At 45.7% G+C, this 121,896-nt stretch overlaps 7 protein-coding genes and 2 long non-coding RNA genes across 14 annotated transcripts in view; 4 read left to right on the top strand and 5 right to left on the bottom strand.

The window, feature by feature from the left end:
* Window positions 1-217: 217 nt before the first annotated feature.
* LOC112304804 (zinc finger protein 771) lies at window positions 218-13,780 on the top strand. Of its 2 annotated transcripts, none has more exons than XM_045195429.3 (3): window positions 218-371; window positions 1,020-1,160; window positions 10,440-13,780. In XM_045195429.3, exons 2-3 carry the CDS (start codon window positions 1,029-1,031, stop codon window positions 11,250-11,252), a joined length of 945 nt encoding a protein of 314 aa, XP_045051364.1. In that variant the 5' UTR covers window positions 218-371; window positions 1,020-1,028; the 3' UTR covers window positions 11,253-13,780. The 2 variants fall into 2 exon arrangements, with proteins under 2 accessions (XP_045051364.1, XP_045051363.1); XM_045195428.2 differs by lacking the exon at window positions 218-371 and adding an exon at window positions 592-660.
* LOC123479731 (uncharacterized) lies at window positions 1,613-10,534 on the bottom strand. Its single transcript, XR_006655452.2, has 3 exons — window positions 10,419-10,534; window positions 7,274-7,401; window positions 1,613-2,690 (listed from the first exon to the last, which is right to left on the bottom strand). It is a non-coding gene; the product is annotated as an uncharacterized lncRNA (long non-coding RNA).
* Window positions 13,781-13,848: 68 nt separating the features above from the next.
* On the bottom strand, window positions 13,849-17,363 carry LOC112304734 (dCTP pyrophosphatase 1). Its single transcript, XM_053926731.2, has 3 exons — window positions 17,178-17,363; window positions 16,350-16,460; window positions 13,849-14,327 (listed from the first exon to the last, which is right to left on the bottom strand). Exons 1-3 carry the CDS (start codon window positions 17,276-17,278, stop codon window positions 14,027-14,029), a joined length of 513 nt encoding a protein of 170 aa, XP_053782706.1. The 5' UTR covers window positions 17,279-17,363; the 3' UTR covers window positions 13,849-14,026.
* Window positions 17,364-27,330: 9,967 nt separating this feature from the next.
* LOC112299976 (selenide, water dikinase 2) lies at window positions 27,331-29,621 on the bottom strand. The gene has a single exon (XM_024555185.4). The coding sequence runs from the start codon at window positions 29,357-29,359 to the stop codon at window positions 27,998-28,000; it is 1,362 nt and encodes a 453-aa protein (XP_024410953.3). The 5' UTR covers window positions 29,360-29,621; the 3' UTR covers window positions 27,331-27,997.
* Window positions 29,622-37,628: 8,007 nt separating this feature from the next.
* On the top strand, window positions 37,629-48,433 carry LOC112304659 (zinc finger protein 771). 2 transcript variants are annotated; one of them, XM_071221841.1, is made up of 3 exons: window positions 37,629-38,109; window positions 46,537-46,698; window positions 47,316-48,433. In XM_071221841.1, the coding sequence occupies exons 2-3, from the start codon at window positions 46,684-46,686 to the stop codon at window positions 48,210-48,212; spliced, it is 912 nt and encodes a 303-aa protein (XP_071077942.1). In that variant the 5' UTR covers window positions 37,629-38,109; window positions 46,537-46,683; the 3' UTR covers window positions 48,213-48,433. The 2 variants fall into 2 exon arrangements, with proteins under 2 accessions (XP_071077942.1, XP_024416063.2); XM_024560295.4 differs by lacking the exon at window positions 46,537-46,698 and having other exon boundaries at window positions 37,633-38,109.
* Window positions 48,434-50,496: 2,063 nt separating this feature from the next.
* Window positions 50,497-60,023, bottom strand: LOC128779503 (dCTP pyrophosphatase 1-like). Its single transcript, XM_053913522.2, is given in 5 exon segments — window positions 50,497-50,965; window positions 50,967-51,006; window positions 52,981-53,091; window positions 53,809-53,930; window positions 59,979-60,023. Coding segments are annotated over 5 exon segments (579 nt in total). The 3' UTR covers window positions 50,497-50,704.
* A 3,960-nt stretch (window positions 60,024-63,983) lies between these two features.
* On the bottom strand, window positions 63,984-66,290 carry SEPHS2 (selenophosphate synthetase 2). The gene has a single exon (XM_053926702.2). The coding sequence runs from the start codon at window positions 66,009-66,011 to the stop codon at window positions 64,650-64,652; it is 1,362 nt and encodes a 453-aa protein (XP_053782677.1). The 5' UTR covers window positions 66,012-66,290; the 3' UTR covers window positions 63,984-64,649.
* A 9,421-nt stretch (window positions 66,291-75,711) lies between these two features.
* LOC128780420 (uncharacterized) lies at window positions 75,712-83,790 on the top strand. The gene is made up of 3 exons (XR_008426308.1): window positions 75,712-75,896; window positions 76,873-77,004; window positions 82,927-83,790. It is a non-coding gene; the product is annotated as an uncharacterized lncRNA (long non-coding RNA).
* Window positions 83,791-89,398: 5,608 nt separating this feature from the next.
* The window catches only part of ITGAL (integrin subunit alpha L), a 40,804-nt gene continuing 8,306 nt past the window's right edge, over window positions 89,399-121,896 (top strand). For 2 of the 4 annotated variants that reach the window (XM_045195502.2, XM_045195501.2), the window contains exons 1-25: window positions 89,399-89,599; window positions 90,697-90,799; window positions 91,410-91,504; window positions 91,621-91,688; window positions 92,931-93,048; window positions 93,173-93,303; window positions 94,469-94,614; window positions 98,512-98,644; window positions 98,813-98,963; window positions 103,596-103,669; window positions 103,761-103,893; window positions 107,382-107,533; window positions 107,866-108,003; window positions 108,497-108,694; window positions 108,839-108,969; window positions 110,117-110,277; window positions 110,403-110,554; window positions 111,871-111,957; window positions 113,864-113,917; window positions 114,010-114,083; window positions 114,370-114,511; window positions 118,252-118,362; window positions 118,769-118,848; window positions 118,957-119,043; window positions 120,505-120,580. In XM_045195502.2, coding sequence (XP_045051437.1) covers window positions 89,545-89,599; window positions 90,697-90,799; window positions 91,410-91,504; window positions 91,621-91,688; window positions 92,931-93,048; window positions 93,173-93,303; window positions 94,469-94,614; window positions 98,512-98,644; window positions 98,813-98,963; window positions 103,596-103,669; window positions 103,761-103,893; window positions 107,382-107,533; window positions 107,866-108,003; window positions 108,497-108,694; window positions 108,839-108,969; window positions 110,117-110,277; window positions 110,403-110,554; window positions 111,871-111,957; window positions 113,864-113,917; window positions 114,010-114,083; window positions 114,370-114,511; window positions 118,252-118,362; window positions 118,769-118,848; window positions 118,957-119,043; window positions 120,505-120,580 — 2,850 coding nt within the window. In that variant the 5' untranslated portion in view covers window positions 89,399-89,544. Of the gene's footprint in view, window positions 89,600-90,696; window positions 90,800-91,409; window positions 91,505-91,620; window positions 91,689-92,930; window positions 93,049-93,172; window positions 93,304-94,468; window positions 94,615-98,511; window positions 98,645-98,812; window positions 98,964-103,595; window positions 103,670-103,760; window positions 103,894-107,381; window positions 107,534-107,865; window positions 108,004-108,496; window positions 108,695-108,838; window positions 108,970-110,116; window positions 110,278-110,402; window positions 110,555-111,870; window positions 111,958-113,860; window positions 113,918-114,009; window positions 114,084-114,369; window positions 114,512-118,251; window positions 118,363-118,768; window positions 118,849-118,956; window positions 119,044-120,504; window positions 120,581-121,896 lie in introns of all 4 variants that reach the window. The other 2 variants (XM_024560289.3, XM_045195500.2) reach the window with 1 other exon arrangement.

Raw genomic sequence — 121,896 nt, 5'->3', positions numbered from 1 at the left:
ATAAATAAAATCTTTAAAAAAAAAGACGTGAGGAGTGTGAAGCGCGTAGCACAACGCTGGCGCATAGCAGGCCCAACACACAACGGGTCAGCGGTATTTTTTTTGTGGCTGTTGATTTGGTAAGTATGTATTCAAGGAGCAAGATATCTCATGGGCCAGATGACCGGAAAAGCGGCGCCGGTAAAGAAGGAGAAAAGACAGCAAAAGAGGAAAGGGAAGAGGCGCGGAGGTAACAAGGTCCACACGCCAGGCGGGGCGCCACCCAGAGGCCCAGGCCAGGGCTGGAGCGCACGTGGCCTAGTTTGGGCGGAGCGAATGCGCCCATCTGCACAAGACTCCTCTGAGACGGCCACGGGAGACAAGCCTTGAAGGTAGTAGGTTCCAACCGGACTGCGAGGACCTTGAAAGACTGGATGGAGCGGCATGGGGTCCTGTGCTTTGAGGGACACAGGAAAGGGCTGGAGCTGAGTTTCCCATCCTCCTGGGGCAGTTCGTCCCGGACAACTGGGTCCTCGGGATCCCTCCCCTAGTGGGCGGGGTTAGGTTTTCTGACCAATGACCGGGCGCTCCCTAGGCTGCCCCGCCCCCAGAACCAGGGTCTTACTGAATACCCTCACGGCCAGAACCGTGGCCTGGGGCTGCGGGAGCACAGAATTTGGGGTGAGTGCGCCATCCCCTAGGTCTCCGCCCCGATCCAGCCTTCAGCCGGTACCCTAGAGCTCTAGGCCGCTGACCCAGGCGCGGGAGAGTGACTGATCGCGGGGAGGGTGGCGACTCGCTGGGATTGGAGGTTCAAACTGCTCAGGGTCTTAAATGCCGGAGTAAGTGGGGTGAAGGAGTGTCCTCAGAGCTGGTCCCGGGGAAATGCTAGTGCCTAGGGCTGAGCTGGGGTGGGAGAGGAGAGAGCCAGACCCAGACACGAAGGTCGGGCTAGAGAAGCCAGGGCTGCACTGCCTTGCCTGGGCCAGGGCCATAGTGTGGGGCGGGTCCTGAGCTTCTGACTCAGCTGCCCTCCCCAGGACACCAAGATGCCTGGCGAACAACAGACGGAGGAGGAGGAAGAAATGCAAGAGGAGATGGTGCTGCTGGTGAAGGGTGAGGAGGATGAGGGTGAGAAGTATGAGGTGGTGAAACTCAAGATCCCCATGGACAACAAGGAGGTACGTGTCCCACACTCTGGGGCCCCGTTTCCCCTAACCTGGTTCAGTTCCAGTCTCCATGCTACAGAAGCCGGGATCCTGTCCCTACGTTTCCATGAATCTCAGGTTTAGGATCTGAGGGTTGGCAACCCATCCTTCTGCCCCACTGCCCATGCTGGCGTCAAACAGATGTCACACCTACTGTGCCAAGCTCTGTGCTCGGTGCTGGAGAGTAAATGTTATCCCTGGTTCCCCATGGAGCCTGATGTGTAGCAGGGATAGACTGCTAAGTAACCTCGCAGCTATAATTCTGTGTGATGAGTGCAGGTACCAGCATGGACGCTGGGAGCTTAATGCAGACTTGGGTGGGGGTAGGGCCAGGTTAGGCAAGGGTAACCTCTGACTCTTGGTAGCATTTACTATTCTTCAGACACTATTTCAAGCACCTTAGTTCTATAACATAGGTAGTATTTATTCTATTTTACAGGTGAGGAAACTGAGGCCCAGGGTACTGGACAGTTTGGTGACTGGCCCAAGGTCTCAAAGTTAATAAAGAGACAGCTTATCTGAAACCAGGGAGAGTGAGGGGTGAAGTGGGTGACTACTGCAAACAGAAGAAACAGGACTTCAGTGGCTCAGGGAGTGAGTGAGGAGGCACTGGGAGAAGTGTGCAGGTGGCTCGGCCATACTGCGGCATGGATGAGGTTAGGGTGTTTGGCAGGTCAGGTAGGATGTTTGGGTTTTATCCTGAGGGTGATGAAGGTTTAAAGAGTGGAGTTTTAAAAAAATTAAAAGAGGTGTTTTAATATCAGAATATGAGTTAGATTTCCCCATTCAAGACCCTAACTGCCACCCTGCCCAGTGTGGCTCAGTTGATTGGAGCGTTCGTCCTCTGGACCAAAGGTTGTGGATTCGATTTCTGGCCAAGGCATATACCCAGGTTGCTGAGTTCCATCCCTGGTGTGGGCTCATGCAAGAAGACAGAGATCCATGTTTCTCTCTCTCTCTTCCTCTCCCTTACACTCTCTAAAAGCAGTGGGGAATAAATATCCCCAGGTGAGGATGGAAAAAATAAAGAAGATCCGAACTCCCACCCCTAGCCAGTGCAACTCTGCTTATAGCTGGAGAATTCCAGCTGGGCCAGGTGTCTTGGACCAGGCTCTGATTTCTTCCTACACAGGAGCCAGATCTCCATGAAAGTCTTTCTGCCCCCTAGTGGGCGTGATAGACATGAAGCAGAGGTGGCTTATAGCTTTGGTTTCTTCTACTAAAACAGAACTAAATTCTGTTTTTCTTAGGCCCATTGGCCCATCATTCTAGCTTAGTCTGACTTTTCTGGTCCTGTGGATCTCCTGATCTCCCCCTTCCTCTTGTAGAACTCAGACACCAGCCTTGACCAGTGTGTCTCTGTTGGGCCTTCTTCTGCGTAAATAAAGGTTAAGGGATCAAATCCTGGTGAGGGCAATGCCTAGGTTGTGGATTGGGTCCTCTAGGTGGGTACAAGAGGCAACTGATCGATGTGTCTCTCCGTCTCTTTCTCCCTCCATTTCCCTGGAGGAAACAAACAAACAAACAAATAAATAAATCTTAAAAAGTAAAAACAACCTTCAGATTCCAGAGCTTAGGGTGGACTTCTATCTTCATCACTTACCAGCTGTATGACCTTGGGCAAGATTCTTAACATATTTTTACTTCACTTTCCAATACTTGTAAAAGCAAAACCATAACATTTCATACTTCTTCAGTTTGTGAGGATTAAATGAGTTAATACATGTAGAGTTAGAACTGGGTGTGGCACATAATAAACACTTTCAATATTTCCTATTATGCATTCTTCTCACTAAAATTTAGGACTTGGGTCTAGGTTATCCTTCTGCAGATTTTTCAACTCATTTTTATCACAGGCCTTTTTAAGTTGAATCCTGGGGCTGGGGGTGAAAAGGGAAACCAACACGGAGGCCTAGACAGGATTGAGGGCAACAAACTCAGGGCAGTGGGGCAGGCTTTACAGAGAAAGCTTCGTGCGGACTGGGCAAATGGAGGCAGAGGAAGGGCATCCCAGGAGGAGGAAACAACAAAAGCAAAGGCTCAGAGGAGATGGGGCCCGAGAGTTAAAGGCATTGAAAGCCAGCACAGGAACTTAACACGTTGTGTGAGGTCATGCCATGTTATCAGAAGCCTCAAATCAGAAGAAAGACTTTAGATTTTCTCTTTAGAAGACTTACTGTCTGTTGTGGGAAGGACAGGCCATATAAGGCTGGTAGCCTGCTCTAAGGTGGTGATAGCAGTGCAGACAAGACAGAAAGCAGGGGATATTTGGGCACCTTGACTGGACTGGCTGGAGCTAAGGATGGGAAGGTGGAGGGTGGGCGTGGCTAGTCATGACATATAAGTGGGGACAGACTATACATGGTACACGCAGCAGTTAAAAGCATTGGTTCCAATTCTGACTACACCGTTCATCAGCTTTGCCTGTGCTTTCTCGTCTGTAAAATGCGATAAGGAGAGTCAGATGTTTGAAAGCCAGTCTAAGTATCATCTGGGTGACCGTATTTGGAGGGAGAGGGTGGAACTGAGGATTACTCACACACACCCCACAAACATTTAGCATTGCACTGTGCCCACTGCATAACTCATCACCTTGCAGTGTGGTCTTCCCGAGTCCCAGTTTCTATGAAAACAGTGATCTCGAAAGCCTCTTCCAGTGCTGACACCCTACAACTCTTAGCTGTCACCCAGTCCTAGGGCCAGTCATTGTCCGGGACAGGCCTTAATTATGCCCCACGCGGGGGCTGAAGCATTCTCTCACTGCCTATCAAAAGCCAGTCTCTTTAATGAATACAAAGATTTCCTCAAAGGGCTCTCTGCACATCCAACCCTCTCTTTTGCTCCCCCCTCTCCCTCTCCTTAAACCTTTGGTTTTCTGTTTCCCGCAGGATAAAGTCCTGGCTCCTAAGCCTGGCATTCAAAGATGTACACCATCTGACTCCTGTACTGGCTTCATCACCCAACTCCCTTCCCGTGCCCCAGCTTCACACGGCTGGAGAGCTATGGCTGAGCACGGTTTCAGGGCCCAGGCTCAGACTTCACACAAGTGGTCTTGCAGCCTGTAAAACCCTCTTCACCTTTCCACCTGCTTTCTGCAGTAGTTTCTCTACTCTCTTCTAGATCGTGTCTTAATGTTAACATGCATAGAAATCACCTGGGAATCTCGTCTAAGTGAAGATTTTGACTCAGCAGGTCTGGGGTGGGACTTGAGATTCTAACAAGTTCCCAGTGATGCTGGTAGGGCTGGTCTGTGGACCACACTTCCTGGAGCAAGGAGATGGAGGATAGGGATCATATTTTATACTTGGTGCTAAAAAGAAGGAGGGTTCTGTAAAGGTCCAGGGGAAGGAGGCAAGGTGCCTAGGTGACCTCTAACTTGTGAGACAGAATTGCTTCATGACTACGAGGACAGGTGTTTTGACAGGGACAGACTTCTAGTTCAGACCCTGCTTCTGCCATCGATTAGCTGTAGGGCCGTGGAGAGTTTATTAAGGCTTTATTTCTGAGCCTTATTTGCTTATCTATAGAATGGAGCTAATGATACCTAACCCAAAGGGTTGTGAGAGTTTAAAATGAGAACGTGGGTGAAACGCACGTAGCACAGTCCCTGGCACACAGACTGCTCAATAAATGGTGGTTGTAATTATTATTTTAAAGATTTTATTTATTTATTTTTAGAGAGGGGAAGGGGGGGAAAGAGGGAGAGAAACAGCAATGTGTGGTTGCCTCTCACACGCCCCCTACTGGGGACCTGGTCTGCAACCCAGGCATGTGCCTTGACTGGGAATGGAACTGGCAACCCTTTGGTTTGCAGGCCAGTGCTGAATCCACTGAGCCACACCAGCCCGGGCTGGTAGGTGTAATTATTAATTAGGAAGGCACTGGCTGAGGAGGAAACTGGGAACTTTGCTCTGGTTTAAAAAAAATTTATACAGGAAGACAAGATCACCATCTTCAAACACTTGGATTATCCTATTACTGGGACTACATTGTATGCCCATGGTACCCTCTTGTTATAGTGCAGACACCTTTTAGTCTCATTTTAAATCTAATAGTTGTAGAGGAGAACCAAGATGGCGGCGTAGGTAGACACACTACGCCTCCTCGCACAACCAGAGCTGACAGAAAATTGAACGGCAGGGAAGTCCGACACCAAGTAGAGATAAAAAAGAAACCTACATCCAGACCGGTAGGAGGTGCGGAGACGGGCACCGGGGCGGAAAGGACTCGCATGGCCATGGCGGGACCGAGACTGGCGGAGTGTGGGACAAACGGCGCAGGCAGTCTGACCACTAGCAGACCCCGTGGCCCCACATTCGCGCACAGATAAACCGGGACGGACAGTGGGGGAGCGAAGCAGACCAAGTAACCCAGGGCTCCAGCTCGGGGAAATAAAGCCTCATACCTCTGATTGAAAACGCCCATGGGGGTTGGGGCAGCAGCAGGAGAGACTCCCAGCCTCACAGGAGAGGTCGTTGAAGAGACCCACAGGGGCCTAGAGTGTGCACAAGCCCACCCACTCGGGAACCAGCACCAGAGGGGCCCAGTTTGATTGTGGGTAGCAGAGGGAGTGACTGAAGTCGGGCAGAGAGGGGAGCGGGTGCCATTGCTCCCTCTCGACCCCTCCCCCACTTACAGCGTCACAGCGCAGCAACCAGTGTTACCCCGCCCCGGGGAACACCTAAGGCTCTGCCCCTTTAAGTAACAGATGGGCCAAAACCAAAAAAAGAAAAAAAAAATGGCCCAAATGACAGAACACTTCAAAGCTCCAGAAAAAATACAACTAAGCGAGGAACAGATAGCCAACCTATCAGATGCACAGTTCAAAACACTGATTATTAAGACGCTCACAGAATTGGTTGAATTTGTTCCAAAACTAGATGAAAAAAATGAAGGCTATGCTAAGAAAAAAAAGAAAAGTGTACAGGGAACCAATAATGATGCAAAGGAAACTGGGACTCAAATCAATGGTGTGGACCAGAAGGAAGAAAGGAACATCCAACCAGAAAAGAATGAAGCAACAAGAATTCGGAAAAATGAGGAGAGGCTTAGGAACCTCCAGGACATCTTGAAACATTCCAACATCCGAATTATAGGGGTGCCAGAAGGAGAAGAGGAAGAACAAAAAATTGAAAACTTATTTGAACAAATAATGAAGGAAAACTTCCCCAGTCTGGCAAAGGAAATAGACTTCCAGGAAGTCCAGGAAGCTCAGAGAGTCCCAAAGAAGCTGGACCCAAGGAGGAACACACCAAGGCACATGATAATTACATTAGCCAAGATTAAAGAGAAGGAGAGAATCTTAGAAGCAGCAAGAGAAAGGGACACAGTTACCTACAAAGGAGTTCCCATAAGACTGTCAGCTGATTTCTCCAAAGAGACCTTACAGGCAAGAAGGGACTGGCAAGAAGTATTCCAAGTCATGAAAGGCAAGGACCTACATCCAAGATTACTGTATCCAGCAAAGCTATCATTTAGAAAGAAAGGGCAGATAAAGTGCTTCTCAGATCAGGTCAAGTTAAAGGAGTTCATCATCACCAAGCCATTATTATATGAAATGTTAAAGGGAGTTGCCTAAGAAAAAGAAGATAAAAAATATGAACAGTAAAAATGACAGCAAACTCACAGTTATTGACAACCACACCTAAAACCAAAACAAAAGAAAACTAAGCAAACAACTAGAACAGAACCAGAACCACAGAAATGGAGATCACATGGAGGGTTATCAATAGGGGATTGGGAAGGGGAGAGAGGGGGGAAAGGTACAGAGAATAAACAGCATAAATGATAGGTGGAAAATAGACAGGGGGAGGTAAGAATAGTGTAGGAAATGTAGAAGCCAAAGAACTTATAAGTATGACCCATGGACATGAACTATAGGGGGGAATGTGGGAGGGAGGGGGTGGGCAGGATGGAGTTGAGTGAAGGGGGGGAAATGGGACAACTGTAATAGCATAATCAATAGATATATCAAAGAAAAAAGAAAGCAGGAAAAAAAAATCTAATAGTTGTAGAATTTAAGACATGTAAGGTCCTTTGATGACCACCTAGTGTGGTATTTGCCAGTTACCATGTAAATCACTCACCTGCTGGCCTCGTTTACTTAATGCTTTTCTTCAGATAGATTCACGTTGTTTTCGTTAAATCCACCTTCATCCAAACAATACTACTGATGGAACTGTGGGTTTCATGTGATCCATTGGTTTTCTAATATCTATGAAAATTAATACATAGTGATTGTAACGAGATAAAAGTGTGCCTACAGAAGACTGAGAAATCTCTTGCATCCTGTGGTGTGTGCATACCTCACGTTCGGTGTTCGGTGATTTTGATCTCACCTAGCCTGCCTCACCTTCCTTGTTCACCCAGGCCTGGGAAGGGAGTGACTTGCCTGGGGTCTTAATGAGCTAGTCTCAGCCCCCTCTTACCACGAGTTCTCCTGGGGCACCCAAGGCCCTACTCCTGCAGCTGCAGCTACCAAGAACACTTGTGTGGAGAAGTTCTTCCTAAGTCAGTGAACCCAGCATAAGGAAGGCCTCAGGCTGGGCAAAGTCATCTTAAAGAAGGATGTCAAAGAAAAAGGGGCCAGAACAAATACAGGCATAATAGGGAAAGTTCTCTCTGCAAGGGCTGACGTGTTGAAATGAAACCAATAGGTGTCAAAACCCGGGCAAGACAGGAAAGTGTGACCTTGAATTCAGACTGTGCCAAATCTGCTATGGGGAGTTTCTCGATTTAAAGTATCAACTTGTATTTTTAACTTTGAATCCCTCTTGCAGAGTAGCAGGGACTTGGAGTCCACCCTCTGTCACATCTAGGCTGTGCAAGTGCAGGGAAGTGCAATGCACCTAAGGGTCCTGGCCCCCACTGGCTCCGGGGATTTAATCTCCCTGTGCCTCAGTTTTCTCCCTTTTTTCCCCACGATTTTATTTATATATTCTTAGAAGGGAAGGCAGAGAGAAGAGAGGGAGAGAAACATCGATGTGTGAGAGAAACACCCATCAGCTGGATGCTGCTACTGGGGAGCAGGCCGGCAACCCAGGCATGTGCCCTGACTGGGAATTGAACCGGTGACCTTTGCTTTGAGGCATGATGCCCAACCAACTGAGCTACAGCAGTCAGGGCACACCTGAGTTTTCTCAATTATCAGAGAGAACACCTGACTCAAGGAGGTGACAGGAAGACTTAATACAATTATGTACATAAAATAGCATTGTTGAAGCTTTACATTGTAATGTTGGGATCACTATTAGCAGTTATATGTACTGTTTAAAGTAGAGTTCCCTCGGCTGCTCACTAAGTTCCCAAACTGCCTTGTGTTCCAGTTTCTGAGTTGGTTACCAGAAGTTGACTGCCTTCTTCCACAGCATTTTTAAGACCTTGAATTTGCACTCACTGCAACTTAAGGAAAAAAAAAAAGTGTTAACTGCTCCTTAGCTGTCATTTAGTCTCTGTTAGCTTGTTTCCTTATCTATAAAATAATATTGTGCCCTGGCTGGCGTGGCTCTGTGGATTGAATGCTGACCTGCAAACCAAACGGTCGCTGGTTGGATTCCCAATCAGGGCCCATGCTTGGGTTATGGGCCAGGCCCCTATAGGGGGTGCGCAAGAGGTAACCACACATTCATATTTCTCTCCCTCTATCTCCCTCCCTGCCCCTCTCTCTAAAAAGAAATAAGATCTTTAAAAAAATAAAATAATATTGTGATAACTAATCTGGGGAGAAGGTAAGATTGTCTTTTCCTTCATATGTGCTGAGTATTTATTCATTCATGAGTTAATAATGTACATAATTGCTTGGCCAATAGAAGATACTCAGCATCAGTTTTGCAGGGATGAGCCTTCCCTTTTCTAAGGAGAGAGCCATATGCCTCAATATTCATGTTCTTTCTACTGTTAACACAAAATATTAACATAATACAACATTAATACTGTTAATACCTTTTCCCTTCACCTGCCTTTTACAAAACACTTCTTTCTTTTTCTGATTTTATCTCTAGAAGCCCAGACTTCATGAACTGGCTCATTTTCAATTTAGGCCTCAGAATTGTATTTGGGTTTTACCCTTGCCTTCCTCACAGCTTAAAAAATGGTAGGTGCTGGATCTTCAAAAATTTATTAAAAGGCCTAGATTTTCTCCTGCCTTGGCTTCCAAGACACCATCTGGCTCCTACTCTTACTGCCCCAGGCTCTCTGTGCCCATTCCCTGAGTAATCTTATTCAGTTTCAAGGCTTTATAAACCATCTATGGACTGATGGCTTCCCAGTTAACATGTCTAGTCTAGGACCCCTCCTGAGCTCCAGATGTGTCAAGAATTGCACATGTGATCTGAAACGGGTCTCACCTGTCAGTTTGTTCTTCCCCAGCCATTCTGGTAGTTGCTAAATTCAAATCCTTGGAGTCATTTGGTTCCTTTTTCTGTATGTCTCATATCTAATCTGTTTATCAAATCTGTTTTCTCAAATGGCAAAAATATATTCAGAAGCAGACCACTTCTCGCCACCTTCACTTCTCACCCGTCACCTGGATCTGAGCCACTGTACTCTCTTGCCAGATATACTGCAGTACAGTAGCCTCCTCCCTGGGCCCCTGCTTCTGCCCTGTTTCCTTCTGCAACCCCGGCAACCTGATGGAGGCTTTTGAAGTGAGTCTGATGTGGTCATGTCCGTACTCAAAACCTTCTAACATCTCCTCTACTTGTTCCACATCTCATTCATATCGCAAGGCCTTAGGCTGAGAGATCCCCTCCAGGAGCACCCCATGGATTACTCTCCCCCTCCTGCATTCTGCCCCAGGCACTTTTCCTTGCTCTTCCTGGAACTTGCAAAACTCCTACCTCAGGGTCTCCCTGTTCCCTCTGTAGCCTGCTTTCTCACCTCCTTTAGATCTTTGCTCATGTTACACCAGTAGTTTCTTAATCTTATTAAATCTGCAGCATCCCCCTAACACCAGCAGTCCTTATCCATTCTTCCCGAAAGCGGGAATTTAAAAAATTTCATACTGAATCCCCAGTGCCTAGAACAGAGTCTGGACACTTGTTGAATTCATAAAGAATAGCTAGAATGATGCCAAACATTGACATGTGCGTTAATGCAGTATGTAATTTAATGGGCACAGCTGTTCTATGAGGCAGGCACCCTTCCTTTCCTGTTTCACACAGGGCAGACTGAAAGATTACAGCTTCCAGACACCTAGGACCCTGGCTCTCAGGCCTATGGGTCAGGACTGACCTGTCCCCTCTCTCCCCGTAGGTCCCAAGCCAGGCGCCAGCGCCATCTGCTGATCCGGCACGCCCACACGCTTGCCCAGACTGCGGCCGTGCTTTTGCTCGCCGCTCCACGCTAGCCAAGCATTCGCGCACGCACACGGGCGAGCGGCCCTTCGCGTGCACCGAGTGCGGCAGGGGATTCTCGCAAAAGTCGGCGCTGACCAAACACGGCCGCACGCACACCGGCGAGCGACCCTACGAGTGTCCTGAATGCGACAAACGCTTCTCGGCTGCCTCCAACCTGCGGCAACACCAGCGGCGCCACACCGGGGAGAAGCCTTATTTATGCACGCACTGCGGCCGCCGCTTCGCGCAGAGCTCCAACTACGCACAGCACCTGCGCGTGCACACGGGCGAGAAGCCCTATGCCTGCCCAGACTGCGGACGTGCTTTCGGCGGCAGTTCGTGCCTGGCGCGCCACCGACGCACGCACACAGGCGAGCGGCCGTACGCATGCGCTGACTGCGGTACGCGCTTCGCGCAGAGCTCTGCTCTGGCCAAGCACCGGCGTGTGCACACTGGGGAGAAGCCGCACCGCTGTGCGGTGTGCGGCCGCCGTTTTGGCCACCGCTCCAACCTGGCGGAGCATGCCCGCACGCACACGGGCGAGCGGCCCTACCCGTGTGGCGAGTGTGGCCAGCGCTTCCGCCTCAGCTCACACTTTATCCGCCACCGTCGTGCGCACATGCGGCGCCGTCTCTACATCTGTGCTGGCTGTGGGCGAGACTTCAAGCTACCCCCCGGAGCTACGGCTGGCACTGCAACCGAGCGCTGCCCAGAGTGCAAGAGTAGCTGATCTCTTATCTGGTCCTGTCGCTCTGGGGTGCTAGTGTCCGGCACATCAGTGTTCCTGAACCGACTCCGAGGGTTTCGACCCTTGGACTTAATTAACGTGACAAAGTGCTCCCCGCCACCCTGGTCTAGGATAGTGTGGGATGGCAGGCCTGGCTTCCCAGTACTGGGAGAGGTGGATCCCTGCAAACCATGCTCACGTCCCTTCACTACAAGTCCTCAGCCAGTGTTAGTAAATGAAGTGCTTGCTATATCCTCACCTGGTCCTGGCCTGTGCTTGAGGTGGTTGCGGGGAGGAGCCAAGTTGGGGTTTCCCCCAGGCTAGGCAACACAGGTGAATTATCATGGAACCAAGTGGGGATATAAAGCCAAAAGCATCCCTGGAACTGGGTTTGTGTGTGGAGTCATATCTGGAAGGGTCCATAAATATAGCACATTTGTGATCAAACAGGAACTACATTCCGCAGGGCGTTATAGTGCCATGAGCTTCATGGAGCTCAGTGTGTAATGAAGAGAGAATAGTACTTCGTAGCGCTGTGTTTAGAGCTTTAAGTGCTTCATTATTATTAGCTCATCTTCAAGCTCAACATCCCCAAAATAAGTAAGTCTTATCTCCATTTCTGCAGATGAGTAAGTAGCTGACAGCCAGTGAAGGACAGACAGCAACAAGTAAATAGGCATTTGTGGTCCATTGTCATTGGAGCTTTCGTGGGAAAAGTTTGTTGTTGATTAGTCTTTAATGCAGTCCTCAACTTTAGAGGTTCTTCTCAAAGGTGATAATTTTTGGTGGTCTTGAAGGCTAAGAAAGAGATGGGGATGGGCAACTGGACAGAGCCCCAGAAACTGCTTACCAGACTTACAGCTTGTAGATATCTACTGGTGGAAGGCAGGGACAAAAAGTAAGGAGGTTAGCAGGCAATAGACCACTAGGGATCTTAGAAGCCAGATGAAAGGATCCAAAGCAGCAAAGAAGCCTTGAAGAATGAAAGGGGAGGGGTGGAGTGGACGTACTAGGCTAGAATTTTGGAGAGGAGGAAGATGGGGATGACTTCATTTCTTAGCTTGGATGATGGCCGTTAGTGTCATTGAGATGGTACAAGATGTGTAGGACAGTAGAAGTGGCAACAATTGTTACACCTACTCAGGACATACTGAATGTGAGGTAAATGTGAAGGGTTCAGGGAGGTGATTGGAAATAACAGCTTGGGGATATCAGGTCTGGAGTTCGTGATATCTCATTCAGGAGAGGGTACCTAAGAAAATCTGTGAACAGCCAGAGGTAAAAAGAAATCCAGAAGTGTCTCCTTTAGAAAATTGAGAGGAAAGTTTCACAGAGAAATGGCCAGCACAGTCAGATTCTGCTCTGGTGCCCGCTGTTTAGGAGTTTGGGGAAGTGGGGGGCAGTTTCAGTGGAACAGTGAGGATAAAAGCCAGCCTTCTGTGGGTTTGGGTATAAATAGGAGGATGGGGAAGCAAAGTGGATGTAGATAACCCTTTTCAAGAGGCTTGGCTGTGAAAACTGTGAGAGAAGTAGCTGGAGGAAGTTTGTTGGTTTGGTCTATAGGGAGGAGACTCAGTTTTTGTGCTGGTGGGAAGGCTGATGGAAAGGAAGAGAAGCCGACTGTATGGAGGGGACAGGAGATAACTGACCAAGGAGAGGGAATGAAATCAAACCAGTAGGGATAAACAGGTGGGTCTGGGAACAGAAAGCTGAAGCAGTTCCAATCTGGATAGTTTTAGCTGGTAAGGAAGAGGTCACTGGTTAAGAGGGATAAGGTCACTAGAAGAACGAGGCCGTTAAAGGGGATGCCTCATCTTACTATTGGGGAAGTAGGCCCACGACAGCAGCAAGAATAATTTAAAGGTCTTTTTCCCAGCATTACCCCACCCTATGAGGGATGCAGGCTACAGGCATCTCAAAAAGGAAGTGATGTGCCCGAGGTCACACAACAGATAAATTACACACAGCTAATAGTATCTTTAGGTGCAGAGGTAGGATGAGAAATTGGTCTTGGGAGGGCAGGGGAGGGGGCAAGAGGCCCAAGCCCAAGAGGAGTGGAAGACCTGTTCTGTTCCACATCTGAGACCTGACCCTGATTTGTGCTGGGTCCTGAGGCTCAGTCCTGGGCCCAGGCCTACCTTAACTGGTGATGTTTCCTGCTGTGAGCCTCTGAATGTTTTCAGTTGAAAGACAGATAATTGCAAATTTACAAAGTACCTACTATGTGCCAGGCACTGTCCTAAGCACTCTACCTACAATAACTGACTTAAAGTTTACCGCCCTATATCAATCAGGTAGATACTATTATTTTCACTTTAGGTGAAGAAACCAATAAACACCATCCAGCTGATAAGTATCAAATATGGCTTTTGAACCTTGATGTCCTGGCTCCAAAATCTGGGCTTTTACCACTAAGTACAGCCTCCAATCTTCTGTCAGAGGCTCCAAAGGGGAAACAAACTTGTAGGAGATCCCACAGGGGACCTGCTAGAAACGAGATCTCTGCACAGCATGTGGGAGGTGCGGCAGACAAAGAGCAACCCTGGTTCCCCTCTGTACTACCTGTTGAGACAGAGCCTCCCCAACAAGGATCCAGGAGTTGCTAGACAAAATTTTTATTGAGAGAGAAGAGTACCAAGAGGCTGTGTTCCAGAGGGTCTTGAGCCTCAGACCTCAGACATTGAGCTGTAAGGAAACAGCTAGAATGAGGTTCCATGGCCAGGCCACTGCCTGTTCCTCAGATGCCATGCTGAGTTGCAGATCGTGGGTCCGCGGTTCTAGGCTGAGGTCTGGCGTGTGGATTCACAGGCAAGGTCTGTAGTCCCCACGGTCTGGTCTTCAGAGGTGGCCCCATGGGGCAAGTCCGTGTATTTGCGGGAGGAGCCACGGGACAGATGTGCTGGGTAGCGTCGCCGGTTGGTGTCCATCTTGGAGAGCACTGCTTGGGGCAGATCCACACGGCAGCGGGCTGCTAATGCTACCAGGTAGATGAGGACATCGCTAAGCTCCTCCTGAAGGGCTGCCCGTTCCTTGGGGGGCCAGGTTTGGGGGCCAGGCTCCTCATCAGGCTTCCACTGACTGGGGGGTGGAGCACACAGATAGGCACAGACATGCAGATGCTAAGCAGGACAAGGGACTTCCCCTCTCAGAGCACCCCAGTTCTTGCAGCACTGAACTGTCACCTCCTAGGAATTTCCTTCAAGGACAACTCAACCCATCTGGGCCCTGGTTAGAGCCAGGGTGGGGAAGAGACACCAACATGACATTCACCCAGACCTCTAAGCCAAAGAGCTGGCAAGAGATCATTTTACTCATGAAAACCTGACTGTACTTCTCACCAGGCCTAGCAGCTGCCACCCCAGACTAAATCTCAGACCTGGACCACTGGGGAAGCCTGCCAACTCATCTTCTACTCTTGCGCAGTATCAGCTTTTAAAAGCACAAATTGCATTTTGTCCTTCCTCTGCTGAAATTCCCCTAGCTGTGCTTGGAATAAAATCTAAACTCCTGACCATGCACGCCTTCCAGGTCCTGCATGAGCTGACTCCTGCCTCTCCCAATGTCATTACTCACTACTTTCCCCAGCTCCCCACCTACAAGTCACTGGCTTTTTCTGTCTTGCAAACAGGTCAAACTGTCACAGGCCTTTGCACTTCTTGGCCTTGAATGATCTTCTCCTGCTCCCCCCAGAGTTTCCCCATGGTTGGCTCCTTCCTGTTGTCATTCAGGTCTCCACTCACGTTTCTCCTCCTGAGAAAAGCTGTCTTCCCGTTTCCTTCCTTCTCACCCCCTTGGGTTATTCTCCTCATAGAACATTACAATTTCTGATATTTTAACACTAGTTTGCTCATCCGTTGTCCATCTTATTGCACTGTGAAGATGGGAATGATGTGCACCTTTTGGAAGGCCACATCTCTTGACTTTAGAAGACCGAGTACACAGAGGGTGCTCATAAATCTGTAATAAATGAACGGCCTGCCCTCACACACATCTCTGTGCCCTCGTTTCTCCACCCCCACAGTCACCTCACTGGCTTAGACCTCACCACCTCTCCCCTGATCTACACCAGCCCCCTCACTGGTCTTGTCCTGCCCTAATTCTCTTTCTTTCTTATTAAAGATTTTATTTATTTATTTATTTATTTATTCACTTAGAGAGGAGGGAATGGAGGGAGAAAGAAAGGGAGAGAAACATCAATGTGCGGTTGCCTCTCACCTGACCCCCACTGGGGACCTGGCTGCAACCCAGGCATGGGTTGAATGGGCCCTGAATGGGCATCCAAATGGCGACCTGTTGGTTCGCAGCCCATGCTCAATCAACTGAGCTATACCAGCCAGGGCCCTAATTCTCCTTCTAAAAAATTTTTTCCTTATCCTCACCCGAGGATATATTCATTGATTTTAGAAAGAGACGAAGGAAGAGGGAGAGACAAAAACATCAATCCATTACTTCCCATACATGCCCTGACAGGGAATCAAACTTCTGGTTCATAGGTGAATGTTCTAATCAACTGAACAACCTGGCCTGGGCTTTCCCTGCCCTAATTCTTCTGGAGACCCAATCCACCCTGCAAGCAACGTCCTCTTTCTACCATGAAAATCTGTTCATGTCTTCTGTCCAAACTCCTCAATTCTTACCCCAATTTTATAATTCTCGGTTTTATTCCACGCCTCTACTCCAGAGCCCTATCAATTATTCAATAGATATCTACTGAATGTGTGATGTATGCCAGACACTAGGAAGACAGCAGAGAATGAAACTGACAAACTCCTGTTCACCTCCTGTTCTGCAGTCTGATTCCTCACTGGACCGTGGCCCAATCGCAGCGGAGCCCAGTTCTATAGAACACCTTCCATTCCATTCTAAAGGCAGGGTAACAGAAGGTTGCCACCCACCCCTTCTTAGACCTGGATCTGCCTTGCTGTTTTCTCTCCCAGGAAGCTGGGTGCCCCTAGAGGGTAGGGACTCATCTCTGTACCCCCAGCAAGATCAGACCCTGGCAGTGAGAAGGGAAAATTTAATACGTGGATATTTGATGCCCAAATAAATGTCCCCGCCCCCACAACACAGACTCTTCCAGGAAGACTTTCGTTTACTCACAAGAGCTCTGCCAACTCCCCCACTTCCCCCACCAAGGCCAGGAGGAGGTTCCGAGGCTTGTGGAACTGGTCCCAGTCTCTTTCAGCAGCAAACTCAGCATGGAGGCGGCGGCTGGTATAGGAAAAAGGGGTGGGAGCCCAGGTCCCAGGGTTAGGGGTGGGTGAGGAGATGCAGGGCCCAGGCGGCTATCTCAGTGACATGTAATGGGGACATGGGATTCCAACCGGAATCCGCAACAAACACCTCACATGGCCTTAAACAAGTCATCTCTTTTCTATGGGACTATAAAATAGCCAAGCCCCTACACAGACCCTAAACTCCACGGAACCTAACAATAACCTCTTCCCCATTCCATCTCCTGCTGCTGCCTCTGCAGTTTCCTCCACCAGACACACCCCTATCTCTGCATCTCTATATCCTATGGTCTCACAGAGACCTTGCAGACCCACGGCCACTGCCCCTAAGAAGCCCTTCTTGGTTTCCTCCTGCAAGAGTAAGAGCCTCCCAGTACTCCTTGCATTTGCCACGTTCTACCTCCCACTCCTGAAGGACAGAGGCAGAAGCAGAGCAAGGACCCAGTATTTCCTCTCAGGGCTGCTTCTAACATTCTTCATCAGGCGTCACCATTTACCCTGCCTCGGGTGTGCACTGCTAAGCCCATTTTACATATGAGGGTGGAAGGTTCGGCCGAGGTCAGACGGCACAGCTGGAACGCGAGAGCTGGGACAAGAGCACAGGGGCTACTTCCGACCACGTGGAGGGACCCTCCCCAATAAAAGGGAGAAAGGCGGCGATTTCCCCAGCCCAGGCTAGGTCACGACATCTTACATGTCCTCGAGCGTGGGCTCTGGGCTGAAGCTGAAGGGGCTGGCAGCGTCAGTGGCTTCTCCTCCGGTGTCCCCACGCTTTCCGCCCCCCACACTGGACATGTCGCCCGCCGCGAAGCAGGCTCCACAGCACCGAGGAAACGCGTTCAGCTTGGGGCCCGCCTCCAGAGGCCCTGACCAATCACGAGCGTTAGCGACTGCTTCCCGGGGCCGAGCCGCAGGTAAGGCCCATCACTTCTATGGAGTTTGCTTTAGCCCGCCCCTTATGCGGCCTGGACCAATTGGAGCAAGCTTCAAGCCGGCGCTCTTAGGGCTTTGCCCTCGAAATTTCACAGACGTGTCCAATCATCTGAAAGGTGTACGTAATCCCTCAGTTACCTTCAGGGGAGGAGAAAAAGGGCAGGGGGCGGGGAGAGCCCCGGCTCCTCGGTTCACTTACCGGCGCCTGCGAAATGACGACGCGGGAAAGGGAGGGGCGCTCCGTGGAAAACGCCGGAAATGCAGGGTTTAAGCCAGAAGGGAATTTGTTATACCGCTACGAGAAGTCTCCAGAGTACAGCTGGGCTCTAGGAATGAACTGACACCAGGGTAGCTGTGTTAAGCATTTCACTTATTTAATCCTCACAACAGTAGGTAATCCCCACCCCATCATCGTCTTCATCATCCTCATTCCCATTTTCCCGAAATTACATTGAGTAATTTAACAGCTAGGAAAGTGGTACCCACATTTCAAATTCAGTTTGGCCTCCAAGTCTGTTTGGCGTGCACCACATTGCCTCAAATGGTGATAAGTACAGTGAAAATAAATTTAAACTTATTTAAACATTATGCAAAGTTTAATGTTTGCATAATGTAAACTTTAGGCAACTTTAGGCTGCATGGTCCAGGGAAGATGCGGTAAAGCCTTGCTGGTTACCTAGTCAACTGTCCATTTCACACCTGCGTCTTTGCAGAACCGTAATTATATTCTGGGGTACACCCTTCTCTACTAGATTGATCATGTGTCTGTGTCCTTTGCCATGCCATCGGTTGGTTTATGGGTGAGCATGTGGCCAATTCTTGACAATGAGCAGTTAAAGGACGTATATTAGAGACTTTTGGGAAAGTTTCTTGGTTCATTTTCAAAAAAGGACACAGGAAGTTTCTACCTTTAATGTTAGTATGTGAGGAATGGATTGAGAGGAGAGCTAGCCCACCAGATGAGGCTGGTGGATAGCACGATAGAAAAGACCTGGATCCGTGATGATATTGATGGGCCACTTTTTTTTTACACGTTCCAGAAATGCCCTAATGTAGGATTCTGTCTATGTAAGTTAAATCGCTTTGTTGGTCAGGCCATTTTAGTTGGTTTTTCTGTTACTTGTCTTTGAGAAATGACATTTAAGCTGAGTAAAACTCGAGTGGACTAGAGTTCTAGGTGGAGGGAACACCAATGCTTAAAGCAGGAAAGGTTCATCATGTTCTAAAGACAAAGGAATTCCAGTATGTCAGGGATGTAGTGAGTAAGGGGGTGGGGGGTTGGATATGGTTTTAGAGAAGTAAACCGAGGCCAGATTAGATCAAGTAGCCATGAATTTTCTATTACTTTGGATTTTAAGTATTATGGAAGCCCTTTGGAGGGTTTCAGGCAGGGGAGCCATGTAATCATATTTTGTATTTATGAGCTCTCTGGCTGCCGTGTTAAGGATGAATTGGAGGAGGGCAAGAGTAGAAGGAGGGAGATGGGTTACTGCAGTTGTCCAGGCAACAGGTGATGGTGGGCAAAGGTGGAGAGAAGTGGACGACTGGGAAGGTATTTTGGAGGTAGAGTTATACACAGGCTTTGTTGGTCTTGAACTAGAAGGGTGGGAGAAAGGGTAGAGTTGAACATGGTTTACAGGTTGTGAGTGTTGTGCAATGTGGTGGGTAGATGACTCCTACTGGGACGAAGAAGATGAGGTGCAGGATTGAACACACATGGCTTCAGCAGTTTAATTTATACAAAGGAAATTGAAGAAGCATGTCAAGTTGGCAGGTGTGTCCATGAGCCTAATCTTTAAATTAAAACTCATTGAAATATGTTTATTGATTTTAGAGAGAGAGACAGAGAAACATTGATTGGTTGCCTCCCATACGTGGCCCACCCAGGGATCAAACCTATAAGCAAGGTATGTTCCCTGATTGGGAATGGACTCCCCAGACTTTGGGTGTACGGCATGACTCTCCAACCAACGGAGCCACAGTTGCTGGGGCAATGAGCCGAAGCTTTAGTGGAGAGATAGGAGGGATCCAGATTTGGTAGCCACAGACATTTAGACAGTACTTGAAACTCATGCAATTGAAGCAGCATAACTAATACGAGAATCTAAGTAGACAACACCAGACTTGGAGTACTCCAACAATTAGCAGTAGAGCAGTGGAGAAGAAGCAGGTGAGGCAGGAAGAAAATTGGCCGAGTGTGTCGTTAAGGAGGCTAAGAGAGGAGAGTGTTCCATTATGAGTGGATACTTGATTTGGATGCTGCTGAGCTGCTGCATTAGGCGAAAGCATCGAATTTGCCCCTGGTTAGGCAGCATGGAAGTTGGATATGAGAGATAGGAGAATAGAGGGAGTCCTGGGTAACTCCTTGAGTTTCTGGCTTGAGTAAATGGATGGATAGTTTTGCCAATTGCTGAAGAGAGGACACAGAAGCCCTGGAAGTTGGGATGGGGTGGAAGATGACAAATTTAGCTTGGGACACATGGGGTGTTAGTTGGCTCTAGGGCATCCAGATGATGTGCAGCGGGCAGGTAGACATACAGGCCTGACGTTCAGAGCATTGAGCTATCTTAGGGATGTGTGAACTGAAAGTTTCAGGAGCCAAGTACCTCCCCGAGCACCTTCCTTGCTGTTTGCTAAGCTTCTCCAGACAAGAACCCATCTCTTACTGGATTATAAAACACTCTTGGAGAGCAATGTTTTCAGGAGTCTTCCGCATCTCAGATTTTCTGAAGTGCCAGGAACTGGGACTTCTAGAGTGGAGAGTTCAAATGTCCTGGAGGCTTGACAGAAAGGAGAAGGCACTCTTCCTGGGAATGCCTCTACCTTCCTCCCAGGAGATCTGCGAGTGAGCTGTAAGGCTCTTGTGAAGCATCCTTCAGGGACATCTAAGTTCTTTGCTCCACAGCTTCATCCTCTTAAGACCAACCAAACCCAGCTCCAGCACAGGAGAGAGTTGGGGGGCAGGGGAGGCCCTCATGAGGGAGAGGACACAGACCTGAACATATGACTGTACCTATCACCTGGACTCCTCATCCCAGGCTCTTTCCTCACCCTCTCCCCTACATGCAGTTTGTTTTCTCCATTCCTCTCAGAAATACCGCGGCAATGTGACCTTCCTGCTCTAGTCAGGGCCTCAGCGTGCTTGGTCATGTCTTTTGATCCACCTTTGTGATTAACCTTTTATAAGCCTACCCCCACCCCTCCAGAGACTGGACTGGGTGCCCTACTCTTCCCAAACTAAAGGTGTTTCCCAAGTGCAGGCTAGTAAATGTTTAATGTAGGACAGACGGGCTGAGACGGGCAACCGTGTGCATGAACACACATGGCCCTCTGCTGCTCAGAAGAGTTTGGCCACCTTCCCCATTAAAGCCAAGCTGTGCCACTGCTCTTTGGGAAACTCTGGAGAGTGGAAGAGGCAGCAGCAGCTGGAGCACAGAGTAGTAGAGGCCCATAAGCTGGGTAGGTGGCTTAGTGGTGGGAGAACCTGGGCCACTCAGAGATCCCAGAGACCACAGAGCATGATGGGAAACTGAGAGTCAGGTGATTTGGGACCCTGTTCACCAATGCCCTTGGGAAGATTGTTTCTCTTTCTGAGCCTCATTTTCCCATATATGTATGATGGCCTTCAAGGGCCCTTCATGGTATGCTGGGAGGACCAGGACAATATGTATTGTGTTGATGGTTGTATCTCCAAAGGATTGCAGTGCTATTCTTACTGGAGGCAGAGCCATAGGCTTTGATGGTTTTGTACACGAGGGTTGGGGGGTGCTATAATTAAAAGGGTTTGTTCTTATTAAATGTTACAGGGGGGTCATGGCAGAGGCTTTTTAGGAATCTGTGGCTTAGCCTATTTGGAGTAAGTCGCCAACACTCTTAGAAGTCCTTCCCTGACTTACTTATCCAGCCTGGCCCCCTTGCACATATGCTGAAATCCAGCCAGATATTCACACTCCACTCTTGTTGCCTTAGCTCACACCGTTTATTGCATCTAGAATGCCCATTGCCCTTCTCTGCATATCCAATTCCAAATTCTGCCCAATCTGTAGAGCCATTCTTCAAAGCCAGCTCCTCTGGGAAGCCTTCCATGCTTCCATGACTTCCTTCCCAAAGGAAATAACTTTGTCTTCTTTTTAAAAACTCACATTTTATTGATTATGTCTTACATTTGTCCTGATCTGTCCACCTTTGCCTCCCTCCACCCAGCACCGCCCCCTCCTCCACCCCTCGCTGAGGCAATTCCCACACCATTGTTCAATCTGTGGGTCATGAATATAGGTTTTGTGGCTACTCCATCCTATTCTGTACTTCATATTCCCACATGCCTATTCTGTAACCACCTATTTGCAATTCTTTATCCCCAAACCTCTTCACCCATTCCCCACACCCCTCTCCCATCTGGCAACCATCAAAACACTTTCCATATCCATGATTCTCTCTCCATTCCTCTTGTTAGCTGAGTTTGGTTTTTAGATTCAACTGTTGATAGATATGTATTTGCTGACATTTTATTGTTCATACTGTTGATCTTTTTCTTAAAAAAGTCCCTTTAACATTTCAAATAATAATGGTTTGGTGATAATGAACTCCTTTCATTTTTTCTCATCTGGGAAGCTCTTTATCTGCCCTTCAATTGTAAATGATAGCTTTGCTGGGTAAAGCAGTCTTGGCTGTAGGTTCCTGCTTTTCCTAACTTTGAATTTCTCTTGCCAATCCCTCCCGGCCTGCAAAGCTTCTTTTGGGAAATTAGTTGACAGTCTTATGAGAACTGTCCTGTAGGTAACCAACTGCTTTATTCTTGCTGCTTTTTGGAATCTCTCTTTGTCTTTAACCCTTGACATGTTAATCATGATGTTTCTTGGAATGGGCCTCTTTGCATCCATCTTGTTTGGGACTCTCTTTGCTCCCTAGACTTGCATGGCTATTTCTTTCACCAAATTAGGGATGTTTTCTTTCAGTATTGTTTCAAACAGATTTCCAAGTCCTTGCTCCTTCTCTTCTCCTCCTGACACCCCTATATTGTGAATGCTGTAATGCTTGAAGTTGTCCCAGAGGCTGCTTATGCTGTCCTCGTGTTTTAGGATTCTTTTTTCTTTTTGTTGTCCTGTTTGCTTATTTTTTTGCTTCCTTACATTCCAAAAATCTCAATTATGTTTAGTTCTCTTTTCTGGAATTTTGATCTGTCCTTTCATCTGGGCCATGTTTCTTTGCTCCTCATTTTGGTAACTTCCCTGTGTTTGTTGCTTTATATTAGGTAGAGCTGCTGTGACTCCGTGTCTTGGTAGCATGGCCTAATGTAGTAGGTGTCCCATAGGCTCTATTGGCACAGCCTCCCGAAGCACCCAATCTGGGTACTGGAGGTGTGCCCTTAATGTGAGCCAAGTACACCCTCCTCTTGAAGTTGAGCCTTGATTGCTGTTGGCAGGTTACTGGGAGGGATTTACCCAGGCCATTCAGCTGCAAGGACTGGCTGTGACCACTGACCACCAAGTTAGTTATCTACAGCAGTTCACCCACTCTAGCTCTCTTGGTACTACCACTCTTCACCTTATTTGGAGGGTGACTGATGTCCCTATTCTAGATCTCCCCTGAGAGTGGGTCTCCTGGAGAACAGTAGCAGAGTCAGGCTTTTGTTTTTCCAGGCCTGGTACTTGACTAGGTCAAACAAATATAATTGATAGAAGTATGTCCTTTCGGATCTACTCTCTGACTTCCCTGCCCTGTGTGGGTATGGCTGCACCTGTTTTGTGGATGAGAAGACGGAGACCCAGGGACTCATCTGAGATTACCCAGAAAGGCATAGGCTGCAGGGCATTATAGTCCTCAATGCTCCTCAGCAAATGAAAGGAGTCTCCCCAACTCCCACAAGGAAGTGAAGGAGGCCACGCACATGTGCCTGGTCTGTGCTGAGGTCACCTACTCACTGCCTTTTCTTCTGCCTTTCTGCCCCTTCTCCTCATCTTCCTCATGCTTCAACTTCTCTCTTTCTTTTGTACCTTTGGCTCCCTTTTCCTTTTCTTCCTCTTCCTTTTCCTTCATTGCCTCCCTTACCTGTGTTCGAACCTGTGATTCTTTTCTAATTTCCACCTAAGGCACAGTTACATTAATTTTGATGCGCCGCCTCTCCCCAAGGAAAAGTTGGGTGCCTACCTTGCTCTCAACACCTCTTCCTTTCTAAATTAACTAAGAGAGCTCAGGCCAGGGAAGTCCCAGTCATTTTCCGCCCCTTTCTACTACCCACCCTAAGCTAGAAAATGAACCAGTTAGAGAGTTGTGTAAGTGGACAAACGGAACCAACGTCCAAATTTTTTCCCCAAAGCCTTGTCTTAAGAGATTGGTGGTTTCAGCTTCTACTGCTAGGAGAGAAGAGCAAGGAAAATGTGAACATGGAGGGCAGTAGAGTCCCCAGTTGTGTACCTCCCTTATTCATTCATTCAGTACATTCTGGACACTAACTATGGACCAGACACTGTTCTAGGTGCTTGGGAACATCCCCCATACACAACATCCCCTGCATTGTTGGATCTTATATGCTAGCAGAAAAGGAGAGATAATTACAAAGTAAACTAGAAAAGTCTCAAGATAATTACAGATTAGGATAAAGGCTATGAAGCCAATTAATAGGGAGAGTTAGCTAGGTGTTGGCTAAGGTCAGAGGGGGCTTTTATGAAGAGGATTTCTTTGAGCTGAGCCAGGACTGAGTGAGCCAGCCAGGTAGAGAGCCTGAGGTGAGGTTCCAGATGGAGGGAACTGGAAGCACAAAGGATCTTGGTTTGTTTAAAGTACCATGGAAAGGTTGATGGGCTAGAGTTTGGTGAGAGAGCAGCGGGAGTGCCATGGGATAAACTTGGAGATATGTAGTAGGAGTTTTATGGAAAGCTATTTAAGAGCTTTGTGCAGAAGAAAAACTGATGTAATCAATCAGTTATCTTATTTTTGTTCAAGTGTATTTACATTCTAAGCTATGTAAATATTCATTGCTGTGGAGATCACATGGAAGGTTATCAGCAGGGAGGTAAGAGCAGAGAGAACGGGGTAAAGGCCCGGGGAATAAGAAGCATAAATGGTAGGTACAAAATAGACAGGAGGAGTTTAAGAATAGTATAGGAAATGTAGAAGCCAAAACTCATATGTTCAACCCATAGATATGAACTAAGGTGGGGGGGGAGTGCGGGTGGGGGAGGGGAATAAAGGGGGGAAATGGGACAAGTATAATAGCATAGTCAATAAAATATATTTAAAGGAAAAAAGAATAAATAAAAATTCACTGCTGGATACTTTATGTGATTACATTTAATTTGTTATACAAGGTTTTGTTTTTGGCCGGAGTTGATCTGCCTCATTCTTTTTTTTTTTTTTTCCTTTTCTACTTTCTCTATTGTTGTTACATGTCATTGGGTCAGCTCCAGCTCCTAGCTTGGATGAGTGATGTTCACACTGTCCTGCCCCCAGCAGCCCTGCTCAGCTCCTGTAGACTCGTGCCTATGGCTTCTTTTATTGAGTCAATCCATCTCATAGTTTGTCTTCCTCTTTTCCTGCTGCCTTCTCTTTTTCCCAGCATTATTGCCTTTCCCAAAGAATCCTGCCTTCTCATGCAGTGCCCGATGCAGGACGGATTCGTTTTTTGTCATTTTTGCCTCCCCTGATGTTTCAGGCTTAATTTGCTCTAGGACCCACTAGTGTTCTATATAATTATCACTAATTCTTTTTACATCTTCCATTAACCTTCCAATACAACTTTTTACACAATTAAATGTGTCGTTATTGTGTCCATTCTACTTTCCTTTTCTGGAAGCCTCCCAGGCTCCTGTTCCAGTGTGGACTGTTGTTCTCCAGGCCTGCTCTGCCTAGATACCTCCCTTCACCTCTCTCTTCTGCTCACTTCGATTTCCTGAGCCCCATGTTTTTTCTTTCTTGGTTTGCTCCCTTATTTTGCTGGAGTACATCTTCCAGTGGTTTCTTCAGAAAGAGAGCATGGGATGAAACCACTTGGACACCTAACATGTCTATAAATATCTTTATCCTACATTTTTGAAAAAAGTGGGTAGGTATAAAATTATACATAGAAACTAATTTACTCTGAGAATTTTGAAGGCATTCCTTCATTAGCTTTTAGCTTCCAATTTGCTGCTGAGAAGTCTGATACCATTCTTATCTCCAAACTTTTGTATGTGATCTTCTCCTCTCTCCAGAAGATTTGAGGAGAGCATAGTGATTAGAAGCACGGACTCTGGAGTCAGACTGCCTGGAAGACTGTCTGTGTCACCATGGGCAAATTTCTTAATCTCTCTGCACCTCAGCTTCCTTATTTACAAAATGGGGTTGTTAGAACTTTTTTTCCATTGATCTTTAGAGAGAGAGAAAGACAGAGGGAGGGAGGGAGAGAGGCAGAGAGAGATTGATTGACTTGTTGTTCTACTTATTTATGTATTCATTGTTTGAATTTGTATGTGGCCCTGGCTGGGGCTTGAACCTGTAAACTTGGTGTATCAGGATGATGCTGTATCTAAGTGAGCTACCCGGCCAGGGCCGGTTGTTGGAATTTTAAATGAGTTCATACATATAAAACACTTAGCACAGTGCCTGGCAAAGAGTATGCACTACATAAACATTTGTTATTATTATTATTAGGGTCTCTTTATTGAATTTGCATAATAAAGTTAGTGTCTCTTTTCACTCACCATGCTGGGAATCAAGAGGTATGTGACACAGCTTTGGAGTTTCATAAAACTTTCTTGTATTAGTCTTTGGTAACTTTTCTTTCCTCTGTCTGCTTTATTACCTCTTCCTAGAGTGCCTCTCAGATATTGAACATCCGGGCTCACCTGTGATTTTCATATTTCTTCTCCTATTTGTGTATCTTTCTTTTGGTTCCACTTCCTGGTAAATTTCCTCAGCTTTGTCTTCTAAGCCTTCTGCTGAATTTTAAAATGTTAGCTATATTTTTGTATTCTAAGTGCTTTGTTCTCATCTTTTTAGGAATACTTTATCTCCTTTTATCTTTGCCTTTTTTTTCCTCCCTTTCCCTGTATTGTGCCTTTCCTGAACTTTTTGTTAGCTTTGTCTTCCTTCAAGTTGGAGGCTTGCTCCAAATGACTGCTCATTTTTAAGAATTAGGCATTAAGAAGAATGTGCTTGAGTGAAGCTTTTCAGCTGGGAGGTTTCCGCATACAGGGATTTTGACTGGGGGCTCCTTAAATGTTTTTATTTATAGGCCTTTTGTGGGGTTGGGGGGCATGTACATTTTCTCCAGGAGTAGCGGTATAAGCTTCCTACAGTGTGTTTTTAATAGCTGAGGAAGGGGTTCAGGACCTCATTTTCCAGGTTTTATCCTGTTTTTGGTCGGGCCCCCTGTCTTCTGCTGTACCTAGTAGCCCTGATTTTGCAGTATTTTTTTTTAATTCACATTTTTCCAGAGTATAAACCTCCCTTTATCTGCCAAGGTGAGGAGCAGTCTTCTCGCTGTTTGGATGGGGGAGGAGCTTGTGAACTTCAAGGATCTAGTTACCCTGTATAAACTTCCAAGGAGCATATTTTTACCCCCACCTTTGATCCCACCTCCCTTAGTACCTCTGGGCCATATCTCCTCACTTCCTGGTATTTACACTTTGGCTTCTTCTCTTCTGCTAAGTCAGTTACCCCTCTTCCACCTACTTTTCACTTTGCAAGAACTATTCACACTTTTGCTATTTCCTCTCCCACCTTCTAGTCCCTGGGGTTTCTTATGCTGTTGAGTCCTTTGCTGTCAACTCAGGGGGAAGATGCAAACCTAAATCTGGGTGTTAAGTCCCCTGGTGCAGGACTGGGGAAAACATGAGAAAACTCTCTACTTTGCCAGACTCTAAATGTATCAATTCATTTGTTTTTATCAGACTGTAAAAGGTTCAGAATTCCAAGGATCCAGACATTAGCCAGAAGAATTTTCAACAAAGTCCTTTTTTATTTATTTCACCAGAAATCACATTATTGATTAAATGACCAGGAATTTTCAGCACAAAGCTTAACATCTCAGTGACCACCAAGGCCTGGGCTCTGGGGCTAGCTCTGCCTCTCCCAGTCCTTAAAGGGCTTTAGAGGGAGAGACATCATTAACAGAGACCAAGTCAGTGGTTGCAGGTCCTCCTTTCCCAGTCACTGGACAAGCTGCTCAATTCTTGTCCAGAGCAGGAAAGAGACAGTATTTCAGAAAAATCCAATAGAGAATCTGACACTAAATCATAAGATCTTAACAATTTGTATTTATCAACCCCACTAATCCCAATTTATCTGCTTCTGAATTTACTTTCCCTTGCAATTCCCTCAAACTGGAATAACCTCATCTTGCTCTTGGAAAGAGCAAACAGGTTTTTCTGCTCCTCTTCCAAGCAGAAATTGAACAACCCTCCCCCCGAAGTCCAAAATGTTACTTTTGGCCTTGGAATGTGCAGTTTGTGATGGGCTGATTGAAATCACCTAGAAGGGGTAATTGTGGAACTGATATGCAGGCAGCCGCCTTGGGAAATTTGTTCCTGAAATCATCTCCTGAGAATCATCCACGATTGCGTAAAAAGGCTCCGAGGTCCCAACAACTTCTGCTATTCCATCTCACAAGCTAGGCTCAGAAGAGGCACTGGAGTTGTCAGAAGCAAGAGCTGCAGCAGCGGTCCCACGAGGCAGGACCTCAATGACTCGAGGCTTGTCAATGATCCGGGCCGTCCGGTTTCCCTTTTCCACAATGCCGACGATCCATGCTTGGTGACCCTCCCCATACTTGGAAGATTTGATTTCAGAACAAAAGCGAGCAGCCTGTTCCCTTGGCAAGCAAATCAGCAATCCCCCAGAAGTTTCTGCTGAGGTTCCTTGAAGGAGCCCAAAGCGCCCACTGGCCTTGCTGATGGCAGCCATCTTGGCAATGATGGGCAGATTATGAATGACAAAAGAAACCTCATTTCTCTGTTGCTTTGCAAGGTTCTGAGAGTGTCCCAGAATGCCAAAGCCGGTGATATCCGTGGCGGCATGGGCGTTAAATGTGTGCATTAACCCAGCCGCAGTTCTGTTTAGCGTAGCCATGTTGAACATGGCTTCCTGATAGGCCAGCTCGACCTCTTCTTTGGAGACCACCATCTTTATCTTATTCCATCTTTCGGGATTATCCAGCCATTGGTGGGCATTGACAGCAACTTGGGTGCCTAAGGGTTTGGTTAACACCAGCACATCCCCTACGACTGCACTGTCCGGCATTATGAACTCATTTGGCTGACACACCACAGTGGCAACCCCACCCACGATAATCCAAGGGTTTACCACAGTTTGCCCACCGGTCACCGCAGTCCCTCCTTCCTCGGCAGCATCGCGAAAGCCTTTGACCAGGAGCGGGGTTATCTTTTCACGATCCTCCTCAGTCATGTTCTGGCTGACACTGAGTAGCATCAACATGTTGTCACATTCAGTGATGCCCATGGCATAGAGGTCACTCAGCACATTGGCACAAGCTATGCGTCCCATCATGTAGGGATCTTCCACCAAGGGGTAAAAGAAGTCCGTGGTTTGCACCAGCGACAGGCCTCCGTGCCTCAGGGGTATGACGCACGAGTCCAACCCAATGCCCAGGGCCGGAAAAGTTGGGCTGGATTCCGCCACGAGCGGCAGGCCGGCTTCCTGGGCCGCCTCTTCCTGGCCTCCGACCAGCCCCGGGCCCAGCGGGGCCCGCACGTCCGGCCGCGTCAGTCCCGCCAGGAGTTTGAGCAGCGTCTCCTGGGGGACCTTGCAGCCTCAGCCCTTCAGGCCGGAGAAGCCGGTCAGCCGCCAGCTCGGGCTCAGGCCCAACGCCTGGGGCTCGAAGGGCCGGTAGCTCGAGAAGCCGCGACCCAAAGACGAGCCCGCGGCTCCCGCCGAGCCCTCCGCCGCCGCCGCCGCCGCCGCCGCCATGGCCTCCCCGCCGGCACCCGTCGCTGCGGCTTCTGCCATTACGCCTGCCGGGCAGGGACAGAGCAGAGGAGAGGTCCCTTTTACTTTCCACTCCAGCTAGGACGGAGTCCAGTCAGGTATTACCGCAGAGACTGCAGCCCACGCGCTCCGCCTGGAGGAACTCAAGGCACGCCCCGCCGTCCGGGCCTTCTGAGTGAGCCGCCGACAGCCACTCACATTTATTCCCTGATGATTGACAGCCGTTTCATCCAGTAAGGACTTTGCCACGGAGAGGCGGGCTTGCCTTGGTCGAAAAGACTGAACGTATTACAAAACCGACCACCAACTCGCGAAGTTTGGTCCCCGCTGGATTACAGAGCAAGCGCTTTGGTTTGCTCCGGGGGTTGTGGTTTGAATGACTTTCGGGGGTGGGGTGGCTGACGGAGCTCGGCTCCCCTAGGGGCTGTTTACCAAGTACAGCCTTTCGAAAGACGGGGAAGGTCGTTAGCTTGCCAAACCTCTAGCCGGCCAGAATTGTCCAAAGGTCACTTGACAGCGCGCATGATCAATCCGGGGTAAGAAAATAGCCAGTGGAAAAAGTCGGAAAGAATAATAAGAAATTAGATAAGCAAACTGCGTCATCAAAATAATAAAATGTTTAACGAATTATAGGACCGTAGACACCTGCATATGTTCTGGTGATGTTCCCACCTCTAAGTATACGAGTTACTTTCCCTCTCCTGGCATCAGCATATTCATTGGGGCAACAAGGTAGCTTACCTAGGTGTATTCTGTTCTGAAGTTTCTGTATGTCTTTAAGGTAATATATATGAGAATGTAGATGTATCGATGAAGGATAGCTTGCAAATATCTATTAAAATTATAAGTACATTTTCCGCTGGTTCGTGTGGCTCAGTGGATTGAGTGCCAGTCTGCAAACCCAAAAGTTGCTGGGTCAGGGCACAGGCCTGGGTTGTGGGCCAGGTCCCATTTTGGGGTGGTGGGAAAGGCAACCTGATCAATGTATTTCTTGTACATTGATGTTTCTCTCCCTTTCTCCCTTCCTTCCCTTCTCTGTAAAATATATATAAGTAAAATCTTAATAAATGTTACGATGGCATTTAATACATTTGATCCAGCAGTTCCAATTCTAGGACTTTATCCTTCGGATGTGAATGGGAAGTGATATGTTAGTTATTGCTGTGCTGTTTGTAATATCAACATACTGGAGACAACATAAATGTTTATTCATTATGATTAAAAAATTGTGATATATTGACAAAATAAGCTACCAAGCAACTGTATAACAGAATGGGAAAACATTGATGGAATTATATTGATAATAGTTACAGTTCTAATAGGCACAGTTCTAGATGCTTTACATATATTAACTAATTTAATTCTCATAAAACCTTTTGAGTTAGTATTCTTTCCACTCCTTAGATATATAAGGCACCAAGTGATAAAATCACCTATTGAAGGTTACAGGCAGTTTATTGGGAAGCAGTATATTCATTATGTATCCAGTCTGCCCAGAGACTGCCAGGTTATACTGCATATGGTGTGTGTTAAGAAAAATAAGCAAGCTTCAGAACAATATGTATACAATGATACTATTTGTTGTAAAAGGGGAACTATATGCTTGGGTCTATTTCTGGAAGGGTAATCACCAGAAACTGGTAATATTGATTGCCTCTGGAAACAGGACGAGGTGGTTAGGGGATGAGAGATTTTTAATTGTATTGCTTTTTTGTTCCTTTGACATTTCGAACTTGAGTAAGAACATTAAAACATTTGAAGATATTACATACTTTTTTTTTTAAAGGAACTGCTTATGGGAGTATAAATTGGTGAGGCCATCTTGGAAAAGAGTTTGGCCTTAACTGATAAAGCTGTGCATTCCACTCATAGGTGGAATGCCTCAACAATTCTACGTATAGGACATACCCTAGAGGAAATCTGGCGCCTGTGTGCCAGGATACAGGTACAAGAATGTAAGAGCACTGGAGATGGAGTGCACAACAATGGGAATGTTCTTAACACTGCTCAACTGTAGTTAAAAATGGTTAAGATGGTAAATTTTATGTCATCTGCATTTTTTCAGACTTTTTTGGGGTGGGGAGAGAACCATTAATAGAATTGCCTTTCACCACCATCACCACCACAAAAAATAAAAATAAAAAATAAAATAAAATAAAAAAGAGTTGCCTCTCGCATGCCCCCAACTGGGAACCTGGCCAGTGAACCAGGCATGTGTCCTGACCAAATCCAACTGGCGACCCTTCGGTTCGCAGGCCAGCACTCAACCCACTGAGCCATAGCAGCCAGGGTATGTGCCATTTGTATTTTGACATAATTAAAATATAGGAGCTATTTACAGACCTTATAATATTAGGTTGGCCAAAGTCCAAATGATTCTTTCATAAAATAGAAGACTCATTTTTCATTTTCACCAGCAACTTTATTAATTTGGATATTTTAAGTATGTCAGCTAGCCACGTGGTATAATGTTGCTTGTTTTCAGTTAATGTCTCAATTTGATTGCTATCATCTTCAACTGATCTACCTGACAGTGAAGCATCATCCAGCAAGAAATCTCCAGCACACGACTTTAGAAACCACTTTTGACACTGTGAGGTCAATGGACATGGCACTTCCCCCTCCCATTACTGAGGGTGGATCACATGGCCACTGGCCAGAAGGAATGTGTATTGTTTTGGGTATGGATTGTAACTCCCTCCTTATCTCCTTTTGGGAGCAGCTTTTTGTCCTGTGCCTGCTTCTTGACCTTTTACACACTGAGGTAATGTAGTTTAGAGTCAAGCATAGGACATGTGCCTCCTGGGTCTGGAACCCCTCAGACGAGATCCTCAGACTAGAGGAGGTGGGGTCTCTCCCAACTTGCTGCCGTTGGTGCACTCGCCTGTGATGTGAGTAAGAAACAGCATGTCCACATTGGCTCGTCCTCCAGGTGGATTCTTTTCAGAATATCATGAACACTTAAGCAGCTCCCCGGTTTGGGCTTGGAGTTCCTGTGCTACAGACACCTTCCATCAGTCATAGCACCTTCTCCACACATTGCACATTCTTTTATTGTGTTTTGATCACATTTTTACCTTCCTTGAAATAATAAAGTATAATATACCGAAAATGTTGCATATTTTCTTCCATCTTCAATATTAAAATGGCTACACAAAAATTCACCAGTTTTGATGAGTTGTTTTTTTTAATGCACACTGATATGACAGCTGTTACACTACACTCTAACAAAGTTGTTTCAAATGAAGTTAAAGACAACTAAGTGCGACTACAGCCATCTCACAGAAAAAAACAAAGTTTGTGGGCAAACCAATACATCATTACACTTGGCTTTTATTAGTGCACAACACAGTATTAAGGTGTAGAGTGAGTTGGAAGAACTTGTATGTTAGAATTAGACTGAGTTACAATCTTGGCTTGGTGACTTGACCTTGGGTGAATTATCTAATCTCTAGAAACGTGAGTTTCTTTTTTTTTTAAATTAATTTATTTTATTGTTGTTCAATTACAGTTGTCTGGATTTTCACCCCACCTGAAACATGAGTTTCTTAAAATAGTCCTGCCACCTGAAGATAATACATACCAGATAGGAATGTTATCAAAATTCAATTTAAAAATGTGTGTAAAGCACCTAATATAGTTCTTGGCTGACAGTAAACTCAAAATAAATGGTAGAGCCTATTATCAGTACTGTTAAGGTGGATATAGGAACTGGAATTTACATTCACAAAACTTATAACATCTTGGAAAGATTTTTATAAAAATAAATTTATTTATCTTCCTTGAAAGAATATTACAGGGGATACATAAATAAACTATTTGTGAAAATGAATTAAAGCTCTAAGAATCAATATGGGTAATATAAAAAAAATGTTGGTAGCAAGAAGCAAGTTACAGAATAATACATAAACTAAGATTCTATTTACATAAAGTTCAACACAAGTAGGGGGGATATGTGGCCATCTGCTCGGGTATAGGCACAGAAGACCCCGGCAATGATGCTTTGCCTACTTACTAGGAAACCTTTTTCATTTGTCAAGAAACAGGTCATTTGGCTGCACATCACAAAGAGAAGGCAAAAGGGATGCCTCTTTATCCCCTGGAAAAGGCAAATGTATTTACCAGTGACCCAAGTATCATTAGAGGCATAACTCCAATTCCTAGTTTTTTCCAAGGAGGGCACCAATAGGCAGGAAGAGGTGAGAGGAACTGATATGACTGGCCAGGGGGAAAAAGAACAGGGCAGTTCACCCACCAAGAAATAAAGTACAAGACTTCTTTCCAACTTCTCTGGTTGGGCATCTCAGCTAATCTACCTGTGGGAATGGTACTTAGATGCTCTCTAGTGAGATCTTGACATTTGGCCAGGCTTCCCTGGGAACCAATAAAGGCTTGTTACAGTGTGGCTCCTACTGGTCCTCCACCCCCTGCCAAGTTATACACACTCAAAACTTTAGAGTTTTGCATTGAGGCCTGGGATTCTTGGAGGCTTTGGCACAAATACCCTGGGCCTAAATGGAGGTCCTTGGGGGCTTTGGAACATCCTCTCTGCTGGTTCGTTCTCCTTGCCTCCCCTCCTTACCAGATTGGCCTTGAAGCGGGCCTGCAGTGAACTTTGAAAACTTACATCTATGTTGCTCCTCAATTAAAAACCCTGCATGCAGTATTTTCACATGTCTTCTGTAAAATGGAACTCTTTGATTGGCCTTCAAGGCCCTCCACTTGTATGGTTTCAGCCCTGTGCCTCTGAAATGCTGTTTCATTTAAGTGAATGCTCCCCCCTCACACACTGCTCGACTAACTTCTCCAGCCAAAACACCTGGAGCATTAACGCCTCCCAGAAGTCTTCCCTGAACCTCATCCTGGGTTAGAATCCCCTTCATCTGAGCACTGAACACATCGAGAGTTCCTTGAGGATACTTAGTCACTCAACAGCACTACCCAGTGTGTGCTGGTTACTAGAGATAGAAGGATGAGTAAGACAAAGTCTGCCCTCAGTTTCTATGCAGAAGAGTGACATGGAGAAGAAGTGATTTCAAGTGTGGGAAGGACTATGCAGGAAGCATAAATGCAGGAGAGAATCCTACATGATCCAAAGGCCTCTCCAAAGAAGCAGTGAAGAGTGACTTGGAATAAGCAAGGAAGGAGGGGGACGGGGGATGGGATGGGAGGCGAAGTGTTCTAAGCAGAGTGAAGAGCATGCACCAAGTCCCTGGGGATTCAAGAACTGAAGTTCTAGTGAGGCTGAAGGCAAATAGTGAAGTGCACAGTAATGAGTAAGACAGTTTTTTCCAAATTCAACTTCAACCTCCCAGTCCTGAAAGGGGCCTGGCACACAATAGTCCTCACTAAACACAGGACCCAGCAAAACTAACGCCCTCTTTTAATGCACTGGTACTCTCACCAAATCTTTTATTACAAAATCATAAGCATGTAATTCTGTAACATAACAATATCACACTGAAGCGGACCATATGATGTTTTAGGTGAAACGTCCAAATTGCTGCCCATCTCGTGTGAAACATTCATGTGCCCCACCAACCACGCTGTGGAATTACTTCTGCTGGACTCTGTACTTTGGTGAAATGTCCTTGGACTGTGATGTGCCCCTACAAAACTTCATAACCTCACAAGCTGCTACCTCCTTGTCAATCTGGCAAAATCCTACTGCACATTTATCTCCACAGTGAGGCCTGTACCCAATATCTACTCCCTTCAAGGGAATTACTTACTCACTTTCCTCACTAGTCTGCTACAATACCTATGGTTTCCTTTGCATGTATATATAAAACATGTATATATACTCATATGTATTTTTGTTACAATCTTCTTTACTAGACTCTAAGATTATCAAAAACAGGAACTATCTCCAATTTGAGGTAGATATTTGTCCATGTTTGTAAAGCAAATGGATGGAGTCATTGTCCTCCTTTTCAAAAAATCTGTTCCCAAGTCCTTCCACAGTAGAACACTCTTCCTGCTCCCAGCCAGGTCTCCTCACTGACTCTGATCAGGGCAAGCAAGCCTGGCCTTTTGTTAGAGGTGGGGTTCCAGCCAGAACTTGGTCCCCACCTACCTCTCTTCCACCTTCCACACTACATTTTCCCTCACTAACCTACTTGGCTCCAGCCACACAAGCCTTCTTTCTTTTTCTCAGATATGTCGAGCTTCTCAAGCCTTAAGGCCTCTGTAGTTCTGTTTAGAACTACACTTCCTCCCGAGTTACAAATGGCTAACATTTTCTCATCATTGAAAGCATCTCAAATATCATTTCCTCAGAGATGTCGTCCCTGCCCACGTCAAAGAAGTCCCCAATCAAACCACTCCCTAGTAGTGCATCGTCTTGCTCTATTTCCTTCTTGCACCTATCCGTGTCTGAAATTATCTTTATTGTTTACATTTTTGGATGTTTTTAATCCTCACCCGAGGATATGTTTATTGATTTTAGAGAGAGAGGAAGGAAGGGAGAGAAACATCAATGTAAACATCGATCGGCTGCCTCCCATTCACAGCCTGACTGGGGACCAAACCCGCAACCACAACCTTTTTAGTGTATGGAACGGTGCTCCAACGCACTGAGCCATAGGGCCAGGGCTATAGCTCATATTTTTTACACCCTTAGAATGGCCATAATAGTCAAGGGTTTTGTCTGTTTCATTCACTACTGCACCTCCAGTACCTAGAATGGGGCCAGGCACTTAGTAGGGCTCAATAAATACTTGATGAAAGAATGAACACAATCAAAGTGGCTTTGGGGATCCTGAGTGTTGAGTATCCTGGCATTTGACACCTTTTGTCAGCTCTGGGGAACAAAAGTCGGACCAGATGTAATCCCAGCATTCAAATTATGTCCCAGGCTCTGAGGACTGAGGCTGGGGTTTGAGTCCCGGCTCTGCTACCAAAATCCTCGTGTAACCTCATTTGTGTGAGAGAGTTTGATGCAATAGGAAGAACACCAGCTTTGGAATCTGTTACAGCTATATGTCTTAGAACGAATTATTTAAGGTCTCCAAGCTTTAGTTCCCTCAATTGTCAAAGGGAGATACTATTACTGATCCCCACAGAGGAGTTGTAAAGAGGCAACGTAGAGATTTTAAGCATTTACTGAATGTTATTTCTCTTTCCTTTCATCATATCTGATTCTTAGTTACCCCATTCATAAAATGGAAGAATTAGATGTCTTTTTCAAGAGAAATGGGAAATACAGAGTTTTTACATTAAATACCCCAATTTTTAAATGTTGGCAATAAAAATTTGTAAAAGACCTCTCTCTCTCTCTCTTTTTTAAAAGTTAATTTTTAAATATAAAAACACCCTGAGGGTTAAGCAAGATACTTCCGTGGTCCGGATTTGGATTGTGAGCTCCAATTTTCCACTTAGGCTACTGGGTTGTCAGGGATGCTGTATAATTTAGGCAAATCAGTTAATTCCCAGAACTTCAATTAGTCCATCTGTAAAATGGACCCACCTTTGTGCAGATCATAACAGATCCCCAACCTCAGGTACAGACAACAGATTGAAAGGGGCGGAGGAGTATGAGGATGAACATGGTCCAATATATGGACCACGAAGGAGACTAGCCTTGGGGTAGTGATATTTTACCACAATACCTTTAAAATTAAACAGACATGAGTGTGTGAAACGCTGTGCATAACACTGGCGAATAGCAGGCCCACCACAAGACACGACGGTGGTATCTTTTTGTGACTGTTGATTTGGTAAGTATGTATTCAAAGAGCAAGATATTCATGAGACTAGGAAACCGGAAAAGCTACGCGGATAAAGAAGGAGGAAAGCTGAGAAAGGAGAAAAAAGAGGGAAGGGAAGAGGTGAGGAGGCAACAGGGCTCGCCCTCCAGGCAGGGCGCCACCCAGAGGCCCATGCCAGGGCTGGAGCGCACGTGGCCTAGTTCGGGCGGAGGGGACGGGCCTGGCTGCAGCCGAGACATCCGAGCCAGCCAGGGGAGACAAGCCCCGAAGGTAGGTTCCAACCTGCGAGGACCTTGAAAGCTGTAGCTGTACAGTCAGGGGGCCTGGGAATTGGGGCACAGCGGCGAACGCAGGGTCTGAAATCTCCACTCTCCAGGGGCAGTGCGGCTGGAACGCCGGGGTCCTCTGGATCCCTCCTCTAGGGGCGGGGTTAGGTTTTCTGACCAATGACCGGCCGCCCCCGAGGCCCTGACCCGCCCCCGGAACCTCCGTCCTACCGAGTGGCCAACCACCAGGACCCTGGCCTTGGGCTGCGCGAGCGCGGAACCCGTGGCTGGTGAGTACGCGCTCCTCAGGGTCTCCGCCCCGATCCCGCCTCCAGCGGGTACCTTGCAGCTCTCCGCCGCGGACCCAGGCGTCAGGGAGTGACTCAGCGCGGGGAGGGTGGCGGTTCTGTGGGACTGGGGATTCGAACTGCTCAGGGTCCAAAATGCAGAGATGAGTGGGGTGAACGAGTGTCTTCAGAGCTGGTCCCTGGGAAGTGCTTGTGCCTAGGGTCGAGCTGGGGTGGAAGGGGAAAGGGCCAGACCCAGACACGAAGGTCGGGCTAGAGAAGCCAGGGCTGCACCACTTTGCCTGGGCCAGGGCCATGGTGTGGGGCGGGTCCTGAGCTTCTGACTCAGCTGCCCTCCTCAGGACACCAAGATGCCTAGCGAACCACAAACGATGGAGGAGAAGGAAGAGATGCAAGAGGAGATGGTGCTGCTGGTGAAGGGTGAGGAGGATGAGGGTGAGGAGAAGTATGAGGTGGTGAAACTCAAGATCCCCATGGACAACAAGGAGGTATGTGTCCCACACTCTGGGGCCCCGTTTCCCCTAACCTGGTTCAGTTCCAGTCTCCATGCTGCAGAAGCCGGGATCCTGTCCCTACATTTCCATGAATCTCAGGTTTAGGATCTGAGGGTTGGCAACCCATCCTTCTGCCCCACTGCCCATGCTGGCGTCAAACAGATGTCACACCTACTGTGCCAAACTCTGTGCTCGGTGCTGGAGAGTAAATGTTATCCCTGGTTCCCCATGGAGCCTGATGTGTAGCAGGGATAGACTGCTAAGTAACCTCGCAGCTATAATTCTGTGTGATGAGTGCAGGCACCAGAGTGGAACCCCAAAACTGGGAGCTTAATGCAGACTTGGGTGGGGGATGGGCCAGGTTAGGCAAGGGTGACCTCTGACTCTTGGTACAGTAGCATTTACTATTCTCCGCTGGGTTTAAAAAAAAAAAAAAATCTTTGCCATGTTTTTTAAAATTATATTTTGTTGTTTGTGCTATTACAGTTCCAATTTTCCACCCTTTGCTCCTCTCCACCCAGGTTCTCCCCTCCCCCCACCGCACTCCCTCCGGCAGTCCATGTCCGTGGGTCATGCATATATGGTTTTTGGCTACTCTATTTCCTATGCTGTACTTACATCCCCATAACTATTCTGTAACTAGCAATTTGTACTTTAAAAAAATTAATTTTTATTTTTTAAAGATTTATTTTTTTAATTTATTTTTAGAGAGAGAGAAACATCAATGTGTGGTTGCCTCTCATGTGCCCCCTCCCCCTGCTGGGGACCTGACCCGCAACCCAGACTTGTGCCCTGAGTGGGAATCGAACCAGTGACCCTTTGGTTTGCAGGCCAGTGCTCAATCCATTGAGGTACACTAGCCAGGGAAGTGGAATAATTTTTATTTTTAATATTTTAAATTATTTTTTAAATATTTTATTTATTTATTTTTAGAGAGATGAGAGGGAGCAAGGGAGACAAACATTGATGTGCCAGAGTAACATCCATTGGTTGCCCCTGGCATGCTTCCAACTGGGAACCTGGACCACAGCCCAGTCATGTGCCCTGACTGGGAATCAAACCCGTGACCTTTCAGTTCCCAGGCTGGCACTGAATCCACAGAGCCACACCAGCCAGGACGAAATTTGTACTTTGTAATCTCTTCATTTTGTCACTCATCTCCCTGACCCCCTCCCATCTAGCAACCATCAAAACATTTTCTGTATCTATGATTGTTTCTGTTCTCCTTGTTTGTTTATTTTGTTTTTTAGGTTCAATTGTTGATAAATATTTATTACCATTTTATTGTTCATATTTTTGATCTCAAAGAAGACCCTTTAACATTTCATATAATACTGGTTTGGTGATGATGAACTCCTCTGGCTATTTCTTGTCTGGGAAGCTCTTTATCTCTCCTTTGATTCTAAATAGTAGCTTTGCTGGGTAGAGTAATCTTGGTTGTAGGTCCTTGCTTTTCATAAATTTGAATATTTCTTGCCAATGTCTTCTAGCTTGCAAAGTTTCTTTTTTTTTCTTTATTTAAAGATTTTATTTATTTATTTTCAGAGAGAGGGGAAGGGATAGAGGAAGAGAGGGAGAAAAACATTGATGTGTGAAACAATGGTTGCCTCTAGCACCTGCCCCAACTGGGGAACAGGCCTGCAACCTAGGCATGTGCCTTGACTGGAAATTGAACTGGTGACCTTTCACTTTGCAGGACAAAGCTCAACCAACTGAGCCATGTTGGTCAGGGCAACCTGCAAAGTTTCTTTTGAGAAATTTACTGACAGTCTTATGGGAGCTCCCTTGTAGGTAACTATCCTTGTAGGTAACTAACTGCTTTTTTCTTTCTACTTTTAAGATTCTCTCTTTGTATTTAGCCTTTGGCATTTTAATTATGATGTGTCTTGGGGTGGGCCTCTTTGGATTAATCTTGTTTGGGATTGTCTGTGTTTCCTGGACTTTAATGTCTGTTTTCTTCACCAAGTTAGGAAGTTTTCTGTCATTATTTTTTCAAAATAGGTTTCCAATTTCTTGTTCTTTCTCCTCTCCTTCCAGTATGTTCATGATGCAAATCTTGGTGTGCTTGTAGTTGTCCCACAGGCTCCTTATGTGTCTTCATTGTTTTGGATTCTTTTTTCTTTTTGCTGTTCTGATTGGTAGTTTTTTGCTTCCTTACAACCCAAATCACTGATTTATTCTTAGCTTCATCCACTCTACTGTTGATTGCCGGTAAATTGTTGTTTATTTCAATTAGTGGATCCTTCATTTCTGACTGGATCTTTTTGTATGCTGTTGAGGTTCTCACTAAGTTAATTCAGAATCCTTATAATCAGTGTTTTAAACTCTGCATCTACTGGATTGCTCATCTCTGTATTCTTTCATTTGGGCCATGTTTTTTTGTCTCATTTTGGCAGCTTCCCTGTGTTTGTTTCTGTGTATTAGGTAGAGTTGCTTAATAGAGTAAGTAGCCTAATGTAGTAGGTGTCCCATGGGGTTCAGTGGCTCAGCTTCTCCTGTTATCCAAGCTGGGTACTCAAGGTGTGCTCACCAGGTGGGCTGTGTACACCCTCCTCTTGTAGTTGATCCTTGACTGCTGTTGGCACGTCCAAGGTCAGCCATCACCTTTGTTCTCTCTGGGGTCACACACCATAAGCTACACAGCGATCTGTGGATGGATGCTATTTGTGCTGGGCTTGGAGGTGCCCATGCAAGGCCAAGCTGTGAACCAAGCCTGACTGCTGCTAGTGCTGGGACCAGGGCAACTTAGCAGGATGTACAGGGCTCCCAAAGCCAGATGTTGCTTGAGAGAATTTAGGAAAATCTGAAGCATGGTGCAAGAGAAGCTGTTCATGAAAAGCCACTGGACAGCTTGGGTGGGTCCAGGCTGCAGGGAATCACCAGGATGGGGCAAACAGGCAAGCCATGTTTACCTACACCACCATCTTGACTGGAAGTCTCCAGACACTGTTTTAAGCACCTCAATTCTATAATGTAGGTAGTATTTGTTCCATTATAGAGGTGAGGAGACTGAGGCCCAGGAAACCAGACAGTTGGGTGACTGGTCCAAGCTCTCAAAGTTAGAAAAGAGATGGCTTATGTGAGACCAGTGAAAGTGAGGGGTGAAGTGAGTGACTACTTCAGGCTGAAGAAATGGGCCTTTCAGTGGCTTAGCAAGAGCGAGGAGGCACTGGGAGAAGTGTGCAGGTGGCTCAGCCATGCTCTGGCATGGATGAGGTTAGAGTGTTCGGAAGGTCAGGTAGGGTTTTTGGGTTTTAGCCTAAGGGTGATGGAGTTTTTAAAAAAATTAAAAGAGATGAGTTTTAATATCAGAATGAGTTAGATTTCCCCATTCAAGACCCGAACTCCCACCAATTCCAAGAACCCTACAGAACTCCCAGCCTCAGCCAGCCCAACACTGCTTATAGCTGGAGAATTCTGGCTGGACCAGGTTTTTGGGTGCAGGCTCAGATTTCTTCCTGCACAGCAGCCACTTTACAGAGAATGAAAGTTCTGCTGCCCCCTAGTGGGTATGGGTATTTATTCATCTAAAAATGAATAAATAAAATCTTAAAAAAAAAAAAGAACTGACATTCCAGAACTTAAGGTGGACTTCCATCTCCATCATTACCGGTTCTATGACTTGGGCAAGACTCTTAACCTCTATGTGCCTCACTTTCCTCATTTGTAAAAGCAAAACCGTAACAGCTCATTCTTCGGTTTGTGAGGATTAAGTGAGTTAATACCTATAAAGAGTTAGAACTGGGTATGACACATAATAAACACTGTAAATATTTGCTGCTATTATGCATTCTTCTCACTAAAGTTTAGGACTTGGGACTAGGTCATCCTTCTGGAAATTTTTCTTTCAACTCCTTTTGTTTTGCATTTATTTATTTAGAGAGGGAGGGAGGGAGAAAGAGAAGGAGAAGGAGAGAAACATCAACGTGTGGTTGACTCTAACATAGCTCCCACTGGGCACCTGGCCTGCAACCCAGGCATGTGCCCTGACTGGGAATTGAACCGATGACCCTTTGGTTCGCAGTCCGTGCTCAATCAACTGAGCTACATTAGCCAGGGCTCAACTCCTTTTTTTCAAAGGCCTTTTTATGCTGAATCCTGGGGCTGGGGGTGAAAAGGGAAACCAACACGGAGGCCTAGACAGGATTGAGGGCAACAAACTCAGGGCAGTGGGGCAGGCTTTACAGAGAAAGCTTCGTGCGGACTGGGCAAATGGAGGCAGAGGAAGGGCATCCCAGGAGGAGGAAACAACAAAAGCAAAGGCTCAGAGGAGATGGGGCCCGAGAGTTAAAGGCATTGAAAGCCAGCACAGGAACTTAACACGTTGTGTGAGGTCATGCCATGTTATCAGAAGCCTCAAATCAGAAGAAAGACTTTAGATTTTCTCTTTAGAAGACTTATTGTCTGTTGTGGGAAGGACAGGCCATATAAGGCTGGTAGCCTGCTCTAAGGTGGTGATAGCAGTGCAGACAAGACAGAAAGCAGGGGATATTTGGGCACCTTGACTGGACTGGCTGGAGCTAAGGATGGGAAGGTGGAGGGTGGGCGTGGCTAGTCATGACATATAAGTGGGGACAGACTATACATGGTACACGCAGCAGTTAAAAGCATTGGTTCCAATTCTGACTACACCATTCATCAGCTTTGCCTGTGCTTTCTCGTCTGTAAAATGCGATAAGGAGAGTCAGATGTTTGAAAGCCAGTCTAAGTATCATCTGGGTGACCGTATTTGGAGGGAGAGGGTGGAACTGAGGATTACTCACACACACCCCACAAACATTTAGCACTGCACTGTGCCCACAGCATAACTCATCACCTTGCAGTGTGGTCTTCCCGAGTCCCAGTTTCTATGAAAACAGTGATCTCGAAAGCCTCTTCCAGTGCTGACACCCTACAACTCTTAGCTGTCACCCAGTCCTAGGGCCAGTCATTGTCCGGGACAGGCCTTAATTATGCTCCACGCGGGGGCTGAAGCATTCTCTCACTGCCTATCAAAAGCCAGTCTCTTTAATGAATACAAAGATTTCCTCAAAGGGCTCTCTGCACATCCAACCCTCTCTTTTGCTCCCCCCTCTCCCTCTCCTTAAACCTTTGGTTTTCTGTTTCCCGCAGGATAAAGTCCTGGCTCCTAAGCCTGGCATTCAAAGATGTACACCATCTGACTCCTGTACTGGCTTCATCACCCAACTCCCTTCCCGTGCCCCAGCTTCACACGGCTGGAGAGCTATGGCTGAGCACGGTTTCAGGGCCCAGGCTCAGACTTCACACAAGTGGTCTTGCAGCCTGTAAAACCCTCTTCACCTTTCCACCTGCTTTCTGCAGTAGTTTCTCTACTCTCTTCTAGATCGTGTCTTAATGTTAACATGCATAGAAATCACCTGGGAATCTCGTCTAAGTGAAGATTTTGACTCAGCAGGTCTGGGGTGGGACTTGAGATTCTAACAAGTTCCCAGTGATGCTGATAGGGCTGGTCTGTGGACCACACTTCCTGGAGCAAGGAGATGGAGGATAGGGATCATATTTTATACTTGGTGCTAAAAAGAAGGAGGGTTCTGAAAAGGTCCAGGGGAGGGAGGCAAGGTGCCTAGGTGACCTCTAACTTGTGAGACAGAATTGCTTCATGACTACGAGGACAGGTGTTTTGACAGGGACAGACTTCTAGTTCAGACCCTGCTTCTGCCATCGATTAGCTGTAGGGCCGTGGAGAGTTTATTAAGGCTTTATTTCTGAGCCTTATTTGCTTATCTATAGAATGGAGCTAATGATACCTAACCCAAAGGGTTGTGAGAGTTTAAAATGAGAACGTGGGTGAAACGCACGTAGCACAGTCCCTGGCACACAGACTGCTCGATAAATGGTGGTTGTAATTATTATTTTAAAGATTTTATTTATTTATTTTTAGAGAGGGGAAGGGAGGGAGAAAGAGAGGGAGAGAAACACCAATGTGTGGTTGCCTCTCACACGCCCCCTACTGGGGACCTGGTCTGCAACCCAGGCATGTGCCTTGACTGGGAATCGAACTGGCAACCCTTTGGTTTGCAGGCCAGTGCTGAATCCACTGAGCCACACCAGCCCAGGCTGGTAGGTGTAATTATTAATTAGGAAGGCACTGGCTGAGGAGGAAACTGGGAACTTTGCTCTGGTTTAAAAAAAACTTATACAGGAAGACAAGATCACCATCTTCAAACACTTGGATTATCCTATTACTGGACTACATGTATGTCCATGGTACCCTCTGTTATAGTGCAGACACCTTTTAGTCTCATTTTAAATCTAATAGTTGTAGAACTTAAGACATGTAAGGTCCTTTAATGACCACCTAGTGTGGTATTTGTCACCATGTAAATCACTCACCTGCTGGGCTCGTTTACTTAATGCTTTTCTTCAGATAGATTCACGTTGTTTTCGTTAAATCCACCTTCATCCAAACAATACTACTGATGGAACTGTGGGTTTCATGTGATCCATTGGTTTTCTAATATCTGTGAAAATTAATACATAGTGATTGTAACGAGATAAAAGTGTGCCTACAGAAGACTGAGAAATCTCTTGCATCCTGTGGTGTGTGCATACCTCACGTTCGGTGTTCGGTGATTTTGATCTCACCTAGCCTGCCTCACCTTCCTTGTTCACCCAGGCCTGGGAAGGGAGTGACTTGCCTGGGGTCTTAATGAGCTAGTCTCAGCCCCCTCTTACCACGAGTTCTTCTGGGGCACCCAAGGCCCTACTCCTGCAGCTGCAGCTACCAAGAACACTTGTGTGGAGAAGTTCTTCCTAAGTCAGTGAACCCAGCATAAGGAAGGCCTCAGGCTGGGCAAAGTCATCTTAAAGAAGGATGTCAAAGAAAAAGGGGCCAGAACAAATACAGGCATAATAGGGAAAGTTCTCTCTGCAAGGGCTGACGTGTTGAAATGAAACCAATAGGTGTCAAAACCCGGGCAAGACAGGAAAGTGTGACCTTGAATTCAGACTGTGCCAAATCTGCTATGGGGAGTTTCTCGATTTAAAGTATCAACTTGTATTTTTAACTTTGAATCCCTCTTGCAGAGTAGCAGGGACTTGGAGTCCACCCTCTGTCACATCTAGGCTGTGCAAGTGCAGGGAAGTGCAATGCACCTAAGGGTCCTGGCCCCCACTGGCTCCGGGGATTTAATCTCCCTGTGCCTCAGTTTTCTGCCTTTTTTCCCCACGATTTTATTTATATATTCTTAGAAGGGAAGGCAGAGAGAAGAGAGGGAGAGAAACATCGATGTGTGAGAGAAACACCCATCAGCTGGATGCTGCTACTGGGGAGCAGGCCGGCAACCCAGGCATGTGCCCTGACTGGGAATTGAACCGGTGACCTTTTGCTTTGAGGCATGATGCCCAACCAACTGAGCTACAGCAGTCAGGGCACACCTGAGTTTTCTCAATTATCAGAGAGAACACCTGACTCAAGGAGGTGACAGGAAGACTTAATACAATTATGTACATAAAATAGCATTGTTGAAGCTTTACATTTTAATGTTGGGATCACTATTAGCAGTTATATGTACTGTTTAAAGTAGAGTTCCCTCGGCTGCTCACTAAGTTCCCAAACTGCCTTGTGTTCCAGTTTCTGAGTTGGTTACCAGAAGTTGACTGCCTTCTTCCACAGCATTTTTAAGACCTTGAATTTGCACTCACTGCAACTTAAGAAAAAAAAAAAAGTGTTAACTGCTCCTTAGCTGTCATTTAGTCTCTGTTAGCTTGTTTCCTTATCTATAAAATAATAATGTGATAACTACTCTAGGGAGAAGGTGAGATTGTTTTTTCCTTCATATGTGCTGAGTATTTATTCGTTCATGAAATAATGTATCTAATTGCTTGGCCAATAGAAGATACTCAGCATCAGTTCTGCAGGGACGAGCCTTCTCTTTTCTAAGGAGGGAGCCGTATGCCCTCAGAATTCCTCTTCCTTCTACTGTTAATATAAAATGTTAACATAATACAGTGTTAATAGTCTTAATACAACGTTTTCCTTTCACCTACCTTTCAGACGCCATTTTCTGATTTTATCTCTAAAACCCTGGTCTTCATGAAAGTTGCTTATTTTCAATTCAGGCCTCAGAATTGTGTTTGGGTTTTTACCTTTGCCTTCTTCACAGCTTAAAAACGATAGTTGCTTCCTGGGTGCCTTCAGTCTTAAGGCTTTATAAACCATCTATGGACTGATGGCTTCCCAGGTAACATGTCTAGTCTAGGACCCCTCCTGAGCTCCAGATGTGTCAAGAATTGCACATGTGATCTGAAACGGGTCTCACCTGTCAATATGTTCTTCCCCAGCCATTCTGGTAGTTGCTAAATTCAAATCCTTGGAGTCATTTCAGTTCCTTTTTCTTTATGTCTCATATCTAATCTGTTTATCAAATCTGTTTTCTCAAATGGCAAAAATATATTCAGAAGCAGACCACTTCTCGCCACCTTCACTTCTCACCCGTCACCTGGATCTGAGCCACTGTACTCTCTTGCCAGATATACTGCAGTACAGTAGCCTCCTCCCCGGGCCCCTGCTTCTGCCCTGTTGCCTTCTGCAACCCCGGCAACCTGATGGAGGCTTTTGAAGTGAGTCTGATGTGGTCATGTCCGTACTCAAAACCTTCTAACATCTCTACTTGTTCCACATCTCATTCATATCGCAAGGCCTTTAGCTGAGAGATCCCCTCCAGGAGCACCCCATAGATTACTCTCCCCCTCCTGCATTCTGCTCTAGGCACTTTTCCTTGCTCTTCCTGGAACTTGCAAAACTCCTACCTCAGGGTCTCCCTGTTCCCTCTGTAGCCTGCTTTCTCTCCTCCTTTAGATCTTTGCTCATGTTACACCAGTAGTTTCTTAATCTTATTAAATTTGCAGCATCCCCCTAACACCAGCAGTCCTTATCCATTCTTCCCGAAAGCGGGAATTTAAAAAATTTCATACTGAATCCCCAGTGCCTAGAACAGAGTATGGCACATTGTATGCCCTAAATAAATATTTGTTGAATTAGTAAAGAATAGCCAGAATGACGCCAAACATCGACACGTGCGTTAATGCAGTATGTAATTTAATGGGCACAGCCCTTCTATGAGGCAGGCATCCTTGCTTTCCTGTTTCACACAGGGCAAACCGAAAGATTACAGCTTGCAGGTCCCTGGCTGTCAGGACTATGGGTCAGGACTGTCATGTCCTCCCTTTCTTCCCAGGTCCCAAGTGAGGCACCAGCACCATCTGCTGACCCTGGGCGCCCACATGCGTGTCCGGACTGTGGCCGTGCTTTTGCTCGCCGCTCTACGCTAGCCAAGCATTCGCGCACGCACACAGGCGAGCGACCCTTCGCGTGCACCGAGTGCGGCAGGGGATTCTCGCAGAAGTCGGCGCTGACCAAACACGGCCGCACGCACACTGGGGAGCGGCCCTTCACGTGCACCGAGTGTGGCCAGCGCTTCTCGCAGAAGTCTGCGCTGACCAAACACACACGCACGCACACCGGCGAGCGGCCCTACAAGTGCCCCGAGTGCGACAAGCGTTTCTCGGCTGCCTCCAACCTGCAGCAGCACAGGCGGCGCCACACCGGGGAGAAGCCTTATTTATGCACGCACTGCGGCCGCCGCTTCGCGCAGAGCTCCAACTACGCACAGCACCTGCGCGTGCACACGGGCGAGAAGCCCTATGCCTGCCCAGACTGCGGACGTGCTTTCGGCGGCAGTTCGTGCCTGGCGCGCCACCGACGCACGCACACAGGCGAGCGGCCGTACGCATGCGCTGACTGCGGTACGCGCTTCGCGCAGAGCTCTGCGCTGGCCAAGCACCGGCGTGTGCACACTGGGGAGAAGCCGCACCGCTGTGCGGTGTGCGGCCGCCGTTTTGGCCACCGCTCCAACCTGGCGGAGCATGCCCGCACGCACACGGGCGAGCGGCCCTACCCGTGTGGCGAGTGTGGCCAGCGCTTCCGCCTCAGCTCACACTTTATCCGCCACCGTCGTGCGCACATGCGGCGCCGTCTCTACATCTGCGCTGGCTGTGGGCGAGACTTCAAGCTACCCTCTGGAGCAACAGCAGGCACTGCCTCTGAGCGCTGCCCAGAGTGCGAGGGTAGCTGAGCATAGATCTTATTGCTCTGGGTTGTGGCTAGGGAGGGCCCTGCCTCCTAGTGGCTGAATTAACTTGGGCAAAGACTCCAGGTCTGTGGTCTGCGTGTGATGGCAGGCAGGCTGGACCTAGGACACATGGCGAATCCCCTACTGGAACCCTGGAAACCATGCCCAGTCCTTCTCAGTACAAATTTTCAGCCTGTGTAAGTAAATAAAGTATTATGTCTTCACCCCCTGTCCATGCCTGTTCATCAAGTAGAAGAGAGGAGCAAAGTTGGGGTTTGGGAAGGCTTAGATGACTTAAGTAAATTGTCACAGAACCAAGTGTGGCTATAAGACCAAAAGGTATTCCTGGAACTGGTTTGTGTGTGTGTAGTCATCCACATTCCTCCCTTGGGTATGTCCTTAACCTCAGATCTGGAACATTCTATAAATACAGCACATTTGTGATCAGATACTGCATTCCGCAGACCGTTGGTGAGCTGCCAGTGAACGTCCTGGAGCTCATTGTGTACAGGTTTAAGCTGGTCTTCAAGGCTGACAGAGACGGTCTGGGAAATATGTGGAGCAACTGAAACTGCACGCTAGTCTTGTTAGATCTTGTAGAGATCCCCAAAAAACAAGGTTGACAGGAGATTGACAACTAGGGATCTTAGAAGCCAGATGAAAGGATCCAAAGCAGCAAAGAAGCCTTGAGGAATGAGAGGGGATGGATGCAGGGGACATATTAAGGAGCTAGAATTTTGGGGAGGAGGAAGATGGGGATGACTTCATTTCTTAGCTTGGATGATGGCCGTTAGTGTCATTGAGATGGTATAAGATGTGTAGGACAGTAGAAGTGGCAACAATTGTTACACCTACTCAGGACATACTGAATGTAAGGTAAATGTGAAGGGTTCAGGGAGGTGATTGAAAATAACAGCTTGGGGATATCAGGTCTGGAGTTCGTGATATCTCATTCAGGAGAGGGTACCTAAGAAAATCTGTGAACAGCCAGAGGTAAAAAGAAATCCAGAAGTGTCTCCTTTAGAAAATTGAGAGGAAAGTTTCACAGAGAAATGGCCAGCACAGTCAGATTCTGCTCTGGTGCCCGCTGTTTGTAGGAGTTTGGGGAAGTGGGGGGCAGTTTCAGTGGAACAGTGAGGATAAAAGCCAGCCTTCTGTGGGTTTGGGTATAAATAGGAGGATGGGGAAGCAAAGTGGATGTAGATAACCCTTTTCAAGAGGCTTGGCTGTGAAAAGTGTGAGGGAAGTAGCTGGAGGAAGTTTGTTGGTTTGGTCTATAGGGAGGAGACTCAGTTTTTGTGCTGGTGGGAAGGCTGATGGAAAGGAAGAGAAGCTGACTGTATGGAGGGGACAGGAGATAACTGACCAAGGAGAGGGAATGAAATCAAACCAGTAGGGATAAACAGGTGGGTCTGGGAACAGAAAGCTGAAGCAGTTCCAATCTGGATAGTTTTAGCTGGTAAGGAAGAGGTCACTGGTTAAGAGGGATAAGGTCACTAGAAGAATGAGGCTGTTAAAAGGGGATGCTTCATCTTACTATTGGGGAAGTAGGCCCATGACAGCAGCAAGAATAATTTAAAGGTCTTTTTCCCAGCATTACCCCACCCTATGAGGAATGCAGGCTACAGGCATCTCATAAAGGAAGTGATGTGCCCCAGGTCACACAACAGATAAATTACACACAGCTAATAGTATCTTTAGGTGCAGAGGTGGGATGAGAAATTGGTCTTGGGAGGGCAGGGGATGGGGCAAGAGGCCCAAGCCCAAGAGGAGAGGAAGACCTGTTCTGTTCCACATCTGAGACCTGACCCTGATTTGTGTTGGGTCCTGAGGCTCAGTCCTGGGCCCAGGCCTACCTTAACTGGTGACGTTTCCTGCTGTGGGCCTCTGAATGTTTTCAGTTGAAAGACAGATAACTGCAAATTTACAAAGTACCTACTATGTGCCAGGCACTGTCCTAAGCACTCTACCTACAATAACTGACTTAAAGTTTACCGCCCTATATCAATCAGGTAGATACTATTATTTTCACTTTAGGTGAAGAAACCAATAAACACCATCCAGCTGATAAGTATCAAATATGGCTTTTGAACCTTGATGTCCTGGCTCCAAAATCTGGGCTTTTACCACTAAGTACAGCCTCCAATCTTCTGTCAGAGGCTCCAAAGGGGAAACAAACTTGCAGGAGATCCCACAGGGGACCTGCTAGAAACGAGATCTCTGCACAGCATGTGGGAGGTGCGGCAGACAAAGAGCAACCCTGGTGCCCCTCTGTACTACCTGTTGAGACAGAGCCTCCCCAACAAGGATCCAGGAGTTGCTAGACAAAATTTTTATTGAGAGAGAAGAGTACCAAGAGGCTGTGTTCCAGAGGGTCTTGAGCCTCAGACCTCAGACATTGAGCTGTAAAGAAACAGCTAGAATGAGGTTCCATGGCCAGGCCACTGCCTGTTCCTCAGATGCTATGCTGAGTTGCAGATCGTGGGTCCGCGGTTCTAGGCTGAGGCCTGGCGTGTGGATTCACAGGCAAGGTCTGTAGTCCCCACGGTCTGGTCTTCATAGGTGGCCCCATGGGGCAAGTCCGTGTATTTGTGGGAGGAGCCACGGGACAGATGTGCTGGGTAGCGTCGCCGGTTGGTGTCCATCTTGGAGAGCACTGCTTGGGGCAGATCCACACGGCAGCGGGCTGCTAATGCTACCAGGTAGATGAGGACATCGCTAAGCTCCTCCTGAAGGGCTGCCCGTTCCTTGGGGGGGCCAGGTTTGGGGGCCAGGCTCCTCATCAGGCTTCCACTGACTGGGGGGTGGAGCACACAGATAGGCACAGACATGCAGATGCTAAGCAGGACAATGGACTTCCCCTCTCAGAGCACCCCAGTCCTTGCAGCACTGAACTGTCACCTCCTAGGAATTTCCTTCAAGGACAACTCAACCCATCTGGGCCCTGGTTAGAGCCAGGGTGGGGAAGAGACACCAACATGACATTAACCCAGACCTCTAAGCCAAAGAGCTGGCAAGAGATCATTTTACTCATGAAAACCTAACTGTACTTCTCACCAGGCCTAGCAGCTGCCACCCCAGACTAAATCTCAGACCTGGACCACTGGGGAAGCCTGCCAACTCATCTTCTACTCTTGCGCAGTATCAGCTTTTAAAAGCACAAATTGCATTTTGTCCTTCCTCTGCTGAAATTCCCCTAGCTGTGCTTGGAATAAAATCTAAACTCCTGACCATGCACGCCCTCCAGGTCCTGCATGAGCTGACTCCTGCCTCTCCCAATGTCATTACTCACTACTTTCCCCAGCTCCCCACCTACAAGTCACTGGCTTTTTCTGTCTTGCAAACAGGTCAAACTGTCACAGGCCTTTGCACTTCTTGGCCTTGAATGATCTTCCCCTGCTCGCCCCAGAGCTTCCCCTTGGCTGCCTCCTTCCTGTTGTCATTCAGGTCTCCACTCACGTTTCTCCTCCTTAGAAAAGCTGTCTTCCCGTTTCCTTCCTTCTCACCCCCTTGGGTTATTCTCCTCATAGAACATTACAATTTCTGATATTTTAACACTAGTTTGCTCATCCGTTGTCCATCTTATTGCACTGTGAAGATGGGAATGATGTGCACCTTTTGGAAGGCCACATCTCTTGACTTTAGAAGACCGAGTACACAGAGGGTGCTCATAAATCTGTAATAAACGAACGGCCTGCCCTCACACACATCTCTGTGCCCTCGTTTCTCCACCCCCACAGTGACCTCACTGGCTTAGACCTCACCACCTCTCCCCTGATCTACACCAGCCCCCTCACTGGTCTTGACCTGCCCCAATGTCTTTCTAAAAAATTTTGTTAATACTCATCCTGGGATATGTTTATTGATTTTAGAATGAGACAAAGGTAGAGGGAGAAAGATAAACATCAATCAGTTACCTCCCATACATACCCTGACAGGGAATCGAACTCTCAACCTTTTGGTTCACTGTAGCTTGCTCCAACCAACTGAGCAACGTGGCATGGGCTTTCCCTGCCCTAATTCTTCTGGGGGCCTAATCCACCCTGCAGGAACAGTGCTCTTTCAACCATTCAAATCTGTTCATGTCTTCTATCCAAACTCAATCAATTCCTAACCCTAATTTTATAATTCTCAGTTCTATCCCAACCCACTCCTCCACAGAGCCCCATCAATTATTCAGTAGATACCTACTGAAATGAGTGTTGTGTGTCATGCACTGGGAAGACAGCAGAGAATGGAAAAGATACAAACTCCTTGCTCTTCCTTGAGAAGCTTACACTAATAGAGGCCCTGGTTCTCCCTGATTTTAACTTACTCTTTCCCACTTCACTACCTATGAACATGTAGGCCCGTCCTGCCTGGAATGCCATAGACAGGTACTCTACAGCAGCCGTCCCCAACGTTTCTCGCACCAGGGATGGGTTCACTCGTTAGCCCACTCCTCACTTCCTGTTCTGTGGCCCAATTCCTATCTAGTCCATGGCCCAGGCGTTGGGGACCCCTGTTCTATAGAACACCTTCCCTTCCACTCTAAAGGCAGGGTAACAGAAGGTTGCCACCCACCCCTTCTTAGACCTGGATCTGCCTTGCTGTTTTCTCTCCCAGGAAGCTGGGTGCCCCTAGAGGGTAGGGACTCATCTCTGTACCCCCAGCAAGAAGATCAGACCCTGGCAGTGAGAAGCGAAAATTTAATACGTGGATATTTGATGCCCAAATAAATGTCCCCGCCCCCACAACACAGACTCTTCCAGGAAGACTTTCGTTTACTCACAAGAGCTCTGCCAACTCCCCCACTTCCCCCACCAAGGCCGGGAGGAGGTTCCGAGGCTTATGGAACTGGTCCCAGTCTCTTTCAGCAGCAAACTCAGCATGGAGGCGGCGGCTGGTATAGGAAAAAGGGGTGGGAGCCCAGGTCCCAGGGTTAGGGGTGGGTGAGGAGATGCAGGGCCCAGGCGGGTATCTCAGTGACAGGTAATGGGGACATGGGATTCCAACCGGAATCCGCAACAAACACCTCACATGGCCTTAAACAAGTCATCTCTTTTCTATGGGACTATAAAATAGCCAAGCCCCTACACAGACCCTAAACTCCACGGAACCTAACAATAACCTCTTCCCCATTCCATCTCCTGCTGCTGCCTCTGCAGTTTCCTCCACCAGACACACCCTTATCTCTGCATTTCTATATCCTATGGTCTCACAGAAACCTTGCAGACCCACGGCCACTGCCCCTAAGAAGCCCTTCTTGGTTTCCTCCTGCAAGAGTAAGAGCCTCCCAGTACTCCTTGCATTTGCCACGTTCTACCTCCCACTCCTGAAGGACAGAGGCAGAAGCAGAGCAAGGACCCAGTATTTCCTCTCAGGGCTGTTTCTAACATTCTTCATCAGGCGTCACCATTTACCCTGCCTCGGGTGTGCACTGCTAAGCCCATTTTACATATGAGGGTGGAAGGTTCGGCCGAGGTCAGACGGCACAGCTGGAACGCGAGAGCTGGGACAAGAGCACAGGGGCTACTTCCGACCACGTGGAGGGACCCTCCCCAATAAAAGGGAGAAAGGCGGCGATTTCCCCAGCCCAGGCTAGGTCAAGACATCTTACATGTCCTCGAGCGTGGGCTCTGGGCTGAAGCTGAAGGGGCTGGCAGCGTCAGTGGCTTCTCCTCCGGTGTCCCCACGCTTTCCGCCCCCCCACACTGGACATGTCGCCCGCCGCGAAGCAGGCTCCCCAGCACCGAGGAAACGCGTTCAGCTTGGGGCCCGCCTCCAGAGGCCCTGACCAATCACGAGCGTTAGCGACTGCTTCCCGGGGCCGAGCCGCAGGTAAGGCCCATCACTTCTATGGAGTTTGCTTTAGCCCGCCCCTTATGCAGCCTGGACCAATTGGAGCAAGCTTCAAGCCGGCGCTCTTAGGGCTTTGCCCTCGAAATTTCACAGACCTGTCCAATCATCTGAAAGGTGTACGTAATCCCTCAGTTACCTTCAGGGGAGGAGAAAAAGGGCAGGGGGCGGGGAGAGCCCCGGCTCCTCGGTTCACTTACCGGCGCCTGCGAAATGACGACGCGGGAAAGGGAGGGGCGCTCCGTGGAAAACGCCGGAAATGCAGGGTTTAAGCCAGAAGGGAATTTGTTATACCGCTACGAGAAGTCTCCAGAGTACAGCTGGGCTCTAGGAATGAACTGACATCAGGGTAGCTGTGTTAAGCATTTCACTTATTTAATCCTCACAACAGTAGGTAATCCGCCCCCCCCATCATTATCTTCATCATCCTCATTCCCATTTTCCCGAAATTACATTGAGTAATTTAACTTCACAGCTAGGAAAGTGGTACCCACATTTCAAATTCGGTTTGGCTTCCAAGTCTGTTTGGCGTGCACCACATTGCCTCAAATGGTGATAAGTACAGTGAAAATAAATTTAAAGTTATTTAAACATTATGCAAAGTTTAATGTTTGCATAATGTAAACTTTAGGCAACTTTAGGCTGCATGGTCCAGGGAAGATGCGGTAAAGCCTTGCTGGTTACCTAGTCAACTGTCCATTTCACACCTGCGTCTTTGCAGAACCGTAATTATATTCTGGGGTACACCCTTCTCCACTAGATTGATCATGTGTCTGTGTCCTTTGCCATGCCATCGGTTGGTTTATGGGTGAGCATGTGGCCAATTCTTGACAATGAGGAGTTAAAGGACGTATATTAGAGACTTTTGGGAAAGTTTCTTGGTTCATTTTCAAAAAAGGACACAGGAAGTTTCTACCTTTAATGTTAGTATGTGAGGAATGGATTGAGAGGAGAGCTAGCCCACCAGATGAGGCTGGTGGATAGCACGATAGAAAAGACCTGGATCCGTGATGATATTGATGGGCCACTTTTTTTTTACACGTTCCAGAAATGCCCTAATGTAGGATTCTGTTTATGTAAGTTAAATCGCTTTGTTGGTCAGGCCATTTTAGTTGGTTTTTCTGTTACTTGTCTTTGAGAAATGACAGTTAAGCTGAGTAAAACTCGAGTGGACTAGAGTTCTAGGTGGAGGGAACACCAATGCTTAAAGCAGGAAAGGTTCATCATGTTCTAAAGACAAAGGAATTCCAGTATGTCAGGGATGTAGTGAGTAAGGGGGTGGGGGGTTGGATATGGTTTTAGAGAAGTAAACTGAGGCCAGATTAGATCAAGTAGCCATGAATTTTCTATTACTTTGGATTTTAAGTATTATGGAAGCCCTTTGGAGGGTTTCAGGCAGGGGAACCATGTAATCATATTTTGTATTTATGAGCTCTCTGGCTGCCGTGTTAAGGATGAATTGGAGGAGGGCAAGAGTAGAAGGAGGGAGATGGGTTACTGCAGTTGTCCAGGCAACAGGTGATGGTGGGCAAAGGTGGAGAGAAGTGGACGACTGGGAAGGTATTTTGGAGGTAGAGTTATACATAGGCTTTGTTGGTCTTGAACTAGAAGGGTGGGAGAAAGGGTAGAGTTGAACATGGTTTACAGGTTGTGAGTGTTGTGCAATGTGGTGGGTAGATGACTCCTACTGGGACGAAGAAGATGAGGTGCAGGATTGAACACACATGGCTTCAGCAGTTTGATTTATACAAAGGAAATTGAAGAAGCATGTCAAGTTGGCAGGTGTGTCCATGAGCCTAAGCTTTAAATTAAAACCAATTAAAAATATATTTATTGATTTGAGAGAGAGAGAGACAGAGAAACATTGATTGGTTGCCTCCCATACGTGGCCCACCCAGGGATCAAACCTATAAGCAAGGTATGTTCCCTGATTGGGAATGGACTCCCCAGACTTTGGGTGTACGGCATGACTCTCCAACCAACGGAGCCACAGTTGCTGGGGCAATGAGCCGAAGCTTTAGTGGAGAGATAGGAGGGATCCAGATTTGGTAGCCACAGACATTTAGACAGTACTTGAAACTCGTGCAATTGAAGCAGCATAACTAATACGAGAATCTAAGTAGACAACACCAGACTTGGAGTACTCCAACAATTAGCAGTAGAGCAGTGGAGAAGAAGCAGGTGAGGCAGGAAGAAAATTGGCCGAGTGTGTCATTAAGGAGGCTAAGAGAGGAGAGTGTTCCATTATGAGTGGATACTTGATTTGGATGCTGCTGAGCTGCTGCATTAGGCGAAAGCATCGAATTTGCCCCTGGTTTAGGCAGCATGGAAGTTGGATATGAGAGATAGGAGAATAGAGGGAGTCCTGGGTAACTCCTTGAGTTTCTGGCTTGAGTAAATGGATGGATAGTTTTGCCAATTGCTGAAGAGAGGACACAGAAGCCCTGGAAGTTGGGATGGGGTGGAAGATGACAAATTTAGCTTGGGACACATGGGGTGTTAGTTGGCTCTAGGGCATCCAGATGATGTGCAGCGGGCAGGTAGACATACAGGCCTGACGTTCAGAGCATTGAGCTATCTTAGGGATGTGTGAACTGAAAGTTTCAGGAGCCAAGTACCTCCCCGAGCACCTTCCTTGCTGTTTGCTAAGCTTCTCCAGACAAGAACCCATCTCTTACTGGATTATAAAACACTCTTGGAGAGCAATGTTTTCAGGAGTCTTCCGCATCTCAGATTTTCTGAAGTGCCAGGAACTGGGACTTCTAGAGTGGAGAGTTCAAATGTCCTGGGGGCTTGACAGAAAGGAGAAGGCACTCTCCCTGGGAATGCCTCTACCTTCCTCCCAGGAGATCTGCGAGTGAGCTGTAAGGCTCTTGTGAAGCATCCTTCAGGGACATCTAAGTTCTTTGCTCCACAGCTTCATCCTCTCAAGACCAACCAAACCCAGCTCCAGCACAGGACAGAGTTGGGGGGCAGGAGAGGCCCTCATGAGGGAGAGGACACAGACCTGAACATATGACTGTACCTATCACCTGGACTCCTCATCCCAGGCTCTTTCCTCACCCTCTCCCCTACATGCAGTTTGTTTTCTCCATTCCTCTCAGAAATACCGCGGCAACGTGACCTTCCTGCTCTAGTCAGGGCCTCAGCGTGCTTGGTCGTGTCTTTTGGTCCACCTTTGTGATTAACCTTTTATAAGCCTACCCCCGCCCCTCCAGAGACTGGACTGGGTGCCCTACTCTTCCCAAACTAAAGGTGTTTCCCAAGTGCAGGCTAGTAAATGTTTAATGTAGGACAGACGGGCTGAGACGGGCAACCGTGTGCATGAACACACATGGCCCTCTGCTGCTCAGAAGAGTTTGGCCACCTTCCCCATTAAAGCCAAGCTGTGCCACTGCTCTTTGGGAAACTCTGGAGAGTGGAAGAGGCAGCAGCAGCTGGAGCACAGAGTAGTAGAGGCCCATAAGCTGGGTAGGTGGCTTAGTGGTGGGAGAACCTGGGCCACTCAGAGATCCCAGAGACCACAGAGCGTGATGGGAAACTGAGAGTCAGGTGATTTGGGACCCTGTTCACCAATGCCCTTGGGAAGATTGTTTCTCTTTCTGAGCCTCATTTTCCCATATATGTATGATGGCCTTCAAGGGCCCTTCATGGTATGCTGGGAGGACCAGGACAATATGTATTGTGTTGATGGTTGTATCTCCGAAGGATTGCAGTGCTATTCTTACTGGAGGCAGAGCCATAGGCTTTGATGGTTTTGTACACGAGGGTTGGGGGGTGCTATAATTAAAAGGGTTTGTTCTTATTAAATGTTACAGGGGGGTCATGGCAGAGGCTTTTTAGGAATCTGTGGCTTAGCCTATTTGGAGTAAGTCGCCAACACTCTTAGAAGTCCTTCCCTGACTTACTTATCCAGCCTGGCCCCCTTGCACATATGCTGAAATCCAGCCAGATATTCACACTCCACTCTTGTTGCCTTAGCTCACACCGTTTATTGCATCTAGAATGCCCATTGCCCTTCTCTGCATATCCAATTCCAAATTCTGCCCAATCTGTAGAGCCATTCTTCAAAGCCAGCTCCTCTGGGAAGCCTTCCATGCTTCCATGACTTCCTTCCCAAAGGAAATAACTTTGTCTTCTTTTTAAAAACTCACATTTTATTGATTATGTCTTACATTTGTCCTGATCTGTCCACCTTTGCCTCCCTCCACCCAGCACCGCCCCCTCCTCCACCCCTCGCTGAGCCAATTCCCACACCATTGTTCAATCTGTGGGTCATGAATATAGGTTTTGTGGCTACTCCATCCTATTCTGTACTTCATATTCCCACATGCCTATTCTGTAACTACCTATTTGTAATTCTTTATCCCCAAACCTCTTCACCCATTCCCCACACCCCTCTCCCATCTGGCAACCATCAAAACACTTTCCATATCCATGATTCTCTCTCCATCCTCTTGTTAGCTGAGTTTGGTTTTTAGATTCAACTGTTGATAGATGTGTATTTGCTGACATTTTATTGTTCATACTGTTGATCTTTTTCTTAAAAAAGTCCCTTTAACATTTCAAATAATAATGGTTTGGTGATAATGAACTCCTTTCATTTTTTCTCATCTGGGAAGCTCTTTATCTGCCCTTCAATTGTAAATGATAGCTTTGCTGGGTAAAGCAGTCTTGGCTGTAGGTTCCTGCTTTTCCTAACTTTGAATTTCTCTTGCCAATCCCTCCCGGCCTGCAAAGCTTCTTTTGGGAAATTAGTTGACAGTCTTATGAGAACTGTCCTGTAGGTAACCAACTGCTTTATTCTTGCTGCTTTTTGGAATCTCTCTTTGTCTTTAACCCTTGACATTTTAATCATGATGTTTCTTGGAATGGGCCTCTTTGCATCCATCTTGTTTGGGACTCTCTTTGCTCCCTAGACTTGCATGGCTATTTCTTTCACCAAATTAGGGATGTTTTCTTTCAGTATTATTTCAAACAGATTTCCAAGTCCTTGCTCCTTCTCTTCTCCTCCTGACACCCCCATATTGTGAATGCTGGAATGCTTGAAGTTGTCCCAGAGGCTGCTTACGCTGTCCTCATGTTTTAGGACTTTTTTTCTTTTTGTTGTCCTGTTTGCTTATTTTTTTGCTTCCTTACATTCCAAAAATCTCAATTATGTTTAGTTCTCTTTTCTGGAATTTTGATCTGTCCTTTCATCTGGGCAATGTTTCTTTGCTCCTCATTTTGGTAACTTCCCTGTGTTTGTTGCTTTATATTAGGTAGAGCTGCTGTGACTCCGTGTCTTGGTAGCATGGCCTAATATAGTAGGTGTCCCATAGGCTCTATTGGCACAGCCTCCCGAAGCACCCAATCTGGGTACTGGAGGTGTGCCCTTAATGTGAGCCAAGTACACCCTCCTCTTGAAGTTGAGCCTTGATTGCTGTTGGCAGGTTACTGGGAGGGATTTACCCAGGCCATTCAGCTGCAAGGACTGGCTGTGACCACTGACCACCAAGTTAGTTATCTACAGCAGTTCACCCACTCTAGCTCTCTTGGTACTACCACTCTTCACCTTATTTGGAGGGTGACTGATGTCCCTATTCTAGATCTCCCCTGAGAGTGGGTCTCCTGGAGAACAGTAGCAGAGTCAGGCTTTTGTTTTTCCAGGCCTGGTACTTGACTAGGTGAAACAAATATAATTGATAGAAGTATGTCCTTTCGGATCTACTCTCTGACTTCCCTGCCCTGTGTGGGTATGGCTGCACCTGTTTTGTGGATGAGAAGACGGAGACCCAGGGACTTATCTGAGATTACCCAGAAAGGCATAGGCTGCAGGGCATTACAGTCCTCAATGCTCCTCAGCAAATGAAAGGAGTCTCCCCAACTCCCACAAGGAAGTGAAGGAGGCCACGCACATGTGCCTGGTCTGTGCTGAGGTCACCTACTCACTGCCTTTTCTTCTGCCTTTCTGTCCCTTCTCTTCATCTTCCTCATGCTTCAACTTCTCTCTTTCTTTTGTACCTTTGGCTCCCTTTTCCTTTTCTTCCTCTTCCTTTTCCTTCATTGCCTCCCTTACCTGTGTTCGAACCTGTGATTCTTTTCTAATTTCCACCCAAGGCACAGTTACATTAATTTTGATGCGCCGCCTCTCCCCAAGGAAAAGTTGGGTGCCTACCTTGCTCTCAACACCTCTTCCTTTCTAAATTAACTAAGAGAGCTCAGGCCAGGGAAGTCCCAGTCATTTTCCGCCCCTTTCTACTACCCACCCTAAGCTAGAAAATGAACCAGTTAGAGAGTTGTGTAAGTGGACAAACGGAACCAACGTCCAAATTTTTTCCCCAAAGCCTTGTCTTAAGAGATTGGTGGTTTCAGCTTCTACTGCTAGGAGAGAAGAGCAAGGAAAATGTGAACATGGAGGGCAGTAGAGTCCCCAGTTGTGTACCTCCCTTATTCATTCATTCAGTACATTCTGGACACTAACTATGGACCAGACACTGTTCTAGGTGCTTGGGAACATCCCCCATACACAACATCCCCTGCATTGTTGGATCTTATATGCTAGCAGAAAAGGAGAGATAATTACAAAGTAAACTAGAAAAGTCTCAAGATAATTACAGATTAGGATAAAGGCTATGAAGCCAATTAATAGGGAGAGTTAGCTAGGTGTTGGCTAAGGTCAGAGGGGGCTTTTATGAAGAGGATTTCTTTGAGCTGAGCCAGGACTGAGTGAGCCAGCCAGGTAGAGAGCCTGAGGTGAGGTTCCAGATGGAGGGAACTGGAAGTACAAAGGATCTTGGTTTGTTTAAAGTACCATGGAAAGGTTGATGGGCTAGAGTTTGGTGAGAGAGCAGCGGGAGTGCCATGGGATAAACTTGGAGATATGTAGTAGGAGTTTTATGGAAAGCTATTTAAGAGCTTTGTGCAGAAGAAAAACTGATGTAATCAATCAGTTATCTTATTTTTGTTCAAGTGTATTTACATTCTAAGCTATGTAAATATTCATTGCTGTGGAGATCACATGGAAGGTTATCAGCAGGGAGGTAAGAGCAGAGAGAACGGGGTAAAGGCCCGGGGAATAAGAAGCATAAATGGTAGGTACAAAATAGACAGGGGGAGGTTAAGAATAGTATAGGAAATGTAGAAGCCAAAACTCATATGTTCAACCCATAGATATGAACTAAGGTGGGGGGGGGAGTGCGGGTGGGGGAGGGGAATAAAGGGGGGAAATGGGACAAGTGTAATAGCATAGTCAATAAAATATATTTAAAGGAAAAAAGAATAAATAAAAATTCACTGCTGGATACTTTATGTGATTACATTTAATTTGTTATACAAGGTTTTGTTTTTGGCCGGAGTTGATCTGCCTCATTCTTTTTTTTTTTTTTCCTTTGCTACTTTCTCTATTGTTGTTACATGTCATTGGGTCAGCTCCAGCTCCTAGCTTGGATGAGTGATGTTCACACTGTCCTGCCCCCAGCAGCCCTGCTCAGCTCCTGTAGACTCGTGCCTATGGCTTCTTTTATTGAGTCGATCCATCTCATAGTTTGTCTTCCTCTTTTCCTGCTGCCTTCTCTTTTTCCCAGCATTATTGCCTTTCCCAAAGAATCCTGCCTTCTCATGCAGTGCCCGATGCAGGACGGATTCGTTTTTTGTCATTTTTGCCTCCCCTGATGTTTCAGGCTTAATTTGCTCTAGGACCCACTAGTGTTCTATATAATTATCACTAATTCTTTTTACATCTTCCATTAACCTTCCAATACAACTTTTTACACAATTAAATGTGTCGTTATTGTGTCCATTCTACTTTCCTTTTCTGGAAGCCTCCCAGGCTCCTGTTCCAGTGTGGACTGTTGTTCTCCAGGCCTGCTCTGCCTAGATACCTCCCTTCACCTCTCTCTTCTGCTCACTTCGATTTCCTGAGCCCCATGTTTTTTCTTTCTTGGTTTGCTCCCTTATTTTGCTGGAGTACATCTTCCAGTGGTTTCTTCAGAAAGAGAGCATGGGATGAAACCACTTGGACACCTAACATGTCTATAAATATCTTTATCCTACATTTTTGAAAAAAGTGGGTAGGTGTAAAATTATACATAGAAACTAATTTACTCTGAGAATTTTGAAGGCATTCCTTCATTAGCTTTTAGCTTCCAATTTGCTGCTGAGAAGTCTGATACCATTCTTATCCCCAAACTTTTGTATGTGATCTCCTCTCTCCAGAAGATTTGAGGAGAGCATAGTGATTAGAAGCACGGACTCTGGAGTCAGACTGCCTGGAAGACTGTCTGTGTCACCATGGGCAAATTTCTTAATCTCTCTGCACCTCAGCTTCCTTATTTACAAAATGGGGTTGTTAGAACTTTTTTCCATTGATCTTTAGAGAGAGAGAAAGACAGAGGGAGGGAGGGAGAGAGGCAGAGAGAGATTGATTGACTTGTTGTTCTACTTATTTATGTATTCATTGTTTGAATTTGTATGTGGCCTTGGCTGGGGCTTGAACCTGTAAACTTGGTGTATCAGGATGATGCTGTATCTAAGTGAGCTACCCGGCCAGGGCCGGTTGTTGGAATTTTAAATGAGTTCATACATATAAAACACTTAGCACAGTGCCTGGCAAAGAGTATGCACTACATAAACATTTGTTATTATTATTAGGGTCTCTTTATTGAATTTGCATAATAAAGTTAGTGTCTCTTTTCACTCACCATGCTGGGAATCAAGAGGTATGTGACACAGCTTTGGAGTTTCATAAAACTTTCTTGTATTGGTCTTTGGTAACTTTTCTTTCCTCTGTCTGCTTTATTACCTCTTCCTGGAGTGCCTCTCAGATATTGAACATCCGGGCTCACCTGTGATTTTCATATTTCTTCTCCTATTTGTGTATCTTTCTTTTGGTTCCACTTCCTGGTAAATTTCCTCAGCTTTGTCTTCTAAGCCTTCTGCTGAATTTTAAAATGTTAGCTATATTTTTGTATTCTAAGTGCTTTGTTCTCATCTTTTTTGGAATACTTTATCTCCTTTTATCTTTGCCTTTTTGTTTCTCCCTTTCCCTGTATTGTGCCTTTCCTGAATTTTTTGTTAGCTTTGTCTTCCTTCAAGTTGGAGGCTTGCTCCAAATGACTGCTCATTTTTAAGAATTAGGCATTAAGAAGAATGTGCTTGAGTGAAGCTTTTCAGCTGGGAGATTTCCGCATACAGGGATTTTGACTGGGGGCTCCTTAAATGTTTTTATTTATAGGCCTTTTGTGGGGTGGGGGGGCATGTACATTTTCTCCAGGAGTAGCGGTATAAGCTTCCTACAGTGTGTTTTTAATAGCTGAGGAAGGGGTTCGGGACCTCATTTTCCAGGTTTTATCCTGTTTTTGGTCGGGCCCCCAGTCTTCTGCTGTACCTAGTAGCCCTGATTTTGCAGTATTTTTTTTTTAATTCACGTTTTTCCAGAGTATAAACTTCCCTTTATCTGCCAAGGTGAGGAGCAGTCTTCTCGCTGTTTGGATGGGGGAGGAGCTTGAGAACTTCAAGGATCTAGTTACCCTGTATAAACTTCCAAGGAGCATATTTTTACCCCCACCTTTGATCCCACCTCCCTTAGTACCTCTGGGCCATATCTCCTCACTTCCTGGTATTTACACTTTGAAGGCATTTACACTTTGGCTTCTTCTCTTCTGCTAAGTCAGTTACCCCTCTTCCACCTACTTTTCACTTTGCAAGAACTATTCACACTTTTGCTATTTCCTCTCCCACCTTCTAGTCCCTGGGGTTTCTTATGCTGTTGAGTCCTTTGCTGTCAACTCAGGGGGAAGATGCAAACCTAAATCTGGGTGTTAAGTCCCCTGGTGCAGGACTGGGGAAAACATGAGAAAACTCTCTACTTTGCCAGACTCTAAATGTATCAATTCATTTGTTTTTATCAGACTGTAAAAGATTCAGAATTCCAAGGATCCAGACATTAGCCAGAAGAATTTTCAACAAAGTCCTTTTTTATTTATTTCACTAGAAATCACATTATTGATTAAATGACCAGGAATTTTCAGCACAAAGCTTAACATCTCAGTGACCACCAAGGCCTGGGCTCTGGGGCTAGCTCTGCCTCTCCCAGTCCTTAAAGGGCTTTAGAGGGAGAGACATCATTAACAGAGACCAAGTCAGTGGTTGCAGGTCCTCCTTTCCCAGTCACTGGACAAGCTGCTCAATTCTTGTCCAGAGCAGGAAAGAGACAGTATTTCAGAAAAATCCAATAGAGAATCTGACACTAAATCATAAGATCTTAACAATTTGTATTTATCAACCCCACTAATCCCAATTTATCTGCTTCTGAATTTACTTTCCCTTGCAATTCCCTCAAACTGGAATAACCTCATCTTGCTCTTGGAAAGAGCAAACAGGTTTTTCTGCTCCTCTTCCAAGCAGAAATTGAACAACCCTCCCCCCGAAGTCCAAAATGTTACTTTTGGCCTTGGAATGTGCAGTTTGTGATGGGCTGATTGAAATCACCTAGAAGGGGCAATTGTGGAACTGATATGCAGGCAGCCGCCTTGGGAAATTTGTTCCTGAAATCATCTCCTGAGAATCATCCACGATTGCGTAAAAAGGCTCCGAGGTCCCAACAACTTCTGCTATTCCATCTCACAAGCTAGGCTCAGAAGAGGCACTGGAGTTGTCAGAAGCAAGAGCTGCAGCAGCGGTCCCACGAGGCAGGACCTCAATGACTCGAGGCTTGTCAATGATCCGGGCCGTCCGGTTTCCCTTTTCCACAATGCCGACGATCCATGCTTGGTGATCCTCCCCATACTTGGAAGATTTGATTTCAGAACAAAAGCGAGCAGCCTGTTCCCTTGGCAAGCAAATCAGCAATCCCCCAGAAGTTTCTGCTGAGGTTCCTTGAAGGAGCCCAAAGCGCCCACTGGCCTTGCTGATGGCAGCCATCTTGGCAATGATGGGCAGATTATGAATGACAAAAGAAACCTCATTTCTCTGTTGCTTTGCAAGGTTCTGAGAGTGTCCCAGAATGCCAAAGCCGGTGATATCCGTGGCGGCATGGGCGTTAAATGTGTGCATTAACCCAGCCGCAGTTCTGTTTAGCGTAGCCATGTTGAACATGGCTTCCTGATAGGCCAGCTCGACCTCTTCTTTGGAGACCACCATCTTTATCTTATTCCATCTTTCGGGATTATCCAGCCATTGGTGGGCATTGACAGCAACTTGGGTGCCTAAGGGTTTGGTTAACACCAGCACATCCCCTACGACTGCACTGTCCGGCATTATGAACTCATTTGGCTGACACACCACAGTGGCAACCCCACCCACGATAATCCAAGGGTTTACCACAGTTTGCCCACCGGTCACCGCAGTCCCTCCTTCCTCGGCAGCATCGCGAAAGCCTTTGACCAGGAGCGGGGTTATCTTTTCACGATCCTCCTCAGTCATGTTCTGGCTGACGCTGAGTAGCATCAACATGTTGTCACATTCAGTGATGCCCATGGCATAGAGGTCACTCAGCACATTGGCACAAGCTATGCGTCCCATCATGTAGGGATCTTCCACCAAGGGGTAAAAGAAGTCTGTGGTTTGCACCAGCGACAGGCCTCCGTGCCTCAGGGGTATGACGCACGAGTCCAACCCAATGCCCAGGGCCGGAAAAGTTGGGCTGGATTCCGCCACGAGCGGCAGGCCGGCTTCCTGGGCCGCCTCTTCCTGGCCTCCGACCAGCCCCCGGCCCAGCGGGGCCCGCACGTCCGGCCGCGTCAGTCCCGCCAGGAGTTTGAGCAGCGTCTCCTGGGGGACCTTGCAGCCTCAGCCCTTCAGGCCGGAGAAGCCGGTCAGCCGCCAGCTCGGGCTCAGGCCCAACGCCTGGGGCTCGAAGGGCCGGTAGCTCGAGAAGCCGCGACCCAAAGACGAGCCCGCGGCTCCCGCCGAGCCCTCCGCCGCCGCCGCCGCCGCCGCCGCCATGGCCTCCCCGCCGGCACCCGTCGCTGCGGCTTCTGCCATTACGCCTGCCGGGCAGGGACAGAGCAGAGGAGAGGTCCCTTTTACTTTCCACTCCAGCTAGGACGGAGTCCAGTCAGGTATTACCGCAGAGACTGCAGCCCACGCGCTCCGCCTGGAGGAACTCAAGGCACGCCCCGCCGTCCGGGCCTTCTGAGTGAGCCGCCGACAGCCACTCACATTTATTCCCTGATGATTGACAGCCGTTTCATCCAGTAAGGACTTTGCCACGGAGAGGCGGGCTTGCCTTGGTCGAAAAGACTGAACGTATTACAAAACCGACCACCAACTCGCGAAGTTTGGTCCCCGCTGGATTACAGAGCAAGCGCTTTGGTTTGCTCCGGGGGTTGTGGTTTGAATGACTTTCGGGGGTGGGGTGGCTGACGGAGCTCGGCTCCCCTAGGGGCTGTTTACCAAGTACAGCCTTTCGAAAGACGGGGAAGGTCGTTAGCTTGCCAAACCTCTAGCCGGCCAGAATTGTCCAAAGGTCACTTGACAGCGCGCATGATCAATCCGGGGTAAGAAAATAGCCAGTGGAAAAAGTCGGAAAGAATAATAAGAAATTAGATAAGCAAACTGCGTCATCAAAATAATGAAAGAAAGTAAGAGTGCTGGAGATGGGTTGTACAACAGTGGGAATTATGTGTGTTTTGTTAAAAATATTAAAACTAGCCCTTGCCTGTGTGGCTCAGTTGATTGAACATCTTCCCCACAAACCCAAAGGTCGCAGGTTTGATTCTTGGTCAGGGCACATGCTCAGTTTGACTGTTTGGTTCCCCATCAGGGCGCTTATGAAAGACAACCAGTTTATGTTTCTCTCCCTCTTTTTCTCCCTCCCTTCCCCTCTCCCTAAACCTTCTCTCCCTTTCTCACTCTCTAAAAACAATAGAAGAAAATATCCTTGGGTGAGGATAAAATATATATTTATGACCTTCTAAATATCTTATAGTGCATCATTCACGTGTTTATTCGTGCACAGCACAGTATTAAGTGCTGGAGGGAACTGGAAGGAACCTGAACATTAGAATTAGACTGAGTTGCAGTTTTGGCTTGGGTGAATTGACTTTGAGTGAATTGTCTAGCCTCTTGGAACCTCAGTTTCTATTGCCTATAAAATAGTCCTTTTACCTTTGAAGATAATCCATACCAGATAGGAATGTTATGAGAATTAAATTTAAAAATGTGTGTAAAACACCTAACATAGTTCTTGACTGATTGTAAACTGAAAATAAATGGTAGAACCTATTATCATATATTACTGTTAATGTTGATATAGGAACTGAATTTAAACTCACAAAACTTATAACATCTTGGAAAGTTTTTTATAAAAACAAATCCATTTAGCTTCCTTAACAGAAATAATAACTAAAACAGAAAAACACTGGAAATAACTCATGTGTCTGTGTAAAAGGGGAATATATAAATAAATGTGGTATAATCACAGTGGAATATTATTTATTTGTGAAAATGAATTATAGGTCTAAGAATCAATATGGATAATATCAAAAGCAAAATGTTGGGAATAAGAAGCAGGTTAGAGAATAATACATAAACTAAGGTGCCATTTATCTAAGTTCCGCACCAGGCAAAGCAATAATATATTAAGACATACATAAATGATTAAAAAAATTAAAGGTAAGAGTGAATGAATAAGAAAATTTAGAATAGGGTTTACTTCTGGGGAAGGGTACATAGGGGTCCTCTGGGGTATGTTAAATTCTGTTCTTCCACCTGGGTGGTAGTTACAAGGTGTTCTCTAAACCATACACATTAATTTTTCAACACCTTTTTGTAAGGAAGGTGTATTTCAACATTAAGAAAAGAAAGCTGCTATATTTCAGAATCAAAAATACAAAAAGAAAAAACAGATCATGAAAAAGCAATAGATATGTAAGCAAAAGACCTCTGGGTTTTGTCTTACCTTTGGACAGCTATCAGTGAGGTGTCTGGACTTGCGGAAGGTACCATATTTTGCCACGTATGATGTGCTCCTGTGTATACTGTGCACCCACAATTTTGACCCAAACTTTCAGGAAACAAATCTTTCGTTTCAATTATTTATTTATTTATATTTTGATACTTGTTTTTTGTATTTTTTAAAAGATTTTATTTATTTATTTTTAGAGAGAGGGGAAGGGAGGGAGAAAAAGATGGAGAGAAACATCAGTGTGTGGTTGACTCTCGCACATGCCTGGATTGGAGACCTGGCCTGCAACCCAGGCATGTGCTCTGACTGGGAATGCAACCGTTTGGTTTGCAGGGTGGCGTTCAATCCACAGAGCCACAGCAGCCGGGGCTGCTTTTTGTATATTTTTTAAAGATTTTATTTATTTATTTTTAGAGAAATAGGAAGGGAGGAAGAAAGAAAGGGAGAGAAACATTGATGTGTGAGAGATACATGGACTGGTTGCCTCTCACGTGTCCCCAACCAGAGACCTGGCCCTCAACCCCAGCATGTGCCCTGACTGGGGTTCAAACTAGAGACGCTTTGGTTTGTAGGCTGGCGCTCAATCCATTGAGCCACACCAACCAGGGCTATTTTTTGTATTATAAAGGCATTTTAGCATTTATTTTTGAACATATTATGGTACAAGAAATGCTATGTAACAAATAATTACAAAACACAACAGATACAAGGTATTTAGGTACTACCGATGTGTAATGCTCATCCTTATCTTTTCCTCAAAAATTTGGGCCGAAAAGTGTACACTATACACAGCAAAATATGGTATATAACCTCTCTACACCATATTTCCCACTTCTGTAAAATGAAGGTCATAATCTCTGTTTAGGATCTTGTGAAAGGATCATATATGAAAACCTCAACTACGAAAAGTTCTTTGCAAAATGTTCAGCATATTGTACATGTAAAGGATCCTCATGTCACTAAAAGAAAACAAAAACGTTCTATTCTACCTGTAGTTACCTAACCTGGGTTAAAAAGTGACTAGCTCAATTGCCCCTGGTTATGTGCTCTCTCCTTTGGACTTTTCCCTCTCAGCATTTAGCACAATTTGTGATTCCTTTTTTCTTCTAAGTTTTTATTAACCTGACTTTTAAAACAACAAGCATCCATGCCAGTGTGGGGGAGTGAGGGTGGGAGAGAGGGGAGGGGAAGGGAGGGCAGGCCATGGGGAAGGAATTCTGCTCTATTAGAAATAAAGCTTCAGGTTCATCCCATCATGGATTTCATCTCCAATTTGTAGTTCTTTATTCTTGTAATTACACCATGACTATCTGTCTGCCCCGCTAGCCTGTGAGCACCTGAGGGCAGGGACTACTATGTTTTGTCCACCCTGGTTTCTCTAATACTTTACATGGTAATAACATTTGTCAAATGAATATGTCATTTTATACATTACACTTTGCCGGGCACATATGATGAGCATTTCACACTTACTTACCTCCACATAGGTGCCACAGGAGATTAGCATTATTATCTCCATTTTACAGATGAGAAAACTGAGGTCCCATATAGGTTACGAGTCTTGCACAGGGTCACCATCTGGAAATCAACCTGTGAGAATGCAGCCCCAGGTGTGTTTGAACTGAAGACAGACATTCTATCCTTCATCCCGAGGTCTCCCTTGATAATTACAATAAACCCTACCATGCCCCTTGAGTAAGCAGGACTCTTTGAGGGCAAGGTTTGGATTCACAGAGTTCCATGTTGCTTCTACTTGGAAGCAATGTTCACTTGGACCAGTGCAAAGAAAGTCATGACTTTGTCTTGGCCAGTGACCAACCCACTAAGCTCAGAACAAGTTCATGTGCAAGCAATTCACGTGGGACTCTTTTTTTTTTTTTAAAGATTTTCTTTATTTATTTTTTAGAAAGAGGGGAAGGGAGGAAGAGAGGGAGAGAAACATGGATGTGTGAGAGAAACATTGATTAGTTGCCTCTCACTTGCCCCCAACCAGGGACCCAGGCATGTGCCCTGACCTGGAATGGACTCTTTTTGCAGGACAATACCCAACCCACTGCACCACACCGGCCAGGGCTCACATGGGACTCTTGAGGGTGATTTGTGTGACTGTATCATGGACATCTGAAAGCATCCTTTTTTTAAAAAAAAAAAATCTTTTTCTTGTTTTTTTACTGAGAGATCCATTGATCTACATTTACCACTTGGGTTAAAGTGTGTGGGTCAAAGATCATAAAGGTAAAAACCTGAAGGTGAGGTTGGGAGAGCAGGCGAAGGAGGAGAAAGTGGAGTTTTAAAGTTAAGAGGATCTGAGTACCAGTCCCTCATTTGTTTTTAAAATACAACAAAAGCACTGGGGCCAGGTCTATGTATAGTTTATTTCCCATTATGATAATAGTTTAGAGTTACAACACTACATTTTAAGGTTCAGTACACTTTTTTCCAATGAATAAATTTATTCTTAATTCTAGTTTATGCACATATTATATTAGTTTCAGCTCTACAATATAGTGATTCAACATTTATATACCTTATAAAGTGATCACTGCAATAAGTCTATTGACCATCTGTCACCATACATAGTTATTATTATATTATTGAATCTATCCCTATGCTGTACATTACTTCCCTATGACCTGTTTTACAACTGGAAATTTGTATTTCTTAAACTTCTTCCCTTTTAAAATACATTTTATTGATTATGCTATTACAGTTGTCCCATTTTTTTCTCTCCTTTATTCCCCTCCACCCTATAACCCCCTCCCACCATCATTCTCCCACCTTAGTTCATGTCCATGGGTCATACATACAAGTTCTTTGGTGTCTACATTTCCTATACTATTCTTCACCTCCCTCTGTCTATTTTGTAGCTACCATTTATGCGTCTTATTCCCTGTACCTTTTCCCCCATTCTCCTCTGCCCCCTCCCCGCTGATAACCGTCCATGCGATCTCTATTTCTGTGAATCTGTTCCTGTTCTAGTTGTTCGCTTAGTTTGTTTTTGCTTTTGTTTTTGTTTTTTTAGGTTTGGTTGTTGATAGTTGTAAGTTTGTTGTCATTAATCTCCTTCCCTTTTTGTGCTCAATCTCCCATTACCTCCCTCTCTCAACCATCACTTTGTTCTCTTTATCTATGAGTTAGTTTGTGTTTCATTTTGTTTGTTTTTGTTTTTTAGATTCTACCTACAAGTGAAATCATATGGTATTTGTCTTTTTCTGTCCAAGACTTATTTCACTTAGCATAACACCTTCTAGATCCATCTATGTTGTCGCAAATGGCAAAATGTCATTCTTCTGTTGTTGTTGTTGTTGTTTTCCTACAGCCTACAGGCAGAGGCCAGGCAATGGTTCAAGGCTACAGTTTGCTCTGGCAAGCAGCGCTGTGAAAGACCCATGGGATGGGCCTGCCATAAAGATTTCATTTTTTTAATGGCAAAGTAATAAAGTAATTATGGATATGTATGTACTTATTGCCATTTCATTGTTTTCTTTGGGGTTTCTTTTTTGTAGTTCTTCTCTGTTCCTTTCTCCTTTTCTTGCTCTCTTGCATATTGATGACTTTCTGTAGTGATTTCTCTACGTACCTTTAAAAATTTTTTTTGTGTATCTATTAGTTTTTTATTTGTGATTGCCAAAAGATTCATATATAAGAAACTATATAATAGTAGTCTATTTGATTAAAATTTTTTTTTTGTCTTCACTCGAGGACATTTTTTTTTCATTGCTATTAAAAAAAAGTAAAGGGGTGGGAAAGAGAGAGAAACATTGATGTGAGAAACAATAATTGGTTGCCTCTTGTAGGCTCCCCGACAGGATCAAACTTACAACCTAGGTATGTGCCCTAACCAGGAATCGAACCTGTGACTTTTAGATATATGGGATGACATTTCAACCAACTGAGCCACACTGGCCAGGCCTATAGCACTCTTGCTTTAAGTGTATGTTCACTTACGTTCAAATGCATTTTAAAAGCACTACTTTGGGGGGGCCCAGAGTTGTAAAAGAATAAATAAAAGCACTACTTTTAAAAAATTCACCCCCTTTGTTTTTGATATATTTTACATCTTTTTGCGTGTATATATATCTCTTAATTCATTACTGTAGTTGCATTTGCTCTTACTACTTTTGCCTTTTAACCTTCATACTAAATTTGTAGCCTGTTGATCCACTACAATTACTGAATATTCACCTTTATCAGTGAGTTTTTTTTCTTCCCTGTATTTTCTTATTTTTAGTTTTGGCCTTTTGTTTTTCACTTAAAGAAATCCCTTTAACATTCTTTTAATGCTGGTTTAATGGTGAGAACTTCTTTAGCTCTTGCTTGTCTGGAAATTCTTTTTCAATTCTGAGTAACTGCTAGATAGAATATTATTGGTTGTACGTTTTTCCTTTCATCATTTTAAATATATTACGTCACTCCCTTCTGACCTTGTATGCAACCAGCTCTTTTTTCTCTTGCTTCTTTTAAGATTCTCTCCTTAATTTTTGGCATTTTAATTATGATGTGTCTTGGGGTGGGCTTCTTTGGGTCCATCTTTTTAAATATTTTTTATTGATTGATTTTTTTGATAAAGAGCAAGATCATTTTGTTGTTCCACTTATTTCTGCATTCATTGGTTGATTCTTGTATGTGCCCTGAGTGGGGTATGCACCCACAACCTCAAAGTATCAGAACAGCACTCTAACCAACTACACTGCCTGGCCAGGGCTGGGTTTATCTTGTTTGGGACTCTCTGTGCTTCCTGTACTTGGGTGAGTTTCCTTCACCAGTTTAGAGAAGTTTTCAACTATTATGTCTTTAAATAGGTTTTCTTTCCCCTTTTCTCTTTCTCTGCTTTTTGGGACTCCTATGAATCAAATGTCCCAGAGATCTCTTAAAGTATCCTAATTTTTTTAGATTCTTTTTTCTTTCTGTTATTCTGATTGGGTGATTTCTACTCACTTGTCTTCCAGCTCACTGACCTGTGTGCATCAACTAATGTGCCATTGATTCCCTCTAATGTATATATTTTTAAAATTTCAGTTATTGTATTCTTCAGCTAATGATTGGTTCTTTTTAATATTTTCAATCTCTTTTTATTCTCACTGAGTTCATCTATTCTTCTCCCATGTTCTTTGAGCATCCTTATAACTTATGTTTTTAACTCTTTATCTGGTAGACATTGCTTGTCTTCATTACATTTAGTTCTCTTTTCTGGGGTTTTGTGCTGGTCTTTTGTTTGGAACATATTTTTTTTTAATTTTTATTGTTATTCAATTACAGTTGTATGCCTTTTCTCCCCAGGAACATATTTTCCTGTCTCTTCATTTTAGCTGTCTCTGTGTTTGTTTTTATGAATTAGGTGAAACAGAAACCTCACCTGGTCTTGAAGGAATAGCCTTACGTAGGAGCTTTCCCTTTGTAGACTGCATGTGCTCTGTGCTGGGTGTCCTTGGCAGGCCAGCTGGAGCTGGAGCTGGGAGGAGCCACAGGAAGACCTGGGGGAAAGCCAGGTTGGAGCTGGTGCTGAAGTGGGCAAGTACCATGTGGAGTCTCTAGGACAAGCCTTGTTGAGGCTCCTTTGGTGGGCTGGTTGGGGCTCTAGTTGGAGACAGCTGAGGCCATTCTAGTCCCTGGGGTAAGACACTCTGGGGCCTGGAGCTGTAGTTGGAGCAGGTGTGGGCCATGGGGAATCCCAGGGACAAGCTGTGGAACTGGTGTGGACCTGGGGCCTAGTGCACTTATAATTACCTTGGTCAGTTGGCTACAGCACCTCGATTGTGCTCCTGCCTGTATGATCAAGGGGGAGAGGGAGGGGGAGGGCCACAAATGGCACTCTCTGACACAGAAGAGAGTTCCCGCAGTCCCCCTCCCATTTGGTAGATGCTCTAGTGGATTTCCTTTCCATATAGTCTACATGCCCTTTAAACCACTGGATTTTTTTTAATCCTCACCAGAGGATATGTTTATTGATTTTTAGAGGAAGAAAGGGGTTGGGGAGAGAGAGAAACATTGATGTGAGAGAGAAACATTGATCAGTTGCCTCCCATACACGCTTAGACCGGGATCAAACCCACAACCTAGGTATGTGCCTTGACCAGGGATCGATCCCACAACCTTTTGGTACATAGGACAATACTCCAACCAACTAAGGTACCTGGCCAGGTCCTAAACCACTGTTGTTGTTTTTTTTACTGGTCTTGGAGTCTGCGAGCATGCCCTCCAATGATCCCCCTCAATAGCAGGGCAGTTCGTTGAGGCGGGGTTATGGTATGGTATCTCCATTTTACCTACCATTTCTTAAGTGGTCTCTCTCTTGTTTGTTGTGCAGAAGGTGTTCAGTCAGCTTTCAGTTCTTCTTCGGGGTACGACTGTGTCTGTAGGTGTAAATCCGATGTGTTCGGGGAGGAGGTGAGTTCAGGGTCTTCCTATGTCCCCATCTTGGACTGGAACCAACACTTTAAAAAATGGTTTTTATTGTGGTAAACTACACACTCAGTATATTTCAGTACACTGGAATACTTCAGTAAGTTTAGTATACTTTTAATTATTTTCTTCTTATTACAAAGTCATTCTGTTATTGTAGGAAAATCACAAAATGCAGCTTAGTAAGAAAGTTGAAATAACTTGAAATCCCTCCTCCTAGACTGAAATACTATTAACGTTCTAGCTGAGCATATTTTATAGACAGTTTTCATGTACGTGGAGGGCTACCACCTCACACTGAACTCCAGGGGGCACCCTGTCACTCCCTCTATGCTGTGTTAAGCAGTGTACTGCATGCTCTATTACATATACTTTTTTAAAAATGGGATCATCCCAGGGGTTTTTTTCTAGAAAGAAATAAAATAATGGCTGGAAAATATCAGGCACATTATAAATGCTCAACACCCTCCCAGGGTTCATTCACAAATATTTATTGAAGACCTCCTTTGTGCCAGTCACCACACTAGATACTAGAGCTATAGCAATGAACAGAACAGACCAAAAAAACCCTGTCCTCGTGGAGCTGACATAGTAATAGAGGTCGCAATAGTTACGATCAATCATTTGTTTGTTAGGGGTAGATACCAAGGAGAAAAAATGAAGTCTGGAGAAAGGAGGGTAGGAATGTGGACTGTGTGATTGTGGTCAAGGAAGAACTGACTGAAAAGGTGACTTTGAAGTCAAGGACTAATTAAAGAGAGAAATAACGTAGATATCTGAGAAAGAGTGTTTCAGGCAGAGAAAATAGCAGTGCAAAAGCCCTGAGGTAGGAGTGTGCCTGGGGTATTCTAGGAACAACAAGGAGGCCAGGGTGCCTGGTGAACAGTGAGAGGAGAGAGTTGTAGGAAATGAGGACAGACAGATGTGGCACAGGGTAGAGGAAGGTAGCCCAGGACATGGGACCTCAGAGGCCAAGGTAAGACTGATATAATCTGACCTTGCTATAGTTTTTAATCTGCAGTCAAACCCTAGAGGTCTAAAACCTTTCCCATCAGTCTGAGCCCCCACCACTGTGGCCCCATTGCTGGTCCCTGACCTGGGCCTGACACAAGCCAGTCACAGCCTGAGTTCTCAACCCTTACTCCCCTAGGCTTGCCCCATGGGGCTCCAACAGCAGGCTCTGCCTCAAGATCATTTGAGAAATGACACCCATGGCCACAGCCCTCACACACTTAACCACCTTCCACCATCCCAAGTGACAGGGAGCTTCAGCTTTGTATCTAGGGCAAATGTGCAAAGCCCTGGTGAATCATCTCTTGTCATAAGAACAAGAGAGAGAGAGGAGGGAAAGAGACTCAGTGACAACAGAACTCAGGGAGTGGAGAATTCAGAGATAGAGAGAGAGAATGAGAGGATTGCTTTGAAGGTGGTAAGGGAGAAAGTCATGTGATACTCTAGGGGAACAGTATTCCAGGCAGAGAAACAGTCTTGGCAAAAGACCTGAGATGGAGCAAGCCTTATGCGTTGGAGGAACTGAAGGGAGGCCAGTGTGGTTGGTGGTAAGTGGACAAGGGAGAGAGCAAGAGGAGGTAATGTCGGAGAAGAAATGAAAGGCCATGTGTATAAGGCCACTCACTGTAAGGCCTTTGGATTTGGCTCTGGGTAAGATAGGAGTCACTGGAAATTTTAGACCAGAAGAGTGACAATGATTACTCTGGCTGTTGGGTGAGGTTGGAAGGGGTGAGGGAGTGGATGCAGAGAGACAGTAGGTGGTTCCTGCAAAAATCCAGGGGAGAGAAGATGGTGGCTTGTACCAGTTGGGTTACATTGGAAATGATAACAGGTGATCAGATTCTGGATATTTTTTCAGTGTAGAGCCAACTGATTTTCTGATAGATTGGATACAAGATCTGATGGGTCATGTGAAGGATTTTTGGACTTTTTGTCCTAAAAGAAAGAGGAAGCCACAGGATTGGTTTTAAGCAGGGGTATGACATGGTTGTATTTGTTTTTTTTGAAAGATCATCCTGGCTTCTAGGTAGAGAATAGACTGGAGGGGAAGGATACAGCAGAGGGCCTATGAGGGTGGAGGCTTGGACTAGGATGGAGTAGAGTGGAAGGGTAAACAGAAAACAGCTCAGCTCTCCCTGTCTCTGGGCCTTTGCACAAGATGCTCTCAATCACCCAAAAGCCCTTTACTCCCAACAAACAGTATTATCTTCAAAACTCTAGGAAGTTCCTCTCCTAAGATTTCATAACCCTAGGATTTATTCTGTTCTAGCATTTATTATGCCAGGTTTTCTCTGACATCTGTGAGCCCCTCACAGCTGGTCTCCATAGCCCAAGGCCCAGTATGGGGGTCTTAAGCAGAGAAGGCCTTAGAGAGCATTTGTTGAATGAATGAATAAATGGAAAGAATGTGACTGAGGGAAGAGATCAATATCCTGATATTCAGAGCTCACCAAAGCATTACAAATGCTTTATTATTACTATTTTTGGATCTTAAAAATAATATGTGCTCTTTATTTAAAAAAGAAACCAGGGAGAACCAAGATGGCGGCATAGGTAGACACACTGTGCCTCCTCGCACAACCAGAACTGACAGAAAATCAAATGGCGGGGAAGTCCGACACCAAGTAGATAAAAAAGAAACATACATCCAGACCGGTAAGAGGGGCGGAGATGGGCAGCCGGGGTGGAGAGGACTCGCGTTGCTGTGGAGGGACCAAGACTGGCGGAGTGTGGGATGAACGGGGCAGTCAGTCTGACCACTGGCAGATCCTGCGGCCCCACATTCACACACAGATAAACCGAGAGGGCCGGACTCAGAGTGGCGGAGAACGGGGCAGGCAGAGTAGCGGGTAGCACCCCATGGCCCCACATTCACGCACAGATAAACCGGGACAAACGGCGGGGAGAAGCAGACCGCGTAACCCAGGGCTCCAGCGTGGGGAAATAAAGCCTCAAACCTCTGATTGAAAACGCCTGTGGGGGTTGCAGTGGCAGCAGGAGAGACTCCCAGCCTCACAGGAGAGGTCGTTGGAGAGACCCACAGGGGCCTGAGTGTGCACAAGCCCACCCACTCAGGAACCAGCACCAGAGGGGCCCAATTTGATTGTGGGTAGCAGAGGGAGTGACTGAAGTTGGGCGGAGACTAGAGCAAGAGCCATTGCTCCCCCTCGGCCCCTCCCCCACGTACAGCATCACAGCGCAGCAACCAGAGTTACCCCGCCCCCGGGAACTCCTAAGACTCCGCCCCTTTAAGTAACAGACACGCCAAGACCAAAAAAAAAAAAAAAAAAAGGCCCAAATAACAGAACACTTCAAAGCTCCAGAAAAAATGCAACTAAGCGAGGAAGAGATAGCCAACCTATCGGATGCACAGATCAAAACACTGGTTATCAAGACGCTCACAGAATTGGTTGAATTTGGTTGAAAACTAGATGAAAAAATGAAGCCTATGCTAAGAGAAACAAAGGAAAATGTACAGGGAACCAATAGTGATGCGAAGGAAACTGGGTCTCAAATCAATGGTGTGGACCAGAAGGAAGAAAGAAACATCCAACCAGAACAGAATGAAGCAACAAGAATTCGGAAAAATGAGGAGAGGCTTAGGAACCTCCAGGACATCTTGAAACGTTCCAACATCCGAATTATAGGGGTGCCAGAAGGAGAAGAGGAAGAACAAAAAACTGAAAACTTATTTGAACAAATAATGAAGGAGAACTTCCCCAGTCTGGCAAAGGAAATAGACTTCCAGGAAGTCCAGAAAGCTCAGAGAGTCCCAAAGAAGCTGGACCCAAGGAGGAACACACCAAGGCACATCATAATTACATTAGCCAAGATGAAACAGAAGGAGAGAATCTTAGAAGCAGCAAGAGAAAAGGAGACAGTTACCTACAAAGGAGTTCCCATAAGACTGTCAGCTGATTTCTCCAAAGAGACCTTACAGGCCAGAAGGGGCTGGCAAGAAGTATTCCAAGTCATGAAAGGCAAGGACCTACATCCAAGATTACTGTATCCAGCAAAGCTATCATTTAGAATGGAAGGGAAGATAAAGTGCTTCTCAGATAAGGTCAAGTTAAAGAAGTTCATCATCACCAAGCCCTTATTATATGAAATGTTAAAGGGACTTACCTAAGAAAAAGAGGATCAAAAATAGGAACAGTAAAAATGACAGCAAACTCACAGTTATTAACGACCACACCTAAAACAAAAACAAGAGCAAACTAGGCAAACAACTAGAACAGGAACAGAACCATAGAGATGGAGATCACATGGAGGGTTGTCAATAGGGGAGTGGGAGGGGGAGAGTGGGGGAAAGGTACAGAGAATAAGTAGCATAGATGATAGGTGGAAAATAGACAGGGGGAGGGTAAGAATAGTGTAGGAAATGTAGAAGCCAAAGAAGTTATAAGTATGACCCATGGACATGAACTATAGGGGGGGAATGTAGGAGGGACGGGGTGGGCAGGATGGAGTGGAGTGAGGGGGGCAGGAAATGGGACAACTGTAATAGCATAATCAATAAATATATTAAAAAAAAAACAAACACTACAGATATGTGTCATAGAATGAAAGTCCCCCAGACCTCATCCTCCATACTCTCGTGATAACTCAAGACATCTCTAGAATCTAGAAATAATGTAGAAATAAACTATGCATAATTCAGTAAAATTTATCCCCCATTTGTTTAATATGCACACTAAAAAATGAAATGTTTAAGAAACAGAGATGTGGGAGAGAAAGAGGCTGAGGAAGACAGACTGTCTGCTTGAGACAAATAAGATCTCACACACAGTTTTGGAATTTGCTTTTTTCCTACTTGTATCATCATGACAGTCTTTCTATGTTAGTACATGTAAATCTATTATATTTTGTTAAAAGTTGAATAGTATTCTACAAAATGGATTTATTTAATCAATACAACCAACTTCCTATTATTACTGTTAATTAATTAATTTTCTTCCCTTTTATATTAAAAGATTTCTTGGAACATTGTTGTTGCATTTATTCTGAGACACCAGTTTTTAGGAGTGTAGTTGAAATAGATGTTTCTCTTGGGGTGGTCAGAGGACTTTACACTGTCTTATGGGGAATAATAGATATAACTAAGAAGAGAAGAGTAAGGGGTGACATGAGCCCTGGCCAAATTTCTGAAGGGACTTCCAGGTGGGGAAGAGAGCAGACTTGTCCCCCGTATTTTCACAGGGGAGAACCTGTCTAAAGCATGGAAGTCAATAAGAAGGCAAATTGGCATGTAATACAACAAATCATTTTGCTATATGTGGTGCTGCTGAAGACTCAGTGGCTCTCCTTAAGAAGTCATGAGCATCTTGTCTCTGGAAGTGTATAATCAGGGCCTGGTTGAAGAGTTAGTAGAAGGTAATATATTAGGGATTGTGTGAGATGGTGGAGTGTTGAATTAGGTGATATTCAGGGGTCCCTTTCAAATCTGAAATTTGTTACTACACTTCTAGTCAAAAGTATCGTAAAGGATAGCAAGGGAAAGTTGGCATGATGCCTTCAGGACTGGGAAGATTTTGACAAGTGGTGATGGGGAATGCACATATCAGGCAACAGTAATAGGCCAATGAGCAATAGAGGAAGAAAAGTAGGAAATGAGGTTAAAGAAAGTTTGAGCCAAGTTATGGAGTAAGATTGAGCTTTACCCCAGGTAACAAAGAATGTTGGTGTTTCTGCCTAGCCTTACAACCTCTACTTGAGAGCTATTTCCTTATCCAGGAATTGAGGATGAGGTAGCCAGGTGCTGGTTTGTATTTAGGATGTGACCCTGTTCTCTTGGCCACAGCTGATTACTGTAGGGTGGAGATTTGACTCCAGCTGGCCCAATCAGATTCTCCCTCCTAATAGTGTAGAAATTCAGAGATCTTTGCCTCATGGTCTTTTCAATTAAGTTATAGGTAAAGCTGAGATGAGTTTGCCACTAGGGGCAACCACCCGCAGCCTTTGCTGAGGCGGAGAAAGGTGGCCTGCAGAGAGAAACAGAAAAATGGGGGATATGTGGTGCCCTTTCTAACCACTTGGAAGACTGGAAGACCTGATTATATTGAGGTTCCTCTAAGGTCTTCATGATACCCTTTCAACAAATTTATCCTTTTCATTTAGCCAGCTCAAATGAGTTCCTATTACTTGCCACAATATGAGATTTGACCAAGACCATCTAAATTAATATGGAGTCATCCAAGTGTTTGAAAGGAGCCATCCACAGTTCCTGAAGGAGCATCCAAATGCTCAGCTGCAGTAGTTGTGGCTGAAGGGGTTGAGAAGAATCTGACTGGTGGTGAGACCAGGGAGGAGGCCTTGCTAATCTTTTAGATATTATAGATAGCTGCTGCTTCCCACAAACACTTCCCCTCATTATACAGTGCAAATACATCATGCAGTAACAAGCCTCCAGGTTCTGTTTGATTTGTTTCCTAGATAAACTCAAGCTAACTAGTGAGAAGACAGGAAATATTTTTCTTCTACCCACTGAGGTAGAGTGATGGAAGGGAGTTCTCTTTCCTTGGTGTAACAAATAAGACACGCTGGCGTAGTGATATCCCCATGATATATGTAGCAGGCCAAACCTGGGTTTAGGCCACTTCTGAAGTTCCAGAATGACTGGACATGCCCGGAGAATTAACAAAAGTGACCCTACAGAAAACCTTTTCAAGAGGGAGCAGAGGAACTTCCTGAAGGTGGGTAGGGGTACAGGGGGAGGCTCAGAATAAACTTGATCCAGGAACAAAGACTTAGTTGTCAGAGGTGAGTAGTGATCCTTCACATACATAGTGGCTATTTTTCAAGTATATGTCTGGCTCAGCCCCCTGAATATAAATCAGGGTTCAAAAGAGACAGATTAAGAAAAGGAACTAAGTAAAACCTGAAAGAGCAACTTCACTAGACTATACACACGGGAGCCCAAGAAGTAGCTCCTGGGGACACCTCTCCCACGATGTAACTACAATCAGAGAGGGTCTCCTCACCTCTACCACAATCTCCCCTCAGCTTTGGCATTGTCACGGGTTTGAGGCCAACAGTCAAGAATTGCTATATCTATATATCTCCTAGGAAAAAGGAAACAAAGGAAAAATAAATAAATGAGATTACATCAAACTAACAAGCTTCTGCACAACAAAAGAAACCATCAACAAAATAAAAAGGGAACCCAGTGTATGGGAGAACATATTTGCCAATGATACATCTGATAAGGAGGTAATTTCCAAAATTAATAAAGTGTTTATACAACTCAACACCAGGAAGAAAAATAATCCAATTAAAAAGTGGGCAAAACCTGAATAGACACTTTTCCAAAGAGTACATACAGATGGCTGATAGACATATGAAAAAAATGTGCAACGTCATTAATCATCAGAGAAATGCAAATTAAGTCCACGATGAGGTATCACCTCACACCTGTCAGAATGGCCATCATCAATAAATCAACAAACAACAAGTGCTGGTGAGGATGTGGAAAAAGGGGAACCCTAGAACACTGTTAGTGAGAATGCAGACTGGTACAGCCACTGTGGAAAAAGGTATGGAGATTCCTCAAAAAATTAAAAATGTATCTGCCTTTTGACCCAGTGATTCCACTTCCGGGAATATTCCCTAAGAATCCCAAAACACCAATCAGGAAAAACATATGCACCCCTATGTTCATAGCAGCATTATTTACAATAGCCAAGATCTGGTAACAGTCCAAGTGCCCATCAGTAGATGAGTGGATAAAAAAGATATGGTACATTTACACTATGGAATACTGCATGGCTGTAAAAAAAAAAAAAAAAGGAATTCTTACCCTTTGCAAAAGCACGGATGAACCTGGAGATCATTATGCTAAGTGAAATAAGCCAGTCAGAGAAAGACAAGTACCATATAATCTCACTTACATGTGGAATCTAATGAACAAAATAAACTGATGAACAAAATAGAACCAGAGCCATGGATACGTGGAACAGACTGACAGCTGTCAGAGGGGAGGAGAGTGGAGGCCTGAATGAAAGAAAGTGAAGAGATTTGCCAAAGAACGTACAGGGTCCGGCAGAAGTAACACTGTTGCGTGTGGTCGGTTGGGCACATGAATGTCTTGCACGAGATAGACAACAATTTGAACATTTCACCTAAAATGTCATATGGTGTGCTTGAGTGTGATATTGTTATGTTACAGTATTACATGGTTATGATTTTGTAATAAAAAATTTTTATGTAATAAAAAATTTTTATGTAATAAAAGAGGGGCATTATTTGTGCCAGGCTCTGTATATGCATAGCCCATGGCCAGGGAAGAGAGGGGGTGGGGCTGGATGGAGGTGGGCAAAGGAAGGGGGAAATGGGTGACATTTGTAATGGTGTCAACAATAAAAAAGTACTATATGTAAGGTCTTGGCTATAGGACAATAGCCAAGGTGTGAGCGGGAGCAGCTCACGTGCCAGGGAGTGGAGCACAGGTAAAATACCACTGGACTCTCTGAAGTAACATGGGAATTTTCAGGAAGCTAGAGATCTTTTACTAGCAGGTGGGAATAATAAGGCAACAACATGGGAATATTAAGATTAATATGAGCCTTTTTCAACTCACAGATTGGTGAGTCCCATAGAAGTCTGAGCTACATACAGAGGAAGGAACCAAGACCCAAGGAGGTGAAGAAACTCATCCACACAACATGGCAAAATACATTGCCAGGAACTGGTTCCCAGGTCTCTGCCCTGAACTATGTGGTATTTTGACCACAAAAATCAATCACATGCCTAGAAGCTGGAAATGGAGACTCTGGAGTGAGGTCACCCCATGACAACTGAGCCCCATGGACTGGACTATATGTGAACCCCCAAGGCATGCCATCCTTACCTAGCAAATCCCCACCTGTGTTGCATTCAGCTCAGCCCGCCCTCAGAAAATTTTGTGGGAATTTTCTAGAGTTTTCCAGAACTTTAGAATGCCCTGGCCCACCTAGCCATGATATCATAAGGGCCTCGGAATAAGATGATGGCCTCCAAGCCCACCCACTGTGGGCCTGACGGGTTAAAGGGATATTGAGAATTTGCCATGTTTTTGCCCACGCCATGACCTTTATTGTAAGAATGAAATATAGGCATGCTGTCTCCCAGGGAGAACTGGTCCTTCTCCCCAGGGAGATTAGTACTTTTAATATTTAACTGTTCCTTTGGGGAGAACTGGCCCTTCTCCCAGAGGGACCTGTTGGATAGCAAGGGATAGCAAATCACATAAGGCCCTTGGCGCATAGCCACTTTTGTCTAAAACATATTTAACCATAGCCCCCAAAGTGAGACTTGGGAATCTCACTCAAGAGGAGGACACTTCCCTCAGAACTTTTCCCAGTGGGACCCCGAATGCTGTCTCGGGGATTCCCCAGTGTCGGTTTTCGTGTGTTGGTGATTTCCCGTCTGGTGATGTATGATCTTGATTCTTGCTTTCACTTTGCTCTCGCTTAATAAAGTGCTTAGCTATTCACTTTGACTTGGGGTTTTTATTGTCTGCAAATCTGAACCTCCAAATTAAGTGGCCGAGATCTCATATGTGCCCCTTAACGGCACGGGGCCCCTCTGGGCTTTAGTGACTTCCACTCCTCTTCTCTGAGACAGGTGGGAAGAAAGGGAAAGAGCACTGTGGTGACTCAGATATTTGTGTCAGAACTATCCTGACAAAAGTGGCCTTTGTACTGTACCCAGGAGGAAGCAGTGGGTGGGGAGCCTGAGCCAGGAGATAGCAGTTGATGACTATGAGCAGCATTTGCACCAGCAAATCTTTTGTGTGAATCTGAAGAGAGAACTTTGCCCTTATGTATGAAAAAGGGGTTCTATGGAAAGTAACCTCACAGGGCGACCTGATCATTAATTCCTAACTGAGCAAGTGATGGTGGATAGTCACACCCCAGGCCTATACTTCTTTAGTAAAAGGCTTATTTTTACCTTAAGCAAGCCCTGTCCATTGTCTCTGTGCTTTTAGGTTAACACACCATCGAAACCCCCCCTTTCGGGCCCCTCCTTCTAAAGTAGATCACCCATAAGAGAGCACATAATCTTAACTATCCATGTAATCTTTCTGATGGTCACTCTTTAATTTCTTTTTTTAGAAGATTTTATTTATTTATTTTTAGAGAGAAGGGGAGAAACACGGATGTGTGAGAGATGCATCAGTTGGTTGCTTCTTGAATGCCTCCAGCTGAGGACCTGGCCTGTAACCCAGGCATGTGCCCTGACTGGGAATTGAATCAGTGACCTTTTGGTTCGCAGGCTGACGCTCAATCCACTGAGTCGCACCAGCCAGGGCTCATTTCAGCCTTAATTTCAAATGCACAAAAGAAACTGCAAAACTGTTATTCTCTGGAGCATTTGAGATCCTGCTCCCCAGCATATGTAGTCAGTTTGACTCAAATAAACTCATACAAATTCTCCACGTGTTTGGATGTTTCTTACATCAACACCTGATTAGTGCTAGATTTGCAGGCAGTCAGGCCTGGTGGATTGGTGTGGGGGTAGGGAGGCCTCAGCCTGCTTTTCTGGCTGCTCTCTACATCTGCCAGAGGCCCATAGGTCCCCAAACATGCCCAGAGGCTCACTGCTGTCACACCCCCTGATTTTCTACATTTTATTCGTTCAAGAGCAACAAGAGAGAAAGAGTTCAGTGTGAGAGTATGTGTGGACTCAGATTAAGAGAGGCTGTTGGGAATGGAGGTAGCCTTCCAAGTTATCACTGTTCCTCATTGGTAGACCTCACAGTTTATCTCTCACGCCTACTTCTCTGTAGTTCTTCACCATTCCCCCTTTATTTATATCTGGTCAATTCTCTCTACATTCTTGGAAGGAACCAACTAATTGCTTACTTGCCCTCAGCTTATTATTTATCCTTATATATTTATTAAATAAATTCCTGACTCTAGGAATTAGGCCTTCTTCTTTAACTCCTTCAAACTTTCCCTTTTGGAGATAGAACTTATTGCTTCTGAGAGCCTAGACTGTGGAAAGCAAAAAGCTTCTGAACTATGCTCAGGGGCAAGGCAGCCCCAAGCAAGCATTCACTCACTCAGTTAATATTTACTGAATATACATTTACCTACTCTGCTTCAGGCACCATTTTAGGCACTGAGGATAGAGCAGTGAATAACAACAAATAATATTACTGTCCCAGGGGAGTTTACATTTTAGTAGGGAAGATGGACAATAAATTGGATGAATAAATAAATTAGAAAGTATAAACAGAAGTCTCTAAGTGTTAAGAATCACAGATCTAAAGGAGGTAAAGCAGGAGCCACAAGGCTTTCTTGAGAAAGGCAAGCAGAGCAGCTACAGTACAAAGGCCCTGAGGCAGAGGTGTACTGGAATGATAAAACAGAGTGTCTGGAAAGGAGTGAGCTAGAGGAGGGTGAGGTTAGAGAGATAATGAGATATTTGATAGGTTAAGGCTTTGTGGGCCACACGGAGAACTTTGGGTTGTAGTTTGAATGAAATGGAAAGCCAATGGAGGGATCTGAGTAAGAATGTGACGCGGTCTGACATAGTTTCAAAGGATCCCTCTGGCTGCTGTACAGAGAATAGGCTGTAGCAGGGGCAAGGGTGGAAGCAGGTAGACCATTTAGGGGAGTACCACAAAATCCAGGAGGCACAAGATGATGGTTTCTTGGACCAGGGAATAATCAGTGATGACGATGAGAAATGGCTGGACATACAATGCTGCTCACTCTCTTAAGTGGAGCAATAGAAAATGCTCTCTCATTGTTTTTTGATCTATAGAAAAATAAGGCATTATTACAATAATTTTACTTTACAAAGGACACCGGGGACTTGAGGTATCTAGACTGCTGGCTTTGTCTTAGATGCACAGATTCTGTGCGCCCCAGAACTTCCCAGTCTAGGATCTCATTTATCTGTGAGATTATACGTTTGAGTCTATTTTCATGATCCTGCATGGAACAATCCTGCATTTTCACAATCCTTCATAATAAGTAGAGTAACCAAGCCATCTTGAAGAGAGCTGGTATCTGTTGGGTTCAGTCTATCCATGGCTACCTTTGCCCTGTGCATTGATTTTGGGTCAGTCAGCCATCACCTGACCAGCAGGATCAGTTTCATATTGTTCATTTCATGAAGCCAAGATGTAGAAAGCACCTACTGAAACTGCTTTCCTTAGAAGGGGCTGCTAGTATGGCCAATGCTTCGAGTTTCGTATACTCTTCTTTGGATACCTGGTCTATTTGAACACCGATGAGAAGTTTTATAAGTTAGAGCATGGGGTATGGAGAGGCAATGAGGCTCTTGAAAGCCATGCCAATGAGCTTGGACTTGATTTTGTGTATGCAAAAGGAGAGTCATGAGAGATTTTAAAGCCCAAGAGAGAGATGCTCAGATTTCTCAAGGTGAATTTGGTAGTACCCGGGAGATAGAATCTTCTCTAGGGGCGGCTAGCTGAGGAAAGGAAATTGGAGTGGCAACAATGGTTCTGTTGAAAACTGATGGAGTTGCAAATAAAAGGAATAGAAATGAGAGACAGTTCAGAGGACTTGGATCCTCAGAGAACTGACAATCTGAGATATGATGAAGTCAGCCTTGACTAAGGAAGAAGTGTGTGTGAGTGTAAGGCACATCCTGCCTCAGGACATCCACCCTGCCTCTTGGGCTGAGAGTTCTGCAGCCCAAGTCTTCAGGGGAATTTCCTTCTGTCTGGGCATTGAGCCCCTGACTAATTTCCAGAATCCTTGGGGCTTACTTCTAGTTTGTAGCTTCCTCAGCTTTATAATCCTCAACCAGAACAAGAAAAAAGTATTATTTTCTTCTTAAACAGAACATGATAAATATGTAAATGAGTACACTTTGCCTGCTGAAACATACACATAACCTGTAATCCAAGCAGTAGAGACTTTGAGATTATTTCCTGAATTCCTTTTATCCCAGGTGTCGCTATGATACGCTTAAAGCTTCTATAAACTTAATCGCTAATTCAAGCATCCAAATTTTGAAGATGTCCTGAAGGGAAACCTTCCAACTGGAGGTGGCTAATTTGACTGTTAATTCTGAGTTAGATGTTCTCTGGTGAGATAATTAGTTTTTCCAAACAGGTCAAACCTGTATGGTTAACTAGAACAAACAATTTTTTGTCATAACAAATGTATGACTCTAAATTGTTAGCAATGGTTATTTTTTAGATTTAGGAGCAGGAGGTAGATGTTAAAAGAGAATCATCATCCTTTTACTCTACATGCTTCTGTAACTTTTGAATTTTAAAATGTATACGTTTGTAATTTCAGAACAAAACAAAGAATTGGTTAGATATACATTGGAACTTCTGCACAGAGAATCAAAGGAGTCGGTCTGAACTATCTGATTTTAACTGAATTTGAAAAAGACCATCTGACTTCATCTAATTACCAGGTGCCAACTTGGCACATGGAAGCTGCCTGGCAGTAGATTAGAAGTAATCTACCTGCAAAAGCCTTCCCTGGGGCAGTGACCTTTCAGGTTGAGCAGGCTTTCCTTACAACACAGGGAAAATCTCAATGTCCCTTCCACTTTCCCATAAACAAACACAGTTCCTCTATTCTGTTGTGTTTTTAATGCTTTTGTTTTTCCAAAACTACCCATTATACATCCTTATTGTAAAAACCTTTTTTCAGACAATAAAGAAATGTATAAACCTTATTCTGTTTGGAGTTTGGTTGTGTCTTTTTGGATTTGTTTTACACACATACACACACAAAATTTCAACTCCTATTTTTCATTTTTTTGAAATATAATTCACATACCATAATATTACCATTTTAAAGTGTACAATGTGTGGTTTTTAATATGTTCATAAAGTTGTACAACAATCATCACTATCTAATTCCAGAACATTTTATCACCCCCAAAAGAAACCCTATACCCACTAGCAGTCATTCCTGCTTCCATACTTCCCCCATCCTCACAACCTCTAATCCACTTTCTGTCTCTATAGATTTGCCTATTCTGAACATTTCACTTAAATGGAATCATACAGCATGTGACAGTTTGTGCCTAACTTCTTTAACTTAGTATAATACTTACAAGTCTATCCATGGTGTAGCATGTACCAGTACTTTATCCCTTTTTATAACCAAATAATATTCCACTGTATGGACACAAACCACATTTTGTTTATCTATTTATCAGTTGATGGACATTGCATTGTTTCCAGTTTTTCTGATATGAATAATGCTGCTGTGAGAATTCACATATAAGTTTCTGTATAAACATATGTTTTCAATTATTTTGGGTCTATACCCAGAAGTTACTAGATCATATGGTAACTCTATGTTTACCATTTCCCTTTTTGGAGAAGCTGTCAAAATGTTTCCACAGCGGCTGCACCATTTTATATCCCCACTGGCAAAGCACAAGGGTTCCAATTTCTCCACATTCTTTCTCACATTTGTTATTTTTCTTTCTTCTTCATTCTAGCCATCCTCATGAGTGTGAAGTGGTATCTTCTTTTGGTTTTGATTTCTATTTTTCTAATGACTAATGATGTTGAGCCTCTTTCCATGTGCTTGGTGGCCATTTGTATATCATCTTTGGACAAATGTCTATTCAAACTTTTTGCCCACTTAAAAAATTGAGTTGTCTTTTTATTGTTGGGTTACAAGAATTCTTTATATATTCAAGATACCCATATCAGAATATATCAAGTCCCATATCAGAATACATAATATGCAAATATTTTCTGTCATTCTGTGAGTATTATTTTTTTTTTATTTTTGGAATGAAAATGAATTTCTAAATATGCTGTTCTGTAACCTGCTGTTTGTTTTTCACAGTGTGTTGCGGGCATCTTTTAATGTTAAGACAAAGCTATCCCATTGTGGTTGTACCACAATTTATCTGACCAGTCCTCTCCTGAGCTACAAAGAGTCCTAAGTTCATAAGTGGGCGAAGCCTAGGCTGCAGCAGTTCTTGTCTGCCCCTGGATGATGTGAAAAATGCAAGCAGGCACAGGAAATGTCTCTAACCTGCTTACACTTCCTCTCCGAACCCTGTGGTTTCACAACCTCTATCACCCCTCCTTCACCACCACCCAGTGTCATCAGCCTGGTGCCTCTGTGAGAATGTTCCACTGCAAGAGGCCTCGGAGAATAATCATTTCCCTCTTTCACCCTGTCTAGGTTGCCAGCAAGTCCCAAGGGTCCTCTGAGACTGAGTCTGGGTCAGGATCTGACAGCTGCTTGAAGGATGAACTCCTGCATCATCATAATGAGGCTGCTGCTGTCTGGGCCTTTTCTCTTTGGTAAGCAAAGGGGGAGGAGAGGGGAAGCAACATGTGTCTGTGATCAGGGAACCGCAAGGCTTTACGGACCAAGAACAAAGGAGGAGCTGCTGTAAGGGTGGAATTGTCCACGTGTAATGTGGGGCCCAGGAATCCTAGGGAGAGAGGGGGACAAAGAAAGAAAGAAAGTCAGAGTCCAAAGCATAGGCAACGTATGGAGACAAAGACACAGAAGGGAGACAAAGATGGCAATAGTGAAAGATGGGGGAGTGGGCCCCTAAAAAAGGCAGATGGTAATGGATGCCTAGAGCTGGGCTGGGGTCTGGTTCCACCTATGGCACCTCTCTGTGCCATCTTAGGTAAGTCCTTTCCCCTTTCTGGGCCTCAACCTCTTCATCTAAACAAATGGCGGGGCCTTATCTCTGACATCCTAGGATGCTGTGTAATAAGCCTGATGTCTGGAAGGAGAGCAGGGTCTGAAAGGACAGTTTGGGGCTTGCAGACAGTGCCTAGGCTACCTGAGATGGGGGAATCTGAGATGTAATGGTTAAGGAAGACACTGGACCCTGGTGGGGTGGGGAGTGTGGGAGCATTAGAGGAATGAGGAGGCAGCTTCACAGGGATCAGATCTTGAAACCATTAGTCTGTGGGAGGAAGCCTGAGGCTATTTATTTGAGTTCTCTCGGCACCTGTGCCCCAGATCCAAGGGAGAAATGAGTGTGTGGGGAGATGCACCCCGCCTTGAAGCACCCCCATCTCCTCAGAGGGGCCCCATCAGCCTGCTCCTGTCTCAGGGGCCTCTGCCTTCTCACTCTTCCTCCTTTGTTGAGAGGCCAAACGGGAAGTATGTCCTTCCCAGGCCCTGGGACTGCCAGAGCTCTGGGTCGTAGGGAGTCACTGCTTCCATATTTCCCTGACCCAAGGCCCTCAAGGGGAAGTCCAGGGAGGATGGTTGCAGCTGTGCCTTGGGTGTGGGCCGCCTGGTTAGGAGGGAGCCTGGTTCTTGGAGGTTGGCCCACCCCTTTGGGGCAAGTGGGTGGCAGCCAATTTGTACACTGGGCACGGAGTTGGGGGTATCCCTGGCTGAAAGTGGCTAAAGTGCCCCTTGTCTCCCTCAGCCCTGACCTCCAGCTACAACCTGGATGTGCGGCATGTGCAAAATTTGTCTTTCCCACACGCTGGAAGGCACTTTGGGTACCGCGTCCTACAGGTTGGAGACCGGTGAGCTGATGTCCCAGGTCCTCCCTGCCCCACAGAGCCCCGGAAGAGGCGCCCCCATGCCAGCTCTGGGGCTGGCCAGTGAAACCAGCAGATCACAAGGAGTCCATGGTGGGATTTCTCAGAAACAGCAGCAAGCCCATCAGAGAGTAGGATGAGGGCCATTCACAGTTAAAACGCCACATATGTGAAATAGAAAGGAAAACATCACAGCCCTTAAAACACTTGGTAATACTTCCTAGATTCCTGAGTCCCTCCCTAACTAGACAATGAATTCCTTCCTGCTCCCCCCACCCCGAGCCTAGCACATAGTAACTATGCCATAAATTACTCTTGAACTGATGACCAATTGAATAAAGTTATAACATTCTGGCATATTCTCTGGGCCTCAGTTTTTCTAGACTTTAGATGGAAAAAATCCTTAACTTTCGAGAATTCTGGCATATTGGATGATTTACCAAGGATTCGATAGGGAAGAAATAGGCAGGGACCTGAAGGAGAATGGCTGTATTGCTTTGAGATCCCTGGTAGGGGATCGGAAACCCCTTATTAGGTAGGAGTGGGTAGGTAAAGACCTGTGTAACTCCATCTCACAAGTGAGATTTCTCATCAGGGTTGTTGTGGGAGCTCCAGGTGAGGGGAACAGCACAGGAAACCTCTATCAGTGCCAACCTGACCCTGGACACTGCCTGCCAGTGAGCCTGAGTGGTGAGTAACTGGTGAGGGAGCTGGGAAGAGTTGTGTCTCAGGGAAATTGAGGCTGACCCCACCACACTTGGATTGCCTAAATCCCTCCAAACCAATCAATCTTATGGTTTCTACAGGTTCCAACTACACCTCTAAATACTTGGGAATGACCTTGGCAACAGACCCCACAAGTGGAAGCCTTTTGGTAAGAGTTTTGTGTAGTGTGGTATCAGAGCCTATGAAGCTCAATGCTAGTAAACAGATTGAAAAGACGAAAGGAAAAAATGGATTAAAGATCCTGTAGAAGATTAAAGGCATTGGAGAGATTCAGATTCAATTAGTGTTTACTGAGAACAAGTTATGAGCTAGCTATTTTCAAGACGTGACTTACCTGTTTTCTTCCAAATATTAAATATATATTAACAATTGATATTCAAGATGATTTTTGGTGATACACAAACTTAATGTTTTGATTGTTATATATTTATTTAGTAGATTAGTAGAAAAACATACAAGCACATCAAATTCATGATTTCTTAGATTGTATTGATTAGGGTAAGGCTAAAGGTTTTTTTAAAGTAAATTTAAAGTAAATAAAATTTTAAGTAAACAATAGTAAGAATGATATACCATAGGGCATAAATTGTGAAGTTGTGCACAAATGCCTAAAGTTTGAAAAACATTGCTTTATTTCTTAACCCTCAAGACAGGTGAGTTAAGAATTAGTATACACATTTTATGCATGAGAAAACAGGGCCAAAGGGGAGAGACTTGGCCAAGGTTACATGGTTTTAAAGAGGTAGAACCAGGATTTGAATCAAATTCCCGTTTGATTCCAAGTCTATTTCTCTTTACAAGTCATCCCAGCAGCATGTGACAGCTACGTGAGAACTAGAAGACTGAGTGAAATATTGATTGTATTCAATTGGAGCTTGTTTACTTAGCTGCTGTTATATGCCACACAGGGTGCTAGGTTATGCTGGGGGAAGGGGAGTGGGATACAAAGATGATCATGTCACGAGCCCTGAATTTCAAGAAATTGCAGTCTGTCAGGAAAGATAAGTCATAAATGAAAGGCACACTATTGTATATTCTGGGCATAGTGAGTAATTTGATTTGGTTAAACACAGAATGTGTGATTGGAATGAAAGGAGATGGGCCTGGAAATGCAAGATAGTGCCCAGCTGTAAACAACATGAATGCCAAACTAAGGATTTTAGATTTTATCCTCGAGGCAGCGAGCATCCATTGGTATAGAACATTGGTAGTAGGGAGGGAGATATGGTATGAAAGACCTGGAGGCAGAAGTACCTTGGCTCAATAGCCAAGTTGTATGTAGGGTGTGAGGTCAGGAGATGATGACCCTGAAGGTTTTTGTTCTTGACTGATGATACTCAAAAAACATAGCAAGAGGAAGCCACAACCCTTTTATTTTTGCTTCCTTCAGGCTTGTGACCCTGGGCTGTCTCGGACATGTGACCAGAATATCTATCTAAGTGGCCTATGTTACCTCTTCCACCAGAATCTGAAGGGTCCTGTGCTGCAAGGGCGACCTGGTTACCAGGGTAAGGAACTGGGGATCCAGTGGGTAAAAATACTTCCAAGTGGCTGCCCATACACGGGAGCCAGCACAAGCAGGCCAACCATCAGAGACACTTTACCAAGTCCCTTCGTGTCTGGCTTCTGTAGAATGTCTAAAGGGCAACGTAGACCTCGTATTTCTGTTTGACGGCTCAATGAGCTTGCAGCAATATGAATTTCAGAAAATTCTGGACTTCATGAAGGATGTGATGAAGAAACTCAGCAACTCTTCCTACCAGGTAAATATAACAGTTAAGATTCCTGGTTATAGGCAATAGATATCTACCCAAACCAGGTTAAGGCATAAAAGGAAAATTTAGTAAGAGGTGTCCCCAGAAGCTAAAGGCATGGCTATTATTGGACCTCTGGAAGGGACAAGAACCAAGAAGTAGAAAGCCTCTGAAATTTTCTCTAGTTCTCATTTCTGTTTCTTTTTGGCTTTTGCTTCCTTCCTCTCTTTCTTTCTGTAGAGTGACTCCCTTGGCTTCTTTGGATCACATGGGCCTGTGGAAAGCTCTTAAGTGCACATGTTAAAGTTTCAGGAGATTTCTTTTTCTCTCTCTTAATCTTTCTCTCAGCTAACCCCTCCCACTGCAAATCCCAAATTCTCAGAGAAAAAATTATTACTGGCCATTATTACTGGCCTAGCCTCAGTCAGGTGGCTGTCTTAGGCCAAGCCAACTGTATCCTGTTTCGCAGGGTCAGTCAGCAGAATTATGGCTACTGGGAACCCTTCCTATTGGTAAGGTAGACAGACCCAGAAAAACTGAGCCCAGTGACAGTACTACATAAAGGGTCAGAGGTTTATTTAATTTTATTTTTGTGTTTGTTTATTTTCAAAAGAATGATTTGAGCCCTGGCCAGTGTGAGTCAGTTGGTTGGAGCATTGTCACGTAGATGCAAAGGTTGCAGGTTCAGTTCCTAGTCAGGGCACATACTCAGATTGTGGGTTTGATCCCCAGCTGGGGCGAGTATGAGAAGGCAACCGATTGATGTTTCTTTTTCATATTGATGTTTCTCTCTCTCTCACTCCCTCTCTCTCTCTCTCTGAAAACAATGGGAAAAAAAAATCCTTGGGTGAGGATTAAGAAAAGAAAAAAAGAAGAACAATTTGAGGCCAGGGATGTGAAGTGGGGTTGCCTAGGTCCCGGATAAGAAGTAGTGACTGGAGGCCCTGTCTGGGTAGCTCAGTTAGTTAAAGTGTGTTCCCAAATTACCAAGGTTGTGGGTTTGATCTCTGGTCAGGGCACATACATGAAGAACACATGAATGCACAGATAAGTGGAACAACAAACTGATCTCTCTCTCTAAAATCAATCAATAAAATTTTTTTAAAAAAGTAACAATTGGAGCAGACAAGTGAGAAGGGATATATACTGTTTCATTTCTTCTTTATTCTTATAGTTTGCGGCTGTTCAGTTTTCCACAACCTCCAAAACAGAATTTAATTTCTTGGATTATGTGAAACTGAAGGACCCTGATGTTCTGCTGGCCAAAGTAAAACACATGCGCCTGTTGACCAACACCTTCGGTGCCATAAACTATGTCGCGTGAGTTCCCTTTGGCAGGAGAGAGCCCATCTATCAGTTGTTCTGTGTGCACTAGCTTCTTTAAGTTGGTATGTAGAGCTCAACAGGTGGGTCAGCAAGGGGAAGGTTATTGTAAGCATTCAGCTCTGGCTGGGGCTCAGTGAATTGAGCTCGGGCTTGCAATCCAAAGGGTCACCAATTCGATTCCTAGTCAGGGCACATGCCTGGGTTTCGGCCCAGGTCCCCAGTAGGGGACACTCAAGAGGCAACCACATGTTGATGTTTCTCTCCCTCTCTTTCTCCCTTCCTTCTTCTCTCTCTAAAAATAAACAAACAAATAATCTTTAAATAAAAAAAGAATTCAAGTGGAGCAACTTTAGTGTAGGTTCTGGACTGTAAGTAACAGAAATTGACTTTATACTGACTAGATAAATCCCAAAGGGATATTGCAGGGATAGCTCCTCAGCCTCTGGGACAGGGAGTATTGCCAGCCTCACAGTGGACTAGAACCAGGACTTGGAAAGTGATTGTGAACCATGGAAGCCTCAGTAGAATCGCCTCATAGATGGGGACCAGCTTTGAAGTCAGTGTATGAACAAATAGTCAAAATTATCCTTGAAGAATTTCTGGAATTGTTCATAAAATTCAATATATTCAAGTCCCACAGTGAAAATGAGCATGTCTTAATTTCCTAAATTTACTACAGAAATTTATTCCCCCAAAGTTGGATCAGATAAATGTGTTTAAATTGAGACCTAAATGAACATAGCTGGATTATGTTGAAGGGCCATACTGTATATTTTTAAAATACCTATTTTTAAACACTACACTAGCCATGGAAACTGAGACCAGTTTGAGGAATAAGAGAATTATAGTTCCTGTGCCATGCACCCCTTGGGTATACTCTAAAGTTGAATGAAATAGCCAGAAGGATCTCCTGTCCTATTACACTTATTTCTTCCATTTTCATTTCTTTGCCAAGCATGTATAGTTGAATTTGCATATGTTAAACATGCATGTGGCATGTATCTCAAAGCTCTGCATGTGTGTTTCCAGATCTTTCCTTCTGGGGCTCACTTGACCTGTCATGTTCACTTCATTCTTTTCTCTCTGTAGACAGCTTGGGTGGGTACACAGTTAAGTGATGTTCACTGAAAAAATGGCAGCCTCAGTTCCTCAACCTGAATTCCAGCCTCCAGTCAAGAAAATGATTGGTTAAGCCTGGGTTAGGTGTCCACCCAAGGTCCACCCAGCTATGGCCTTGGTCTGCTTTCTGGCGTAGAGTCATATGGTACAAACATGGATTCTAGGGTTTCTCCATGGGAAAGGGGAAGTTCTTAGAGAAAAGGTCACCACAGGATGGAAAGACATCCTGAAAGGTGTCAACTGTAAGAGCAAAAGGGAGCAATCATGGAAATGTATTTCATAAATACTTCTTGACTATCTGGCTGTGTGCCAGGCAGTGTTCCAGATTAGGAGTTGGCAAATTCTTTTCTGTAAAGGGCCAGATAGTAAATATTTTAGATTTTTCTGACCACATACAGTGTCTGTTGCGTATTATTCTTTGTTTGTTTTTGTAACCCTTTAAAGACAAAAATATTTTAAAAAATTTTTTAGCTCATGGACAGTATAAAAACAAACTTAGCTGGCTTTGGCCTACAGGTGGTTGTTTGCCACGTTCCAGGTGCTGGGACTATCACAGTGAATGGAACAAAGAAAAGTCTCTGCCCTCTTGGAAATTAGTATTCTAGTAAGTGAGAGAAATGCAATAAACAGGATAAATAAGTAAATTAGATAATACAATAGAAGATATAAGTTTGATTGAATAATAATGCAATATTCAATAGAAAGATCAGGGAAAGTTACATTGGAACAAAGACTTGGAGGTGTGGAAGCAAGCCATGTGGAAACCTGGGGGAAGAACATTCCAGGCAGAGGAAATAGCAAAGGCCCTGAGATGAGATGCTTGGGATGTTCCAAGAAAAGCCAGGAAACCAGTGTGGCTGAAGAGAAGTAAGTAAGGGGAGAAACTAGTGAGAAAGGAGGTCAGAGAGAACATGGATGTCTGGATGACCTGGAGGCCATAGTAGGACTTGAGCTTTTCTTCTAAGTAAGAGGAGAAGTTGTCGGAGGTTTGGAGCATGGGAGTGATGATCTGCTTTACGTTTTTAAAGGATCCCTCTGGCTGCAGGGTAGATATTAGACTGTGGAGGTGCCAGGGATGGAAGCAAGAGGGCCAGTTAGGAGGCCATTGAAAAATGCAGATGAGATGGTTTAAAATGGGGTGGAAATCCATGAACAGGACCTATAATAGGCCATGTCTGTGTGGATGGAGGTTAAAGAAATGTTTTGCTGGCCCTGGGCAGGTAGCTCAGTTGATTAGAGCATTGCCCCATATGCCAAGGTTGCAGGTTCAATCACTGGTCAGGGCACATACAAGAATCAACCAATGAATGCATAAATAAGTAAAACAACAAATTGATGTTTCTGTCTGTCTCTCTGTCTCCCTCTAAAATCAATTTTTAAAAAAACTGTGAAAGCCCTTGTTGATGTGGCTTAATTAGTTGAGTGTCCTCTCATAAACTGAAAAGTCACAGGTTCAATTCCTGGTCAGGGCACCTGCCTAGGTTGCAGGTTCAGTCCCCTGTCAGGTGTGTGTGAAAGGCAACCAATCGAGCTCTCTCACATTGATGTTTCTTTCCTTCTCTCTCTTCCTCCCTTCTCCCCTCTCTAAAATCAATAAGCACGTCCTCGGGTGAGAATAAAAATTAATTAATTAATTAATTTAATTAAATGCTAAAAAATAAAATAAAGTAAAAATAAAAGTAAGTGGTTTTAAAAACAAATCTATATGAAAAAAAAGAAAGAAAGAAAGTAAGAAAAGTTTTGCATCCAAGGCAGAACTAGAGGTCTTGACAGCAGGTGTTTCTGGCCCTGCCCACCAGAGCTCCTCTGTCTTTGGCAGCTTCCAAGTAACTCTTCAGCCCTCCTCTCTCTATCTCCCCTCCACCTGCCACTGTAGCCTCTCCATATGACTTTCAGCTTCCACTCCTAAGGCAGGTTATGTCATAGTCAAAGGTTGTGGTTTGGCTGCTCTTGGATCAACTGCCCATCTCTGGTTAACTGTGGGGTGGGGAGAGAAGGATCAGATGGTTCAAATACAACTGTTATCCCAGCCAAAGCTGTGGGCAACCTATCTTGCATCATAAGGAGGCTGTGGACAGGGCAGGAATTGGGAGAGTGGGCCCGTCTAGTATTCACTCCTCCCTTCCTTTTATTATTTTACGTGCACTGAGCACCTACTCTGGGTCGGCAGCCAGAGATACAGCAGCAAATCAAACATGGTCCTTTCCTTGAGGAACTCATATCGTGTGAATCTGAGGGGAATCTAACACAGAAATTAGCTATTTCACATCCTTAGGAGACTTGCTGTAGCAGAGATCTACAGGCAGCCTGGGATGGTAGGGGTGGCAGAGAAGGTGCTATATGAGCTTTCTCTGTACAAGTGACTTTCCAGTTTTCTTTGGCCATGGAACCCATTTTTTTCTATTGAAATCTCACCTAAATCACCAGCATATCTGATTGAAGTGATAGTTGCCATGTGATTGAAATGGAGGGCAGGCAGCCCAGAGTTTCCCCTTACAAAACCTCCCCCTTACCACCCATAGACTCTGGGACAACTTGCTGACTACGCAGAATTCAGTTAAGATACTGGTTTAGAAGGAGAGGTATGGCAGCAAGGGCAAGGAAGGGGGTTCAGTAGAGAACTTGAAAGGCTGGGAATAGCTACTGAGGAATGTGAAAAGGGCTTTTGCATAATCAGCAGGGAATGGATTTAGGGAAAGAGGGAAGCGGTGGAGGAGCGAGACTTCATATTATTTTGGGGGAGTCTCTCATATTCCCTCTTCCTGGACACAGGACCCAGGTATTCCAGCAGGCCCTCGGGGCCCGTCCAGATGCCACCAGAGTGCTTATCATCATCACTGATGGGGAAGCCACTGACAGTGGCAACATTGACGTGGCCAAAGACATCATCCGCTACATCATTGGGGTATGCGCCTCTGGCCCCAGGCTTCTGGCTTCTTCCTATATCTCATCTTCCCTCTCCTATTCCTGAACCCTACCCCCTTTCTCCTTGAGGCCATAGCCTTGTGAAAATAGTAGAAAATTGGTCTGAGATTCTGGGGATGTCAGCACTTCACTCTTCTCTCCCTCACAGATTGGAAAGCATTTTGAGACCAAGAAAAGTCAGGAGACACTCCACAAATTTGCCTCAACACCCACTAAAGACTTTGTAAAGATTCTGGACACATTTGAGAAGCTTAAAGATCTATTCACTGAGCTGCAAAAGAAGATCTATGTCATTGAGGGTGAGTGGTAGGCCTTGGAGAGAGAGTTCAGGAGATCGTATACAGAAACTCATCTTGGGATATGAGGTTAGAGACACGTTGAATAATAGTTAGAAGCACTTACTCAGTATCTGACAATGAGCTAAGAACTCTCCTAAAAAAAGACCTTGAGTAGTAATTTAGGAGACGGTGACTCAGGAGCAACCTCTATTCCCTCTGAAATTCTATCTTCTTCTTGAAGTTTAGCTTGGTCCAAGGTGGGGCCCAAAACTGACCTCTGTCTTGCTGGTGTCAGTTGAGCCCTGTAGAAGGATTCAGCTCCCTCGTTTTCACTTTTCCTAGTTCTCAAATTACTTAAGATGGGCAAGTGGGCTAGGGCCAATTGCAAGTATTCCATAGGCCCTCTTCCTTGGTCCAGTATAAGAGAAGATTTTGAGTGGCATTACCAGATGGAGAACTGGCCATGGGAAGGTATTTCCCCAGGAAGCCTAGTCTGCAGGAAGGCATATGGTGCCCACGGGGAATGCCCTTTTGCTGGGACACAACCTTGGTGTTCAGCTCAGCACATCGGTGACTTCTGGCCCAGCCCCCACATCTTGCTGAAATACCTTGGTCCTGTATCCAGGAAGGGGGAATGTGAGAGTTCAAGAAGCGATGTAGTATATATAGTAGAACCAGGCAGACCTGCTCAAGAATCCACTCATGTGCAGTGTGACATCAGCCAGGTCATTTTTCCATGAGGCTCATTGCTCTCTGTTAAATGGTGATAATAATACCAATCTCACTGAATTGTAAGGTTTAACTGTTGTATTAATTTCCTAGGTCTGCTATAACAAAGTACAAAAAAACAATGGTTAAAGCAGCAGAAATTTATTATCTCTTAGTTCTGGAGACTAGACATGAGAAATCAAGGGGTCAGCCGGGCCATGCTCTTTCTGACAGTTCTAGAAGAGAAATTCTTCCTTGCCTTTTCTAGCTTCTGGTGTTTGCTAGTAATCCTTGGCAATCCTTGACTTGTACTGCATTGCTCCAGTCACATGCTGTCTTCTCTCCGTGTGTCCTCGTGTTATCTTTTCTCTGTACTTATCTATCTCTGTGTCCAAATTTCTCATTTTATAAGGACATCAGTCAAATTGGACTGGGGCCCACCCTAATGACCCAATTTTAACTTGATTGCCTCTTAAGACCGTATTTCCAAATAAGGTCGCATTCTGCAGTACTAGGGATTAGGACTTCAACGTGTTTTTAAAATATATTTTATTGATTATGCTATTACAGTTGTCCCAAATTTTCCTCCTTTGCCCCTCTGCCTGGTACCCCCCTTCCCTCCAGCAATCCCCCCAACTTAGTTCATGTCCATGGGTCGTGCTCTTTAGCTTCTCCATTTCCTACACCATTATTAACATCCCCCTGTCTATTTTGTACCTACCAATTATGTTTTCTATTCCGTGTACCTGTTCCCCCACTCTTGCCCTTCCCACTCCCAGCTGATAATCCTAACAATCTTCATATATATGATTCTGTTCCTGTTCTGGTTATTTGCTTAGTTTGTTTTTTTTAGATTCAGTTGTTGATAGCTATGAATTTGTTACCCTTGTAATGTTCATAGTTTTGATCATCTTCTTTTTCTTAAATAAGCCCGTTTAACATTTCATGTAATAATGAGTTGGCAATGATGAACTCCTTTAACTTTACCTTGTCTGGGAAGCACTTTATTTGCCCTTCCATTCTGAATGATAGCTTTATTGGGTAGAGTAATCTAGGTTGTATGTCCTTGATTTTCAACACTTTGAATACTTCTTGCCTGCAAAGTTTCTTTTAACAAATCAGCTGACATTCTTATGGGAATTCCTTTGTAGGTAACTCTCTGCTTTTCTCTTGCTGCTTTTACGATTCTCCCTTTATCTTTAACTTTTGGCATTGTAATTATGATGTCTTGGTGTGGTCCTCTTTGGGTCCAATTTGTTTGGGACTCTCCATGCTTCCTGGACTTCTATGTCTATTTCTTTTGCCAAATTAAGGAAGTTTCCTTTCATTATTTTTTCAAATAAGTTTTCAATTTCTTGCTCTTCCTCTTCTCCTGGCATCCCTATGATTCAGATGGTGGTATGTTTGGAGATAGTTCTTATACTATACTCATTTTTTAAAATTCTTTTTTCTTCTTGCTATTCTGGTTGAGTCCTTATTTCTTCCTTATGTTCCAAATCCTTGATTTGAATCCAGGTGTCCTCCACTCCACTGAGGGTTCCCTATTGAGTTTTCTTTATTTCACTTAGTGTAACCTTCCTTTATGTTGTTGCCATATTCAGTGAGTTCTTTGAACATCCTGATCACCAGTGTTTTGAACTCTGCATCTGATAGGCTGGTTATCTCTGTTTCATTTAGTATTTTTTTTCTGGGGTTTTGTTCTATTCTTTCATTTGGGCCATATTTATTTGTCTTCTCAATTTGGCAGTCTCTCTGTTTTGTTTCTGTGTATTAGGTAGAACTGCTGTGACTCCATGTCTTAGTAGCGTGGCCTATTGTAGAAAAGGCAACTGTAGCCCTGGCTGGTGTGGCTCAGTGGACTGAGTGTTGGCCTGTGAACCAAAGGGTTGCCAGTTTGATTCCCAGTCAGGGCATATGCTGTGGATGTGGGCCAGGCACCCAGTAGGGGGCCCACGAGAGGCAACCACATATAGATGCATCTCTCCTTCTCCTTCTCCCTCCCTTCCCTTCTCACTAAAGATAAATAAATAAAATCTTTTTTTTAAAAAAGAAAAGGCACCTGTAAATTGTGTGGGAGAGAGCCTTAGGTAATCACCAGGGCAAGGCAACCGGCTTCGTTGCTTTTTTTTCTGTGTGGGGCAGGGCTTGGAGAGGGGACAATGCCACTGCCTGGCTTCTGGAGGTTTGCCCGGCACTCGCCCCATTTCCAGTCACTTCACCCACTTCCCATATGTGACTGGCTCTCTTCCAGCTGTTGCTCTGGTTGCTCTGGTGCTGAATCCCAGAGTGGGTGAGTTTGTGTTTATTCTAAGTCTTTGTGGGCCCTTTAAGCTGAGTCTCCTGAAAATCCAGCAGTTTCTTCACCACCCCAGCCCCTTTTACGGACTTTTACAACCAGAAGTTATGGGGATTTATCTTCCTGGCACTGGACCCTGGACTGTGCCTGGGGCTGGGATTGCTCACTACCAAGGTATCCCTTCTAATTTTTACTCACCATATGTGAATGTGGGCTCATCTGTTCTGCCACCACCATCATCTCTCCTCACCACACTGCACCTGCATGCCTCTCAGCCAGTCTCCACGACTCCACCCTTCTTACCCATCTGGATGAATGTGGCTTCTTTAAATCCTTGGTTGTCAGACTTCCATAGAGCTCAATTTGCTGATGATTCTGAGTGTTATTTGTTTTGAGATCTAGTTGTAATTCTTTCTATGGTTGTGCAAGGAAGCAAAGAGTGTCTACCTACTCTTCCATCTTGACTGGAAGTCTCAACAGACCTTTCTTAGGAAACACAATTCATCCCCTAACAACTGCTTAGCAAATTGCTTGGTACCTTGTAGGCACTCACTAAATTGTAGCTCTTATTATCTGTAGCCTTTATCATCTCTCCTGACCTGCCCTTACTCATTCTTTAGGTCTTAGGTTAGATGTCATGTCCTCTGACAAGTTCTCACTGGTCCCCAAGCCTGGATTAGGGGTTTCTTCCCATATATTCCTGTGAAAGAAAAAAGAAAAGAAAAATAAAATGAGATAGTCTTAACTGGAGGAAGCCACTTTAGATAGACTTTTCAAGGAAGATGCCTTTTTTAGTTGAGGTAACATTCACTCTGACATGACTTTTAACTAAGACATGAAAGATAAGAATCAAACAGCCATGGGAACAATGTGGGCAAAGGGCATTTCAGTCAGAGAGAAGAGCAGGTGTTATGGCCCAGAGATGGGGAAGGCATACTGGAGGAATAGAGAGAAAGGTCAGTGATGGGAATATGGTGAGTAAGGGAGAAGAAAGGTTGGAGAGAGAGGCAGGGACATTCAAGGCCCTAACAGGACTTTGAATTTTTGTCTAAAGAGCAATGAGAACTAATAAAATGTTTTTAAGAAGGTGAAAGATTGGTTTGATATACCTTTTTTAAAAAGTTCACTGTGGTTTGCACCATGGAAAAAAGGCATGGAAAGACAAAGAATGGAGTCAGAGACCAAATTAGTAAATCACCACATTAGTCAGGGAAGAGAGGAGATTGGCTTGGACTACTGTGGTGGCAATGCAGACTACTCAGATGTGTTTAGAAGGTAGAACCACTATGATTTAATGATATGTTGGAGATAGAACAGGGGGACAGGGAAGAATCAAGGATTATTCCTAGGTTTTTAACATGACTCTCCAGGTGGATCGGGATGGCATCCACTGAAGTGGGGAAGTCTGAGTAGGAACAGAAATCAAGTGCTGCATCTTCGACATGCTGATTGGAGTAACTGGATATCCATCTGGGTTCATGGAGTGTCACTGAGACTCCGAGCATAATCCACTTCCCAGTCTGTCTGACTATAAAGTTCATGCTCTTTCTATCTTGCAAATGCTGCACCTCTCTCTCTGTCCTTTCCTGAATATCACTGTTTTTACTGCTCCTTGGGTCTCAGCCCATTCTCCTCTCTTTTTTCCTTAGGCACAAGCAAACATGACCTGACATCCTTCAACATGGAGCTGTCTTCCAGTGGGATCAGCGCTGACCTCCGCAGGGTGAATGGCAGGCCTGAAGCAATGGGCCAAGTGTTCTTGTGGGAATGCAGCTGTCCCTGATTTGACCCTGCTTGTCTCCTTCCCTGGGCAGGGCCGCAGCATTGTGGGGACAGTTGGAGCCAAGGACTGGGCCGGGGGCTTTCTAGACCTGAAGGCAGACCTGCAGGATGATACATTTGTTGGGAATGAACCACTGACACAAGAAGTGAAAGAAGGATATTTGGGTGAGTACTTCTCCTTTATGTTGAGTTCTTTTGCTTTGAGGGTCCAGAGAATCACTCAGGCTGACTTTCAAAAAATAAATGAAAGCAATTAAGCAACAGCATGAATAAAACTCAGATTTTAAATATGGTTATAACATTCTCAACTTTTCTTTTGATAACCCCTCACTCATGTATTAATCGTGTTTTTATTTTCTGTACTTTATGAGGCCTTGATATCTTGAAGCCTTGCTAATCATGGAGAGACTGCCCCTCCCAAGGCCAGCTCATTCCTACAGAGAGTAAACAACATGGCTATGAACAGGCCTTGCATATACCAGCCAACCAACCCAGAGGCTGTAGCCCCAACTGCCCCTTTTAGCTGACTTTGGCAAACCAAATCAACATCCCCCCTGACCTAAATCACCCCAGGGCCAGGTACTAGACACCTGAAGACTATCCTTGTAGCCCGAAGCCTGCCAACACTACTCAAACTAACCAATCGTAAACTTGCTCAAGCTTGCCTCCCCTGCCTCATTCATTCCTCCCCTCAGAAACCACAATAAAGGCTCAGGCCATACTCGCCCTCACTCCTTCTGCCTCCTTACTAAGCCTGGTGCTTCTTCCTGTGGCCCAGCATGGCCTGCCTGCCTGCCTCCTGCTTTGGGGAGCTGTAAATAATAAACTTCTTTCAATGGCAGTGGCCTCTTTGTGTTGTCACTTCATCATACCTCTAAATTAAATCCCAGGTCCATTTGAAAACAACCTGCCTTATTAGTAGGAGGACCAGCAGCCACTCACTGAGGCTTCCTCCAGTTGAATTGTCCAGGAGCTCCAGGGTTGACTGAGTCTCCAGAGTTCTTCAGATGCCAAGCACAAAGGAAATGAGTCTGATCAATCCACAGTTGCTATTGTGTGCTCTGCCTCCTGGTGCCACTGTTGCAGTCTTGTCCTGCCCAGTTCTGTAGATGTTTGTCTACCCAAGGTGACAGCAGTCTTAGACTGCAGAGGGGCTTCACCTTTATGCTCAGAGGTTATAGTTCTTTTTGTTTACGTTCATGTAGTCAGCATGTCCCAAGGCCCAAAATGGTTCCAACAGCCCTGGAATAGGACTGCTTCCAGGTTCTACCTTCTCACAGACTGAGACCCACCCTGACTCATCCATGACCTTTGTCTAGGCATGGGCCACTCCTTCATTAAACTCTCAAAACACTAAGATCTTATCAAGTTCTTTCCTCGAGAAAATTTGTGCCATTCACCTGGTACCTGCCCTTCTAAGGGAGGCTGTCCTCGGTGATTTGTTTCTTTTTTTGACATTCTTTACTGAGCAAGACTGTTCAAAGTGCATGGCATGCATTAACATATTTTATCTCATTCTATCTTCACAATAGCTCTGCGAGTTGGCATTTTTACTATCTCTAGTTTACAGATGAAGAACCTGGGTAGGTTAAACAACTTGCCCAGCCCTGGCTAGTGTGGCTGAGTGGACTGAGTGGCGTCAATCAGGACACATGCCTGAGTTGTAGGCCAGGTTCCCAGTTGGGGGTGTGCAAGAGGCAACCGGTCAATATATCTCACACATCGACGTTTCTCTCCTTCTCTTTCTCCCTCCCTTTCCCTCTCTCTAAAAATAAATAAATAAAATCTTTAAAAATAAATACATAACTTGCCCAGGGTCACAAAACCAGTAGGTGGAGCCAGGGTAGTCTAGCCCCAAAGCCTGTGCTAGTACACTGCAGTGCCCATACCACTGCCATTAAGGTGGTATTTTGTTCTTCAGCATCCTGCAGAACAGCTGGCAGTGTTGCTCCAAAATTAGGCACCCAGCCCACTACACAAGGGGGGACCAAAAAGAAACCCAGGATTATCTTCTGGAGGGTGGCCCTTTGTAGTACAGGCTTCCCCTGCTGGACAAGTGTTCTAGGAACCCATCTGTGTCAGTGTACCAGCTGGTGTTGTTGTGAGAGGCTGAGTTTGGCTCCAGTGAGTTTTTTTGAAGACTCTTTCAATGCATTGCCCATTTCATGATGGAGGATTTATGAGCGCACCTGGCCACACCATGCTGAGTGCTAAGCAGTTTTTGACCAAAAATGGCCTGGCCCCCATGCCCCACCCTCCCTAGTCACCCAATCTCATCCTGAGTGAATTTTTTTGTGTGTGTTACCCTGGATGAAAAAAGTTCTCAAAGGGAAACTTTTTGCTAATGTGGGAGAGGTGGCAAAAATAAAAACAGCAGCACTGACATCAAAATCAATGAGTTCAAAACTGTTTTGAACAGTGGAAAAAATGTCTTGGTGAGTGTATTGCATCGAATGGGGAGCACTTTGAGGGAGACTCAAGTTTAAACATGTAAGAATAAACACAATTTTTTATAAATAAATTTTGATTTTTGGGAGGCTCCCCTCACACACACAGATATGTACATATGTATGAATAAATATAATCTTGAGAACCTATTATGCTACTATCCTTTAGGTCTTAGTTTAGATATCACTAGCATAGTGCTAAGCATTTTATATCCTTGGTCTTATTTACTCCTCAGAACCATGCTATAAGGTTGGTACTGCCCCCATTTTTTTTAGATCAGAAACCTGAGGCTCAGAGCAAAGGAATTTACTCAAGATCACACAGCTAGGAAGTAGTAACATGAGAATTAAAACCTGTCTCTCTGATTGCAAAAGGCAAGTTCTCAACCTCTGTGCTTCAGCAATGTACACGAATGAATAGGAGACTGGTTCAGCCTCCGCACTTCCTCTCTTGTGCTATAGAGTTGCAGACATCTCTGCTTTTCCCACTCATGTTCAACTCCTCTAAGCAGAGAAGATCCAACTGAGTCAGTTCCTTACTTTCTGAATCACAACATTCCTATTGGGTGGCTCCTGGCTCTAGCCTAACTGCTAGTTGTTTCCAGAAGCATTTCCTCATCACTGCTGTAACAGGGGCTATAACCTTGCCACAGGAGGTGTGATATATGAAGATAGCCTGAAGCAATATCTTTCAGCAGGAAATGTTGTCAAGTCTCTTGCTTTATCTTTAATAGTGCAAACTTTGCATTCTTCTTACTAATATATCCCATTTTATGTTTTTTATTTTGTTATTTTTTAAATATTTTATTGTTTATACTATTACAGTTGTCCCAATTTTTCCCTCTTGCCCTCCTCACCCCCAGCCCACCCCCCATATTTTATTATGTTTTTAAAAATAAAATCTCGCTTACCAACACTCAGGTGAACTGAGGCTAAAGAAGATGCACCATTTTTAACTCATGGCTGCTTTCCTCGGGTGTATGTGTTGCCCGCAGTTTGAGAAATGCAGCCTTGGATCAGGATGGGAGGATTTGTACTGCTGGGAGCACATGGCTCCTTTTCTCAGGAGAAGGTCATCCGGATGTTTCACTGCGTCTTTGCTACTAACCCAGTTTCCCAGGATCTTAACCCCCTCTCCCCTGGGCTTTTCCTTCTTCCAAGGCAGTCATTGTGTTGCTAACTCCAAGTCCCATCCTCTCTCCTCAGGTTACACGGTAGCCTGGCTGCCCTCCAGAGGTCTCATGTCACTGCTGGCAGCTGGAGCCCCCCGATTCCAGCATATGGGGCGGGTGCTGTTGTTCCAAGAGTCCAAGGACAAAAGACAGTGGAGCCAGATCCAGAAAATAAATGGGACCCAGGTGAGCGTGAGCACAGGTGCTGCAGGTCAGGGGCTGGTATGACACTGCTGATGCTCCCTGCTGCCTTCTGAACACTTATCCACCTGCTGAGCGGCAGGCCCTGTGCCAAGCACTGTCACATCGCTTCCTCACAAAACCCTCTGAGGTAAACTTTGTCATCCCCACTTGCCAGTTAAAGGAACTGAACCTCAAAGAACCCAACTTGTCTTAATTCATACAGGCGCTAAGTGGGATCCAGAACGCAAACTTTCATTTGAGACAGCGGATGTAGCTGAGGGAAAAGGTGTATCCTGCTCACGGGCTCGTCCTCAAACATCTTCCTCTCCCTGCAGATTGGCTCTTATTTCGGTGGTGAGCTGTGTGGTGTTGACATAGACCAGGATGGAGAGACAGAGCTGCTGCTGATTGGAGCCCCCTTGTTCTATGGGGAGCAGAGAGGAGGCAGAGTGTTTATCTACCAGAGAAAGCAGGTAGGGGTCAGAGCACTGAGCCGAGGGGGTGGGAGAAACAGATTTCCAGGTCTGCGAAGGTCCCAGTTGTTTTGAAAGGCTTTCCCTGTCTGATCCTATGTTAATCAGACATAGAATCAGACACATGATCTTTAGATCAACAGATAGACACCAGCTAATACTCACTGACAGTAGACTGTACAAGGCCCAGTACCAAAACTTTTATATATAAGCTCTTATTTGATCCTCACAATCGCCTCACAAGGTACTAGGAGCTTTATCTTACAAATGGGAACACTGCGGCTTAGCAAGGCTGGGTACTTTCCAAAGCCACAAAGTCACACACATAGCAAGAGGTGGAGCTGGGACTTCAACTCAGGTTGGTCTGATGGCATTACCCCAATTCTGTGAGGGACCACACCCAACATTTCTTCAGTGTTCTTCACATATGAAATGCCTTACCCTGTGAAAGCTGAATGATTGAGGGGGGACTTGTCACCCTGTTCCTTCCTAGCGGGGGTTTGAAATGGTCTCAGAGCTGCAGGGAGATCCTGGCTACCCTCTTGGGCGATTTGGAGCAGCCATCACTGCCCTGACAGACATCAACGGGGATAGGCTGACGGATGTGGCTGTGGGAGCCCCTCTGGAGGAGCAGGGGGCCGTATACATCTTCAATGGGCAGCGTGGTGGGCTGAGCGTCCAGCGGAGTCAGGTAAGGTACCCTGCCTGCCAATTAAAACCCATTCCCCAGGTGCCTGGAAGCCTCTAAGTCCAGACTCCATTCCCTGGCCTGACCCTTCCCGCCCTCCAGCCAGTCCTCTTCTTAGCTTAGCGTGAATTTCTCTCTTGGTCTCAGCGGATAGAAGGGATCCAGGTGTTCCCGGGAATTCGGTGGTTTGGACGCTCCATCCACGGGGTGAAGGACCTTGAAGGGGACGGCCTGGCAGATGTGGCTGTGGGGGCTGAGGGTCAGGTGATGGTGCTGAGGTAAGATGGGACTCCTGGGTTGCACCTAATAGTAGTTCAGCTCTCATCTTTTGAACAGTTACTGTGTACAGGGATTGTGCTAACTGCTTATAGGCGTTAGCTCATTTGGTCTTCCCTCCAATCCTGTGAGATAGGTTTTCTTTTTATACAGCCTTCAAGCCTTACTCCAAGTGAAACAGCTGCTTTTCAGTGACAGACTAGATTTGGACTCAAACCTATCTGATATTAAAACCTACAGAAGCAGCAGCATGTGATGGCTTTAGAACCTAGTGACCTAGATTCAAGCTGAAGCTCTGCCATTTACTTGTTAGATGATCTTACCCCAGTCATGTAGCTTCTCAGGACCTCAGTTTCCTCATCTCTGAGATGATGATTAAATCTCCTGCCTTACCCCTATCTTAGAGTTTATTGGAAGCATCATGTAACATCATATAACGAATAGATATTTACTGAGCACCTACTATGTCATAAATACTGAACTGGGTACAGAGTGAATGTGTGGGAAAGTATATAATAAAAAATTAAGCCAATAAAGATGTAATTATCATTGTGATAAGTTCTATGAAGGAAATGAACAGGGTACTGTGAGAGAGAATAGCAGGGGGTACATACTATAGGTTAAGTAGACAAAAAAGGCCTCTCTGAGGAGGTGATAAAGGCCTCTCTTAAAAGGTGAGAAACAGCCAGGCCTGCAGCAGTCTGGCGTAGGAGCTGTCCATGTGGAAAGCCCAGGAAGTGCCAAGGCTGCAAGGGAAGGCAGCAGTCTGATATGGCTGGGACAGTACCAGCTAAGGGCGAGTGTGGAGGAGGGAAGACTAGAGAGGAAGGCGGTATGGCATGGATAGGAAAGAATCTGGATTTTATTGTATCACGTGGCATCAGGGATTGGCTATAAGCATGGAAGTAGCTTGGTATGATTTCTCTTTTTAAAAGCTCACTCTTCTGTGTGGAAAATGGGTCAGAAGACTGCTAGAGTGAACCAGGGAACCCTAATCACATATCATTTTTATCGTTGCAAGGAGACATTGATGTTGAGGTCTGATTAGAGATGGAGGATCCCCCTGGCCTCTGATAGATGGAGCTCTAGGTCTGCCTGGGGATAGCAGCTGAGGCCAAGGGAGAGAGTGAGTTGTCTTCTGCCCTGCAGCTCCCGGCCTGTGGTGGACGTCATCACTCTGATGTCCTTCTCCCCGGCTGAGATCCCAGTGCATGAAGTAGAGTGCTCCTATTCAACCACCAACAAGAAGAAGGAAGGAGTTAACATCACAGTCTGTTTCCAGGTCAAGCCTCTTATGTCCCAGTTCAAAGGTCAGTACTGTCTTCCTGCTCCCCAGAATATCTGTGCCCTCCCCCGTGCACCCCATCCACCAAAATCCAGGCTTATGGCCCCAGGATCCGCCACCATTCAACTCCCACCTTTTCACTCTGCTCAGGACTCCTGGTCACCAACCTCACTTACACTCTGCAGCTGGATGGCCATCGGACAAGAAGCCGGGGATTATTTCCAGGAGGGAGACATGAACTCAGCAGGAACATAGCTGTCACCCTAGTCAAGTCCTGCACTGAGTTCTGGTTCCACTTCCCGGTAAGGGAACCAGCAAGGCTGCTCCAGGAAATGAAGGGGTAGAAGAGCTGATGCCCTGAGAGGCAGCACTGGGTGTAAGGCCTAGCTCTGGGTCACAGCTGAGTCACAAGTCACTTCAATCTCTCTCTACTGCCATTTCCTCTACTGCACAACAGTAGTCATAATAACTTTAGTGTATTTTCTTCTAGTCCCTAATCTATATACAAAGACATTTTTCACATGATTGTGATTGTAAAGTACTTTCCATTTTTCCTACTCTTTTTCATATATCGTGTATTAATGCTGCTACCCAGCTTTCATAATTATTTGTACAAGTTATAGAATACTCAGTCAGGCTAGTGTGTTATTATTTGCCAGGTACACATGTTCATTTATTATTCACATCCATCCCAGAAAAAGGTTTTTTAATATTGATTTAAACAATCACGAAAACACCCAAAGTCAGTTGGCTCCTCATGGTCCTGTGTAAAGTAGGTGTGACTATAAATAATTTGGTACATGATTGGTGTATAAGATCTTGAAGTTGGTTTTATATTTTGTTATTATGGAAATTTTCAGACATACAGAAGTATAAGAAATAGTTGAATGAACCCCCAAGTACCTATCACATAGTTTCAACAATTATCAATTCAATTTTATTTCATTCCCAACTCATCTCAGTGCCTCCCCACACCCCTACCTCCCATCACAAGACTTCAAACTTTTAAACATAAATTTGCCAGAGAAGAGGCACTGTGATATGCTGGGGAAAACTAAAGTTTAGACTTCGGAGTTGGAAAGATTTGAGTTCACTTACTAGTTCTAGTCCTTAGAAAAATTGTGTCACCTTTTTAGACCTTTTTATCCTCCTCCTTAACGTGGAGATAATATTGTCTACCTCTTCAGGTTGGTAGAAACATCAGGTGAATGCGATTTGAGTGCCTTTAAAGTGCCAGTGTCAGGCACTAGTAAAAACGTAAAAGACTATGACCCACCTCTGCTCTAAGGAACTAGGATTTCTAGAATAGTCTTTCATTGTGCAAATGTTAATAATGGTTGCCTAGAGCAGTTTGACAAAGATTCAGGGCCTTCTGTCAGGACTCAACTGAAAAAAGTGCTGTGGTAGATTAACAATGTCTACCGTGCATTTGGGGCTGAGGAATGACACGTGTGCTGAGAGGCAACCCTCATGCTAGTAAATCTCTTTCTGCTACTAGTAAGGAAGACAACTAATACTAGAATTTCATCATTTGTAAACTGTGGACAAGGTGTGCATGTACCTGGAAGTGTAGTAAAAGTTCGACTCTTGACGTGAGGTATATTCTTACCACCCTCAGGTTTGCATTCAAGACCTCATCTCTCCCATCAACGTCACCCTAAATTTCTCTCTCTGGGAAGAAGGGACATCAAGAGGCCAAAGGGCGGTAAGGAGAGATCAGCTGGGGGAATTGGCAGGAAATAGGGGACTGTATTATAAAGGAGTCTTTGGTTTAAAGCAATAAAAACAAAATATGGCTTACTTAAGCAGCAAAGGAATTTATGGGAGTTTGTATTTAAAAGAAATTTAGAAAAGCAAGATTGGGAAGAAGGGACAGTGGGGTGGAGGCTCTGGGGCCCCTCCAGGGGAAGGAATAATGGGTGGACTCTCCAGGGCACACATCTCATTAGTCAGAACATAGTCACATGGCCACACCTAATTACAAAAGAGCCTGAGAAACACATGAGGTCATCTGATCAGATTAAAAAATAAAAGGAGAAGGTGAGGGAGGGTATCTGGGGACAACGAGCACTCTGCCATCAGCCTAATTTTTAAAAAGCCAAACTGTGTGATATAGAAACTCAGGGTAGAAAAGAGACCTGAGGTCACAGTTATCCAAAAAGATTTTCTGGTGGAGGTGTCATTGTCTCAGGATCCTGCAGGATGAGTAGACTTTGGATGGGTGAAGAAGGGAAAAGCAAAGGGAACAAGAGCACAAGGAAAGGTATGGTGGTGAGTTCAAGGCAAATGAGAGGTGTGCTTGGCTTCTGGCAGAAGGGCAGCTAAGCAAGACAGAGGTCCTCAATGTCCATTTGGGAACTGGCTGTGGTCCAGTGGGTGGTGGGAATCTGTGTGAATGTTGAGATTGGGTTTGAGCAGTCAGCAGAAGCTGCCAGGACTCTTGCCCCTCAAGAAAGAGTGTAGAGGCTGCTTGGCAGGTGACCTGAAAGCAGAGGACACTGGAATCTCACTAGAACATATAGCTGAAAACCCATAAAATACTTCTATGACTTCCTTATGTTCAGGATGCAGTCCCACGCCCCTAACAGGGCTTACAAGGCCCAGGGGAAGCTGAACCCTGCTCCTCTCTCCTGCCCTCTGACACACGGCACTCCAGCTGGTGTGAGCGCCTTCCTGCTCCTAGTCTCTCCTGCCTTGAGCCTTTGTGTAGATTGTTCTTTCTTCCTTCCTCTCCATTTTCTTCACTTGGCTCCCTCCAGCTCATCCTTTAGATTTCAGTTGGCAGGCCATTCCTTTAGGAAGCTTCCCTGACACCCAAGTGTGGGGTAGAATTTTCTTTTACATGCTCTAAAGTTACCCTGTCCCATCATAACCCTGAAGATGCCAGGTTGTTTCTCCCACCAGATTAGGAGGGCAGGCATGTATCCATTTTGTTCTTGGTGTATGCCCAGTGCCCAGCATGGAGCCTGGCCCAGAGCAGAAGCTCGGGAAATGTTGCACAAATGAGTCTTGGTCTCGCCCTGGCAGGGTGGGTCAGTTGATTGGAGCATTGTCCCGGGTGCAAACCGGAGGCAACTGATCCATGTTCCTCACATCTCTCTCTCCCCCCCTTTTTTTCTCTCTCTAAAAATCAATAAACATATCCTCAGGTGAAGTGGGGGGGCAAGAAACTTAAAAAAAAACAACTGGCCTTTATCTGATTAGAGAGCTGTTCTAGGGGGAGATGGGGTTTACAGAGGAGAAGCACAGTAAGAGGTCCCACGTAGGTGAGCCCAGAGGCTGTGCAGCAGGCATTCCCTCCACGGAGGGGATGGGCTAAGGGGAACTGTGGGAGCTGTCTGGTCAAAGCCCAGATCTCCTGTCCAGGAGAGGAAATGGACACTCTGATCCTCAAGGAGCTGCCACCAGAGTAGGACTGCACAGATGGCCTTGGGCTGAGTCCGGAGGGTGGGGCCTGCCTGGGAGGGGGCTGGCTCCTGAGAGGGGCAGACCACAGCTAGCCCGGCTGAGCCCCAGGCCCTGAGCTACAACTCTCTGCCTCCTTTGTGAGTTCTGCTGCCTCTACTAACCTCTCCTGTCTCCCGGCCCTCCCACTCCTCCATGTTTAGCAGGGCAAGGACAGACAGCCCATCCTGAGACCCTCGCCACACTCGGAGACCAAGGAGGTAAGAAGGGAAGAGTGGCCAACAGAGAGGCCAGGGCCAGGCCCTCCAGAGTCTGGGGGCCTGAGCCTCCTGGTCCTTTCTTCTTGTTTCAGATCCCTTTTGAAAAGAACTGTGGAGAGGACAAGCAATGTGAAGCAAACCTGGGGCTGTCCTTCTACCCTGCAAGGTCTGTAAGGCTCCCCACCCCTCCTCCTGTCCCACTCAGAAGACCCCCATCTGTACTCACTAGATGTCTTATCTGGGCCTTACTGGCCTCCTGTGAGAAAGGCAAGTCCCTGAGGCACTCTTGTCTGGATAAATGAGATCGCAAAACTTAAAGCCAGTGCATAGGAGCTTATTTTGTGTGTATTTATTTTTTCTGGACTACAGATTCCTCAGTTCAGGAAGTCCCCACCACTGATCCTTCTTCCTTCACCTTGACCCTCATAACTTTTCCCTGATCTCCCCCTCAGATCCAGAGTCCTGCGTCTGAGCCCCTCTGCCAGCCTCTCTATGGAGCTGACACTGAATAACTCGGGAGAAGACGCTTACTGGGTCCGGCTCAGCCTGAGTTTCCCCTGGGGACTCTCATTCCGAAAAGTAGAGATGCTCAAGGTGAGCCAGAAAGCAAGGCCTGCCCACATTACCTGCTTGACCCCACAGCTTCTGGGAGCCGTAGGCAGCTAGAACAGCCTGAAGACATGGGCAGCGCTGGCACACAGAGGTCCTAGGGGCACATCTGGTTTTGCGGCCTAGTGGCCACCCTCAAGTTGTATGACCTGAGATACAAGGGTCACCCGGTGTGAGCCTCAGATTCTACAACCGAAAAATGAGCCTGGGGACACCCACGGGATGAGTGAGACAGTCTCATGAAATGGAGCATGACAGAGGCTCTGGGACCTGGTGACCACGAAGATGTGCACAGGTTTAGTGAGATCAAGCTACCTCCCTCCTAAAGGTGACCAGGTTTTGGAGGGATGGCCTGGGTTGTTTGAGATACAACTTTTATTTTTAAAATTATTATTGTAAGAGTAACACCTGATCCCCATGGAAACTTGGAAGTTACAGAGAAGTTGGAAGAACATAATCACCCGTACGTCTGCAACTCAGCAATTACTACTTTTACTATTTTGGTATTTATCCTTCTGTTTGTACATACAAATCACAACATTTATTTATTCTATATTTTAACTGCATTGGCATTTTGAGCTCCATATGGTTATTTTTTTCTCCATGTTTTTAGAGAAGTTTTTGTTGTGGAAAAGCATGCATAATACCAAATTCGCCATTTTAACCACACAGCTCTGCAGCGAGGACTACGTCAGTGACGTTGTGCAACCATCGCCGCTATTTATTTTCAGGGCTTTTTCATCATTGCAAACAGAACCTCTGTGCCCCTTGAGCAATAACTCCCAGTTCCCCACCTTCTTCCTATAGTGACCTCTAATCTACTTTACATCTCAGTGAGTTTGCATTTTCTACATATTTCATATGAGCGCAATCATATGTTTGTCCTCTTGTGTCTGTGTTACTTCACTCAGCAGAATGTTTTTGAGGTTCATGTCATAGCATGTATGAATTTCATTCCCTTTTAAGGTTCAGTAATATTCCATTTTGTTGATCTACCCGCCTGCCCATGGACACTGGAATTCTTCTTATACAGCAATATTAAATGCTTCCTGAAGAGGCATTTAGTAGAATGATAAAGAACTTGAGGAGAGAGCCAAGATGGCGGCGTAGGTAGACACACTGCGCCTCCTCGCACAACCAGAACTGACAGAAAATCGAACGGCAAGGGGGTCCAACACCAAGGAAATACAAAATAAACATTCATCCAGACCGGTAGGAGGGGCGGAGACGGGCACTGGGGTGGAGAGGACTCACGTGGCCGTGGCGGGACTGAGACTGGCAGAGTGTGGGGGGGCAGGCAGTCCGAGCACTAGCAGACCCTGCAACCCTACATTTGTGCAGATAAACCGAGAGGGCCGGACTCAGAGTGGCAGAGAGCGGGACAGGCAGAGCAGTGGGTAGCACCCCAGGGCCCCACATTCGCACACAGATAAACCGGGCGAACGGCGGGGAGCGAAGCAGACTGCGCAACCCAGGGCTCTAGCTCGGGGAAATAAAGCCTCAGACCTCTGATTGAAAGCGATGGTGGGGGTTGGGGCAGCAGCAGGAGAGACTCCCAGCCTCACCGGAGAGGTCATTGGAGAGACCCACAGGGGCCTAGAGTGTGCACAAGCCCACCCACTGGGGAACCAGCACCAGAGGGGCCCAGTTTGATTGTGGGTAGTGGAGTGAAAGACTGAAATCCGGAGGAGAGTGAGGCGGGCGCCATTGTTCCCTCTTGGCCCCTCCCCCACGTACAGCGTCACAGCACAGCGACCAGCGTTACCCTGCCCCGGTGAACACCTAAGGCTCCGCCCCTTAAAGTAACAGAAGTGCCAAGACAAAAAAAAAAAAAAAATGGCCCAAATGACAGAACACTTCAAAGCTCCAGAAAAAATACAACTAAGCGATGAAGAGATAGCCAACCTATTGGATGCACAGTTCAAAGCACTGGTTATCAATATGCTCACAGAATTGGTTGAATCTGTTCGAAAAGTAGATGAAAAAATGAAGCCTATGCAAATAGAAACAAAGGAAAATGTACAGGGAACCAATAGTGATGCGAAGGAAACTGGGACTCAAATCAATGGTGTGGACCAGAAGGAAGAAACAAACATCCAATCAGAAAAGAATGAAGAAACAAGAACTTGGAAAAATGAGGAGAGGCATAGGAACCTCCAGGACATCTCGAAACGTTCCAACATCCGAATTATAGGGGTGCCAGAAGGAGAAGAGGAAGAACAAAAAATTGAAAACTTATTTGAACAAATAATGAAGGAGAACTTCCCCAGTCTGACAAAGGAAATAGACTTCCAGGAAGTCCAGGAAGCTCAGAGAGTCCCAAAGAAGCTGGACCCAAGGAGGAACACACCAAGGCACATCATAATTACATTACCACCCAGGATTAAACGCAAGGACCTACATCCAAGATTACTGTATCCAGCAAAGCTATCATTTAGAATGAAAGGGAAGATAAAGTGCTTCTCAGATAAGGTCAAGTTAAAGAAGTTCATCATCACCAAGCCCTTATTATATGAAATGTTAAAGGGAGTTACCTAAGAAAAAGATCAAAAATAGGAATAGTAAAAATGACAGCAAACTCACAGTTATTAACGACCACACCTAAAACAAAAACAAGAGCAAACTAGGCAAACAACTAGAACAGGAACAGAACCATAGAGATGGAGATCACATGGAGGGGTGTCAATAGGGGAGTGGGAGAGGGAGAGGGAGGGAAAGGTACAGAGAATAAGTAGCATAGATGATAGGTGGAAAATAGACAGGGGGAGGGTAAGAATAGTGTAGGAAATGTAGAAGCCAAAGAAGTTATAAGTCTGACCCATGGACATGAACTATAGGGGGGGAATGTAGGAGGGAGGGGGTGGGCAGGATGGAGTGGAGTGGGGGGGGAATGGGACAACTGTAATAGCATAATCAATAAATATATTTAAAAAAAGAAAAATAAAAAGAAAGAAAAAAAAAAGAACTTGAGATCTGGAGTCAAACCAACCTGTGTTCAAGTTCCTAGCAGATCCCTGCCAGCTTACCCAGCTGTGAGACTTTGAGGAAGACACTTGACTTCCCTGAGCCTCTATTTCCTTATCTAATTACCTTCCCAATCTGAGGCTGAAATCCGTCTCTCACAGAATGCAATGAAGATGAATGATTTTATACTGCTTAGTCCAGGATCAATCTCTTTTTAAAAATAATTGCTGCCTGGCTGGTGTGGCTCAATGGACTGAGCATCAGCCTGTGAACCTAAGGGTCACTGGTTCGATTCCCAGTCAGGGCACATGCTGTGTTGTGGGCCACGTCCCTAGCAGGGGGAGCATGAGAGGCAACCACATATTGATGTTTCTCTCCCTCTCTTTCTCCCTCCCTTTCCCTCTCTCTAAAAATAAATAAATAAGATCTTTGAAAAATAATAATAATTGCTGAATGGGCCGATGTAGCAGCATTTTAACAACATCACAATGTCCTCTCCTCCAGCTGTATCCCAGTTGACTGAACCACTCCTATCTCTCTGAACTGCTGGATCACCCCCAGTTTTTCACTTTTATGGTGTTGCAGTGAACATCTTAGCACTAAACCTCTGGCCGCACCCCGGTTCTTTGACCCCACCTTTCTAAGAATGTGCCATGAAAGGGACAGAGGTAGAGGAGGTGGGCCCTGGGTGTTGGTGGCCTCTGGGGAACCCTTCACCTTGCCCACTAAAAAGCTCGTTCTCTCTCTCTCCTCACCCCCAGCCCCACAGGCAGATACCTGTGAGCTGCGAGGAGCTTCCTGAGGAACCCAAGCTTCTGACCAGGAGCCTCTCTTGCAATGTGAGCTCTCCCATCTTTAGGGCAGGCAGCTCGGTGAGTGCTTTAAGCCCCTAGGAACCAAGCAGCCAGGGCCTTTGAGCTCAGGGTGGGAGGGAGCTCCTGGCCCTGGAGAAGGATGCCAGTGATTGGCAGAGAAGGGCTTACCCCCCACCCCCACCCCAAAGGGAATGTGTGCAGAAGTGATTTGTGTCATGTTTGAGAGTCTGGGCTTTGGAATCAGACAAACTTGGAGTTGACTTACTCATTTTCTGACCTTATACACATACAACTTAACCGTGTGTGATGGGGATAAAACACCTAGCCCAGAGCTTGAGATGTAGCGAGCCCTCAGTAAGCAGTTGCTATTATTATGGAGGTTGGGTATGGGGCTGTGCGGTGCTGAGGCTGCCCCCTGAGTCTCATGCCCTTCCTTCTTCATTGCCCTCTCTTCCCCTACCAGGTTGTTATCCAGGTGATGTTCCACACATTGCTGAACAGCTCCTGGGGGGACTTTGCCAAGCTGCACGCCAATGTGAGCTGGTGAGCAGACCCCAAGCAGCACCCCAGCATCCTGCCCTGGACTCAGACTGCCATGCAGCTCTGGCCAAGCCCTGCTCCTGATACTGCCCTTCCTTTGCCCCAATGCAGTGACAATGAGGACTCGGGCCTCCTGGAGGACAACTCGGCCACCACCAGCATTCCAGTCCTGTACCCCATCAACATCCTCACAGAAAAGTGAGTCCTGAGCAGCATGCCACCCTCTCCTCCCACTGTCCCCACCCAGGGCCCAGACCTTGCCTCCCCGAGTTGTCCCTTAAAACCCCCTCCCTGTCCTAGAGTACCCCCCCCCCGGGGTAATTAGAACTGATTCCAGCTACAACCCCAACATTGTCAACACTCATAAGAGCAAAGGCACTTTAAGAGCTCTGAGTCAGAGCAACATTTACTGATGGAACAAGAAGCACATTGAGTACTGGCCTTCCATGAGGTCATGTGCCAGCTGTGTGCACAGCTGGTGGCTTTCCCAAGGCTTTCACAACTCTTAAGCAGCTGTGCCTCCCTCCATTTTACTAATGAACAAACTGAGGCTCAGGGAAGGGAGGGACTGGCTCAGAGTCATATAGCTAGGCAGTGCTGACACTGGACTCTGAACTTAAGTCTGAGTCCAAGTCTACAGCCAATCTCTCTATTGTTTTCCGCTGTGCTAGGTTCCTTTCCTTCTGGGCCAGCACTTCTAGGAGAGGTGGGAGAAGAGTTTTCAGAATGGCCCTTGCCCACATAGAGCTTATGTTCAGATAGAAGAGACCAAACTCATGCACACACAGGATCACTGAGTCTCAGAATATTGGGGAATAAAGGGCCCATGGGGATAACTAGTTGGATTTTCTGCTTTACAGAAAAGGAGATTAAGCCAGAAAAGTCCAGTGGCTTCTTAAATTGGCTCAGTGAGGTAAAGACAGGGCCAGCACCTGAGCCAGGGTCTCTAGTGCTTTTGAACACAAATGCCAAACACAATGATATTGTCGGAAGTGTGATATGAAATTAGAGCCAGGAAAGATTATGTGGATTGGAGGAGAAATGGAAGGGGTCATGGAGAAGTTGGGGCTTGAACTGGGGTCTGGAGGGTGAGGACAAGGGCCAGGGAGGAAGGAGGACATTCTCATCAGAGACAAAAGCCTAGGTGAAGACTCAGAGGCAGCAAACAGTCAGGCAGGTCTGGGAGCAGGGAGCAGGTAGGCAGATCGGAATTTGGCTTCAGACCTGACCCTGTGGGCAGCTAGGAGCCTTTGATGAATACCGTGTAGGTGACTGGCAGGATCAAAACATGATGTTAGGAAGGTAAGGGAAAGGTGAGATGGGAGAGGGAGCCAGAGGCTGACGCAGCTATCTGGGAGATGAACAGCGGAGCCCGTACAGTGGAGACCCTAGGGAGCTGGTGTGCAGCGGGAAGAACATGGCTCCAGAGACACATTCCCCCTGGGTTCCAGGCCTGGGGCAAGAGGCCGACCCCTTCCGTGAGCCTTAGTTACCAAAAGGAAACAGCAGGGCGTTGTGAGGATTACGTGAGGTCACACCAGTGAGGTCCCTAGCACAGTGCTGGCAATTCAAAATCTTCCCCTGACCCAGGCCCCCAGGTTGCCTCTGGGTCGCTATCTTCTTCACCTTCTACCTCTGCTCTTCTCTCTCTCTCCACAGCCAGGAGAACTCCACACTCTACATCAGTTTCACCCCCAAGGGTACCAAGATCCACCATATCAAGCACATCTACCAGGTACAAACCTCAATGTAAAAAGGTTCTTAAAGGTTGCACATTCACTCGGCCCCATCCTGGGGACCGAGGATGCAGAGAACAATTAGACTCAGTCTTATCCCCAGTGAGTCCAGCCCTCCACCTAGTTCTCTAGTCCTTTCTGTGTGGTTTCACAGCCTCCACTGACAGCATACTCACCAAGTCCTTTCCACCACTGGGTAAATTCTTTTTAGAATCACAGAACTTGAGAACCAGAAGGGCTCTGAGAAGAGCACCTAGTCTTTCACTGAAACATTTGATGAGCCACTGTTCTGGTTTAGGTACTTTGCTAAGGCTCTGGGCAGGAATAGATAAAACAGGGTCCCTGTCTACTTACCAAACCCAAGTTCTGGTGCCTGGTGCTTATGCACATAGCCCCTGTAATTCTCACACCAACCTGTGAGAACCCTGTAACCTGCAGGAGGCACTGTCATTCCCATCTTACAGGTGAGAAGTCTGTGGCACAGACAGGTCAAGTGACTTGCCCAGGTTGTACAACTAGTAAGGGGAAAGATGAGATCCAAGCACTTACTTGAACACCAAGATCCATGTGTTTAACCTCTAAGTGAAGGATCTGTCCTTTCTCCTGCAATTGGCTCAGTGCGGTAATAGTAATCCTCCTTACGGGAACGCAGAAGAAGGAGGCTGCCCTGGAGTCCAAAGCCTGAGGAATCTAAAGCATTCTTAGAGGTAACCTCAGGAAAGGAATAGGCACTGACCGACCAGTCAAGAGCATTTTCATTTTACTGTGGAGAAAACGGATGGCCCAAATAGGGACTGTCTCACCCAAGGCTGCACGAGGGTCAGGGTGGACTGGAAAAGGAGCCCGGAGCAGGTTTGGCCCCTTCAGAACAGAGGCTGGAGCCATCTCCCCTGGAGACTGTGGTGAGGGAAAGTGGCCTTTGGGAAGGTTGGATGTCCACTTACATTGAAATGGAATGTTTGGAATAGCCAGTTGAGTTGGCTTCTAGTGCTGCTCACTGGGATGGTTCGAGGTTCCCCCAGGAGGTTAACCGGGCCAGTCCCTTCACCAGGTAGGCAGGATCCAGACCCTAGATCTACCATTTTCACACTTATGTGGCCTTGGGCCAGGAACTTACCTGCCCGTGCCTCAGTTGCCCTGTCACAAACGGAGTTTGTAATAAGAATTTCACAGGTGGCCGTGAGGTTTGGTGGGTTACTTTCTGCCTGTCGAGTGCTTGGCACCGTGTCCGGGGAAGAGGAGGTTGTTAGAGGGATGAGGTGGGTATTTTGCTGCAGCCCTGAGATCCCCCAGCTACTGTGGAAGCCTCCTTACA

This window comes from Desmodus rotundus, chromosome 1, assembly GCF_022682495.2.
Source record: "Desmodus rotundus isolate HL8 chromosome 1, HLdesRot8A.1, whole genome shotgun sequence".
Taxonomy (NCBI): Eukaryota; Metazoa; Chordata; class Mammalia; order Chiroptera; family Phyllostomidae; genus Desmodus; species Desmodus rotundus.
Note: the sequence above shows the minus strand (reverse complement) of the source record. Positions and strands in the feature narration are given on the sequence as shown.

What these genes read in the sequence shown, in the direction of transcription:
- LOC112304804 (XM_045195429.3), top strand. Translation starts at nt 1,029, where the DNA reads ATGCCTGGCGAACAACAGACGGAGGAGGAGGAAGAAATGCAAGAGGAG. An exon ending in TCCCCATGGACAACAAGGAG is followed by an intron (nt 1,161 to 10,439) that starts GTACGTGTCCCA and finishes CTCTCCCCGTAG; the next exon opens with GTCCCAAGCCAGGCGCCAGC.
- LOC112304659 (XM_024560295.4), top strand. Translation starts at nt 37,972, where the DNA reads ATGCCTAGCGAACCACAAACGATGGAGGAGAAGGAAGAGATGCAAGAG. An exon ending in TCCCCATGGACAACAAGGAG is followed by an intron (nt 38,110 to 47,315) that starts GTATGTGTCCCA and finishes CTTTCTTCCCAG; the next exon opens with GTCCCAAGTGAGGCACCAGC.
- LOC112304734 (XM_053926731.2), bottom strand. Translation starts at nt 17,278, where the DNA reads ATGTCCAGTGTGGGGGGCGGAAAGCGTGGGGACACCGGAGGAGAAGCC. An exon ending in GAGCCCACGCTCGAGGACAT is followed by an intron (nt 16,461 to 17,177) that starts GTAAGATGTCGT and finishes TTCCTATACCAG; the next exon opens with CCGCCGCCTCCATGCTGAGT. An exon ending in GGGGAGTTGGCAGAGCTCTT is followed by an intron (nt 14,328 to 16,349) that starts GTGAGTAAACGA and finishes TCCACCCCCCAG; the next exon opens with TCAGTGGAAGCCTGATGAGG.